This window comes from Camelus ferus, chromosome 25 (assembly GCF_009834535.1).
Source record: "Camelus ferus isolate YT-003-E chromosome 25, BCGSAC_Cfer_1.0, whole genome shotgun sequence".
In the NCBI taxonomy this organism is placed as follows: Eukaryota; Metazoa; Chordata; class Mammalia; order Artiodactyla; family Camelidae; genus Camelus; species Camelus ferus.
In genome coordinates, this window is record NC_045720.1 from 13,655,693 (window position 1) to 13,758,530 (window position 102,838).

Consider the following 102,838-nt stretch of genomic DNA (forward strand, 5'->3'; position numbering starts at 1 on the left):
AAAGAAACAGGCATCCAAATTGGAAAGGAAAAAGTAAAACTCTATTCACAGATGATCTTATATGTAGAAAATCCTAAAGAATCCACAAAATATTTGATAGAACTAGTAAATTCCACAAAGCTGTAAGATAAGTCAACATAAAAATCAGTCATATTTCTGTATAATAGCAATGAAAGATCCAAAAAAGGAAACTAAGAAAGCAATTCCATTTACAATAGCATCTAAGACAATAAAACACCTAGGAATGTTTAACCAAGGAGGTGGAAACTTGTACACTGATAACTTCAAAATCTTGCTGAAAAAATTAAATAAGACCTAAATAAACAGAAAGAGATCCTGTGTTCATGTGTTGGAAGATCTTGTCTTCATGTATTAGGAAACAATGTTAAAATGTCAGTATTCCCCAAAGCAGTCAGTAGATTCAGTGCAATACCTATTAAAATCCTAAAGGCCTTTTTTACAGAAATGGGAGCGTTAATCCTAAATTCATAATGGAACTGCAAGGGACCCTGAATAGCCAAAACAATCTTGAAAAAGAAGAGAAAGTTGGAAGACTCACACTTTTTTACTCCAAAATGTACAGAAAGTTACATTAGTAAAACAGTGTGGTACTGGCATAGGGATAGACATATAAACATCAGTGCAACAGAGTTGAGAGTTCAGAAATAAATCCACATTATCTGTGGTCAGTTGACTCTTAACAACCGTGGCTGAGACCATTCAGTGGGGAGAGAATAGTCTCTTCAACAGATGGTGCTTGGAAAGTGACATCCATATGCTAAGGAATGAGGTTGAACTTCTACCTCATACTATATACAAAAATAACAAAATGGAGCAAAGACCTAAATTTAAGAGCTGAAACTATGAAACTTTAGAAGGAAACAAGGGCAAATCTTGATGGCCTTGAATTTGGTGATGATTTCTTAAATATGGCATCAAAAAAAAAAAACCTCCACTAGCAACTAAAGGGAAATTAGATAAATGGTACATCATCAAAATTAAAAACATTTATGCCTCTACAGATAGTATCTGTTCTATAATTTTGTAATTATGTAACTTAATATCATATCTTAAAACTTAACAAGAAAAAAACAGTCCAGTAATGGATATTTCTATTAACAGTTTTGAGGAGTACTGATCAAGTATTTGGGAAGATAACGGAATTTGTTTTTTCTCATGATTGGGGCTATGGGTTTGGGGGAGGAAGATCACAGAAGCAAAGTGATCATATCAAGATTACATGCGATCAGTGTGTTATGACTGTTGATTGACCTTGATCACCTGGCAGAAGTGGTGTTTCTCAAGTTTCTCCACTGTAAAATTACTGTTTTGAGTACTGTGTTCCAGAAGAAGATCACTGTGTACAGCCCATTCTTAAGGAATGAGGAGTTATGCTCCCCCTTTGCCTTTAAAAAAAAAAATGATTCTATCAGGGATCCTTTTAAGTATGCACTGTAGAATCAACTGAAGTTATTTTAGACTCACTTAAGGACTTGGTTAGGACTTGAGTATAAGGTAACTACTTCTTGATGGGAGGTATTGTGGGGGTAAAAACTCACTTTATATTAGGATAGAGGAAAAGATTGCTAGTTTGCCTCCTACTACCCATTCTCTCATTCCTTGTAGCAAAGCCCTGAGCTGGAAAATGATGTTTTCTGGCTTCCATTGCAGCAGTATGTGGCCATGTGACTAAGTTCTAGCCAATGAGATACAAAATGAACCTGCTTCCTTTTACCTGCTGCCTGGGGGGAAAATATGTCAATATTTTTATATATATATATATTTTTTTTATACAAAGAGAGCCAAAAGTGCTCTCACCCCATACCTTCCAAAGACCTTTCCTAGAAATTGTGCCCATGTTCCTTTCTATCTCATTGGCTAGAACTTAGTCACATGGCTGCATTTTGCTGCAATGGAATAGAGAAAGAGAGAGGGAGGGAGGAAATAACTGGAACTCCAGAAGCTATCTTGGACTATAAGGTGACCTTAAAGATGGAAAGATTCAGGGACAGTAGTATTTTTAATGCTTAGGGTCTTATTCAGGACTTGTTGCTTATAGGAAGTAAAAGCTGAAAAAGTAAAAAGAGCCACTGAGTCCTTGAGCACACAAGTGGCATGGCCAAATGGACTTGAAAGCTTTCCTTGGATGGCCTAGAAAAGTGTCAGACTAGAGACAGAAGAGTCAAAAGAAAAACTTCAGAAGCATTTTTGTAAAGGAAAACTTAGTAAGACCTTGCCTAGTAATACAGTGCCTTCTAAAGATAATTCCATAGTTGTCGAAATAAGCCCCTGAGGATTGGTGGAGATATTTAGAGTAATAGAGAAAAAATTGCCAGTTTCAGGGATGAGTTGAATACAGTTGGAAACATTCTGATTTTCAAATAATACTGGGAGGCAGAAGTCTTTATAATCCATAGTTTGACTATAACTTGTGGTAGGCTAAAAAACAGCCACCCAAAAGGTATCTTCATCCTAATCCCTGGGGCCTGTGATTGTTTCCTTCTGTGGCAAAATAGAAAAAGAAAAGTTTCTTTAGATGTAATTAAATTCAGGGTATGCAATGCAGAGATTATTCTGGATTGTGTGGACCCTAAATACAGTTACGTATCCTGATGAAAGGGAGATAGAGTGAGGTTTTAGAAGAAGAGGCAATGTGACCATCAAGTCAGAGATTCAAGTCTTGTGGCCACAAGCAAGGCAATGCTGGCAGCCAGTCCACCAGGAGCTAGATGAAGCAAGGAACCAAGTTCCCCCTCGTTCCTCCAGAGGAGTGCAGCCCTGCCAACACCTTGATTCTGGCCTCTAAAGCTGGAGGAGTTGTGGCTGTCTATAAGTCAATGATGATGAGAAAGAGCAGCCATTTTAAGTCCCTCCCATTGAGGTGAGTCTTCCTCAGGAGGTGAGATGGTCATATGAGAGCAGGATGAGGAAGGAAATGAAAGAGGTTCTGAATCGATTTTATAGGAAGGGGAATTTCTCACCTTGGAGTAGGAGTGCTAAAAGTTTCAAAGCAAAAGGAAGGAGAATGGTTTTTGCTTTTTTTAAACAAATTTTGTTCAGGGTGGAAAGCATGATTGGAATTTCTTCAAACTACACTTAATGAAGGAGACCAACAACTGCCATTTCTCTGAATCAGATGTGCGCTTCTTAGTCTTTTTCATGCTCTGCCACACCAGTACGTATCTAACTCCTACTATCCTTCATTTCTCAGCATAAGTCACAAAATCAAACGTTTTTTTAGGTCAGGAACTATGTGTGTTTCATTTTATGATTATAGATCCAGCACTTATTAATAGGTCTGTATTTGACACTAAATAAATATTGCTTGACTGAATGAGCAGTGGATAAGGAGAGCAGATTAAGGAGCAGAACAGGAAGATATAAAGTTGTTAGAAAACAGGCCCGTGGGGCTGCGGTTCTGAAGGGAGGCCTGCCCTTCAGGAAAGGAGAGTGAGATGGAGCTAATAGCATCTAATTAAAAGTTACAAAGTCATGTCAATTATATTTTTAGAAGTTGCTTCTGTTAGTTTTATTCAATTCCAAGGCTACAAAAGAACAAATTTTCACTTCAGCTTGCTAATAGTTAATTGTTCAAATATTGGACATGTTTGTGAGATTGAAACCCATCTAATTAATGATTGTGTATTCTTAGCCTTGCATATTCAGTAACGTGACTAGAAAGACTGGAAGGTTTGTGGATTTTTTCATTTGGTTTTCTTAGTAGTTCTGGGAACAAACACAAAATACCAAGAAATACATATTTATACATAAATGTATATTTACATATTTAAATTATACAAAATAGGGTATAAAATACATAGTTTATATGTAATTATATAAAACAAGTTGTATATATAAAATAAATTATATTTATACGTAAATAGTGATGAGAGAGCAGCCATCAGACAGTGTTTGGTTAATAACATGGGTTTTATTGGTTAAGATTCTTTTGGTTGCAAGCAATAGAAATTTGCTCTGGCTCATTTTAACCTTTAAGGCATCTTCAGGAAGGATGTAGTTACCTCACAGATGGTCAGAACAACCAAAAGTCAATGGAGAGAACCAGGGCTGCTGCAAGCCCTTAGAGGAATTCTTAAAATAGTTGCTATTAATGTGACAAATGTCCGCGAAGACACTCAGGCTCAGTGCTTCTCCATTCGACATTACAAAATTCCCCCTAACAAAAACTGGATTGGTCTTGATGTCCTGCCTAGCTTTGGCCAGAGGCCAGGGTCACATAATTTAGACATCCCTGTAGAAAACCCCCATGGTAAGCAAATATGAACCAGAAGCCGCCCCAAGAGCTGTCTGTCATAAAGGTTAACAAAGACACAATTTACTGACATAATTTCTAATGTGCACTTAAACCAGTTCTTTGAGCTATAGAACTGGTGATCTCTCAAACTTTGTGTGTGCTTTAAACACCATATTTTATTTAATACTTACGAAGACCCTAGGAGGTGAATTCTCATGCTATTTTCATTTTACAAATAAAGAAATTGAGGCTTACGTTAGGTAATTTACCAATTTCACACATAAGTGGCAGAAGCAGGACTCCACTAGGTCTGTGTGATAGAAATCCATGTTCTTCATCACCGCCCCTGAACAGGCACTGTAGATAGCCTACTTGTAGGCTCTTGGCATTCAGTGTCCTGATGTGTGACACTGTTGGCAATCTGCAAACATCTGTAACTCCACCTGAGACTGTTCTTGTGCTCCGTGCTGGAAGTGACAGGAAGTTAACATCCCTGGGAATAGCTGCCAACCAGACAAAGGTAGGAGCCAGTGAAGAATACCTCAGTTCCCTTGTCCCTTGGGTGGGACAACTCTGAGGAGTGTTCTGTACTTTGTCTTGGTTCACCATTGGAGCTGAGCCCTAGGTCTCAGAGCAATAACCTGCTTGAAACAGACTCCATTAGCTTCCTTCCCTTCCCTTTCTCACTCCCCACTCCCCTGACGGTATTTCTTGGCACTACCTCCCAAACGACTCACTCTCACATCTTTTTCTCTGGATCTGCTTTACAGAGAACCCAAGACCCTCACTCCCTTTATACAGTAAAAGTAGAAAAATATGAAATGCCCCAACAATAACTGAATTTTTTTGTTTTCTCAACTACTGTTGAACCTCACAAATCAACAGTTCTTTTCCTCAGTATTTATTGTGATAGCCTAACAATTTTATTTTCAAATTTATCCCCATTTTAAAGATTGTCTTAATTATTTTGTAGCAATGTTAAATTATGTTTTTTATTCTACTTTTAAGAGGAAAAATCTGGAAGCTTCATGTTTAGGCTATGTAATTTTAGTATGCAAAGGTTGGAATTGAAATCACTACATTTGAGCAATCAACCCTGCCAACATCCGAGCTCTGGCTGGGAGTCAGAGAATAGCACTTAACATGCAGTGAGAGGGCTCTTGGAATACTACTACCTTCAGAGCACATGCCAAATCAAAATCATTTAAACGTCCAAAAGATTTGAGACAAAACAGTTAACAAATGAAAAAGTGCCAAACATGGGTATCCTGGACATGCAGACATTGTGAGCTACAAGTATTGGTTTAAAGGACCATTGTGAAACTTCAACTGGCTTAAAGATTGACTTGGAGAGAAAAGAGTGGGGAGGCGCTCATTGCAATAGATAATGTATTCATGAAATAATTTGGAAACTGATTACGTGTGATGAATCCTAATTATAGCTATTTACTGTGGTGAATATTTAGGAAAATCAGGGTCTTAAAAAAAGGCACTAGCGTCTGCTTTAATTATTTAGGAAGAAAAATAAGTTACCCCAATCTTATGTTCTGTAATTATTTTTTACATTCAGTTTACATGTTTTATATTTAGGACCACAGCATATGTCTCTTTTCTGTTTCTTCCTAAAAATTTTCTTAAGACTCCTTTCCCACCCACCAGGGAGAAAATGTAAATTACCACCATCACTCAAATGAATTCCCTGGTTTCTTCTGAACCTTCACCTCACAGCTGTTGCATGAAATATAATCACTAAAGTACTAGCTAAATGAAAATGTCTATCCAAAATGACGGTTTTCTAATATCCTTACACCAAATAACTTTGCAGGAGAAGAAACAGAGATAATTAAACACATTTTTTTTCCATCTAAAAATAGCTAATCTGGAAATACACCAAGAGGCTAATAGTGAGTGGTAAGGAAGGGAGAACCATGAATGAATTCTTATCTCTATTTTTTTTTTAAGTTTCTGTAAAGTGATTATATTCCTTTGGCAACAAAATATTTTATAAAAATGTGAAAGTTGCTTTTTAAGCTGTAATTTGTATTTTAATTGTGAAATCTGAAATATCTAATAGGAGGCAAAAAAAGATCACAAAAAACTTGTTTATCTAAACTGAAACATCATGTATTTTTTATATTTTTATACTCTCCTGCCACTGTCTTTGGGCAACTGTTTCTCAAAACAAGTTGTTCAAAGGCTGTAGATCTTACCTGATGATCAGAAAGGAGGTATTTAACCTTTGGCTACATGCATAATATAAGCATAGCATTATATCACTTTGCGGGCTGCAAACTGCATACCTCTCAGCTAGCTATGAAACAGGAGAGAAAGAAATGTGTAAGAAGAAAGTAAATTACAAAAATACCTGAACTACAAAATAGTTGACCAATTCACAAGAGGTCCAAGCTAATTGGTTTACATTTTCAATATATAATATTCATAATTAAAAAGACAAGACAACACGAAGATATTATTTAGGGTATTTTGATTGTATCCATGAGGTCAGGGACCATGTCTGTTTTGTCCAATTAATAGCTGCTGAATTTATATATTTAGGTGTATATCCCAATGCCTATAAAGCATTAGGAGAGAAAGAAGAATGAGATATGGTCCCTGCCCCCTAAGGAAGGTGTAATACAGTAAAATTACATGTTAATGCACCTAAATTGCCTCATATCTCAGTAAAGAATTCGGGTTTGCTTTTACTTTCTTATCATCCATGGCACAGAAGGACAGACATCATGGTGCTGTGGAGAAGCAGGGCCTGTGGCATCAAACATGGGCTTCAATCTTCTTGATCATGTTCTCCCAAAAAGATGCCTTTTGTTAAGGCAAAATTGCAGAGACGTTTACCGCTCAGCAAAATGTCCTTGTGCTCCTCCACTTGTCCTGTGACTAGGGCCGATCAAACAGCTCTAAGCCAAAGTGCCATGTGTCACTTCTAAACCGAAGCCTTTAATTGCTGGTGGAAAGCTCTCTTCCCTCTGCCTCGGCAACCTAGAAGACGTGTATTCCAAATGATACAGCCAGAAAGAGGAAGCAGCCTGGATCCCCGAGTCTCCAATTAGTAGGAGTTGCCCCTGGGAGTCACTGAGAGCAACAAGAAACCTTGATGAATGAGAAGTAAATCATTATTTGTTATAGCAGCACAGCCTGGTCTGTTCTGACAAATAGAACTAATATAATAACCACCTGATGGTTGTTGAGCCCGTGATGGAAGAATCAGTATGAAGGCAAGACTATGAGATCTGCTTTATAAAAGTAGCCAAAAATTGATGTCTTTCTGTGCTATTCACTTCACAAACAATGGAAAAGACCTGACCAACATCCAGCCCTACCCAAGCCCTTGCTATGCACTCTTTAAACCTGAATAAACCTTTGTTGCCACAACTTGTGGGACTTTTGCAAAGCCATCTTCTTGGGCCTCAGTTTTCCTTGTCTGTAAAATTGGGCATGTAGTCCTAGCACTCAGGATTGTCCTGAAAGTAAATTACATAGCAAAGCACTTAGCTCAGGGCCTGGCAGGTAGAAGTGCTTCACAAGAATTGTTTCCTTCCCTATCTTTTATCTGAGGCCAGAGGTTCTCAACACCGACTGCATTTTAGAATCATTTGGGAAGCTTAAAAAAAAAGAATCAATGCCCGTATCCCATCCTAAACCAAATAATCAGAATCTGGAGATAAGGCTGGGGCATAGATGTTTTTTAAAAGCATCAGGTGATTCTGTTGTCCAGCCAGGGTTGAGAACCATTGCCCTAGGCAATGTGTAAATAAAATATTTGATTACACGTTTATTTCAAATAAAGCCTTCATAACTAAAAAAGAAAAAAAAGACATAGGGTGACCACTTTTTCACAGACTTGGAGCTTTAAAAAAAGGCTTATTTATAAATGACAGGCACAAAGAGTCAATAAGCAGTTACTGGATGCTCTCAGTGACTGAAGGGCATTCCGATAAGCCCCGTGATGTTGCAATGAAAAGAACAGGCTCAGGTACCGTTGACGTTGTTTATAGTGATGACTGTTTTGTGTTGTTATGGGCTGAACTGTGTCTCTCTGAATTCAGATGTTGAAGTCCTAACCCCAGTACCTCAGAATTTGTACCTGGAGATAAAGTCTTTGCACAGGGAATTAAATTAAAGTGAGATCATTAGGGTGGACCCTAATCCTATATGATTTGTGTCCTTATAAGAGAGGAGTTTGAACACAAACATGTACAAATGGAAGACGATGTGAAGACACTGGGAGAAGACAGCCATCGATCTACACGTCAAGGAGAGAGACTCAGGGCAAATCCTTCCCTGAGGGGCCTCAGAAGGAGCCAGCCCTGCTGACACCTTGACCTCACACTTAGAGCCTCTGGAACTTTTAGAAAAATAAATTTCTGTTGTTTAAGCGACCCAGTCTGTCATGCTTTATTACAGCAGCCCCAGCAAACGAATATAGCTATCCATGCTGCAGCTAAAGCATGTGCTAGGTTTTTGGTGAGTGGGAGAAATAGCTACCCTGCCTCCGTTTTATTAAGAGATGTTCAGAGAGATGGAGTTTTATGAGGTCCTTGAACTGAGTATTTCAGCTGTTTGATAAAAAGGTAATTTAAAATATTAGAGAAGGCTGCCTGTTTATAAGGTTACTGGGAAACTGACTGGGCAGGTTAACCTCTCCAAACCTTGGCTTCCTCATGGTGTTAACTGCAAACAGCATCAACTACCTCACAGAGACACCAGGAGGGTAAAATGAGATAACACATCTAAAGTATCTGGAGATTAGTGAGCTGTGAGGTTTCCTGAAAGACGGAAGTTTGCAATGGGTCGGAAAGTTCTTGATGACTGAAGTAGAATTTCCCTTGCAGTTTTGATGTTCAACCATCTGACAGTTTTAGGAATGGATATCTCTTCTTAGAGATACTGACTTGAAAAATTTTTTATTGAAGTATAGTTTGCTTTACAATGTTGTGTTAGTTTCAGGCATACAGCAAAGTGAGTCAGTTACACATATATATATTCTTTTTCAGATTCTTTTCCACCACAGGTTATTATAAGATATTGAATATAGTTCCCTGTGCTATAAGGTTGGTCCTCATTTGTTTTATATATAGTAGTATGTATATATTAATCCCAAACTCCTAATTTATCCCTCCTTCCAAGATATTGACTTTTTATATAGCTTGTAGCCCTTGGTACTACAAGAATGTTGTAAGTTTTTCCTCAATTATAAGCATTTTTCTAGATCAGTATTTCTCGAAGTGAAGTCTACAGGTCATTCACATAAGGGTCACAAGCTGCCTGTCAAATGTAGATTCATGACCTCACCCCCCAGATTTACTGAATGGAGACTCTCCCGGGAGCAGAGTCTGAGAATTCACACTTTAAACAAAGTTCCCAGATAATTTTCATGCACATTAAAGTTCCTCTGCTAAGACTTTAAACAAAGGAAAGCCTTACGTTTTCTCACTCTAATACTGCTTTCTAGTTGGCTGTTCTCCTAGGGTTATTTGTGTCCTAAGATTTTAGGTCAAAAAACATACACTGGTACATTTTTTTCAGAAGTAGTGTCAACATAGCCACTAACTTTTTGGTGGAAAAGTACACACCAATGAGTGAACCAACCCAGGTGACACCATGAGTTTTTTAAAGTGCATCAACAACTACTCTTTGAATAAATACTGCGAAATCAGTTTTCCCCCTTTTCTTGTTTTGCATCTATAATCCTATAGTCCTTTATATATGGACTTATGCTAGACACAGAAATTGGGGAGGAGTAGAGTGCGGAGGGCACTTATCAAAATACTAAATTGTTTTTACTGTTGTTATCAATAACATTATTGTTTTCACAAAGCAAGCACTAAGAGGGATAGGAAATGACCCTAAATTGACTTTGAAAATTTGCTCAGTCTGAACTAGCTTTAAGTAGGAACGTTTTTTGTTCACCTTCTGAAGTAGCCATTAGAGAGAATTGTAGGAGTATTTCACTAGGGCTAAATTCGCAAGTTCACCTGGCTCCAGTTAAAACGTTAAAGCATCTTAGTTTGATGTCTTTTTGGCCAATCTGTTTCATGGTATAGTGTTTTTCAGAAGATTCTTTCACCAAAAGTAGAAAAAGGAAAAATAATAACAGAAGGAAACTACTTCAAAAAGTGGTGTTGAAAGTCTGTGCCTCTTCAGATGACACGAGGGCTTAGAACTTCTGATTCAAAGCTCTTCATTTCCCACAAATATATATTTTTTTCACTGTTCCAAAGGTGGAAGAGGCTCTGAATAGCAAAAGTTCTGTGCTTTTTAAAATCTACTGGACAATTTCTCATCTCTAACAGTACTGAAGTTTTGCCATGCCAGACTGTGTATGACAAATCACAAAACATATGCATAAAAAAATCAACTCTTCTAATTGTGCCAATCCATGGGTGAAAACTTACTTCTGGAGCCGCACAGCTGTTGAAATCAGTCATATTTACAATTTTTACAAATGAGTATATTTTAATAAAAACAAGTTACTTTGTAAGTATGATCTCCAAACAGATTTATGTGGGCTGGCACAATCTGCTATGCTAAACATATATTCATATTGCTTAGGTCTGCAACCAGTTTTTTTTTTTTATTTGAGTGGTGATGATAACAGTCTTGCTTTGTACAAGGATACTAAATAATTGGCAGCTATTCAGCTAAGGACACTGTTCTCAGCACTGCTATTAAAATTGTTTTCCTGGACAGAATTGCCCTCTGGGCCTGGCCCTAAATTGGGAGAATTTTGGGCTGCTGGCATTGGGCAGACAGCTTATAGAGAAAAGGAGGTGACTATAAACTGATGCTAAAGAAGGGGAGGAGAAAGAGGAGGATGGGTGGGAGGAAAAAAAGGAAGGAAAAAAGGAAGGGAGGGAGGGAGAAAGGAAGAGAGAGAGAGAGAAGTTAGGTTCATATTCATCAGTCCCTTAGAGGGGTCTCTGTATGTACCTCTCCTTGATCTAACAGCTCCTCTTGCTTGATGTCTTTATGCTCATGCTTTTGCCTGGTTACTAGACTGTAATCTTCTTGAAGACAGAAATACTGCCTGACTCAGCTTTGCATCTCCCACAGTGCCTGGCATATACTAGTGCTCAAAAACCTAGCTGTTAAGTGCATGAACAAAAGAATGAATTTCCGTTTCTGAAGTATTTCCTTTCCTTAGCGATAAATCCTAAGCAGTTCTCAGTGGGCACAGTACTGCCCCCTAGGGGGCATATTGAAATTTTGTGGGGGCAGTTTCTGTTCAGTAGTTCTCATTTTAGTGCCAGTTTTTCCATAATGAAAAACTTTTTCTTATTTTTATTGATATTTGTAAAGTATTTAGAACAAATTACTTTTGCTTGTTTCATCTTTATATTATTAGAATATTACAGTGGTTTCTTGTACATAGTTTACATTATCAATAAATGTAATTCCAGGAGAGTAAACTGGTGTTACTTTTTTTTGTATATTCAGGGTGTTGAGTATGGCAGGATTGAGTACCTACGTTTACAAGATCATAAAGCTTTGCTTGCTTCTGCTTCCACAAGTTCTAGGTTTCTAAGACGAAACATACCCCCCAAAAAGAAGCTGGTGTACACTTTCAACCAGGCTTTCACTTTAAGCAACTGCACAGAGTATCCGACTGAGGGTGGGGAATGAACATCAAGGCACCGGAGAGGTCCCACACGTCCTGGCCCGCGAATTCGTGCAGAGCAAGCTTACAGGATGAGCCGTTTCTCTTCGCTTTGATTTGTATTTTTCTCCATTTTAAAAATGGGGCGGGGGAAAGGGAGGAAGGGAAGGAGAGAGGTGGGGAGGGGGTGACACCGTCCGGTTTTCCCCAAAGTCTAGGTCCTTAGCTGGCCGCCGCTGCGAAGCCGGTTCACTTTGAAGCAGTCTGGATTTGACCAACACAGCTCGAAAAGAAAGGTCTCCAGAAGAGTGACTCGTGAAGGGGAAAAGGGCGCTTTCAGGGAGCAGAGAGTGGCTCCGTCTCGCATGGCGGTTCTGAACTTTTGGTGTCAGCGGGTGGAGGGACAGCAGTTGACAGGAGGTGGTATTTCGGGCTAGAATCGAGAAGGGTCTCAGGAAGGCGGGGCTTCTATTGACAGTGGGCGGGGATACCGACGAAAGGGGCGGGGCTTGGATAGTACTCCCACCAAATGGGGCTTATGATGACAAGGGGCGTTTCTCACGATCCGGCGGGGCCTTTAGGAAAACGGAGCGCCCAGAGGGCGTGACCACAGCTGACAGAAGGCGGGACTACTTTCTGGATTGACACGAGTGAAGACCAGGCTTCTGCCGATAGCAGGCGGAGCTATCGTCGGCAAGGGGCGGGGCCACTCCAAGACCTGGGGAAGGCGGGGCTTCTATTGACAGTGGGCGGGGCTTAGGGAGATGGGGCGGGGCTTCTGTTGACAGAGGGGCGGGGCGGCTCCCTATCTCGAGTCTTGCGCCAATCCGGCGGGTAGAAGCCCGGGTCGAACCCCAGAGGAGCAGCAGGGTCCGGGAGTGCAGAGCCGGGCGCGGAACGGGGTGGGGGCGCGCGGAGGGCGCGCGGACGGGAGGGCCCCGCCTCGGCCGGCTCTTCCCCTCCCCCCCCGCCCCCAGTCGGCCGCCGGGGCGCGCGCCTCGCCTCGCACCCCCACCCCTGACTCTCCACGCTCCGTCGGGTCCGCGGAGCTGCAGAAGCGGTGAGCCGGTTCGCCGAGCGGTTCCGGGTGTAGGGTTCACAGGTCAGAGTTGACTCCCTGAAAAGTGCAGCCGGTTTGAAATGCAAGATGGCGGCGGCGGGGCGCTGAGAGGCGCGGCGGCCCCTGCAGGTAGCGGCGCGAGCGGGCTCCGTGACGAGCGGCCCGGGGCGTTCGGAGCTGCGGGTGGGAACCGGCAGCGCAGAGCCCGCGGCCGGCGCAGCCGGCCGGGAAGGCGAGTAGCGCGCGGGCCGCATGGAAGAGGGCGGGAGGCCCCGGGGCAGAGACCACGGGGAGCTGAGCTCGCTGGCCGCGGCTGGTGGTCGGGCGGACCGGCGCGGGGCGTCCGAAGGGGAGGGACCGGGCCTGCCTGAGCTTGGATCGCCGCCAGGGGACAGCCCCTGTGCCTCCTTTACGCTCTAGGTGTCTCTGCGACCGTGGAAGGAAACGGGAGGTGGGCTCTGTCAGGGGAAATCTCAGCACCCCCTGCCTACGAGAGGACTGAGCAACTTGGGGTTGTTGAGGGGAGCGAGAACCGGGTCTCTTTGGAAGGAGGTGGCGGACTCTACAGGGATGGAGCACCCCAGCACTGTCGAGGGTCCTAGGAGAGGTCGGGAGCCGTGCCCTGCGGGGGCGTGTGGCCTCGTGGGGACTCCGTCTCCCTGAGAGTCAGGAGAGGTTCTCTTGCCGGAGCTGAGGGCCCTGGCATTGGGGTTGGGACCCCGGGAAACCCTTCGGGGAAAGGCTGGGCACTCCTTTCCGGGCAAGACTCAAGAGTTGAGTCCTTAAGAACTGTATTATGCTTTGGGGAAGCCCTGGGACTTAGGTAGAAGTTGATCAGAGAGAACGGAAATGTGATCCATCCCTTTCAGGAGGGAGACAGGGAGGTTGACCAGGGACTGCTCCAAACCTTAGGGCCTAAAGGGAACAATCTCCTGATCTTCTCGTGGAATGAAGGGTTAGGAAGGAGCTGTGAGAGGAAGGGGGTCTCATGGCAAGAAAGAGAGCTCTGAAGGATGCCCTTTCCCTGTGTATTTCCACCAAAGTTCTAGGTAAAAGGACTTGAAATTCTTTGTTTCAGTATGGTCCCTCTCCCCCACCCCCCAGTAACAGAGAAGGAAAAAGCCAAACTCTGGAGAAGAAAAAGGTTCCGTTTGCTAGCCTTAGGTTAGTGAAGGCTTCAATGAGAGACTCGGGGTAGGAGAATTAGGAAGTGGGAAAGCAGATGGACAGAGGAGGATGAGATTGGGCAGAGTGGGAATTCCACTGTACTTTTCTGTCCTCTCACCCCAGCTCTGAAGAAAGACATGAGAAGAGGATAATCTTTGCGGGGGCGGGATGTCAGGAAAGCTAACTGACGGAGAATTTGTAATGTGATTAGGTTGGGATTCCATGTAACTTGAAAGGAAGAAGCAACTCATTTGGAGAGAGTAAAAGGCTAGCAGAAAAGGGAAAATCACCGGATTGGGAAATAGAGTGGTTCACAGGGAGGAGAAACAACTTTACCCCAGGAATAGCGAATATCTGCTGAGTTGGAGTGTATGTGTGTACATAACCTACATGAGTGCACCTTAAGATTTGTTGGTATTGGTCGTTGTTTCTCAGTCTTTGTCTGAAAGCTTTAACTTGTGTTATATGGTGCTGCGGGAATTATCCTTCTGAAAAATTATCCTGAAAAAGTCCTTTGTTTTTATGCCAATAGTGAGGATGAACGGGATTTGGTTCTAACAGGGATATTGGCCCTAGTCTATCCATAGATTTTTTTTTTAAATTTCTTAAGTAGCAATTCTGACTCTTGATTTTAAGCAAAAGAAATATGAGTGCTGCCAAAAACAATAATGCTGTAACAGGATGTAAAATAGAAAAGGGCTTTTATGAATATTTTCTCCCCTGAATTTTTCCCTCTTTGCTCTAAGCATTTTGGGGCTAAGCAGACTAATTTTGTGCAAAATAAGATGTAAAACCTCAGGTCCTTTCAATATAGAAATGATAGCATTTCATTTATCAATGACTGTTTTTGTAGAATCTCTTCAGATGCTTTATTTAGTGATCAGGATTAAAATGAGAAAAAAAGAATTAAAATAACACTTGGGTACCTGATGACAGCTATGATTCATACAGATTTCTTGAACCATTCTATTCTTTTTTTAAAAGCACTTTAATGTCTTCAATAGAAATGCTTTAAAAAAACACATTTCAAGTATAAACTAGTTTACAGCTGCACGTTTGGAACATTATTATTCATATGTGCTGTTCTTTGGTTCCCCGAAGTGCACGTAGGTCTAGTTTTATATTCAGTTCTGAACAGATTAGGCTGAGTGAACCAGAATGGCATTGATGCCAGATGGTTTGAAAATACACTAAGGCTGAAAACATAAATGTGCCTGTGCCAGTGAACGCTCATTAGTAGATGTCTTTATAGTGAACTGATTATTTCACTAGATTGGAGGACAGTTTATGAATGATGTAGCAATTACTTCACCTTTAATGATACTTGTATTATAAGAGTTCTTTTCTTCAATAAATGTGAATAAAGTTTTACAATTATTTTATTAATGAACTTGATAGCATAGATGAGGTGGCTTATTTTTGAGATTTTCTCCCTTTTCTTATATTTCACATTGAGACTGAAAGGTGATGTTATGTACTATACATTCCCTTTCTTGTAATGTTAAATGGGCAGAAAAATGTGGTATTTGGGACTTAATTTGCTTTAAATTGTGGCTTTCTATTTACATGGAAGTATTCTTAAAATTATTAAAATGATTACAAGTGTAGTTGAGGAAATAATCTTTTATGTACATTGCCACATTGTGGATTTGGGCTCAAAAGACTCTATTTATTTGAATATTAACAGTGTTGAAAGTTCAGTGCCTAAGCTGGTTTTTAATTTAATATCACATTCAATCAATTCAGGGAGGTGTCCAGAAACATCTGTTGCACTTTTTGTGGTAATAGCCAGTATAGCACATTCACTTTTACATCTAAATTTTTTCTAACTTAAAATTCTTTTAAACACCCTGTGTAATTTCAAAAGTAATTTAAATTACATTTCTTTGAAGGGAAAAAAACTATGATACTAGCCTTTGAATAATAGCCAATGTTTTCATAATATTATTGTATCCTTATTGCTTTGATGTATTTGTAGTCATGAGTAACCAGATTTGCATGACTGAAGCTGCTGATTTAGATTACATTTGAGTTTATATTTTGGAGATCTGTATTTTATATAGTTAATTTTTTAATTAAATGTTTATGTAAATTTTTATGTGATTGCCAGGTTTGGGACTTAAAGAATACTTAATCTTTGCAGTTTATATGATCAATATCCCATAATGTATTTACAAGGTATAAAGATGGTCTTACATACTTTTAGTCTAAACAGATATGATATACTTTGAAAAAGAAGTATATATGACAGTTTAAAAATTACATTTAGGTCGGGGAGTAGCTCAGTGGTAGAGCGCATGCCTAGCGTGCACAGGGTCCTGGGTTCAATCACCAGTATCTCCATTAAAAAAAAAAAAAGACTAAATAAATCTTAAATTATTTTAAAAAAAGAATTACATTTATTCAAGGGAGTCAAATTGAACAAATCATTTTTATGCAGGATTTTTTTTCAGTTTTTAAGATTTAGGTTTTTAAAAAATATTATCAAGCTTATTTTAAAAATTAAAACGTTAAAGTGGTAGATATATCATATACATATTTATCACTTAAAATAAAATGACAACTTTGTCATTAAATTTTAGTGATTTCCTATTTCCCTTAAGATTTCTGGTTCTCTTTTTCCTCTTCCTAAAGGCCTTTTGCTTTTTTTGGTTGTTGTGAGGAATGAATGGAGATAGGAAAATTCTGTTATTTCTAAGCACTTCACTCATAATTATGTTCTTTTTCTTTACTAAGTTTATCCCCTTTTACCTTCCAGTTTCGTAAAAAAGAAGTTTGTTAAAATTTGACTGGGCTTAGACTGTACTTGGGAGTTGGGGAATGGTGAAAAGAGAACAATTTCTCTTCTTTACTATAGTAAGATTATTTATATCAGAAGTTTGTTAGTTCTATGAAACACCTATTGAAATGTGTCATATGTTAACGATTCATCTTGAAGCTAAGGTCAGAGAAAGTATGTGTATGGTTGGGGTGGGTGGCATAAATTATGACTGATTAATGTCTACCTGTTAAAGCCAGCTTGTTCTGGCATTGCTTAAGATGCTCAAAGGTATGAAATGGAAAATAAAATTTATTGTTTTACAGACTTTTAAAATATTTTATAATGCTTCAACACTTAGCAAATTTTATGTGTGTCTGTGCTGAGAACTCTTAGGACTTAGTCTCTTAACAAATTTCATATATAACAGAGATCAGTGTTAATTATATTTATCATGTTGTACATTACATCCCCAGACCTTATTTATCTTAAAACTGCAAGTTTGTACCTTTTAATTACCTTCATCCAATTCCTCCTCCCCCTGGCTGTCTACCCTGCCTCAGTAACCACAATCTGATCTCTTTTTCTGAGTTTATTTGTTTGTTTTTTGAAGTATAACTGACCCACAACACCAAGCTAGTTCTCAACATTTAGCAAATTTTAAAGACTATGTTTGTTGTATAACTTCAAGTCAATACCTTAAATAAGGGTCAGAAAAATCTAATTGTGGACTTACCATGTGCCAGGCAATATTCTAAGTATGTTACATGTGTTATTTCTTTCAATACTCACAGCAACCCTACTAAGTAGGTACTTTCATTAGCCCCATTTTATGGATGAGGGGGTCCTGGCACAGACAGGCTAAGTGGCTTGTCCAAGATCTCACAGCTAGTGAGTAACAGAGCTGGGATTTGAATCCATGCACTCTGGTTCCAAAGCCCAAATTCTTCAGCTTTATTTACAATCCATCCTCTACTGCCAAAATAACTCATCTATTTTATTATGTAATGTATATGGTTCAGATGACTTCTTTAATTTTTGAAGTTCACTCTAGTCCTATATTTTAGATAGATACTTTGAATTACAAGTGTTCTAAGTAATCCCAGTGTCAGGAGCTAAAATACCATCAGGCACGTATGCTTCCCGTCCAGAAATACTAGAGCTCATCTGTTGCTCCTCTAGTTGCCTTGTGCCTTTGTACGTCCTGGCAGCTCTTCTCAAGAGTCTCTCGTTCCGTAAAACATCTTGCAATTACTGTGTGATTTAAAAATGGATTCAAGTAGGTTACCAATTTCCTATAGTATTAATAATTCATTTTGGAAAAAACCTCCTCACTCTGGCAGCTGTTTCCTATCTTCTCTTCCAGTCCACATCCTGTAGATGGATGGCTAAGGAGTGTCTGAACAAGGAGCTACCAGGAAATGAAGTTGTAGCATCCCAGGCTTCAGAGAGAACAGGGTGCTCCACTGGGCCCACTAGGAAAATGCTCTTTTGTTTTTCATGAAAATAGTGCAATAAAGCTTTCAGCCTAAGATTTAATTACCCTCGAAGTATTTTACTAGAAGACTGGTGTATTTACATTATTTCTTGATTTTAGAGGGTTCTACACAAACTTGTATGTAATAATAGCAGGAATCAAAGGATAAGGTATTGAGGGAAATCATCTTTCTTTATTCATTCACTGTGGTTTACAGAGTTTCAGTGCTTAAAGAATAATAACAAAAATGCTTCAACCCTTCCAAAGCATTGCTGTTATTTAATAAGAGAAATAATTATAGTTTTTATTAAAATTTCCTGATTGATTTAACTACTATGAGTAATATTCCACATTTTTAGACACAAATCTGAGTCTCAAGAGAATGATTTTCAATTTTGCTTGATTGTACAATCTAATGCTTAACAATGCACTGATTGGAAAACCATTTGATAGTAGCTTTCTTGCATAAATGAAATAAACATCAATCATTCCATTAGATATACCATATGTTTAGGGGTAGAGTATAACTATTTAAGTAGTATTGGCTTGTCCCCAGCATTAATGATTTACTCTATTCCAATTAATACATAGTAAATTAGGATACAAATATCAGTAGGTTTATACATAAGCAAATAAACATACATCTCCTGGAGGGGAGGGTAATAGCTCAGCGGTAGAGTACATGCTGAGCATGCTTGAGGTCCTGGGTTCAATTCCCAGTACCTCTATTGACAAAAAAATAAAAATTAATAGACAAATAAATGAACATACACTTCCTCCCAACTCTTAGTTTAATAAGTTGTCTTTCATAGCTTTTGTATACTAATTTTTTTACAATTCCCAATGTCTTCATCTCAGCTTTCATATTATAGCCTGCATATGTTTACATTTTGGAAATTTTTATTTAAAATAGTATAATAGTGACTTGGTTATTTTATAAAATATATATATATTAAGTGTAGTTTTCAATTTTGCATTTCTTACTAATATTGAGTTTGGCGTTTAGATGATTCTTTTAAAATTTCTATGAGGAAATTAATTTTTTAATTACATTTACTTTTAAAAAGCCAAGGTATAAACGTAAAATTTCCTAATAAGACTGAGTTATATCCAGAGTGATAAAGCGATATTACTTTTTTTGTAGGAGATGGCAGATAGGTATATTGGACCTCTTGGTAATGATGGCCTGAGCTAAACACCTAATTTGAAGGGACACCCTTCCGTGTCAAAGAACAGAATGCTGAGGAAGCTGTGGCAAGTATGTGTTTCTCTTTTTTAAGAAATGTACTTTCAAACGTAAAAAACATAGGAGTATTGGCTGCTTTAATTTCAAAGGAAACAGCATCACACTTCATAAGAAATCTACGTGGTATATTTAGAATTGATTTTTCAATAACATTTGCTGAAATCCACTGTATATCAGGCACTGTACCAGGTGCTGTAGCAACTGTGGTAGACAAGGCAAATGAAGGTCATGAGGGTAGAGAACTTTTGTGTGCGGAAACTGATCTAGAAATTTTACTGTACTTTCACTTATATCCAGAAATAAGCTTCAAGACTTACAAGAACAACTCCTGAAAATATATTTTCAATATATGGTCCTCTAATAATAATTACAGTTATAAAATATAAGATATTAATAATTAAATATTTTGATTTAAGTTAAGCATACCAATATTTAAATATTTGAATATGTTTGTGCATAATGACTTTTATATTTTATTTACCTGATGTAATTGGCTTTTATAAGAAGCATTAGATTACTTACTATACTGTTTGAAATATTTATCTTTTAGTCCAATCGTTATTGTAGATGATTCTAGAAAGTACTAGGAAAGATTCCATTACCATTATATGGTGGTTCACTATCATTTTTTTAAAAACTGATAATATTCTTACAAGTTGACATTATCAATACTAAATACTGTTATCCTTCAAAGTATTTTTAAAAATTGAATGATTATATCCTGTGTGAAATAGATAACAGTTACTTTATTTATTTTTTTATTGAAGTATTGTCGGTTTATAATGTTGTGTTAATTTCTTTTTCATTATAGGCTATTAGAAGGCATTGAATATAGTTCCCTGGGCTATACAATAGGAACTTTATTTTATAAATAGGGAAGATAATGGACAGATGAATGATCTTCAATCTTTCAATGATAATCTCACTTGGAATCAAGACTAGCATTCTTGTGCTAGACTGTGAAAGACTTAACACACTTCCTTGAGAAAATTAGAGGAAAAATGTTTCCAGCAGAAAATTACTTTTGGGTCATATTCACAACCTTTAATAATAAGGATAGGCGATTTCATTAGCAGGCTAGCTTACAGTTTACGTGTCACTCTCAACGTGTTATGTATCTACCTACGTGCCAGCAGAAGGTAGGACGCCAGGATGTTGGTGTCCTAGACACCTTTCAAAAAGGCATTTCACTCCTCAAATCTGGGGTCAAAGCTTGTCAGGAGAAATCTGTCCAGCTTAGATTTCTTCTTTAAGTCTTTATCAGTGTTAAGGTCAGCTTTCTCAGGTAGAAAAAAACAGGTAGAGAGGACTGAGTTTCTAAACCATTAGGCCTTAATTAGCATTAGCAAAGGGATCTTCTGAAATTAGATTATCTTTGGTCACAGTTTCTTAGATGCTTTTACTTTGATCATATTCACTTCTGTCTGTATTCATCTTGATACCTGAATTTTGATTATCTTGAGAACATTTTGGCACTTTTCTTGAGATTTCTCTCTTAGGTAATGATTCTAGGTTATAGTAATTTTTAAAAATGTTTGTTGTGGATACAAATTTGCATTGTAAAATTCCTCATTTAATTTTTTTAAAGAACTTGACTGTTGTTTCTAAATATTTTTATATTTTAGCTTTGAAAAATGCCTCAAGTGTGTAAAGACCAAAAAAAAATTTTTGTAATTAAAAAAAGTATCCTCTTGGACACCTTTAAAAAATAAACCATGGTAGATAACCTTTGTTTTCATTTGACCCCATTATTCTTTATTCCTACTGTTATTTCAGGCATTCTGTGATTTTTGGTGGATTCGTAACTTTCAGTTTGAATACAAACATGTAAAAATAAGTATTTTCAGCTGGCTAAACAGAACTCTGACCCAGAGGGAGAAGTGAAACTAAGGAGAATACAGAGTCCTAAGAGTTCTCAGTATATGTATGAATACAGATTTCAAAAGTTTCTCAGTTTGTATATTTTAGCTGGCTAAGAACAGTTTTGTTTAGTTGGTACTAGGTCAAAACTAACACGATACTTAAAAATTACATTATCTTCTCAATGTTCTTACCGACCCAGAATTGGTGTTAAAAAACAAAGTTCGTTTTTAGTCACATAAAATCTTACCAAAATAACATGCTTTTGTGGCTAACTAGACCAATAAACTGTTAATCATTTAATTTGAAGTAGAAGACAGCCAAAAAAATAGAGGCTTGGGAATTCAGTGTAGCTGTGGCCCTGCTTAATTATAAAATATTTTACACTTTTTTTTTTTACTACTAAGCATAGGATTTGAAACAATCCACTTTCTATAGTGTATTACATTGAGAACCTGTTTTTAAATCTCTTTAAAAATATAGAACACCATTAAAATATAGTTTTCTGTTATAGAGAAAAAAATGATTCTAAGTTCAAATTTGCACTTGCTATCTTTACAAGAACTGTGCCCTTTTCTCCTGAATTCCACTGCAGGACTAGTTCTTTGAATTTATCACTCTTGTTTCATTTTTGTGTAGTCTACAAACTCAGATATACACTATTCATATGTAGGACTGATTTGTTACAACAAAACTATAGATGTTGGTAAATATTTGTTGAATATTCTTTGCATATTTTAATAAATAGAATGTTTTATGTTTAGCATGTTTTGATATTCTATTGACTAAGGTAATTTTATCAGTATTTTACCATTGAAAGTGCTATAAAGTGAGCACAGTTGTTCTTTATAGCTCCTCTATAAATGAGTGTTTAATGAAGTAAAATGTATGTTATAACACACAATACAAATACATTTTAAAGCATTTTTCCCCAGCAAATAATTTTGTGGCCTTAATAGGCACTGTGTTGAGCCCTGAGTTTATAGTGGAGAGCTAAACAGACATTCTTTCTGACCATGTAAGAAGAACTATTAAAACTGCCCCCAATTTTTATACTGTGATGAAATAAATTTTGCTTTCATTAAATACTTTTCTGCAGAGAAACCCTAATGTAATTATTTTGACAAGTTAAGAATCATGAATTGATTAAGGAGCATTCTACCCTCAGGAGGAGAGCCAATGTGCGGATAGAACCGTGGAAACTGGTTTGGCCTAGATCTACACCCTGGAGATTATGGGTGCTCTTGAGGGCTCTTAGAACCGGTCTAACTTCTCAAACTGTGGGGCAGCTCCAAAAACTGTCTGGAATACACCTGAATACTACATATACTCAGGGACTCCTGCTCCCCCTGAAAAAACTTTTATGTAGCACATGGGTATTTTTGCCTTAAAAATATAAACTATTTCCAGCTTGAGACAAATGGCCATAGAAGAGTTTAGTCTACATGCAGCTTTAAGGCCTTGAAACTATTATTTGTTGCATTTTATAATAAAGCAATGTTATAACAATATTAAAGAAAACTTATAAATACCATACATAAAAATTTCACTCCCCCCAATTTCACACATGAAAATTTTATTTTTTTATATTCTCATCTAGTTTTGTCCACATGCATACATATTTCCCCATAGTTATTTTGTAATCAATATGCAAATTTTGTTCTGATTTTAAAAAATTTAACAGCAAATGAATAGTTTTCCTTATTTCATAATTACTTTTTGAGTATCATTTTTAATAGCAGTGTAACAATTGACTTGATCAGTTATTTATTTTATCATATTTCTCTCTTTTCAAACCTAATACAGTGCTGGATGCATTTGGAGCATAACTTTTTCTTTTCTTGGCAGACTTCACTTTTATTGTGTTTTAACTGCAAAGCCACCTAGCTACTCAGTTGTGCAACTGAACTCTAACCCTCTTTTACAGGTAAATAGTGCAAGGTTCCCCAAATTGATTTTGAGCTGTTTTGAGCTGACCTTCAAAAAGAGGATGAGATGCCTGTCAGTTTAGAGCGATTCCTGTACGGCAGTTTTCCTGCCCCAGCGCATTGCACTGCAATGATAAAAAGAGATGAATGGAAACCACAGCCTAGAAATTCTTACTCTGTATTTTTTATCCCTTCTGCTTTTTCATTCAACTTGTATGCTTTGTTATCTGATTAAGTTGTTTGAAAGATAGAAAAAGAATAATAGTAAATAAATGACATTTCTTCATTCCCAAAAGAATTTTTCAGGAGCCGGAAGATAGCATTAATTAGGCACCTACTGTGTATCAGAGTGTGTGAAGCATTTTCATTTGATCAGCCTCTGAGGTAGATACCACTCTTCCTGCTTTCTCCAAGGCAGCCTTCTCTGCTTCTTTTCTCAAAGCCTCCTGTAGTGTGCTTATATAATTCCCTATACTTCCTCTTTCATTGCACTGATCATAGTTATTCTAAGTAATTGTTTACAGCCTGTTTTCCTTGCTAGCACCTGGCAGACCAAAGACAGTCTGTCTTGGTCACTGCTGTAATCCTACTGCCCAACACAGTGCCTGGCACATGGTTGACATTCGGCAAATAGTTGTTCAATGAATTTGTTGAACTGAAGAATCTTGGTTTTATAGGTGAGAAAACTGAGGTTGACATTGAGTAACTTTTTCAGTCACCTAATTACTAAGTGCAGAGGAGACTCCAAAAGCTGTGGCTCTACCCTGTACCATGATGCTTCTGTGAATTTACTCCTCTGGGCCTGGGTTTCTTCTTCCATAAAAATTGGGGCAATTGTACTGAGGTCCCTGCTACCCCCCCCCCCCATAAATTATGACTTTATAATAAGGACCATGAGGATGTCTTTCTTTGTGCTTTGATTTACTTTTTGATTATATACGTAATTGTCGAATTGAATCATTGGACCAAATCTTGAGGCTCTTTTAGGAGTTCTCAGTCTCCCTCTGGAAATATGTCAAATAATATACTGACTCTGATTTTGTTAGCAAACATGTGAGCAAAAAGTTTTAGGAGTAAAAAGGAAAGAATATTTCTCAGGTCTATGTAGTTGGGTATAGAAGTAACCCAAGGTTGAGGCAGTCTGTGATACCCAAGATAATCAGATTTTTAGTCTTTTGAATTATTTTCTTTTTAAAAGCCTCTCTTTTAAATAGCTTATTTAAAGTTAATTATAATTTTTAAATTATAAATTTAATTTAAATTTTTTAATTTAAATAAATGTAATTTATAATTTTAAAATCTCAATTCCTTTCAAAGACCAGTGCTTCAAAGACCAGTGCTTTTCAAAGGAAAAAAGCACAATCATGTGTATACATCATTAGACTGTAATATGAATATTTTGTAATTTTCATGACTCTAGCAAAAAATATTTAAGCTTTTAAAATTTGGTTTGTATCTGTTTCAGTCAGTCTGACCATTTCTGGTCATTTCATATCTGACCACTCTGAGCTAGTGAGCTATAAGAAAGAGAAATAAGAGTAATAATTTGGTAGCATATTCCTATTTTTATACTAGATAAGAGAAAAAGTGAGAAGTTTAACCCAAGAGCTAGAGAACCAGAGTAATAAAGGGATCCTATCTCCTCAAATTTCTCTTCTGTACCTTTTATTAGTCCTGCCTACTCTGCCCGTGGTGCCCCAGGCCTGCCTTCTATAGTGAAACAACCTGAAAGGACACACTAAATTCACTCTAGCTTTCAAATTACATGGCTCAGCAGTGGCAGGCTGAGGATTTTTGATGAAAATGATATATTGTCTTGAAAGTATTTACGTTTTTAAGGCAAAAGCTTCAGATAACATCTCGGAACCCATCAGAGGTGGGAGTAGTGGTTGTGGGATCTGTGGGGTGGGGTCTGGAAGTAGTTTAGCTTCTGTACTCCTCCATCCAGATAGCTGTGTTCTTTAATCAGTTTTGTGCCAGGGCTTCTCATAGAATATTGTTTGAAGAAAGGGCTCTCCTGCTTACGATTAAAAGTTTCAGAAAACCACCATTTTAAGGAAACATAGTTTCAAGGAAAACCCCTCTATCTTTGACTTTTAGCTATTAATATACCCCAACTAAATATAATCTAAGATTCTATGACAATAACGGTCGCAAAATAGCTTATTCCCCTACCTTTCAACAATTCTTTTCACTGTCAAAAATGTGGAGGCTGCTCATTTGTTACCCTTCCACTTACTTAAAGCTATTTGAGGAATTCCCTGTTTCTAATGACAAAAAAAATGATGAAAAATAATGATGTTCACTATTTTGTTAATTGTAGTATTGTCGGTTTTCAATTTTGTGTTAATTTCTGGTGTGTAAGCATAGTGGTTCAGTTATACATATATATATATATATATTCCTTTTTATATTCTTTTTCATTATAGGCTATTATGTGTGTTCCCTATTGAACTGAATAGGAGACATGACATTATCTTGGTATATAAAACTTAGTTAAGAAATCATTTTAAATTTCAGTGATTTCTTTATATTCCCTTAGAAATCAAAGGATTTTTATTGAAAGAAAAGAATGACACTTTTGAGAGTAGGGATTTGGACTGTTGATACTACTATTACTACTAAGCTGATGCTCTTTAGTTTATAATATGGGAAATTAGAGAACAAGGGACATTTAGTCCAACTATCCATCTGCTGCTTGGATCCATTAAATGGATATGTAGTATGTATTTGAATAATCCCAGTGAGGAGGATCTTAACCACCTTCAAAGGCAGGACATTTTCTCTTCGGGCAGCTCAGCTCTATTTCCTAAAAATGTTCCTCCCTTTACTGAGTCATGGAGATCTGGTTTTGCTTTATAATCTTTGAAATAAACTTTTCAGTTCAGCTAAGACAAGGATTATGCTAGCAAATGAAAAGAGTTTCAATTTGTAGTAGAGAGTAAGTGATACCACTTGTTTTATTCATTTTCATTTGATTTAGAATTCAGAAGCACATCAACTTTAACTGATTCAGCATCAAAATTTTACTTTGGGTCAAATTATTAAAATGTATTTGTATGAAATAATTCACTTTTTCTTGATGATTCAAGGTCATTCTTGTGAATTTCAGCTACTATTCTCTATGGTGATGCCCTTTGGGCATTTTGAGTTTTATAGGACTGATTTCCTATTCATTCTAGTTTAGGTTAATAAACATTTAGTGGGTCCCTACTGCCAGGTTACTTGTATGCAAAAGGGGATACAGAAATGAATGAGAAATCAGCCAAGATAGCTCAGCTGGGAGAGCTTAGATAGATTGAAGATATAAAGGAACTTGGCTTCATCCATAGTTTCAAGAGCTTTGTTGTATCTCAGTAAAGCTATTACTTTAAAAAAGAAGAATAAAAAGAATGAGATTGGGGGTTGAGGGATAGAAATGTAACATTCCTCTGCTACAATACAGTAAGTGCTAGACTAGAAAATAAACTAGGGAGGAGGTCCGGCCAAGCTTAAGGGAGGAGGTGATCTATAGGACAGATCTATAGAGAGACCATCACACCCAGTGCACAAACAAGTGTCCTGGCACAAGGAAGGGCTTACACTGAGCCTCCCTGGAACAGCAATCATTTCTGTTCTGTGCCTAAAACATAAGGAAACAGGAGTCAGGAGAGAGATGGTAGGAAATTAACGTCACGGGCCAGATTGTGAAGGGAACACATGGCTTAAGGAGTTTGAACTTTATTCTCTCAGCACTGGGGACCCATCATAAGCTTTAAGTCAGGAGACTCATATGATTAGATATGTTGTACAAATTTTGGTAGCGTTGTGGAAAATGCTTAAGAATAATGTTTCTGAAACTTGGATCATTCATATTCCACCTTTGCTGCTTTTGCCATACTTGGGCATGCTTTTGGGATGATAAGACAGACCAAGAGGAAGAAGAGGGTTTAACTGATGGATTAAACTTCTTATATATTTAATGGTCATAGTCTTGAGTATCTGTGACTGCTTTTTATAGTTTTAAAGTTCCTCCCCTGTTAACAGGTGAGCAATTCACATTGATCATAGTGTACTTGCCAGGGCAGACTCTTTCTGTCCCTTCCCTTTCAGTATATAGCTGGCTGGCTGAAAAATCCAAATAAACAAGCCTGAGGGCTGACCCATGAGTACAGTACATGATTCAGTGAGTTGGCTTGGAGACATCTGTTTTGATCCTTAGAGGACTTTTTTCCTGGTTCTGGTCTTACTGTAGATCTTTATAACTGAACTCTCCAACAAGTTCACATAAGTGAAATATAACTGTAATTCATTGAAAAGATCATAATCACTCATTTAAAAATATTTTTTAATTTATCTTAATGTAGGTGATTGGAGTTGTGCTTCAAAAATTTCAGCAGTTCAACAGTATTTTATTTGCCAACCATAAGCTCTTTACTTGATTGCACCATGAAAAAGCTGCTAATGAGACTTGTTGAGCACAAAAATGGACTTGAAGAACCAAAAGCCATTGTTTTCAAATGAAGAATACTGAACAGTTTTAAGCCTCGATGCTTTTTAATCACCACTGAGATTTTCCCCGTAACACCAGAATGGCAAGCAGGCGAAAATCCACAACACCCTGCATGGTCCTTGCCAGTGAACAGGATCCAGACCTCGAGTTGATATCGGATTTGGATGAAGGTCCTCCTGTACTTACACCTGTAGAAAACACCAGAGCAGAGAGCATCTCAAGTGATGAAGAAGTTCTTGAATCCGTGGATTCTGACAATCAGCAAAATAAAAAAGTTGAAGGTGGCTATGAATGTAAATATTGTACTTTCCAAACTCCAGATCTAAATATGTTTACTTTTCATGTGGATTCAGAACATCCCAATGTAGTGCTAAATTCATCCTATGTTTGTGTTGAATGCAATTTTCTCACCAAAAGGTATGATGCACTTTCTGAGCATAATCTGAAATATCACCCAGGAGAGGAGAATTTTAAGTTGACTATGGTGAAACGTAATAACCAGACAATCTTTGAGCAAACAATAAATGATCTGACTTTTGATGGCAGTTTTGTTAAAGAGGAGAATTCAGAGCAAGCCGAATCTACAGAAGTTTCTTCTTCAGGAATACCTATCAGTAAAACTCCTATCATGAAAATGATGAAAAATAAAGTGGAGAACAAACGAATTACAGTTCATCATAACTCAGTTGAGGGCATTCCGGAAGAGAAAGAGAATGAAATCAAACCAGACCGTGAAGAAACTGTGGAAAATCCAAGCTCTTCAGCTTCTGAATCGAATACAAGTACTTCCATTGTAAACGGAATACATGCAAATACTGCCAGCACGGTGGTGACCCCAGCAGCCGTTCTTCCTGGGTTAGCACAGGTGATAACCGCTGTATCAGCTCAGCAGAATTCCAGTTTGATTTCCAAAGTCTTAATCCCTGTTAATAGCATTCCTACCTACAATGCTGCATTGGATAACAACCCCCTTTTGCTTAACACCTACAACAAATTCCCCTATCCAACAATGTCAGAAATTACTGTTCTTTCTGCTCAAGCAAAATATACAGAGGAACAGATCAAGATATGGTTTTCAGCCCAACGTCTAAAACATGGTGTTAGCTGGACTCCCGAGGAAGTAGAGGAGGCACGAAGAAAACAATTCAATGGAACAGTCCACACTGTACCTCAGACCATAACTGTTATTCCTACACACATTTCCACAGGGAGTAATGGTTTACCATCCATTTTACAGACATGCCAAATAGTTGGTCAGCCAGGTCTGGTCCTTACACAAGTAGCTGGAACAAATACCTTGCCAGTAACAGCACCTATAGCCTTGACAGTGGCAGGGGTTCCAAATCAAACAACTGTACAGAAAAGTCAGGTACCCGCTGCTCAGCCTGTTGCAGAAACCAAGCCAGCAACAGCAGCAGTTCCATCTCAGCTTGTCAAACACGAAACCACATTGGCAAACCCTGATTCATTCGGCATTCGGGCAAAAAAGACTAAAGAGCAACTGGCAGAATTAAAAGTTAGCTACCTGAAAAATCAGTTTCCCCATGATTCCGAAATTATCAGACTTATGAAAATCACAGGCCTGACAAAAGGAGAGATTAAAAAGTGGTTTAGTGACACAAGGTACAACCAGAGAAATTCAAAGAGTAATCAGTGCTTACATCTCAACAATGATTCGTCCGCCACTATCATTATAGACTCAAGTGATGAAACCACGGAATCCCCAACTGTTGTCACTTCACAGCATAAACAATCCTGGAATCCTTTTCCTGACTTCACTCCCCAAAAGTTTAAAGAGAAGACTGCAGAGCAGCTTCGTGCCCTTCAGGCAAGTTTTCTCAACAGCTCTGTACTTACAGATGAAGAATTAAATAGGCTAAGAGCGCAAACCAAACTTACCAGAAGGGAAATTGATGCTTGGTTTACAGAGAAAAAGAAATCAAAAGCTTTAAAGGAAGAGAAAGTGGAAATAGAGGAAAGTAATGCAGGTAATTCCAAAGAAGAAGCCGGAGAAACTTCTCCCGGAGATGAGTCTAGTGCACCCAAGTCAGGGAGTACCGGCAAGATATGTAAAAAAACACCTGAGCAGCTGCACATGCTTAAAAGTGCGTTTGTCCGAACACAGTGGCCGTCGCCAGAAGAGTACGACAAGTTGGCCGAAGAAAGTGGGCTTGCTAGAACAGACATAGTTAGCTGGTTTGGGGACACCCGTTACGCTTGGAAAAATGGAAACTTAAAATGGTACTACTACTATCAAAGCGCCAATTCGAGTAGTATGAATGGTCTGTCTTCCCTTAGGAAAAGGGGGAGAGGGAGACCCAAAGGAAGGGGACGAGGAAGACCCCGTGGGCGGCCCAGAGGAAGCAAGAGAATGAACAACTGGGACAGGGGGCCGTCACTCATCAAATTCAAAACTGGAACTGCAATACTTAAGGATTATTACCTGAAGCACAAATTTCTTAATGAGCAAGACCTTGATGAACTTGTTAACAAATCACATATGGGCTACGAGCAGGTCAGAGAATGGTTTGCCGAACGACAGAGAAGATCAGAGTTAGGTATAGAATTATTTGAGGAAAATGAGGAGGAAGATGAAGTTATTGATGATCAAGAAGAGGATGAAGAAGAAACAGATGACAGTGACACTTGGGAACCCCCACGACATGTGAAGCGGAAGCTTTCTAAATCAGATGACTGAAATGTAAGTTTTTAACCTGAGTATATGTTCACCAACCCTGTACATTCACAGCAGTCACCTTGTATCTGTCATCTTCACTTTTGACAGTTTTTTTCCTAATAAATAGTTTCTCTTATACCTAATAAGAAGAGGACTAGGTGCCATGAGTGTAGCCAAGAGAAATATGATTATCATGTGTAGTCTGATTTTTACGATTATTATATTTACTGTGTAGAGTTTAATGGGACCTTAATTTATTTTTTATGTGAAATGCTTTTTACTTTGTTTTAAGGGAAAGTTACCCATTCTCTAAGAAAAAAGACTGGTGGGCGGGTTGGGGATTTTCAAATACTAAAGATAACTAAGATGTATTTCTTGCAACCCTCCTTCACTAAAGCTTCATCTTTTTGCCTATTTAAGGAAAGAATTATTCAAAAACAAAAACTAAAAAGAAGGGAGAAAGACTTAACACCAGAGTGAGAGTTGCTCAGTTTTAGGATACTAGGTGAAAATGGGTATCTTTTTTTATTCATTATATTCCCCCCATACTATTAGATTTTTAACTAGAGTTTAAAATGCTTTATGTATTAAAATTATTCAGCATTGTAAAATAAAAGCCAAAGGTCTGTTTTTAAGTTATATGTAAATTCTTGTTTGCTTAGGTGGCATCTGTTTTTGAAAACTGTGATATAAATTATTTTCTGTTTTAGAGATCAATGGTAAATAACAGATTTGATATTAAATTAACTCAGTTTCCTAAAATATCTTCTCATTATTTGATATAAAACAAACCTGCCACCAGCAGAAACACAGTATTAAGTTAAAAATATCTCTCTGTAGGCATAAAAGTACAAGCAAATATGCTTTAAATTTGAAAGGTTTGGCTTGTTCCTTAAATCTTAATTCTTTTATAAATTAGATTAATTAAAATTTTACTGTAGTTGTAAATCAGATACCAATTTGGAGTTAGAACTTTAATTCTTAATACTTTAGGAATTCAATAGCATAGTTCTCTTCTTTTCTACTCTCTGTTTTGGTGTGTTCCCAGATAAGACTACACTTTTTAAAAACCAGTGCAGTTGTCATGAAATGTTTATATCTGTCAGCAGTCCAACAGCGTCTTATTGTCAGAAATCACCACAGTGTTCTCGAACAACAGGGGAGGAAAAGAGGCCTAGGCCTTCATCATATGAGCATATTTACTTATTTCCATAGTTTTTTGCACCCCTACCCAGTCCTCTACTTTTATGCTCTCTTATTCTGCTCAGAATTTCCTTAATTTCCCCCTACACCTTTCTCCCTCATTTTATTTCTTTTGTTTTAACAAATTATTGATAGAGAGCTTAATATGTTCCAGGCATTATTCTTATTGCTTAGCAGTCTTTTTCCAGATTTTTTTTTTCATTAACAGTTTTTTTCAGCCAGAAAAACAGGTGAAACTAAAAATGCACCTATTTTAGACTGAATCTCACTCCAGGTTACAGAGCATAATGTATCCTTGGGAGTCACAAGAAGTTAAACAGTCTTGTACAACTTCATCCTGAAACGCAGCCCTCCATTTCATTATGTCAGAAATCTTCAGAATAGGCTTTCTTCTGACCCACATGCAGAAAATATTTTTAACAGGCGCTTTTTTTTTTTTTTTGCTAAACACAAGAATGTGCGCTCAGCCAAGATTAAATCAACAAATTTGTTGCTGCAGTGAATTGCTATTGTTGTAGTAACCTCTGCAGTGATTTTGGAGGGAGCTGCAACCTTATTCTAAAAATAATGTGAACTTTTCTGCACAGGTTAGTTTGACCTTACTTTAAGTTTGTGTGGATAATTCTTAAGCTATATATTAATATGCTAATGGACATTATGGTCAGAAAATTTACACAAAGCCATGCTTTTCAAAAAATTGTATCATATATGTTACATATTTTTGTGGTACATATACAGGCATGCCCTGCTTTTAAAATATGCAGAAGTCTAAAATTATAAAACCTATTAATTGGCAAATTATCTTTGGCTTAACAAAATAATTTTTCATCTGATAAAAAGGATTCACCATTAATTTCCTCAAAATAGTTACGTCTTCATTTAAACATAGTTTAATTTACAAAAAAAAAGTAACCAAAACCTTTCCAAAATAGTTATTGCAAAAAGTCATATACATATATATATCTTTTGCATAAAGCTAGCCCTGTATATAAATAGGAAGAAATACAGGAGTCTTTAGATTTCATAATCTGTTTACTACAAATACTGACAATGAAAATATATACTTCCTACTAATAATTTTTTAAATAAATTTTTACATGTAGATGAAAAATGTCTATAAGCAAATCTGGTATATACAGAACATATACGTTGGAGTTGCACACGAAATCTAGTGCATTCTATAAAACATATGTGGCAGGTGACCTCAGGATTAATAGGCAAATACAGAGGATGTATTTTCATGGCTAACTTATATCAGTTTTGTTTCTAAAAGTGATAAATGTTAAAATATGGTTATCTTTAAAATTTTAGTTTTTTATTATGTTTTTTCTTTTTATAGCTGCCTAAAATATTGGAGGAGAGTCAATTCTTCAGCTCCAGATGTCTGATTTACTGTGAATGGGCCCAGTCTTTGATGACACTGAAAGCGTTTTGGGGCATACACAGTCTCAAAAAGTAGGACCCAGTACCCAAAAGAAATGGAACTCAATGTTGTGCCAAAGTTAAACTACTGCAGATGGCAGAAGTCCTGCAATGTACATAGAACACTAATTAAAAAACAACCTGTAAAAATTCAAATTTTAATACAGTACATTTTTATTCTGATATAATGGAGACATTCTGATTCTTAGACTTTCTGAGGGGGTTTAATGACCACTAGAGCTTGTCTTCATATTTTGTTCAGCTTAATACTGTATATCTCGTAAGATGGGCCTTATTGCCTGGATTCTTTGATATGTGATTAAGCTTATAGCTTTGAGTGACCAAACATTTTACAGAGTAAAAATTGTTAGAAACAGGAAAAAGAAAAATCTGATTTATTTCTATGTCTCATTTGTCAGGCCCTGCACTAAGATTAAAAGTTGTGCATGGGTTTATATAATTTCAGTGTAAATGAAAAAACAGCCCATTGACTCATGTTGGAACAGGAAGATTTTGTGGTATCGTTGGTGCTTAATGATTGGATCTTTCATTGAGCACATTCATGGATACCACTATTACGACTTGTAATACTGTTACTTTTTTTCACTAGAAACTGAATTAGCATTTTATTAAACTGAACATAATCAGTACTGAAGAAGGAAAAGAAAATGGCATAAGAATTTGGATAGGGTGAAACTCTGAAATAAATATTGCACCAAAAATGTGAAAAAGAATGACGTAGTAAATATATACTTTGTCTTTTCTTACAGTCATATGGAAATCAGAAATGTTTGTACAGGTGTCAGATAAGAATTTTCAAGAATTATCTTTCAGTGAAATTCTACTTTGTGTAACAATTTCAATGAATAGAGAAAAAAATTCTGAACTGATCATAATGAGTTGAAACTTAGCTTTTCACTTATGAATCGTGGGGATGTTAACTGTTAACTCTTGCCATATCAGGAAACTGAAAGTTCCTACTAACTCATACACTTTGTAAAGACCGGTGCTGTTCATTCATGTTGAGAAGGACCCTTTCTTTTGTGACTATAGGACCATTTTCAAAATTTCATAGAAGAAATGTTCAGTTTCATTAGCTTTGGATTTTAAAATTTTTTCTGAATGACCAGATATAGTGGGCTTGGCCAGTTTATTTTATCTAATTTAATGAATAATAAATATTAAGCTCTTGTTTTTTTACCTATATGTTTGTTGGCTAATGAAGATGTTATGATAAAGCCTTGACTATGCATGCTGCTTTCATTTTTATAAACTTTTTATTTTTTAACTATAGCTTTATTAGTAATTCCAAAATGCTGCAATTTAGCTGATTTCTTCACTCAGACAGCTGGCTTTGTGGGTGGCTTTTTCATACTACTGTTAACTTTTTTTAAGAGAAGCAATGTAAAGACTGTAACAATTTAATGCACTAAACTGTTCTTTCTTTTACACGTTTAAAAACTTCTTAAAGCACTCTGTATTATAATGATTAAATTGCTCCCTTTTTTAAAACCATCGCTAATGTGGTCTGACTTTTGTTTGACAACAATTTTAGTGTTTTCAAAAATTGAAATGTCAAGTATTGGAAGTGAAGCCTTTGAATGTATTTATATTATGTTTCTCTTACAATATGTTAACTTTGTATAGCTGTAAATAACTATTAGTAATTTTCCCCCTATCTCTTTTATAGACTTGGCACTTACTTCTACTCTGATGTTTGCTGGCTTTTAAATATATTTATTTGATAGAGCAAAGAACCCTCCTCTCCTGGTTGACTGTGTCCTTGAATACAAAATAAAAGTTAGCAGTGATTAGTAGTTTTCAGTGAATTTTTTTTTCCATTTTACTAACTGAGTTTTTTGAAAAATTGTGGTAAAATGTAATAACATAATTTGCCATTATATCTGTTTTTAAGTGTACAGTTCAATGGCATTAATTATATTCAGAATGTTGAGCAACCATTACCACTATTTCCAAAACTTTTCATCATCCCAAACAGAACTCTGTAAACCATTAAGCAATAATTCTCCATTGTCCCCCTCCCCCATCCCCTGTAACTTTTAATCTACTTTCTGTTTCTATGAATTTGCCTATTACTGCTATTTCAAATAAGCAGAATCATATAATCCTTGTCCTTTTGTGTCTGGTTTATTTCATGTAGCATAATGTTTTCAAAGTTCATTCATGTTACAGCATGTATCAGAATTTCATTAATTCATTCAGAATGTATAATTCATGCCTGAATAATATTCCTGTGTGTGTGTGTGTATGTATAACACATTTTGTTTATCTATTCATTTGTTGATGGATGGACGGTTGGGTTGTTTCTAGCTTTTGGCTAGAAAAATACTACAGTGAACATCAACATACAACTCACAGTGTGAGTCCCTGTTTCCAGTTCTTTGTTTGGGATATATATCTAGGAGTAGAATTGCTGAGTCTTATGGTAATTCTATGTTTTACTTTTTGAGGAACCATCAAACTGTTTTCCATAGTTGTCTGTAATCATTTTACATTCCTCCAGCAAGGTACAAGGGTTCTAATTTCCCTGCATCCTCACCAACATCTTTTATTTTCAGTTTTTTTAAATTATTGTTATCACCATCCTAGTAGGTGTGAAGTGATACCTCACTGTAATTTTAATTTGCAATTTTAATGACTAATGATGTTGAGCATCTTTTATGTGATTATTGACCATTTGTATATCTTCTTTGGAGAAATGTCTATTTGAGTCCTTTGCTAAGTTTTTAATTGAGTTGCTGTTTTGTTGATGAGTTTTAGTTCTTCATATACTCTGGATGTTACACTCTTATTAGATAGATGATTTGTAAATACAGTCAATTTTCAGTCACAGATCTGTAGGTGCAAGTTTGACTACTCATTAAAATTTATTTGTAAGCCCAATCGATATTCATGGTACTTTTGTGCTCATTCATGCACATGCGCATAGTGGCAAAAAAATTTTGAGTTGCCCAAAGTGCACATTCCCAGCTGAGGTCAAAAAAGGTGATGCTTTGCCTCTTGCTTCTGCTCTCAGACTGTAAAGGAGCATCCTTTTTGTAGTCTGTTTAGTGCCACTTTAAAAATTTTGTTGTGTCTTTTGCTGCTGATTTACCCCCAAGTGTACTCTCAAAATGTTGTCTAGCATTCCTAAATGCAAGAAGGCTGTGGGGTGCCCAATGGAGAAAATGTGTGTTAGATGAGCTTCATTCAGGCATGAGGTATAGTGCTATTGGCTGTGAGTTCAATGTTAATGAGTAAACAGTATATATTAAATAAGGTGTCTTTTAGCAGAAAAACACATAAAACAAGGTTAAGTATTGATTGATTAATGAAACCGTTAGGACCAGAAGCGCCCAGGATCTTAATCCTAGGAGCATTTGTTCAGTATTCACTCAGTATTCATGGTGACTTTGAGTATTCATGGTGACTTTATAGCACCTAACTACTATGAGTAATGAGAACTGATTTTATCTCCTTTTGTGGGTTGTCTTTTCACTTTCTTGATAATACACACAAAAAATTTGATGCACAAAAAATTTTAATTTTGATCAAGTCCAGTTTATCTATTTTTCCTTTTGTTGCTCATGCTTTTGATGCCATAGCTAACGATCATAGCTAAATCCAAGGTCATGAAGATTAATCACTACATCTTCTACAAGTTTATGGTTGTAGTTCTTATATTTAGATTGTTAATCCATTTTGAGTAAATTTTTGTATATGTTGTAAGGTAGGGGTCCAACTTCATTCTTTTACATGTGGCAATCCAGTTACCCCAGCACCATCTGTTGAAGCAATTATCCTTCCCCCATTGAGTGGACCTGGCACCTTTGTCAAAAACCAGTTGGCCATATATGTGAAAGTTTATTTCTGGGCTCTCAATTCTATTCCATTGGTCTACATGTCTATCCTTATGCCAGTACCACACAGTTTTAACTATTACAGGCTTGTAGTATGTTTTCAAATCAGGAGTACAAGTCCTTCAACTTTCTTGTTTTTCAAGATTACTTTGTCTGTTTGGAATCCCTAGCAATTCCATAAGAATTTTTTTTCCATATGAATATAAGAATTGCCTTTTTCATTTATTCAAAAAAAGTTATTGGGAGTTTGAATTATGAATTACGGAAGGAATTATATTCAATCTTTCTTTATTGCTTTAGATAGTATTGACATCATAACAATATTAAGTATTCCTATACATGAACACAAAATGTCTTTCTATTTATTTAGGTCTTATTTAATTTCTTTTAGCAATGTTTTGTATTTTTAAGTAGACAAGTGTTTCACCTCCTTGGTTTCATTTATTCATAGGTTTCAGATGCTTTATTATTATTATTGGGATTGCTTTCTTAATTTCCTTTTCAGATTGTTCACTGCTGGTGTATAGAAACACAACAAATTTTTGTTGATCTTGTAACCTGCAACTCTGCTGCATTTATTTATTAGCTCTAGTAGCTTTCTTGTGGATTTTTTAGGATTCTCTCTATATAGGATCATGTCATCCATAAGTAGATGTAGTTTTACTCCTTTCCAGTTTGGATGCCTATTATTCTTTTTCTTGTCTGACTGCTCTGGCTAGAACTTCTAGCACTGTGTTCAATAGCAATGGTGAAAGAGGGCATCCTTGTCTTGTTCTTGATCATAAGAGAAAGCTTCCAGTCTCACCATCAAATATGATGTTATCTGTGGATTTTTACTAAATGCCTTTTATCATGTTGAGGAAGTTCTATCCTAGTTTATAAGAAATATTATCATGAAAGGGTTTTGGCATTTGTCAAATATCTTTTCTGCATCAGTTGAGATGATAATGTTCCCTTCATTCTATTAACAAGATGTATATTGATTAATTTTGAACCACTTATGTTGAACCACTCTTATATTCCTAGAATAAATCCCACGTGGTTAGGTGTGTCATAATTTAATATGCTGTTGTATTCAGTTTGCTATTATTTTGTTGAGGATTTTTGCACCTATATTCATAAAGGATATTGGTCTATATGTATCTCTCATGGTATCTTTATGTCATATGGTAAAGGTATGTTTAATTTTGTAAGAGACTATTAAACTATTTTCCAAAGTGGCTGTACCATTTTTTATTCCCACAAGCAACAAATGAGAGTTCCTGTTGCTCCACAGTCTAACTAGCATTTGGTATTGTCTATATTCTTGATTTGGGCCATTCTAATAGATGTGTAGTTTGTTTTAATGTACATTTCCTTGATGACATATGGTGTTGAGCATTTTTTCATTGCTTATTTGCCATCTGTACATCTTCTTTAGTGGAATTTCTGTTAAGGTCTTTGGCCTATTTTTTAAATCAGGTTGTTTTCTCACTGAGCTTTAAGAGTTTTGGATAACAGTCCTTTATCGTATTTGCCTTTTGCAAATATTTTCACCCAGGCTATGGCCTGTCTTCTCATCCTTTTGAAATTGTCTTTTGCAGAGCAGAAGTTTTTAATTTTAAAGAAGTTCAGCTTATCAATTATTTCTTTCATGAATTGTGCCTTTGGTGTTGTACATAAAAAGTCACTGCCATACGAAATACCATCTCGGCTTTCCGCATGTTATTTTCTAGGAGTTTTGTCGTTTTGCACTTTACATTTATGTCTATGATCCATTTTGAGTTTATTTTTGTGAAGGGTGTAAAGTCTGTATCTAGGTTCATTTTTTTTTTCTTTGCATGTGGCTATCCAGTTGTTCCAGCACCATTTGCTGAAAATACTACCTTTTTTTTTTAAGACTATCTTTAAATACAAAGTAACTTAGTGGAATTAAGCTCTCTTTCTCTAAACTTCCTTTGCACTTTCTCTTTCTCTAAAGCAGTTTATTGCTTTCTATCTTGCATTATATTCAGTTCTTTGTTCATTAACTGTATATTTTACAAAGTAGGTTCACAGTAGGTACACAGTTGCTTTGACTGAAATAATACATGAATGTTACTCCTTCTGTCTGGCTTGTCCTTCTTCTGACATCACCACCACCATTGTTGCCTCCCCTTGAGGCCTCCCTCATTCCCTTTCTGGTGTTGTCAGAACTAACTGTTCCTCCGTGTCTACCCAACAGGTCTTGATTGGCTCTGTACGTACATCTATTTCACTAGCTTACAGCACTTTGAAGTAGAAATCAAATTAAAGGTAGAAAGGTAGAAACCAAATTAAAAAAAAATTTTTTTAAGCTAACATTTGTTGAGTACTATGTGTCAAGCACTGGATTCAGAGAGTTACGTGATTTATCTCAAACGCCATGAGGTGGATGCTATTATCACCCCCGTTGATGGATAAGGAAAGTGAGCGTCACAGAGGTTCAAAGTCACACGCCTGATAAGTGTTGGTGGTGCCAAACCTGGCGAGCCTCCAGAGCTCTCACTGTTAACCATTGCCTCTAGTGCCTAGCCAGTGTCTTCAAAAATATCTTTACTCAATAAACGTTAATCATATTGTGAGTTTGGGAGCCAGGAGAGAAAAAAGTAATGCTGGCTGGTTGTGCACATAGCTGGTGTTGGCAGGCAGTGTTTGTCTTTGGGACAGCAGCCTGTGACACTGGAATGAAGTGATCTCAGCAAGAAGCAGTGCACTCCACGAGCCCTGAGAAAATTTCGTTTGGCTCAAGACTTGCTGACCTGAATAAGAGGGCATTAAATTGAGTTTTGTGTCAGGAAAGAGGAGAAAGGCCAAAACTCAGCTACACAGTCAGATCATATGACAACCAAGGGAGTGACGGGAAAATCACGCGACATCGTGGGCACTGGGTGCAGTAAACACAAGAAAATACAGCCAAGAAGCTAGAAACTTGAAGTCTGGATCATTAGATCATTCGTTCATTCACTTGATGTGTTGAGCACGTGATGTGCTCCCTGCCTGGCTCCCCGCCCTGCGGTCTCAGGCCACACAGCTAGCTCTCCCTCGCTCTCTTGGCCTCAGCACCACGCCTGCTTCCCGCTCCTCATTCTTTCCTTGCAGCTTTTCAGATGCTCCTGGTTCTGCCTGCAGTGCTACCTCCAGGTGTCCTCCTGGCCAGCTCCTCTCTTCACTCCAGGCTCAGTTCAAAGGTCACCTCTTCAGAACCACCCTCCCTGAAAGAGTCTCTTTCTCATACCTAACCCCTCAGATTTTCTCTGTAGCACAACCTCGGTCTAAAACTACCTTGTTCATTTATTTCCTTGTTTATTATTTATCCACTGGAACTTAAGTTCCATGAGAGCAAGGATCTTGTGTGTCTTATTTGTCATTGTATCTCCCACTCTTAAAACAGTCCTTGGCTTATAGAACGTACTCAATACATTTTAGTTGAATCAATGAATATACCAACTCTAAAAATTTACAAAATATGGGAAATAAATGAGTGAGCTTAGTGTGTTATTATAAATTAATAAATAATTGAGAATTAGTGGGTTGGAACTCATGACAGTAATGGAAAGGTATGCTTTGCTCAAATGAAACCAAAAAATATGAAAAAGGAGAAAAAGCAATGTTTACAAACATCCATGGAAGCTGAGAAAGGGAGCTCAGAAGTAAACAGGGTAAGAAAAGGAGAGGAAACTGATTTCATCATAGAAGATGTTTTACACCTGCTGAGACTTGTTACTCCCTATCGCAGCATTTTGCCACAGTCTGTAATTAATCTGCTTGCGTACATGTTTATCACCTGTCACTCACTTTAATTTAGGCTCCTTGAGAGTAGGGACCACAAGTGATATATCCTCAGCCCTTGGCACAGAGTGGTACACTGAGTCATGCACAGAATGAGGAAGTGAATACTGTGGACCAAGTGTTGCCCTGGAGGAGGGTACAACGTGCAGCCTAATGATGAATCCGTTCAACAAGCATGGACTGAGGGCCTGCTGGGTGCCAGACCCTGCCCAGTGCTACACAGGAATGACCCAGTCCCTGCAGAGAATGAGCTCACAGTCTCCTGGGGATGATGGGCAAGTGAGCATGGGCAAAAACTGTGCGTGTACAAGAGCTATACGGGATGAGAAGGGCCCTGTTAGAGAGAAGCACGTGGTGCTACATAAACCCAGACAAGGGCCAGAAGCCCAGACTGGGATCAGGAAAGGCTTTCGGGGAGTCAGCCAGACGGAGGGCACTGGGAGGGGCTTTCCTTACAAAGGAAACGGCGAGCTGGGACCTGGTAAGCAGGGAAGGTTGCAGGACGAGAGAAAGACCAGGGGGAGAATGTGGGAAGCTGATTCCGGAAAGGGCCAGCCTGGCTGGAGAGCATGGATTTAGTTAAGGGGATGGGGAAGTAGGGGGTGGGGATAAAACTTCCAGGGGTGATGCACCTGTTCATCATCTTGACAGGGAAGGGGGAAGGTTTCATAGGTGTGCACTTATGTAAAAACTCACCACTTTCAATGTGTGAAGTTAATTGTTCATCAATTATACCCCAATCAAGTTGTAAAACAAACACTAAAAAAGTAATAATAAAACAGTATGTGTTAGGTTGGCAACAGGTTGTAGATGACTTTGATGCCTAGCTAAGGAGTGGGTAGTTAGAAAAGTGTCAAGCTTTTTCAAAGCCCCTCAACATCTCCCTTGGACCAGGAAGGAAATTGGTAACCTCCAGACACCCATCCTTGAGGGCTGGATAAGAAGGTCCTGTGGCTTCCTCTTGCTCACAGAAGGTCTGTATTTCTAAGCAATTTCAGAAACTCTTTGAAGAGAAACTTTCTTCCCACTTTTGATTAAAGCCTATGGTCAAAGAAGATATATTGGTGTTCTGGGAGGGAATGCCTTTAAGAGGTAGAGGTGGAAATTGAGAGGGACCCAAGACTGGGAGGGGTGTGGAGGACTGCAATTTCTGAATGTAGCAAGAACAGTCCTGTATCCAGGATGTACCCCCAAGAGTGAAGTGCTCAGGGGCTCCCAGCCAAGATCAAGGCAAATATCCCAGTGGATGCAAATCCTGTAGACTACACATACATGTCTACTTGGCTTCCCTGTCACCTCCCAGTCCCACAGCCCCTCCTGACCAACTGGCAGAGCACCAGAGCCTTCAGCTCTTTGAATGGGAATAAGAATGTTTAGTTTAGAGAGAGAGATTGTGAGAATTAACTAAAATAAAATTAATAGGGTGTCCAAAGCACAATCAAGTACATAACTGATGCTCAATAAATGGTGGTTCTCCCTTCCCCCACTCATAGGTAGGGCATGAACATGTGACTTAGAACTGAGAAATGCTCCTGTCTATTACCTGCTGTGTAATATGGCACAGTCATACTGTGCTGTGGCACACTGGCCAGTAGTTTGTCAACAATCTCTACTTTCTAGTCTCAAGGAACATCTTGAAAGTATAAGAATTCTAGTAAATGTTGGTGTTGGAATTCTGGGATTCAGTGTTTTTCCAGACAGAATTAACGCTCCCCGATTGAACCCCCAGAGTAAATCTCCAAGTCCTCTGTTTTACAAACGCATGAATTACTGTACCCTGGTCTTTATTATCGGTGAGTCTCTTACAGAAGACAAGGGGGAATACTGACTCAATTCTTTACTTCCCAGCTCTTAGTCAAGAAATAATTGATCCTGAGCAAGTTACTTAACCTCTCTCAGCCCCAATTTCTCATTTGCAAAATGGGAATCATTGTGCCTTTCATAAGTTGTTAGAAAAGGATAAAGAATACACACACACACAAAGTGCTTAATGTAGTGCCACGAATGTCAACAGTGAAAAACTGGTACCTACCAGTTTTAAACAGCTACCCTGAGGCCAGTGCTTTCTGATGAGTGCATGTAAGGATCGCTCTATCTATCTCCTGAAACGGAGAAGTCAAGCTCTGTCTTGGCGTGGTGAATCTGATAAAAAAATCTCAGTTCAACGACTCCCAAATCTGCCGTGGGCCAAGTCCCGGGCTGGCCCTGCCTACGGACTACAAGTCCCAGCATGCCGCGCTCTGGGCCTTGGCGGCCCCGCCCCTTCTGCGTCGGCCCGTACGTAGGCGCCGCTCTAGGCGCGCCCTCTCGATGCGTCTGTCCTGGGCGCGCAATGGAGTCTGGCTGCTGGTTGCTGGGTGGCGAGTTCGAGGACTCGGTGTTCGAGGAGAGGCGGGAGCGGCGACTAGAACCGCCCGTGTCCTACTGCGCCAAGCGCTGCGAGCCGCAGGTGAGAGCGCGGGGCTTCTCGGCCTCACCCCAGCCCCGGGGCCTCGCACTCCTGGCCCGACAGCGCTTCAGACGCCCCACGCTCGCGTATTCTCCCCCGACCCCAGACTCTCCCGGCACGAGCCGGGCTCTCCTACACCCACCCGAGCCTCCCTGCCATCCCTTCCCCGCACGAGGAACGGAACGGCGTCTCCCGAGCCCTACCCGGCTGGGCCTGGCCCTCTCTGCCCCTAGGGGCACCTGGCGTTCGGTGGACCTCCTGGTCTCACGCTCCTCCTCTGAAATCTGCAGTAACTCCCGTGGGCCTACCCTGATTCTGCAGCCGGGCAGTCAGGGCCCACAGAAATCCAGCCCCCGCCCACTTTTCAAACCTTAGTGTTGCGTGCTCCCCAGACCGCGACGTCCCACTCCGGGACCCGCTCTTGTTCTGTGAATTCCCTCTGCTCACGTTAACCCCGCTCAGATGGTCAAAATCATTCTATTATATCCATTTCTCAAGGCACATCTTAAATGCCACCTCCTCCAAGAAGTCTTTTCTGATTCCCCCTTCTAACCACATATTTTTATCTTGACTCCTTTCCCCTTTTTTTACGTATTAAAGCACTTGTTAGTATCTGGTAAAGCTCTCAGACCCGGAGTGCTAAGTGATCACAGGAGAGTGGGTGCTTAACTTTATCCTCCGCAGTGCCTAGCAGTTTTTGTTTATAATAGGAACTCCATGAATACTTCGAATTAGTATGAGTATTACCTTGCATTATTTCGTGTGTGTAACTCTCATGTCACCAGTAATAATTCCTGTTTATCAGATAGTGTTCCAGACCCTGAGCGGGTTCCTTTACATGTTATTGTCTCATTTTTCCTTAAAACCCTTGTACTTAAAGGTGTCAGGCGCTCAGTAATTACTCAGTTATATTTTTATTTTATTTCACTTAACGTTTTCTCCTTGCCACATGCAGTCTCTTAAAGTGACCTTTAGTGCTTGATCATATAGACTTAAAGCAGGGAATGGGCTTTGGAAGTCATGTGGTACCGCGGTAAAAAGCCGCCGTTGTGAGACAGGACCCTTGAATTCCAGCACTGACTTTACCAGTTGCCTTTCAAGGTGTCAGTTCCTTATTTGTCATTTGGGAAAACTAATATTTGCTGGCTGACAGGGTTATTGTGAGACTGGATGAGAAAATACTTTGCCAGGTGATATGTACTGTATACTTATAAAGTAAAATCCAAAATAGTCACCTGTCCTTAGAATTTGTTTGGTAAATGATATTTGCTCATAAACTCAGGTCTCATTCAAGTCCTCTTGGTTTCCCCCAGTGTAAAACCAGGAGTTTGGGTCAGAAGGTTTATTCTCCCTGTCTGCTCCCAGTGGGACCAGGTGTTTGCCTTATCAGCACTTTACCTTAGACTCACCCTTGTTCACAGCTTTTCCCTGCTTCTTCTCAGAAGGTATTTGAAGCCATCTTCATCTGAACACATGCCAGTTTTGCTTGATCATTTCCCAGTGGGATAATGAAAATTGGATGGAGGTTTGCAGTTATGCAGTTACTGTTCAAGAAGTTGGGATTGGCTGATAACCTAATATATACTGTGTGACTGGAGGGCATAAAGTACAAAGGGAAATTGTGGGTTCGGTATGTAGACTGTTGTTGAGTTACACAGCACTTCAGGGAGAACAGAACAGTGGTTGCTAGCTGTCTCCACTGTGGGTCAGGCTAAGGAGGGAAACTATTACAGTACTAAGATAATGAGGAGGGAGTGATACCCAGGCAATTCCTTAAAAATTAGAACCAAGAAATTTTGACGTGTTGGTGGAACCGTCACAAATGCAGTTACCTTTGAATTAGCAGTAGCACCAGCTGGGAGTAGACTTCACTCAGCCTCAGTGTGTTTTGCTGAGTGAAAGGGAGGATGAGATGGGCTAGAAAAATAACACACGGAGTGCTTTTCGTCATCACCATTTTCTCATCTTAATGCTCTTTACGCAGTAATTAAAAACCCCCTCAGTTTCACTTTTCCTTCTACCCATATGAAAAGCGAATAAAATATTCCAGATACGCCTTTCTTTACACTCTTCTCCTACAGCACTTTGGCTTTTGATTGCATGGAAGCCTCCTTTCAGCCTTAATTTCCATTTCCTCTTAGCTTAGATTCTACTCTGAGCTTTGACACTTTCATAATAGCACTATGACAGTTCCTTCCTGTGTCCTTTCCATAAAGAGTTGTCAATCCCTATTCCATCCACCCTAAAAATTTCTGTGCAAGAAAACATATCTCAGTCTAGAGAACCATTGTGAACTGTGCTAGTGAAGGGTAGGTTTCTAGGCACCACAACCCCAATTGAAAATGCTGTGGATAAAACCATATACTTTTTTCATTTTTTAGTTAAGAGGTGTATAATTGTGATATTTTTGATAAAAACTGGACCACCATTAAAATTGTCATTCTTCTTTGTCAGGTATTTTCCTGAGTCTTATCCTGAAGAAGTATGTCTTTTTTGAGCTTTAATCAATTATGTATGGGAAATTGCTTCTGAAATTTCATAGTTGAAAAGCATAGCTTCATTCTCTGTAATATGCTATTTTCATAATTTCTAGTGGTTTTATGAAGAAACCGGGAGCAGTGACGATGTTGAAGCTCTAACTGTCCAGAAATTCAAAGGGGACCTGGCCTACAGACGGCGAGAGTATCAGGTAGAATTCAACATACAGAAGAGTGGACCACTTGAAATGGGCTCTTGTTCTAACGTGTTACAAGATATTTAAATAGTGCACTAAGTTATGAGTGTGTTTATGAAAATGAGTTTAATCTTTTGTGATATGTGCTTGTAATCTTAGAAGCCCAGGCTTCTGGCCTTATCTGCATGGCTTTATGTAATTTGTCTCCTGTAATTCCAATATAGGGATCTTGTCGGGATCCTTGTAGCTCTGTTTCCCCAGGTTCTACATCTCCTTGTTATGTGGGAGCCTCTAGCACAGACACCTCATGGGGCCACAGGAGCAAAGCATCCCAGAGTGTGTAAGAAATGGGAAGAGGGAGCAACTCGATACCGGCTTGTTTTTTATAGAGACCTGTTGGGCTGCACCCCACAGGCCTACGAGCCTTGTAATTGTCCAGCCTCGAGACTGAAGAAAGAGCCCGGAGACAGCAACAGAGGCAGGGGTGGCTTATTGGACAGCGGATCTTGCACAAAGGCTCCTGGAGCCACACCCCACCATGTACAGCAGACAGACTTGGCAGCAATCTTGGCTACTCGGGGGAGAAGGAAACTACCATTTATACGGGGGAATTGACGTCATGTGGGCTCATCGGTTACCAGGGACCGATAGGCCCTGTAATTAAGAGGATTGGATGGTCCTGTGAGTGAAGTAGGGCCTGGGTGAACAGGGGATGTACAGAGAGCAAGAGAATGGCTATTTTGAGAGGCCTGAGCGTACAGACCGCAGGTCATCTTCACAAGGGTCCTGTTGTTACTTTGCAGATGAAAAGGTTATACAGCAAGTTAGTGGCAAAACCAGGATCAGGTTCCTGGTCTGTTTGGCTCCAGAAATGCTGTAGTTGTATTCTCCAGCCTTTTAGAAAAATAATACCGACTGACATACTCAAGTCTTCTTTAGTTCACTGTAGTGTCAATTATAACATTACCTTCTGCCTAGGAAAAAAATCACCCCATAACTGAATTCTTTTTCTACTGTGTTTCCCACCTTCTTTTTTTAATCCCTTCTCTTCATTTTCCTTTATTTAACAAATCTCTGCCAGAAAGCACTGCAGGAGTATTCCAGTATCTCAGAAAAACTGCCATCTACAAATTTTGCCATGAAAAGGGATGTCCAGGAAGGCCAGGCTCGGTGTCTTGTCCACCTGGGAAGGCACCAGGAAGCACTAGAGATCGCTACAAACTTGGTGAGTGGTTTCAGTGCTTATTTTCATTTGCTTTCCTAGGATAACTGAATAGTTTATTTTCTAAAAAAAAAACAAAACAACAACTTGCAGCAAAATCTGTGGGTTTGGAAAAGCAGGAAGAAAATTGTCAGTGGTGGAAGAATTTTATTATGATGTACAGTTTGGAGCTCTAGACATCATTTCCTTGTAATATTTTTTCCTATGTTATGCTCAGAATTCATTGTCTGAAAATCTCACTTGCAAAGTGTTTCACTCTTGTTAGGAGCAAGTACTCAGAGTGGGAGAATTATCAGTGATCTATTTTCTTCTTTAAGTTTTTGTTTCTTTTTAGAGTTTATTTTCCAAAATTTCTACAGTGAGCATATATACTACTTTTGTAAACAGGAAAAAAAGTTTTCTCCAAAATGGCTTAAATATCATACTAAGGCTAGCTTAATCTTTTTTATTCTTAAATGGAATCTGCAGAATTTTTTTAAGAAATGAGAAAAGCAGTTCTTTGTGATTCTAGATTCTGCTTGTTTTTGTTTTCAGATTAAAGCACCTGTGTTTTTTTGTGTAAATTTTATATGCAGATTGGTCTAAGTTGCCCAGTCCTAGTTAATAGATGACCAGTTTTCTTCTTCAGAGAGACTTAATGAGGCACCAAGGTACTGGTCTTGAGCCCTGTGGATCTCCTCGACTGGAGGTCAGCCTGAAGTATGCATCCAGCTGAGCCGTCCTCCACTGTCTCACTAACTAAGAGAAATCCCGAAAGTTGCTTGCCAAGGGGTTGCTTGCATGGGCCCTTAGCCTCTTGCAGTGAGAGGAAAGCTTGGCAGTAATTGTCTTCAGAACATGGAAAATAGCTGTGTTTTGCTCTTTCTCCCCCTTCCCTCTACTAATTGTGGGTGAATTCTTAAGCTGGAGGATGATTACTCTGTGAAGGAAGCACATGGCATGAGCTGTGACCTTGGTGGGATTTAACAGTGTTCATTCTCAGTCTCCTTGGTGTGCAAATTAACAGCAGCTTTTGTTCCTTCCATTGCTTCTTCTAGACGTCGGTCCCTGTCCTTCACTGCTGTTCCGTCCTCTCGTTCCCTCTCTCCCCGCCTCTCCTGCACGTCACTCTTGTGCTTTCTCTTCCCTGCCTAGACCACTGAAGGCAGTGGCAGCTGGATTAGTGTCAGGGGCTGGATTGTCTCTCTGGTTCCTTCTAGCTTAGTGAGTCTGTTTCTGTGGCTCAGAGAAAGATGCGTTGCCAGTCCGAGGACGCCAGGTCTCCAGAGCTGGAGATAGTTACCACGCAGGAGGATGGACAGTCAGACGACCTTCAGCTCCTCTGTCAGGACATGGAAGTGTCCATCGGGCTTCCAGGCAGCCTGTGGGGGAGGACTGTTAGGGAAGGAGGTGGCAGTATAGGCTGGTGGGTCTCACCCCTTTCTTTGGGTCTCTTCACGTGATCTCAGTGGACCCTGCCTATTTGCAAGTTTTTCTCATTTCCTGGTACCCTGTGTTTTGTTTTGTTTTAAAATTTTCTTCCCTACTTGTAGGCCCTCTTCTGTCATTGTTAGCTCCGGCTCATGTCTGTCCAAGTGGTTATTGTCCCCTGACGTTCTGTAGGGGGACAGATCCATACACAGCACTGAAAAAAAAGACAGCTAGCCCTGGAGTGCCTGTCAGGATGTGAACATTTTATGCTCACAACTTCTACTGAAGTTTATTCACCTCTCTTCTGAATGATTTTTATATAAAATTTGTAATAGAACTTATTTCTTAAACAAATAATTTAAACATCTTGCTTAATACGATCCTATGATAAACTGGCAAGGAAATTGCTTTTTGACAGTAAATGAGGAAGGGTATAGCTTAATAGGCAGGGTGCATGCTTAGCATGCATTGAGGTCCTGGGTTCAATTCCCAGTACCTCCGTCAAGTAAATAAGTAAACCTAATTACCTCCTTTAAAAAAAAAAAAATAGGGGGAGGGTATGGCTCAGTGATAGAGCGCATGCTTAGCATGTGTGAGGTCCTGAGTTCAATCCCCAGTACCTCCATTTAAAAAAAAAAATTAATAAATAGACAGTAAATGATTTTTTTTTCATTTATGCAGGCAGCAAACATTTATTTCAGAGCTACCATGTGCCTGGTTCTGGATTCAGGGCTAATGAGATGGATAAACCGTATTTTCACACACGCATTGCTCATCTTGTGTCTAGTGGGAGAATCCTAAGCCAGCTAACGGGCGTCGGCTCTTCTCAAGTACTTTTAATCTGTGACTTCTGGTGCAACTGACTGTAGCTCTGCCACTTGGTAGCTGTGTGACGCCAGGCAAATCATCTGACTTCTCTCTTGTGACTCAGTTGCCTCATCTATAAAATGGGATAGTGATAGAATCTATTTTAAAGGATTGTCATGAGGATTAAATGAGTAAAGCACTAGAATAGTGCCTGGCATGTGGTAAGCGCTCTTATCAGCGTTAACAGTCTCCATCGTCCTCACGTTGCAGAAGGAGTTGCGTGTGATACTCTGGAAAAATCACACAAACTCAATAAAATGGAATTTAGCATTGAACAAAAACCCTTTTGGAATTGAACGTTGTGTGGGGAAGGACAGAATATTGAACAATAGTGGTAATAAAACTAGGTAAGTTCTGTCCCTGGGAAGGTGCAGTGTGACAAATAGGTTACATTGGGCTTTATTTCCTGTCTTTTCACTGTGTACAGAATCCTCCTCAACCTCTCACTCACTGGTCTGCCAGTGTTTTTGGGCTGCCTAACTGGGTAGTTTTACACATATTTCTTGCTTAGTTCCGTGCAGGGGCTTGATCTGGATACTAGTTGGCCAGGTTTTCCTTAGACTTAAAATCAACCAAATCTCTGCAGACTGTAACTTAGAAAAAAGCCGCTTGTCTTCCCTAACCCACAGGGCTTTTGCCATATGGCAATTTAGGCATGAGATGGTGGCTCTGGTTAAGGCAACTTGAAAAGGATTTTCTGATCAGAAGGAAACCAAGCAACCCCCTCTGGCCAAAAATAATTGGCCTTGGTAATAGTCACCAGAGAAGGCATTTGGATTCAATTATGATGCATCGTGAAACACTGAGCGCTTCAGGGCCATCCTGTTTTAAGATGTCTAAGCCAAGTAAAATTTGGAAATAGAGTCCATTTGAATCCTCAAGGAAATTACCGTTTGGACTTTTAGAAAGCCTAGAATATTAAAATGGAACCATTAGCCCAAAGTATAAAAAAGTTGGCTTGGCTCTTTCAGATATGTGGCTGAAGACAATAAAGATTGTAATACGAACTGAACATAAACGGACATAGAGGTTTTTGGTGCTGAACTTTGCCAGACCACTGTCACCTGAATTATGTTGCTGTCGTGACATTAGGGTGTTTGGGAATGACTAGTGATTATTTTGTTAGGTAGTCTACATTTCCCTAGGTTTATGGTTACAAACTAATGTTCTGTTGAAAAATATTTAGTTCACTCTACTTGTGTGGCTGCTAAAAGATACTTCTAATTTACAACATGCACAACTTGGATTTTTAGGCATCTTCATTTTTATATGGGAAACATTCTGTAGTTTAAACTTTTTAACCTTTTTTTTTCCCCTTAGGAAAATAAGGCAACTAACACAGACCATTTAACCACTGTGCTCTACCTCCAGTTTGCTATTTGTTCAAGTTTGCAGAACTTGGAGAAAACAATTTTCTGCCTACAGAAACTGATTTCTTTGCATCCCTTTAATCCTTGGAACTGGGGCAAATTGGCAGAGGCTTACCTGAATCTGGAGCCAGTGCTTTCAGCATCGTTTGCGTCATCTCAGAAACAGAACAATTTCACCTTGAGTGACAAGACAATCAAATCCTCCTTTCCCCACTCAGGAAAAGACTGTCTTTTGTGTTTCTCTGAAACGTCGCCCAAGAGATCTGTGTTTTCTATGGAAGCAAGCAGCAGTAATAACCAGAAGAATGAGAAAGCTCTTAAAAATATTCAGAGCTGTATGGCAGAAGAGAGAGCAGCCGTGTTGCTGGAGACTCAGATGAAGGCCTGTGCCTCTTATGTACGAACCAGGTAAACTGAGAGTGGGTTAAACACACGCGGGGCTAAGCTCAGAGTAAAGGTTTTTCTAATTTTAAGCTTCTAAAAATTCCAGGCTAGATACTTGGTACATGTTTTTGAGATTTTTCCCATGGTCTGGATGAAATCCATTGAATGTGTTCTTTTAGCTTGTAGGAGTTAAAAACAAAACTGTTCAAGAATACAGCTTGTATTATCACTCAAGATAAAATATTAAAATTGGCAGACGTTAAAATTAGAGGAAAAATTAAATGTATAAAATATAAATCATTAACCCAGGGGTGGGGAGTATATAGGTCAGAGTGCATGCTTAGCATGCTCAAGGTCTTGGGTTCAATCCCCACTATCACCATTAAAAAAAAAAAATTGACAAAGGGGGAAGAGGTATTTGAAACAAGGAATTTTTCACTCAACATACCACAGAAAGCTACTAAAGAAGAAAATCTGCTCTTGTGTTCAGATCACTATTAATAATGCAAATAAACAATGTTAAATTTATTCTACAGGGAATTCCCATGGTTTAGGGACTCCAGATACTTTGAATCCATAGTATATACGAGTTTAAAGAAAAAGTGAGAATATACTCAACCAATTTGGTAATTTTTGAGAAAAAAAGACTCTCTTGGGTCTCAAATGATGCCAGAAAACACAGAGCTGGGTTTGTTTTTAAACTTTGGAGAGTTCAAGAAATACTGGTTAACAGTGAGGCTTGCTGAAAAGCGGTGTCTGTTTGGTGCATTTCAGACTTTATTCAGAAGGTGTTTATCAGCATCACCTGCTCACTTTAGTTCTGAAGTGCACTGATGGACAGCTGTGAGCCAGGCGTGTGCTGGGATCATAAAGATCGCTGGGGTCCCTTTCCTTACACGACTCCCTGGGCTGTGGCAGCAGAGCTCTGCGGGGGCTGGTGCAAGGGGCAGTGCAGAGTGGCAGGAGGAAGGAGGCCTTCGCGGAGGGAGCGGTGCTCCCGCTGCACGTTCATGGGGGCGTGGTCAGCTGCATGGATAAGTGTGTCACAGATGCTGTGTATCCACTCTTCCGTTTTAACCCCTGCTACTTGCTGGGGTAGGTGTTGGGATCCCACTATACAGACTGGGAAGCTGATTTGGAATCACACCCAAGGTGGCGCAGCTGTGAAATTCTGTCAGGATTGGACCCTGGTCTCTGACTCGTTTGAGCCGGGATATTTTACTGCCTCTGTGGAGTGTCCCCAGATGAGAAGAGGCACGTGCAGCAACGGGAAGGAAAGCACAAGGGGTGGAAGGGCCGGTGTGGCACGGTGCTGTCACACAGTCTGGTGTGGTGAGAGCAGCCTTGGTGGCAGGGGCCCAAGAGGTGCGCCCTGGACCACGAAGCCAGGATGGCATTGTATGAAGGAGGCAGGACCTCGGAGTCAGATCTCATTTTAAAGAATCTAATAAATTGTTGTTACTGAGAGAATGAGCCTGGACTTCTGCGCTTGCTTGCCCTCTGACCTTGTGCAAATTACAGAAACTCCATCTTCAGTTTCCCCACCTTGACAGGTGGAGAAATGGGGGAAATGCCTACTTTGTAGGGTTGTGAGGAAGTACCTGCAGCACTGATTGTAGTGCACCGCATCCGGTGAGCATTTGGTGAATGTTGTATTTGTGTTGTTTTGTCTTCATTAGCATAAGGCGTTAAATGTCGTCTTAAGGAGTTTGGTCCTTATGCTGAGGCCTGAAGAGAGCTTGAAGGTGTTGAGTGTTGAAGTGGTGTGACAAGAGCTGTGACTGAGAGAGAGAGAGAGTGCATGGCTGGGAGGATGTATTAGAAGAGGGAGTTTGGATCTAGGGACACCAGCAAAGGAGCTGTGGAATCGTGGCTGGTGCTGAGGACCTGACCAGGGATAGCGTGGTGAAAATAAAAAGAGGGAATGGACGGCACACAGGATGGAACAGACAGGATGGAACAAGGTGTGTGGGTAGGACGGGTTGAGGGGGAAAGCAGAGGAGTCAGAGACAGCTCTGAGGAGTCCACCTTGGGGGTGGATGGTGGTGCCTCCATTGAGACAGGATGCTAGGGGAGGAGCAGAGTGGATTTAGGGGGGAGATTCAGCTGGAGCTTTCCATTAGGAAGTGGGAGCTGAGCTCAGAAGAAGGGAGTCAGAGATTAGGGAGCTCCAGGAAGGAGATCAGCCATCAGTGAGAAGAGGCTTTGAACGCTCAGAGGTCACTTGTGACCTTAGAGGAGGCAGTTTTGGTAGGGGTGGGGTGACACGGCAGACTGCACAGGACTGAGGCGTGAAAGAACATGAACCAGAGGGAGCGAGGACAAGCTGTATTTTCAAGTAATTTCAGGAGCAAGAGGGGGAGCACGGATGTAAAGGGGTCACACGTGTAAAAGCTTCCCGAGGCCAGGCAGGTGTGTGAACAGGTTAGAGGGAAACAGAGTGAAACCAGTCAGGTCGTGCTCTTCTGCAAAACTCCCCAGTGGTTTCCCACTGCACACACGTGAGCACCACGTTTCCTTCCGTGGCCTGTGCGGTCTTAGGTGAATTCTCCCTGCCTGTCTTTTTCTCCTCTCTTACTGCAGTTTGTTTCTCTGGTCACAGAGATCTTCCTGGTTTTCAGAGCGTCAAGCTAGTTCTTATGTCATGGCTCCCTTCCCCTTGGCAAGCCCTCTTCCCCCAGCTATTCCTTGGTGTCTCCTCACAGTTTGAATCTTCACTTGAGTGGTGTCTCAGAAAAGCCTTCCGTCACTGCCCCCTCTGCACACACTTCGTCCAGCCTGTCCTGAATTTTTGTTTCAGAGCATTCGCCACTGCCTTAGGTATCTGGTTTACTTGTGACCACTCTCTTTCCATTCCTCGAGGCAGGAACCTGGCTGTTTTGCTCACCGATGTCTCCTAAGACCCAGAGTAGTGTGTGGTGCATTCCTCAAGTCAGGAAATGACTGAGCAGGAGTGCTGAGTGCTTCTGGGAGTAGTAGTAGGGACCAGTGAGGCCTGAGGGAAACTGGGAGAATCTACACATTCAGCATTTTAGAAAACAATGAAGAGAAGGGGCGGTGGGAGGAGAAGAAAGGAGAGCAGGCTGTGATTCTGGTGGGGAAGGGAATGGTGAGCCACTTGCGGAGTGGTCATTAGAGGGTCATCGAAGGTTTGGACCTGCTTTGTGTAATTGAAGCGTGCCTGGGAGTCTCATTAGTCCTTGAGGTCAAGTTGCTGTGGGTTCAGGGAGACGGAAGGGTCATAGAGCACTGGCTTCAAAGGGACGCATCCCAACTCTTCTGGGGAGAAACCTTTGATTAGGGGGCTTATCTTTTCACTCCAAATTTTTTGTGCTTTCAGTCACTTGACTTCTACAGGGAGCCCTTTTGAGATTTTGCTCTCTAAAGATTTCTTTGAGAAGCTTTGGTCTACGAATTTTAGAAAAGATGACTCCCCGGTGTAAAGTTGGGCAATTTATTGAGAGTAAGGAGCTTTAGGGATTCGAATGAGGGTGAGCACCTCCTTTTTAGCCAAGTAGGACTCACATCCAGCCCAGTTCCTGTGCTGTACGTGAAAATGTCCTCACTGCTGCTACACAATTGGGACTTCTCCGTTTTTCAGGCTTTTGCTTCAGTTCGCCCAGACTCAGCAAACATCGTTTGCTTTGGAGAGGAACTTAAGGACTCAGCAGGAAATTGAAGATAAAATGAAAGGGTTCAGCTTCAAGGAAGACACTTTGCTGTTGATAGCAGAGGTGAGTGGTCCCCTAGGGTTTATGTGAAATGAAGCATCATAGGTATTTCTTCCTGGCTCCAAGACCATTTTTTAAAAAACAGGGCCAAATCTTACCTACTAAAGGGCTTCTGTCTCCCTCCTTTACGTGCCTTTTGATCACTTAACCCCTGAAAGTGGCCTCTTCATTGTCTCCATCCTGCAGCGTGCTGGAAGGCAGTGGCTGTGTTGCGTTCACTTGTCGGTGCTTGTTGGTACCTGCCTACTTGAACATCAGAAATGTTCAGTAATTGTGTTCTGAGTGCTGAATAAATGAGTGAATGGATGTTGACATTTGGGCAGGTCTTTGTTTTTCACTCCATTTGTCCTCGTAACAGCCTGTGCAGTGGGGAGAGCTGGGTGTGAGGCTCAGAGAGACTGTGACTTGCCTAAAGTTGGATTGTAAGAGGCAGAACTAGACTGGAACCCATCCAGCTCAAAGTCCTTTTTCTTTCTGCTCCACCCTGTTACTGCTTTGATAGTTGTGGAGAAATTCAAATGTCAACTTTTTAAAAAAGCTTTTATTAGCTTTTTAAAAATATGCTGTTGAAATTTCTTAAGATGGCATTTGGAGATATGTAGATTTTTACATCATTCATACAGTTCCTTTTAGTATATAGTTGAAACTTGACAGCTCAGGTTCTTTTCCCATGAGAATATCTCTATTCATATACATCCTAATGTCTTTCTTTCAAGAAATGCCGATCGCACGTCTCTCCTATCTTCCGTCCCCAGGCTAAGCTTTCATTTGGACTCCTTTTCCCTGTTCTGGGGTCATGCTCTCCTGTCTGTTCTCTTTGAGCTTTTTTCAACCTTCCCCTTCTATGAGCTCTTTCCCTCCAGCCCTCAGACAGCACAGATACCTGTCTTTCCCGAGTTTACCATAACCTTTCCTTTTTGTCTTCCTTCATCTTTCTATAGCATTTGGAGCTATTGACAACTTGCTTTTTGTTCCCTCTTCCCTGTGCTTCTGAGCGGCTACGCTAGTTTGGTTTTTTCCCCTATATTTCTTGATATTCCTCTGCCTCTTGGGACCCCACTGGTTTCTGTTGTGTCTTAAGTAATGACATTCCCCGAGCTTTCGCTTAGGTCCTCTGACTTTCTCCCATGGAAATCGTAACCATGCTCAGTTTCTGTCGTCACCTCTGGGTTGATGACCCTCCGGTCTGTATCTCTGGTTCCCATCTTTGGAACACTTGTCTCCAGCCTCTGGAGTGATTAATCTGAGGTGATTATTGATTATTCTGCTGTCATTTCAAGTACGAATGTAAACTGGGACTCCCCACCAAAACTGTCTTCAGTCAGCCTGGTCAGTGCCCAGTGTGGACTTGGCCACCAGTAAGTACTTGTTGAGAGAAGCAGAGGCGAGTTGGGAACAACCGTGTCTTTGTTCTAGACTTGATTATTTTTCATCACTCCTTCCTGTCATTCTCCTGTTACCCAGACCTGGAACCTCCCAGCCGTGGGCCTCTTCCTCCCCAGTCCCACCTCCACCAGGCGCCGCGCTGCCCTCCCGCAGGGTCCACCACCAGCATCCTTGTCCTGCCCCTCACATTTGACTCTCACCATGACCTCCTGCCTTGTCTCCTTGTCTCCTTGCTTTCTCCCCACAGATCTGTCTTGAACTTAAAACATTGCTTTGACTGTGTTACCTGGTTGCTTAAAAAATAAAATAAAATATGTCACCATTACCTTGGAGGTCAGGTCTAGTTTAGATACCTTGATATGATGTCCAGGGCCTTCCAGGGAGTAACCCCAGACTTAGGACCTTCCTCACGCAGATCGTTTCCTTCTACTGGACTCACCTGCCTGCGTCTGACAGACTCATGGGTTTTCTGATCTCTGCTTACTGTTCCCTCCCTCAGAGACCCAGTCCAAGTCCCACATCCTCCAGGGACCTTTCCTGAGCGTTCTGCTCTGGGCAGTTTCTCCCTCTCTGAGCTCAGAGTGATTGCTGGACCCTAAAAAATATACAGGAATGTCTTTTCAGCTAGATTTAAGTTCGTTGTAAGTAAGACATCCTTATAAGGTGTCTTAAACATCTTCATGTCCTTCACCATGCTCAGTACATCTGTGGACTGATTGGAATAGTAGTTCTCCACCTGGACAGTGCATGGGAAATACTTGTGGGGCTTTTTTAAAAAGCTCAAGTGTCTGGGCCCTCATTGGGGTGGTAATGTGCATTTCATTTTGTGCTGTTAATTTTACTTAACACTGTGACATGAACATGACCCTGTATCCTTAAATATTTCTTGATTACATAATTCTTTCCTTTTTATATTTGTTTTCTTTGAATTAGGATCCATATAAGGTCCACATACTGTGTTTGATCTTTTTCTCTTACATCTCTTTAATTCTATAACAGTTCCCCTTCCCCCTCTTTTTTTTTTTTGTGATAAAAAATATATATAACATAAAATTTGCCATCTTAATCATTGTGTAGTATACAATTCAGTGGCATTAATTACATTCAAAGTGTTGCACAACCATCACTATTTCTAAAATCTTTTCATCACTGCAAACAAACTCTGTAACCATTAGGCAATAATTCCCCTGCCCTCCTTCCCTCAACCCCTGGTAACCTCGAATTTGCTTTTTGTGTCTATGAATTTACCTATTCTAGATATCTCAAATTGTGGAATCATACAATATTTGTCCTTTTATGTCTGGCTCATTTCACTTTGCATAATGTTTTCAAGGTTCATCCATATGCGTCAGAACTTCATTTGTTTTTATGGCTGAATCATATTCCATTGGGTATACATGTATTCACACTGCGTTCTGTTTGTCCATTCGTCTGTTGGTGGACACTTGCATTGTTTCCACCTTTTGGCTGTCGTGAGTAATGCTGCTGTGGACATTGGCATGCAAGTGTCTGTCTGAGTCCCTGATTTCAGTTCTTGTGGGTATCTACTACCTAGAAATGGAATTGCTGAGTAGCTGGTAATTCTGTGTTTATCTTTTTGAGGAACTTCCAAACTGCCTTTTATTTTATGCTCTGATATTTTTACCTACCATTGTAACATGATCGCGATCTGGTATACTTAAATATTATTTGAATACATATTTTTAATGGCTGGAGAGCAGTCCACTTACAGATTTTGATGAGCTGTCACTTATTTACTTAAGTCCTATATTGAACATTTCACAAATACTCAGTACCTATTTTAAAAAGTCTTTGCAAAAAAAAAAAATCAATATATGTGTTTGTTTTAGAATCGATTACTAGAAATACAATTACTGGGTTAAAGTATATGAACATTTCAAAGACTTGAGACACGTTTCCAAATTGTCATTCAGGGAGAGTGGTTCCGTTTACATATCCTCCAGCAGCACATGACAATATTGATTTTCCTTCTTCAGTCCTAGGTGTTAGGTTGAGCCATGTGAGATTGTCGGTAGTCAATCATTTTGACCTATAAAAACAATTTTATATTGATCAACTTAATATTTATTTTTGAAATCTGTAATTTCGTTGGTAAAAATAACACTTTAATGTTACTGCTTATTTGATTACTAATAAGATGGACAATTTTTTCACACATTTGTTGGCCATTTATATTCTGTGAAAACATAGTCATGCTTTTTCTTCATTGTTTGTATGTTTCTGGGTTTTTTTGGGTTTTTTTGTTTTTTTTACTAATTCAAAGAGTGCTCTCTCTATACCAGGCTTACTAACCTTTTATTTGTTGCAGTATTTTCTGAAGTTTATGGTATCTTTTTGGTATATAGAGGCTTAAAATTTTTATTTGGCCAAATTCTTCTGCAGACTTTTTGACATCTGTGAATGATATACTCACTGAGCCCTCTTTTTGGAATTTTGCATTGTTTGAGTATTACTGTTATTCAGTTCTCTTTTCTTAAGGTAAAAAAAAGAAAGTCGCTTTTGGTATTATAGCCCAGATTTTAAAGTACTGCATTTCACTGAGTCCCGGCAGTCGTCAGCTGTAAGACACCGTCATTGGTTGATGTGCCACTGAGAGAAAAATAAGATGCTCTTCACACTGTGACACATCAGCGGTTGTAAGTCACATCTTGATTTCAGAAGTGTTAAAATACAGAAACAAAAGTTGTCTTTGAATTGATGAAAATATTATGCTTCGGTAAATCCTGACAGTTGCCTGGTTAAGTTTATTTATCCCATTGACTCATGCCTCAAACAGTAAATAGTCTTTGAAGATATAAAGCCAGTGGAACCTGTTGTTTGAGTGGGTCTCTAATCCATTATAATTTGAGTATGCATGAACACGTTGGACCTCAGGGTTTTTAGGAAACTTAGAGATCAAATCCAAGTGACTTAAATTCCCTTTACAACATCCCTGCCAAATGACTCCCTAACTTTTAATACCAGACAGTCGGAAATGTTTTAGGACATAATTTTAGTTCACTGTCCTTACTAAAAGTGGGCTGATCACTTAGTGGGTTCAGGTGTAAGCTTCCTACGAAGTTGACTGTGGGCGTCTTATCAAAGAGAAGCTGGGGCTGGTTCTGACCAGGAGGGGGCAGTGTTGTGCCTTCAGAGAGCAGGCGTGCTCCTTAAGTCCCTGAGGTTGCCGTGTTAATGCTTCTGGAAGGATGGAGTTTCTCTGAATCAGGAGAGGGTGGCCTCAGATACTTGCTACTCAGCTGGTGCCTTTGACTTCTCTGGAGAACTTCTCAGAGAAAGAATCTGTGCTCGCTACATAGCAGCAGTTCTATTCTGCCTAAGGTCTGCTTTTCCGTCATTTTACAAGGAGGGAGAATCACCCACAGTTGCATTCTGTCCAACTGAAGATGTTCCTTGATATAAGAAGGTTGACTCAGTACTCCCTGTGGCCTGAGTGGTACTGCTGCCCAGTGATCTGTTCACTCAGGGAAAGACGAGACGAGAGTCGAAGTAGGGGATATTTTACATATGTGATCACTGCTTCAGAACAGACGTCTCTTCAATATGTTGAATTGTCAGACCTGTGCCCTGGCTGCCAAAGAATTTCTGCTTCTGTACGAAATCCTTCACACTTGATGTATCGCATCGTCTTCCCTTCCATGTCTGCTGCCCGTATTGGGACAGGGTTTTTTTTTTTTTTCCCCTCCTACTGCAGGTTATGGGCGAAGATATTGTTCCAGAAAAAATAAGAGACGAGGTTCACGCAGAAGTGAAGTGTGTTGGCCCTGCAGCCCTAACGGCCTTGGTGATCGCATCTTCGAAAGAATTTGAAGACAAGTGGTTCAGAAAGATCAAAGGCCATTTATGTCCCTTTGAAAATCAGTTCCATACAGAGATACAGATTTTGGTTTAGTGGTCCCTTTAAAAACAAAGCAAAACGTCTTGTACTATATTAATTATCCTGGTTTACTTCGGGCAGAATCCACTGCTAATCAAGGAATAAATGAAATTAAAAAACAATTATTTATGTTTTATAAAAATGGCTTCTCTCCCAGATTATTTCTACCGTGCTCAGTTTCTTGGTATTTTTTGTTTCCTTTTTAGATTTTGGCCGTTCACTTAATCTGAGGCCTACTGCCATATTGGAAGATATTTGTTGGGAAAGTGTGTAAAAGAGGCTTTTAGGTTTCATAGTCTTTTAAAAACAGTCACTGTATTGTAATCAGCAGTGTGAGTACCCATGCTGTTAAGGTAGATTCATCAGGAATGACCAAGAATGTTGAAATGTGATAGTAACCATTTGTAGGAAGGGTATGTCAAGGGCAGTGAAGACTCTGAGGTTTTCCCACACTTGTCAGCCTGAGCATGAGCCTACCAGTTTCACAGATGCTGCAGGAGACTTGATTACTCATGGCCCAGGAAGCAGGATAAGCTTCAGCCTATTTGTATCAGTTCCTCTTGCCTCCAAGTCCCAAGGCGGGTGACACACATGGGCCACACAGCTTTAATTTTATTTTTCTCAGCAGAGGGAAGAGGAATCCAGCTCTGGGCAAAAATGTGGAGTCATCAGGATTTCCCATCCACTTCCCCGGCTCACTTCTCTCTCTTCCAGGCCCCTTCCCAAAACAGACAAAAATCTGGTTTTGTTTATAGTTGGAGACTCTTTTATTGTGAGTGAGTGAGAGCATGACTAGCAATTGCAGGTTTAGTCATTTATCTCTAATGTGAAAAAAGAGACTTTGTATATTTGACAGACATTTCAATTTTTAGGCACCATAAAAAGCATGGAAACCCCTCTTCTCCCCATTGTCCCTGTCGGTTCATTGAGACATTAACAATCACTTACTGAGGTCTGGTTATGGGACAAGCCTTGTGCGGTCACCTTGGAGTTTGCGGTCTTGCGTGTGGGTGGTCCACAGGGTAGAGCCCAAAGGGAACATGGTGTCCAAGCCCTTCATGACGCAGCCTTTGGCTCTCAAGGGCTTCTCATCTTTCTCCAGACCCCATCTTTGAATGTGCCACATACGTCACCGTCAGGCTTTCATGCAGGCGACTCAGCCTGGAACCTCTCCCCACCCACCCCCTTCACGTGGCTAATTCATATTTGGCTCTCAGGTCTCAACCTGCTTTCAGCTTCCAGAAGTCTTGAGCCCCAGGTGGTGGTACCTTTCATGCTGTGCCCCTCACTGCTCATTCACCCCCATATTGGCCCTTATTATGCTGTCTTGTGATCCCTGTTTTCCACGAGACACTTTAAACATTGTTAAAATCGGGGACTAGGACTGTCTTGTTCATATTTGTATTTCCAGGACAGAACACCTGGTATCTTGCTAAATGTTTGTTGAAGAGTCACTGAATTAATTGGCCATCACCTGACTTTGTTAGCACAAGGGGTTAATGCCCCCAAAGTCTGACAGTGCTGAGGCAATCACTCATTACTCTTTCTGTAGATAAAACTCTTTCCTCCTGTTCATCTAGGTCTCCTACAAGCAAGTGCCCTTTCCTCCCCAGGCTCCTCTAGGCTTCCTCTCTCATCATAGTCCCCTTCTAACTTTGCCCAGGCTTTTAGCTTTCAGCCCTCTGGCTTTCCTCCCAGACCCACTGTCTGCACTGTCCTGAACTGCTGAGTGGTCTTCATGGGTCCACTCCCGCCCCACCTCACTTTCCTGGCAGCAGCATGTCCATACATGTGAGAACCCAGCCTCCTGTACCCTGATGCTCCGGCTGGAACGCAGGTCAGGAAGGGCACCCAGGAAGACTGGGCATCTCTGGGTTTCATCACACAAACGTCATCCTGATCATTTCCAGCACAGATGGTGAAGGTAATTGAGCAATGATTATACTCAAGAGAGAAATCTCAGGCCTGCCTACTAGCCCTGCCTTGTCAACGAGTGAATCACTCAGAAGATGAGCACTGGTGAAGCACAGAAGTGTCTGTCTGCACTCTGGTGGGTGGGGTGGGGCCTAGGGCAGTTCTTGCCTCTTGTGACTCTCAAAAAGCCTGTCTCACTGTTTTCTCCTAAGCGGGGATCTATGTCCAGAAGTTGAGCTGGTGACCGTCCTTTGTCTTTTATACTTTTAATACCCCTGCAATCTTACACTGTAGCCAAAGGGATCTTATAAAAATAAAGCTTGTTCTCAGAGTCCTTCAGTGATTTCCCAAATCCTTCATGAGGCCTGGGAGGCCCTGTGTGGTCTGGCTCTGGCCCACTTCACTCCAGCCCACTCTGGTTTTTTTTCTCATGTCTTTGAACTCTGCAGGCGTCCTCCCACCCCAGCACTATGCCCATCCAGTTACCTCTACTTGGAACAGTCCTCTTTGCAGTCCCCCAACCCTGCCATAAACTTGCAGTTCCTACAGATCCCAGCTCAGAAGTCGCTCTCAGACAAGATTTTTCTGATCCCAGACTTGCTTAGCAACTCCTTTAAATGTCAGAATGCCTACTTTTTTTTCCCCCACCTCCAAGGTGCTTAATGGAATTGGAATTGACTATTCATTGTATGAATCCTTGCTAGATCATAAGCTCCAGGACCACGTCTCTGGTTTGCCCCTTCATGGCGGAGCTCAGCTTCCTGGACACGCTGTGACTTCAGCCCAGGGCTGCCTTCCTGGAGCCTCTCGTGGAGACATCCTGCAGCCAGCAGCCCATCCCTACGGAGCTGCACTGCCCACATCACAGGTGCCCCTGCCTGCCTGTGATGTACTGCACTTCAACAAAGGCATGCTTCCTTTTAGAAAACCTTGGATAGAAATCTCTGTGAAACAAATCCAAGGCCACTATTTACAAAAAAGATTATTTTAAATAGCAGCTTTGTAGTGATTTTGAAATTTCATCTATAAAAAGTAGTTTATACACTGCTTTCCAAGGTCTTAATCATGAAAACAAACAAGCAAACAAAAACCAGAGAGGATTATACAGAAGAACCCGAAGCTTTGCTCTGGAAACAATAGTCCTGATGAGGGGCAGCCCAGGCAGCGCTGACTCCAGCCCCGTCTCCCGAGTGAAGTGTGTCTCCCAGGCGACTTTGCTAAAGAGATCAGGAGAAACAGGACAGGCATTTGTCTACTTGGCGCTCACTGTTCCTTATCCTTTTCCTCCTCCTCCACATAAAGCTGGTCACCTAAAGCTTCAATGTGTCTGCTCAGCCCTTGAGCTGAGGACCACCCTGATCCCGTCTCTGGGAACTGCTCTCTTATTACTCGGGTAGGGACCTGGCAGCCACACTTGTCTCTGTGACCCTCATGATGGGAGAGAGGAAGGAGGGTTTACCTAACCTAAACTGGACCAATCAGAGTCTCCCCTAGAGATTTAGAAATGAGGCTTCTCATGTGTCTGAAACTAACCAGGCTGAAACCCAGGGGCGTTTATGTTCCACCAAGTGGACTGGAGACCAAACAGAGCAGGTCTGCAGAGAGAGAAAAAAAGTGAAGGAGTTGCCTGGAAAGGGGCAGAGGGACAGTCTCTGCTGTGCTTCCTCCTGATCCCAGACCCTCCCTGTTCTCTAGGCCCAGCTTCAGGCTTGGCTGAGGCCTCTGCGAAACACATGGAGTAGGGGAAGATGTCCTGTTCCCCAAAGATGTTTTAACCTGTGAATCTGTTAGGCTACAGTGCGAAGGGCAATTAAGGTTTCTCATCCGCTGACCTTAACATAGGGAAAGTATTATCCAGGTGAGCCCAGTGTAGCCACTGAGACCTTTACAGATGGAAGATGGAGTATGTGAGGGCTCTCCTGAGAATCAGAACCAATAGGATAGATATGATATATATGAGGAGATTTATTATAATAAGTCCCACCAGCTGTCTTCTGCAGGCTGGAGCACCAGGTAAGCCAGTGATCTCATTCAGTCCAAGTCTGAAGGCCTGAAAACTGGGGAGCTGATGGTGTAAGTCCTGATCTGAGTCCAAAAGCTGGAGAATCAGGAGTTCTGGTGTCCAAGGGCAGAAGAAAGATGTCCCAGCTCAAGCAGAGAGAGCAAATTCATCCTTCTGCCTTTTTGTTCCTTTCTGGCCCTGGACAAATGAACGATGCTCACTTACACTGGGGAGAGCAACTTTCTTTACTGAGTCCACCAGTTCAAACGTTAATCTCTTCCAGAAGCCACACCTAAAATAATGTTTTACCAGCTATCTGGGCATCCCTTAGCCCGTCAAGTTGACACATAAAATTAACCATCACACGGAGGGAGAAGGAGTGGGTCAGGGCCAGAGAGATGTGCTGTAAAGATGGATGAAGGGGCCATGAGCCAAGGAATGCAGGCAGCCTGTAGAAGTTATAAAAGGCAAGGAAACAGGTTCTCTTCTCGGGTGTCCAGGGTGGAACACAGCCTTGCTGACACCTTGATTTTAGCCCAGTGAAACCCGTGTGGGAGTTCTGAATTAGGGAACTGTAAGGTAATAAATTTGTGTTGTTTTATGTCATGATGTTTGTGGTCACTTGTTATAGCAACAGTAGGAAACAAATACACAAAGTAACCTACCCATAAGCTGAGGTTGCTTGACTTAGTTTCAGTTTCTGTTACTTGGAACGAAAGAATCCTGGTATGGACCACTTGAGTCCTTTCAGTCTTGGTTTTAGAGTCAGACTTTGTATCTCCAAGGCTATTTCTTTTATAAATGACATTCCTTTATAAAACCTTGATAGAACATCATTGTAGGAGATATCAAAGATAAGATGCAACACCTACTTTCTAGTAGAGATAATAGGACATTCACATCAGTAGCAAATAAGGGGCAGGAGGGAGGACTGGGCAGTGCCGCAGTGCAGAGGATGGGGGGTTTTGAAGTTTCATGAAGGCGGTAACATTTGAACTGGACCTTGGGAGGTGGTGGTGGAGCAAAGGGGGATTGTAGCAGACTCGGCCAAGAAGGAAAGGCAGGCCTGCAGGGTTTCTCAGTTGCAGGATGAGAGGAGTCAAGTTCTGGAGGATATGAAGGCTGGTCATCCAGGTTAGTGAGCGTGGAGGGACATGGTGAGTCATGAGGCTAGGCTGGTAAACAGGCATGAAATTATAGAGTCTTTGGTGCTTAGTAGGGAGTTTGACTTGACTCGGGGCAAATAGCAAGCTGTGGAAAGTCTCTGAGCAGGTGAATGGCTGGCTTAGGGCTGTGCTTTAAACTGATAAATCTGGTTTTACTTTCCACATGTTAAACAATCTTTGAGCTTCATGCAATTTGTGTTTTCTGGGTCTACGAGATATGAGCGCTAACAAAGGTGGAGGGGGACTCAAGACACTGAGGTGTTCCAGGCACTTAGAGAATTCACACTGTTGTGTTTGTTATCATAAAGGGCTTCCCATTACACCCAGAAAAGTCTAGACTGTAGCAAGATGTTGCCCGATGTCCAGGGCTGCTCATCCTTCAGTACAGTGGACTCCTCTTCACTTTCTGGTCTCAGCTCCATCTCTCCTCACCAGGCCTTCTCCATCATTCTTTCCTGGACCTAACAAACCACTGATCAGGGAAACGCAAACACCGGATGCAGGGAGGCTCTTTGCGTTGGTCATATTAGCTCTCTAAGAGCTGAGACGTAGCTGTTTCCACCTTCATGGGCTGTCCAGCCCCTGGCACACTGGGGGACCCAGGCGGCAAGTGGTGGGCAAGTTTGTGATTAAGTACATGAACTCAGGCCCTTTGGGAGTGGAAGCCACGGCTGGCCTCCCAGGACTGGGGGTAGAGTAACTCAGCAAGAAAACGTGCACTGAGTGCTGCTTCATACGTGCTCACAGGGAAGGCGGGGAGGGTGGGAAGGCGGGGAGGGCTCCCAGGGCAGCAGAGCCCCGTGCGCCTCTCACAGCAGGCTGCCCTGGGAGGGGAGCACACGTGTGGCCGTTTGGGAGAAGTCAGGAAGCCGGCCTCGGGGCCCTTCCACTTTAGGGCTGCAGTTCTTGAAGAGCAGCCAGCAGAAGCAAGCACTGAATCTGCTGGTGGAGAACCCGGTTTGTGCAGAGAAACGTCATTTCTGGAGGCCTGGCCGCCGCCTGTCCACCCAGCCTGGCGTGTCACTGTGTGGTCACTGCGGAGGAGAGGGGTAGCGCATCTGGCGCGTCCATCTCAGTGGAGCCACAGTGAGCGACCCGAAAAAGGGGGTCGTGTTTGTACGTGTGCGTGCGTGTCTGCAGTGTTTACATTCTCTGGGATCAGTTTTCCTGAAGTGCAGAGCCTCTTCAGGAGAAGCTGAGAGAGTGAATGATGGTTTCTCTGTGTCCAACAGCTTCCTGGACCAAGTCCAGAAAATGAAGCATTTGAAGATGCGGCTCTGGCACTCCTAGGCCAGGCCAGCATTGCCAGCACAGTGGCGGCAGGGAGCCCGGGTCAAGGTGATGGGGTAAAGGTCATCCTGGGGTGTCTGGATGTCGGCCCCCCGTGGGCGTAAAGCTCCTTGACCCATCAGTTAGCACTCGTTGTGTCCGCGGACATCCAGGGTGGTGGTGGTAGGGTCCCAGCGGGCCTGCAAAGGTGCCCTTGGCCTCTTACAGTGCAGACGGGGTCAGGAAAGGTCAGTATCTGGTGAGGACCAAGTGAATGCCACAGATCATTTCCAGGAGAGGGAGGCCTGGGGGGCTTCTCTGGAGGGCAGGGTCGATCATTGCAATCCAAACTCCAGTCAGTCCTGGCTGATGACCCTGCAGTGGGTCACATGATCCCTGATCCCTGGTTTGGGGAATGCGTTTCCACCGTGCCCCCCACCCGAACACGACTATCATACGATTTCCTTCGTTCTCTCGCATTCTTCATGGTGGTGGTTCACGTGGTTGCCGCCGCCAGCTGACTGGTGTTCTGCAGGACAGATGTGAGTCTGGGTCTCTGCCTGCCGCTGGAAGGTCTGTGGCACATGGTGGCTTTCCACTGCTGTGGTCGAGCTTCACACTGCAGGAGAGACTCCACAGGTCTCAGGATGGCCCCCAGCAAGCAGGGCTGCCAGGGCAGTTGCAGGTGTTATTCCCGCCCAGAGCAGAATTAAAGCTGGGGCAAGACTAGGTTTATGAGGATTGAAAACTTGGTTAAGGACTTGCCTTGGCTTTCAGCCACTCCCTTGCCAGGTGTAAAACCCGCCTTGTCACCTGGTGGAAATGATGTCTTGAAACGAGAACCTGAGGCTCGGGGACCTGGGAAGTCTGGTCCTACAAAGGAATGGCCCAGCCTCACATTAGTGGGTCCTGAGATGTATCAGTCAGGCTAGGCTGGATCATGGTACAGTAAGAAACAGCCCCAAATCTCAGTGGCTTAAACAACAAAGGTTTATTTCTTTCTCTTACTGCTTATCCATTGTAGGTCAGCGAGGTAGGCATGTCCTGCTCATCACAGTCACTTAGGAAACTGGGCGGGCGGAGGGGGCTCCATCTTGAGGGAAAGTGATCTGCACCCAGGTGCTTGCACTAGAAGTTGACATATTGTAAACTGACTATACTTCAAAAAAAAAAAAAGTTTAAAAAAAAACCTGAAAGTAACCCTCAACACTTCTGCTCACATCCCACTGGCCAAAGCAAACGACACCTAACTTCCCAGCAGGCGGGGATCATGACTACATGACAAGGTGCCCAGAGTAGGAAAAACAATACTCGTGAATTGTAAGACGACTGCGGAGGGGAAACTGACTGGTGGAGAGGATGTGGGAGGAGGAGGGTTTATTCTGGCTGCAGGGTCCCCTCTCTACCCAGACGGAGCCAGATGTAGGGGTAGAGCTTGCCTCTGGAGTTCTTGGCACCCCAGCAAGCTTCACCTTCCCGAAGCTTTCTAATCAGGCTGCGAAATCCACAGCTCTGGTCGTCCTAACCTCAGCGCGGCGGGCAGCAGGAAGCCAGCAGCATCAGGACTGGGTTTAAAAAACCTCAGTAACCAAAGGGCTTTTGTTGCTGTTGTTGGACTTTCGGGGATTAAGGAGGAAAAGGGTGAAGTGAGGGCAGAAACACAATTTGGAAGAAAATGGAAGCAAAGACACCTCTTCCTCTGTCCAAAGTGTTGGACAAATGCAAACAGGGCGGGGCTGCAGGGAGATGCCATCTGCAGAGCATGACTTGGGAAGCCATGTGCGTCAGAATTCAGAGGCCACCAGGAGGAGGGACTGTCCTCCCAGCCTCCGCATCATAGGCAAAGCTTCTGAGCCGGAAAAGGGCAACCGACCTCCCCAAGCCAGGCTGGCTGATCCTCCTCTGTGCTCCCTGAGCATCCACTGTTTTTCTTATACCCAAGCTAGACTAGTTTCACCCCAGGAACAAACCGGATGTGCTGACCCTGAGAATGAAAGGATGACGGGGCTTCTGAGGGCGCAGCGGACGTGCTTCAGGATGTCAACAAGCCAGATAGAGGAGCCTAGATCTGGAGACGGCTGACTGCTGCTGGAGGCTACAAGGTCAATGCGGGACCCTCCCTGGTTCTTCAAGGCTGCCCAAGGTCCTGCTGTAGGGTCATTCCCAGATCTGACAACTCAAGCCCCTGGGACTCAGCCCAGACTCCAGGGACCTCCAGGCCAGCCCAAGGCTCTTTGAAGCAAACACCTGAGCTGTTAAACTGCCTTGTCCAACTCCATCGCCCAGATGCCTCGGCTTGCCCCACCCCTGGTGGCCACAATTCCAACCAGCCCCGCACAACTTACAGTGGCAGGTTCTGGGGCCTCATCCCTGATTCATCGGCTCCAGGGATACCCTAGTAGTATGTGGGGAGGAGGCGTTTTCCCTACTCCCAGCAACATCCAGAATGTCCCCACGCTCTCTCCTGAGTCTCTGCAGAGTGGACCATTTCTGGGCGCTGGGAAGAAGGAGTACCTTGATCATACCCACCCTCTGCCTCTCGGAGCCTCAGTTTCTCCACATGTAAAACGTGGGCTGCATCAACCCATTCTCACGTTACAGAGCTTTGGGAAATGTCACTACCAAAGCACTGGCTGCTCTTTGGGAGAAAGGGGCTCTATTTTCAAGATTTTGTCCTCTAGCTTCCTGCCCCCCCATCTCCCTGGAACCTTCTGGAATATGCTGCATAGGCCATACCAGAGAGGGGAGGCCAGGGAAGGGTAGGGATCGGCAAGTGAATGGTCTCAGGCCTGGGATTGTTGAAACAGAGGCAATGATTTCATTCAAGAGTCTTTAGTTTCAAGGGCAGCAGGTTCACAGATGCTAGTTGTTGAAGTGGGGTCCTTAGGCCAGAAAATCTGAGAATACAGGCCCACTGGAGGGAGGGACCCCTCAGAAATGAGGGGATGCCTGTAGAAAGGGCCTCCAGGTGTGGGCCACCCTGGGCACCAGGCCAAGCTGCTCGAGCTGCAGCCGCGTGGGCCTGTAGGCGTTGAGGTTGCTGTAGAGAGCGGGCAGGCCGTCGTGGGGCCTTGGGGAGAAGTGGGCCTGTGGGATCAGGGGCCCCCAAGGGCCGTGATGGGGCTGAAACCTGGGGGCAGGAGGTGGGTTGGGGGTCAGGGGGCTGCCGGGCCCTGAGGATGTGGACAGGCTCTGGTTCTGGGGGTTGCTGCCAGCAGACAGGCTGCTGAAGGGGTCAGAGGTCGTGCGGTCACTGGCGGAGCAGCTACTGCCACTGAGGCGGCCGGGCAGGGGGCTGGGGCCAGCGCTGGGCTGGAGGGGTGCAGACAGCCTGGGCGACTTGAGGCCCATCACGGGTTTGGAGGAGGCGTAGAGGTGGCGGAACTCCTCGTCAAACAGCTCCACCGCCTGGCCTGTGAACTTGGAGAGGATGTTCCGGTGCACGTGTCCGCAGAGCCAGGTAAAGCTGGAGGCAAGAGGGGAGAGAGCGAGGGGTGGGGATGTGAGGCCTCAGCCAGCCTTTTCTGGGGGTGGTGGGGGCTCCTGGCAAGCCTAGTAGGAAGGGGATTAACACACTGCCCACCGCTCCTCCATCCAGCTCCTTCAATCCTGGCCGAACCCCTGGGAGGGAGACATGGTTCTCCGCCTCTCCCAGACGGCAAAACTGAATCTCAGAGACCAGCAAATGTTTGCAGGTGAATAATTAAGATGCAGAGTGAATCTGGGCCTCAGGTCAGGATTCCCTCCTGGAGCTCAGATTTTGGCCCCAGAGAAGATCCGTGCAGAGGCACAAAGGGGCTCGGTGCCATCTGAATGCCAGTGTCCTCGACTCTGTGCTGACATGAGTCAGCCAGCCACTGGGGCCTTGGCAGCTTCACCTGTGACCTGCGGGACACCTGCTTCTTCTAACCAAATAGAGCGTGGGGCTGCCTCTTGTGAGGCAGGAGCTGTATTCTCATGAAAATCTAAAGGGTGTAGCCCAGTCTTCAGGCACTTGGACCCCGAAGGGGCAGGAGAGGGAGGGAGAATCCTCTGCTCTTTGGGGATGGAAAGGAGAACACAGGGCGAGCCCACAGAACCGGAAGGATGCTGCATCAGTGGGTTTGCCCTGGACATCCAAGGGAGGTCGCCCTCCATGTACACATCGTAAGTGGAAACAACGTGCTCGAGGTATTTGCATATTATCTTTTATGATTCCCTGATTTAAACAAATTCCTTTCTTTAAAAAAATTTTTTTAATGGAGGTACAGGACCTTGGGCTTGCTAAGCAAGTGCTCTACCACTGAGCTATTACCTTCCCCCCAAACAAATTCCTTTTATCTCTGATGAAAAACTCCCCTCATCACCCCACTCTCCCCAAAAGGCCCTTGAAAAAGCCTGGTGACGGCACAGAAGACCCACCAAAAGCATCAGGTTAGAGATTCCTGGGTCCCTAATAATGAGAACACAGGTGTGGGGAGCGATGGGGACAGGATGGCCAGAGAGGGGGCAGGGTGACAGTGGGGTACAGAAACGACTGTATCACGGGTCTCAGCCTTCAGCCTCCTGCCTTGCCACCAAAAGGCGGGCCCAGCCTCCGGAGTCCCTGTTCTGTGAGGCAGGGCGGGGCGCACACAAGGCTGGGGCAATGCTGGGAAGAACAACGAAGCTTTGTTTAAACCTCCCTCCCCGCCCAGGGGCCACCCGCGCACTCCAGAGATGTCCGCAGCCCAGGGGCCACCCGCACACTCCAGAGATGTCAGCAGCTGATGCTGAGCGTCTGGCCAGCCAGCTGACAGGGAAGGCAAGAACAGGGACAGCAGGACTCTTGGCAACAGTAAGCAGTCATTCACCCTCTGTTGTTTGGAATCGGGGTATATTAGACTAAGCAAATGCATGCTTCCTCAACGAAGCAGGGCCAAAAGTGCCTGGCAACTTCTCAGGCCCCCAGGCACCCCTGCGCTCCCCGCACCCCCACCTTCAGTGCCGATGAGTCCCTGGTGCGTCTCTGCAGCTCACCGGGTCGGGGGTGGGTCGGGGTGCCTTGCCCTCACGCCCTATGTGTTTATTCACCCTGTGCTGTAGCTTTCACACTTTTATCGCCTCCTATGGTAAGAAATGCATTTTATTTTAATTCTATTTTGGCCCCTAAGTACGTAGAATTGACTTAGTCAAAATCTTTGGCTCAAGACCCACTCTCATCATTGATCTGTGTATTCACGGCCATTTACGCCTATGTAGCTGTCTACTTCATTATTTATCTTCTGATAAGCACCTATGAACCCACCACCTAGGGCGAAAAACTAGCATCTTGACAATAACCAGCATCTAACCACATAGTTCCTCCTAGGAACTCATTTTCCAGTTTCCCCCCAAAAGAGGAGATCACCACCCGAAATCCTGTGCCATGGTTCTCATTCTTTCCTTTTTCTGTAATTATAATAGAAAGTTCTGGAAAGTACTGTCAGCCCTCCATGTACTCATGTTCTGCATCCGAGGATTCAACCAAACATGGGTGGAAAACTTTCAGAAAAAAATTTTCCCAGAAAGTTCCAAAAAACCAAACTAGAATTTGCTGCATGCTGGCAACTATTTACATAGCATTTATATTAGGTATGATAAGTGATCTAGAGATGATTTAAAGTTTACTGGAGGATGTGCATAGGTTATATGCAAATATTACACCATTTTATATAAGGCACTTGAGCATCCTTGGATTTGGGTATTTGTGGGGGATCCTGGAACCAATCTCCCACAGATGCTGAGGAACAATTGTAAATATTTCTATTTTAGTTGCTTATAACATATATATAATCTTTGGGGATTTTTTTTCACTGACATATTGCTAAGTTTATCCATGTTATCTCGTGTTGCTGTACTTCATTCGTTTTTGACTGCTGTATGATGTTCCCCTGGGGGCTATCTCATGGCTCACTTATCCGTTCTCTCATTGGTGGGCCCTGGGATTGCTTCTGTGGTTTTTCTGGGGTGACCAGTGCTTCTATGAACAGTCTTATACCTGCCTTCTACTGTACTGCGGACCAGTTTCTCTTGGAAATATACCTAGGCGTGGAATTGCTGGGCATAGCTAGGTGAATATTCACCCTCAGAGAAAATGCCAAACTTTCCAGAGTCACTGTACCGATTTGCAATCCCATCAGCTATGTAGAAATTTTTAAATCCACTATTTGTATCGTCAGTCTCCTTTATTCTTCTTTTCTGAAAAGGTATAAAATGGTAACTCATGCTAGCCCTGATTCGCGTTTTCCTGATCACTGAGGATGCTGAACGTCTTTTCATGTGTTTCCTCCTGGGTGAAGCGCCTGCTCTCACTTCTCGCCCACGCTTCCGCTATGCTGTTTTGCTGCTGTGAATGGTGGGAGTTCATTGTGATTTTTGACACTAATCTTGTCAGGGCATATGAAAACCTGTTCCGCCAGTTTATAATTTGACTTTTCACTTTCTTTAAGCTGTCTTTCAATGAACCAAAGTTCTTAATTGTAATATAGTCCGATTTAGCAATCTTTTAGTCAGTGCTTTTTTGTGTTCTGTTTAACACAGAGGGGTGTCTGTATTAAAGCACCCCAACACCCCTTAAAGCTTGTTTTTGACGTTTAAGTTCTTTTAATCTATTGAGAGGTGATTTTGTGTGTGTGTGTGTGTGTGTGTGTGTGTGTGTGTGTATGTGTATGAATTAGAATCCAATTTTTCATATGGAGAATTTTTTTTCCAGTTTCCTCTTTCTCCCACTGCTCTGACATGCCCTGTCAAGTGTGGCTTTGGTTTTGAGCTTTCTGTTCTGTTCCGTATGCCGGTTTGTCTGTCCCTCCCCCAGTGCCACATTGTCTGGAAACTGCAGTTCCACAGCAAGTCCTGATCTCTGGAGGGGTCAGTCCTCCCTGCCTATTGTTCTTCAGACTTATCTTGGCTGTTCTTGGAGAAATACATTTTACATCGTGACCTACTCACATTCACAAATACATACAGAACCCCACAACAAATTCCAGGACACCCCTTACCTCAGTGTGCTCTGATTGTTTATATTCTATACTACTTCATTTTTAAGAATTCTGGGCATCACCCACTAAATCAATTTCATGGACAGCAATGCACAGTTTGAAAAATTTTGTTCCTCTAGCCATACTGGATGCCAGAATGGTACAGAAAGCCGAGGGGTGGCAGTGGGGGCCAGGGCAGGAGTGGAGTCAGGGTCTAGTTAGAAGGCTAGGTTGATCTCATGCTGTTCCTCATGCTGTTCCAGCTGCCTGATTTTGCACCCCTGCCCCACCCCAACACCAATGTGGCGGCGCCCAGGCCTGCTCTGCTCAGCAGCCCCTCAGGACCAACCCTTCCAAATCTGGCCTCTCCCGTGGCCCTTCCCTCGGGGCTTTGCCAGGGCTAATAGCAACCCTTACTGAACACCTACTGTGTGCTAGGAGCTGCGCCACATGTTTTGTTGCAAATTTAATCTCATTGAACCATAAAGTGACCTGCAAGGGAAGGGACTGTTATCCCCATTTTACGGATGAGAAAACTGATGCTAACAAGAATTGAATTGCACAGTTTAAATGGGTGGACTACTTGGCATGTGAATTATATCTCAGTACATTTGTTATATTAGAATAACTAAATATTTTGAAAATAAAATGGAGCACACACACAACAAAACCAATTGCCTGGGTTTATAATCACACTGAGAGGTCTGACGAGGGAAACGGGCTTTTCTGTCCTATCACAATCTGAAGGGAAACCGAGGCACCTGGAACTCTCTCTCTGTCCAGGAAGGGCCCACATTTCCCCCTATTGCCCAGAATGGTCCTGCCTCCAGCCTCCTGCATGTGATGAAGCCCTAGCTCTGGGAACAGCAGGAGCCCCTGGGGAGCTGCTGGTGGGCACGTGGGCCTGAGCAGCTGGGGCTGGTCGGCACCCCGCTCAGCCTTGGCCTCCACAGAGCCTGGACAGAAGGGGAGGCCCAGCGCTTACCTGTACGATCCACACAGGACGTATCTCCAGTCCGAGATGATGAACTTCTCCTGGATTTGGCCGGCGAACTTCCTGCCTGACTTGGCACAGTACACCTCTCCTTCTACGCTCCGGATGGAAATGTTCTGTTGGAAGGGAGGGAAGGTATCCCTCACTAATTCTGTATTTATAGATACATGGTAGACTTTAAACAAAGCAGAACACAAAAGAAAGGCAAGGGCCTGGTGCTTACAGAGCCCTTGGTCTGGGCTTGCCTGGGCCACAGAGGTCTGGCAAGCACAGCCTTGCCCTGTAAGTGGCTTTAGTGACATGAGTCCCTGACTCCAAGCCCGTCAGAGGGAAGGTCCAGGGCAGCCAGAAGGGGAGACTTTGTGGATACCTCAGTGGATCCTAGACTGTCCTAAGAAAAGGTGTGACCACAACCCAAATCATGGCCTGTTTGTCCTTTTCCTCCCCAGAAGCACCCGCTGCCCAGCCCTCAAGCCGAAACACTCAGAAGGCTGGAGAACAGAAAGGGCAGGTGGAACACTGCTGGGGTCCTGTGGATGCCCGCTGGCGGCTGGGCAGGCTCGGGGGAGGGGATATCCAGGCCTCCAGCAGCTCCTCCCAGCCTCTCCATAAGCTCCATCAGATGGTGGGAGGAGGGCCACATCCCCCTGTCCCTGGGTGTGACGGGTGTGGGCCACGAAGGCAAGGCCTGCACTGTGGACCTGTTTTGATGGCCTCCTGCTGAGGACTTGTGGTCCAGGTAACATCAAGCAGGCCCCAGGGTCAGAGGACCTGAGTCCTCTGGCACCAGGAGGTGCCTAGGGCCAGCTGCATCTTGTCTGCTCAGAGCGGAAGGGAAGGAGGGGAGAGGAGAGCAGGGTCTCCCAGGGGCTGACCTGCCTGAGCTAGAGGTGGGTCACCAGGGAACCACCCATCAGCTGTGCAGCTGTGTCTGCTCCAGGAAGCTGCCCTTGAATTAGCTGCCCCAAATTTGCCGTGACTAAATGAACCCTCATCTCTGGGTATCTCTTCTCCTTGCCAGAAGGCAGTGAGGAGTTTGGTGAAGTGAGAGGATCAGCCTCCTGTTGGGGTCGTGGGGCCCTAAACACGTACCACACAGGTCCTGGGTGTTGCTCTGCCCTGGAAGTGCGTCCTCTGGGTCTCCTCAGCTGAGAGGAGAAAAGGCAGAGGTTGGGCCCCTTTATGCTTCCCAGCCCCCAATCAATCTATGTGAGATCAGAGGGCTGGGAGTGGGGGCCATGAAAGTCCGATCCTAAAACATCCTGCAGAATCCTCGCACCCTCTCTCCCTGTCACTGCATCTTGGAGGCTGTGTCTTCCTAATGGTGCAGCTACAGGTTGAGGGAGGGCCGTCTGACCTGCACTGGACATTGTTTGAGCAAGAAATCATCATTTGTGATGTGAAGCCATTGGGATGGGGCACCTGTTACCACAGCAGAACCTGTTCTCTCCCAACATAGAGGACCTCTTGGACTATCGTAGGGCCCCTACCTTGAGGTGACTGTCAGAGATCTGGGCTTTGTCACACATCTCCTGGAAGAGTGTCACACCTCCCTGGTCCAGGAGCACACAGACGAACACCCTGCGCTTGTTAGCTGCCTCTAGAATGTCACAGAAGATCTCCACATCTGTGAACACATCCATCAGGATGGCCAGGACCTGGGCCAGAGCAGAGTCAGACACCAGAAGAGTCAGGGCCAGGTGTTAGCTGGTTTCAGCCAAAGTTCCTAAGTCCCAGTGGGCCTGGGAGGGCTGTTCCCATGTGGCCGTGCTGGGGAGGGGGACGGTCTCGCAGGGCACGACTCAGGAAAGGGCCAAGAGCTGCTAGGGCCCCTGCCTCCATCCTGAACCCACATCTCCAGCCCACGACACACCCTCTGGCCTCTCCGCCCACTGTTGGAGTGGAGAGTGCGGAGGAGAAAGGAGAGAAAAGCAGAAAGAGGAGGCAGAGAAGAGCAGAGGAGACCAAGGGGAGGTGGCCGGGCAGATTCTGGTGGCACATTATCCAGAGAAGAGGTGGTTTTCTGGGAATAGTGAAGTTTGGCTCCAGCTGTGGTGCTGCTGAGACTAGCTGAGTGCCTTCGGACACGTCACTTATGCTCTCTGGTCTCAGTTTCTTTCCCTATAACACTGCGCAATTAAAGGGCATTAGGTGTCATGCAAGGTGGGTCTGTGAGCCCAGACAATATAAATGAAACACGTGTGAAAGTAAAGTACATAGTTAAAATACGACTATGACCATATGCATGTCCATGAGCAAGTGTGAATAATGTTAGAACAACACTGTGCAGAAATGTTGTTTTAACCCAGGTTATGGATGAGGATTAAAATTAGTGCCCACACCACTCTAGGCATAAAGAAGAAACAGCAGGGTCCTTGTTAGGGCCAGTCAGACGGACCAGCACAGCAGAATGAGGTTGGCTGAGAAGAAGGAGGCACTTGCCGTGACACTTAGCTGAAGAAGGAAGTTGGCTTGGAGGCACCGCCTGGCAGCCTGGCCCTGGGAACCTGGGGCTTCAGTGTGAGAGAGGGGCCCAGCGAGGGGCTCCTGGCCTGTGGCGCCAACCCACAGGCAGGGGTCATCCTATGGGGACCTCAGATCCCGGCTGAGACTCCCTCATGACCTGCCAGGCAGATGTAAGCTCCTCATGGGCTGGACATCCTCCTGCCTTAGGAAGGGCAGTGGGTGGGAGGGGAGAAGGGACTCGGGCCCTGGTGAGGCCGCCAACCCTGTTGGGCTAGTTTGGGGGGCACTTAGCACCCCCTGCCCCACTTTGTGCTTCACTGCTACTCCCTCTTCCTCTCCTCTGTGCTGTTGCTCCTTTTCTTGAACTTGCATTTGGTGGATGAGTAATAACAGTGGCAACTATTTCTTGAACGTTTAATCTCAGCCATGTTTTGTCTCCTGTAACCTTCACAACACTGTTACCCTGGCTTCCCAGGTGAGGAGCAAAGGGGACAGAGGTCTTAAGTAACTTTCCTAACACTACATGGCTAGAATGTAGGGGAGATGCTCCAGACCCGAGCCTGGAGCCACGCTCCCACTCAGTCTACAGCAGGCCCAAGAGAGGGACTCTGCTGTCTGTATACAGTGGACACAGCCTGTCCCTCCTCTGCTGGTGGGTTAGGGATGGGCCAGGGAAGGACAGTCAAGCCCTGGGGGGTTGGGAGACCCCAGAGCAGAGCTCAAAGAGAATGTGGACAGAGAAAGAGAATGGGGCCCAGGTGGACCCTCCACCATCACCTGTCTGCTGACCACAGGGCAATGGGGCCAACCGCCCTTGAAGAGGCAGCTGTGGGAGGACCACTCCCCTCCCAGCCACATGCCCACACCTGTTTGTGTCGCCTCTGTCCTCACCTGATGCTCCCCTTCCCAATGGCCCGATCTGGAGTGGTGACATTTGCCAGACCCGAGCCCTGGGTATCCAGAGGCAGAGAGGGACCTACTCTAAGGAGCTCCTCGGGAGGGGAAGCAGGCCTGTCACAGATCCCAGGAGGATAGTGGGGGGCATGGAGCTTGTCCTTTGTTCAGCTGCTGCCAGGGCAGGGGCTCAGCCTGAAAAGGTGGTCCCTGACACCTAGGGGTGGGGGTATGGAGCTTCTTTGGACCCTTCTCACAGCTCCCCACCACCTCCTCAGCATGCCCCCCCCATCTTCCCCACCAGCCTCCCAGGGAGTGGATTAGAGTTTTCTTCTCTGCAGTGAATCTGCAGTGTGCTGTTTGTTGAAAGAAAGGGAGACGGTGCGGGGACCGAGCAGGGACAAGGGCCTTGCCTGCTAAAATTCTCCGACTTCTTGGTCTCAGGACCCCTTTACACTCTTAAAAAGTTACTGAGGCTTCCAGAGGGCTTTGGTTTGTGTGGATTAGAACTACTAGTACTCGTCGTATTAGAAACTTAAACTGAGAAAAATTTTAAATGTCTATTAGTTATTTAAGAATAACTAGTTTTTGTTACTTAAAAATATTAAATCCATCACATGTTAACATAAATAACAATTTTAAAGCAAAAAAAAAAAGATACTTTCCAAAACAACAACAAAATGTAGTGAGCAGCATGCCATTGTTTTACAGTTTTGCAAATCCCTGTGGTGTCTGGCTTAACAGGAGACAGCTGGTTCTCGCACCTGCTCCCGCAGCAATCTGTTGTGATGCGCTGTTTGGGAGGAAGTCTAGGAAGGTAATCTAGCTTCACACAGATAAGTGATCAGAAAGGGCAGGACATCACAGCCCCACTGGAAGGTCTCGGGACCCTCAGGGGCCCTCGACCATACTTGGAGGGTAGATGAATCCCGTTTCGTTTTCTGTATTTTATGATGCCCTGACATCCCAGGGCCAGGTGATTCCTACAGGTAACTAACTCCTGGTCTAGGAGCAGCTCTCAAACGCAAAGCAGGCAACCCAGAGCCTGTGTCCTAACTGCCTCCTTTATCTAAGGCTCCTGCCTCAAGACAGTACTCCCCCTGCATGCCCTAAATCACTCCAGTGCCAGGTACCACCTGTGGCCCAGAGCCTGCTGGAATTGTTCAAACCAGCCCATCCTAAACTGTTAACCTGGCCCTGCCTTACTTTTCCTGCAAAACCACAATAAAGCCTTTTGCTCATGTATCCCCGACTCCTCCTGCCTCCTGATGGCCCCTGGTGCTCCCTGTGTGGCCCTGTATGGTGTGCAGTGCCTCCTGCTTCTAGGGCACTGGGAGTAAAACCCCTTCCTTCAAGACAAGTCACCTCCACATCTGTCTGCACGTCTCCCTAGTCTCCCTGCCTCTGGGGCATCCAGCCCTCTCACACCTCTTGACCTTTGCATTTGATACTCCCTAGGCCTGGAATTCCTTTCCCTCCCCTCTCTGCCCGGCAAACTCTTACTCAGCCTTTGAGACTCAGAAGCCACCTCTTCTGTGAAGCCTGCTTTAGTCACCTTCCAGGCACCAGGGGTTGCTCAAGCCCAGGGCCGCCACCCACCAGTGTCATCTCCTCTCCCCGCCTCTCCCCTCAGGGCAGGCAGCCTGAGGGAGGGAGGGACGGCTCTTGTTTGCTCCACCATCCTGGGTGCAGGGCCTGGCCAGTGAATTAGGCTTTGTGGAGTAAAGGAATGAGCAGGAAGGGAAAGAGGGAGCACTCCTGCTCCTTAGGGAGTGGAAACGGCTCTGGGAAACACTTAGCAGGCTGGCTCTGTCTGTTCCCCTCTCTTCTCTCCGGGTAGGGGCGGCGGGCATTGAAGCCATTGGAGAGGGAGACACAAACCCTTTTCCCCTTCTCAACACCTCTCTGTGGACACAGCCTACTTCCATGGACAGTCTGTGGCTGGGGGTCCAGCCCTCTGGCATCTCCATGAGAACAGGTCACTGATCACTTCTGTGTGTGTGTTGTGTGTGTTGTGTGTGTTGTGTGTGTGTGTATGTGTGTGTGTTTCGTATGGAGTGATATCACAAACTGCTTGCAGGGGACTGACGGGTAACAAAATGGGTGAAACTCATCTGGGCCTGGGACAAGAGGACTGCGGCAAAGGGACCCACCCAAAGAAGTGGAAACAGCTCAGTGCCGACAGAGCCAGCTCTTCCTACCTGCTAAGAGGAGCTGGAAATTCTTACTTGTAGGTAAAATCTTCTGATTTTCAAGTGTCATCCTAAAATCATATTGTGTTGATAAGAGAGAGACAGGAGCAGGCCTCAGGGCCACCGAGGGGAAGAGAGGGAAGCAAGCCTTGCTGGTGGCAGTGGGGCAGGAGAGGGACTCAGCCAGGGGACGGTGGTTCACAAGCCCTAACCTGGCTTCCCTCCAGGGAGTCCCACTCACCCTTCGGGCTGCAGCTGCAGTTGAGAATTTCCCCATCACCACTGGTGCCCGCCCCGCAGGAGGGCACGGACCTCAGCAGAGAGAGACCAGAGGTAGCGTGTTTAGGAACAGACCCTTGGAACTGGAAGGGTCCTTAGTCCTGCGTGGAATCTGGGGCCCGGGGAGGTCAAGGGACTTGCCCTGGGTCATGCAGCCCACCCCAGGTGCCCCAGGTAGGGTGGGAACTCCTGGCCACCTGCCTGGGCCCGTCTGTCAACTCCTAACCCCTCCCTGTCAGGGAAACGTGAAACACTGCTCTGAAGCAGCCCAGCGACATGAAAAGCCCATGCTCCACCCCTTGTTACCTTCTATTTTATTTTCCAGAACTCTGCTCCCTCCCACCTGCTCCGAGCACAGCCTCCCCACCTGTGGCGGCTTCTTCAGGAGCCATAAGATTTCACACAGTACTGGACTTGAGAGGGGATTCCGTCATGAGAGTGGGATCTTAGCAGAAAATAAGCTTAAATATCGGTTTGTTCTTTTTTGAGCTCTTTTAAATGTAACAAAATAGATAATTTTAGTGATGAGAGAGACTCTTTAGATGGCAAATTTCTTTCCTAACCCCCGCCCTGCTGCAGCTTTGGGACTGGGGAGGGACACCCATATCCCTGAGCCGAATAGTCATTTTGTGCATCTGGGGTGGAGCGATCTGGGGTCCCTGCTCCACTCCCCAGGTGATGGCAGGCAGCACTTACGACCTTGCAATTCCAGGAGCATCCGGAGGACTCCTGACCAAGTACCAGTCTTGTGCTGGATACTCCTGACCAAGTACCAGTCTTGTGCTGGAAACTTCTGACCAAGTACTAGTCTTGTGCTGGAAACTCTGCTCTGGACCTGAAGGATTGTTCTTCTTCTAAAGTCACTTATTACAATGTAAACACTCTGGGGAGGGCTCCTCTGCTTCTGCCTGATCATGGCTGGATTCTGGTGCAGAACAGTCATTTGTAGGCCAATAGGTCTAAGCCCAGTCTGGGAGGAAAAGGGACAAGTTTACGTCCAGGAGGAGTAGCCCCTACATTTAGAAGCATCAAAGTGAGGTGCTTCGCCTAGCCTCGGGAACCCAAGAAAGGCTTCCTGAGAATGGGACATCGGTGCTGGGTTCTGACAAGGAGTAGGTAATAGGGGAAAAGCAATGGGGGTGATGGGGTCCCAGGCAAAGGGTACAGCATGTGCAAAGGCCTCAAGACAGAGCCTGGTGGGTTTAAGAATATGTAGGTCCCCCAGGATTGAGTGGCAGGAGGTGGGAGAGGAGCTGGAGAGGTTGTGAGCCCTCCTACAGAATCTTCTCTTCCCACTGGAGGCAAGTGGGAGCCACTGAAGGCTCTAAGCAGGGAAGGAACCAAGTTAGATTTGAAGTATAGAAAAGGCGTCTATAGCAGCTTGGAGACTAGGGGGTTGGGGATCCAGATGGAAGAGGAGGGTCAGACGGGAAGCTATTGCAGGAGTTCCAGTGGTGGGTGGCGGTGACCTGGACCCAGATTGTGACAAGTGGGATCAGGAAGTCAGTGATCTAGGGCAAGACAGAGGGTAACACCCCTGGTTCCATCCTAATCTCAGTCCCCTGGACTCCGTCCCTTAGAGCAGGACGCAGCCCTCTCTCCTCTCCTCCACCAGCCCCGTTCCTGCCCACCTGCCTGTGGCCGGGAGACCCAGGCTCCACCCTCGCTACCTGGCTGGTCCGGGTGATGCAGCGGCGGATGAGGTCTCTGATGTTGTTGTGCTTGTCTGTCTGGAAGTACACGGTGGCGCTGGACTTTTCCTTCAGGTAGGGCTTCTCAGCTGAGGCCCAGGTGTGCAGCAGGGTCTGCTCGCTGCCCTCCGAGGCCACGGGGAAATAGGTACCTGACTGCAGGGAGCAGGAGTCTAGTCCCTTGGAGCCTGCCTCGGCCCCTCCCAGGGGCTCCGGGGCACAGGGGGGCTCCTTAGTCTGGGCCTGGATGTACTGGGCCTCCACCGAGGACAAGAAGTCCACCTCCCCTTCCTGGCTGAGCGCCTGCCAGTAGGCCTCGGGACCCCCATCCAAGAGGGCATCTGTGGCCAGCCGGGCACTCTCATTGTCGTTGAAGTCAGCCCTGGCCGGCTGGACCCACTGGCTCTTGACATCTTCCAGGCGTTTCCGGATCTTGCCCAGGTGCCTTGCCTGGCTCATGCTGCGCCGTCCCTGAGTCGTGGGGGAGTGGCGGGTACCTGAGCTCTTCCCGATGTCAGGGGCAAGCAGGCCACACCGCACAGGAGGAGCAGGGCTCCTGGCACTTCTGGAAAGCACTCGCTCTTAGAACCAGTGTGCAGCCAGCGGCCAGGAGTGCCTGCTCAGAGGAAGTGACTTACCACTGTCCCGAGCAATGCTTCACAGGGATCCACAGCCAGGGGTTGGCTTATCTCTGAGCGACACCCGCCCTGCCCGCAGGCCAGGAGGGCTGGCTCAGTCACGCCTGGGCACACTCAGCCCTGAGAGATTTCCTCTCCTCCCAGCAGCCGGGGAAGCCCAGGTGAGCTGGCTTTCCAGCCTGAGGTGCAATTCTCCCGAGACCCTCAGCCTTATTTACAAGGCAGGTGGGCTCTCCCAGCACCATCCCCTGTGTGCTCCTCAGTTCAGAGGCTGATTGGTTCAAAGACAAGCATTTCCCTGTCGGGCCTCTGAGATAGGCCATCCATCCTGTCCCTGTGTGAGGAGAGAGAGCTGGATTTCTGCCAGGCAGAACTGTTGATCAGGTGTTCCCTCTTCTCTTGGTAACACCTCCAGTTCCCAGCCTTCCCTGTCCTCTGGAAAAGCCTTCTGTCCCACCTCTCTCCTGTCTTGTGCTTGTCACGGTCATGCTTGAACAGAGCCCCCACGGAGGTTCCAGTGCAGGGGCCAGCACTGATCTGTTGGAAGCAGCTGCTTTGGAATACTGTCTTGAGAAGAATCTGCGATATGTCAGGGCCCGTGGATAGATGGATGGGATCAGTCTGTCTCGGTGTTGGAGGGGCAGGTGGCCGCAGGCATGTTTGAAGTATGCAAACTGCCAGAACAGAGCAGGGGGCCGTTCCATGTCAATGAAATGCAATCTAGAGTCCAGACTGTCTTTATTTGGGCTCTTCCAGAAACAGACTGCGAGACTAGGATTTGAGTACACGTGGCTAATTGGGAGGTGACCCCAAGAAGCACTGGAAGGGGAGCAGAGGAGTGAGACAGGAACGGAGGGAGCCTCGTAGGGTGTGTTAAGGAGCAGGTCACCTTTGTGGACATCCAGGGCTTATGGACATCAGTGGGGACATCTGGGGTCCAGTCCTACTGGACCTCTAGGAGCTGGTACAGAATACATCTCAGTTTTCCTACCCAAAGAATGAGAGAGCTGCGGAATTTATCTACCAGCCTCATTGATCTTTGGTGCAGGGCTGCCCCGTTAAATCCCCAGCCCTGCCGGCCTGCCCTGTGGGCTCACCAAGCACTGCCCTGAAACCTCAGAAAGCCCTCCGGCTGAACATCACAGGCACGCCCAGGAGGAGACTGTTGGAGCAGTGGGTGTGCATAAGGTAAAAGAAGGGCCCCGACAATCTGCGATGAGAGCGATGCCAGGACACCAGGATTGTGTGGTCTTTGAACAGCTGGCACGTGGTAAGAGCCAAGTGTCTCTCTGGGCCATATCTTTCTACTCTTTGGAGGAAAATACTATAAGCATCAGTAACCGCACTGAAATGTGGCTCAGAAGGCTCTGTCCAGGAGTGGAGCTGTGTTTTTAAAAGCACAGTCCAAGGAAGAGAAAAGGGATTTAAAAGGAATTTCTTCTCTTTTGTAGGATATTGAAGGAATCTGATTCATGACCTTGCGCTGCTGTCGCCTTATTCCATTTCATCACCTCCTCACAGTCCCAGGAACCTTGTTGAGGAAAAACCTAATACACTCTCCTTCCCTGGTGCCCCTGGCTCCATGCCCTCTCCCTTCTGCCAGCTGCTTCTTATGCAGATTGACTTAACCTCTTTCCCACACTCTCCACCCTTCCCTCCTCGCCATCTCCTCTGTGTCCTCCTCAACGCCTTCTCCAATCTGTGTCGCCGAATCCAGTCTCCTGTCTGAGGAGGAGGTAATAATCCAGGCGATTTGTTCTGGTTCACTCCAGGGCTCAAAAGCTGTCGGTGGCTCTCAGTTGCCTGTCACGTTAAGTACCAAGTCCTGAGCCCCTGCCCGTTTGTGATGGGTGTGAACGTTGCAGCCTGACCCTCCTACACTTGGCCAGCACTGCGTGCTCCCTGCATGCTGGCTAGCTGTGCTAAGGGACACAAGGATGACTAGACCTTGTGTCACAGATGAGGAAAGCAAGCTTCAGAGAAGCTGAGTAACCTGCCCGAGATGACACAGCTAGTAAGTGGCAGAGCCCCGCACGGTCACACCAAAGCCCAAAGCCCATGCGCTTTCCACTGAGCCGAGCTTCACTCTCCCTCCCCTGCCCCTGTGCCTTTCCACTCTCTGAACAATCCAAGCAGGTGGGATGGTTCCAGAATGTGTGTAAGGGAGAAGGAAAGTGGGTGGGTGTTCTGGGGCTCTCCCTTCACCTGGGCCTAATTCTCTTTGTTAGGTGAATAAATGATGGTGGGTCCCCCTGAGACAGAGTCAGGCCTCCATGGCCTGTGGGGACCGTGTTCACCTGTCCATTGCACAGGCAGCTCTCATTTTTTAGCTATAGATCAGTGACAGAGTATGTACCTAGCATGCACAAGGTTCCGGGTTCAATTCCCAGTACCTCCATTAAAAAAAAATTAATTAATTAAAATACCAAATTACCTCCCCCCAAAAGACAAAAATTAAACAAAAAATCTTTGAGTGGAATTTTCCCCTCTAAAGCTGCTGTAGGAAAAAGAGCCCTTCTTCTCCTGTCCCCAGCTCCCTGCCCTCACACAGACCCCAGAGATTCTATCAATCCTTTAGAACAGCCTGCAAATACACTCTATGTGTGTCGTCACATCTCCTGTTAGCAGATGAGTGGTGACGGAGTTTCCTGAGAATCCCATTTATCTAGGGCAATGGTTCTCCACTCTGGAGATATTTTTGGTTGTCACAACTCAGAAGAATAGGGTGGTATGTGTGATGCACGAGATCCTAGGTTCAATCCCCAGTACCTCCTCTAAAAATAAAATAAATTAACAAACCTAATTAATCAAAGACATATAACCTGAATTTTGACTGTTTTTTAAAAATTGTTTTTTAGGTGATCCCACACAGAGGAAGCCATCAGGCAAATCCAGACTATGAGACATTCCATGAGACAGGTAAGGGAGACGGAGGGAGAGGATGTCCCCAGGGGGCCCGGGAGGGAGGGGACAATCCCATTATAAATGCCCTGCAGCAGGTCACAGCCCTGCCACGTTTCTGTAAAGGCACAGAGAGGTTACGTAAATCCTTCAAGGGCCCAGTGGCTGAGCCTGGATTGAGTTTGTCTCCAAAGACCTTACTCCTATCTGCACCCATGTTCTGTACTTGCTGGTTTAAGTGAAAAATCTCCTCCTTCAGACTGTGAGCAATTTGGGGTGGGGGCTAGGGGACAGGCAAGGCCGACTAGCTTCCTGGCCCCCCCAGCACCTATCCCACCTTGGGGCTGCCACATAGCAGCCATTCAGTCGATGTTTGTTAGGTGAAGAAATGGCTCAGAGCTCCTGGGGCAGAGGCCAGCTTGCACCGGCAGAAGGTCCCCAGGTAGGATTCCAGAGCTCGTCTGTGGGGTGACCAGGGGCTGAGAGCCTGGGCTGTGGGCCCTGGAGAAACGGGGTACCTGTTTGACCTCAAGGAGCAGCTGTCACCCCGTCCCTGCCACATCCCCATCAAGGCCTGCAGCAGCATGAAAATTGTACAGTCTCATTACCCAGTGACCCAAGAAGTGCAATTAAGTTGAAAACTAGTTGGCATATAATTAGACGGGTAAATAGCTCCCTGTCAACACCAATCAATCCATTCTGCATGTAATCAGCTCAGCGCAGGCAGGCAAGGGGCTGGCACCGCTGCTGCCTCTGCTGGTCAGTGAGGGCGGAGGGTGGGAGCAGAAATGGGCCAGGTGTCCAGCCAGGCACCCTGAACCCCACCCACCCACCCCAGGTCCTTCCACAACTGCTTTTCAGGGGAAAAGCCCCGCTGGGCCCGTTCTCAGTCAGTCCACCCTCAGCACCCAGCAAAGCCACAGCTGAATTCTCTGGGGCTCAAGGCTGCAAAGTCCCTTTGCTCTCTCCAGTTTCCTACTTTTGAGTTCCCAGTCCTCTGCTCAAGATTTGGGATATGCATAAAAAACATGGCAGTTCCCTTTTTCTGGCTGGTAAATTTGTGGAAGTGTTTAAAAAAATTAAGGTATAACTTAGATGTAGTAATTTACCCTTGTTACTGTACAGCTGTATGAGTTTTGAGGAATGTATGAAATTGTGTAACTGCAACCAAGCAGGGCCCTATGGGGCCTTCCTACGACAGACCCCCACCCCATGTCTTCTGCCTGCCTCTTACTTGTAAAAAAATCTAAGCTTCCTAGGCCTTCCTCGAGTTCCAAAGAATAAATTTAATCAGGGAAGTGAGAAAACACAGAAGCAAAGGAAAACAACCAAGCAAGACAAAAGAGTAACTGTTTAGCCATTAAAAAAAGTCAAGGACCTTTAGCTCCTCCTCAAGGGCTACAGATAATATTCTGAGCCATGTCCTTTTATAAGAAACTGCCAAACAATTTCCTAAAGTCCGGTACCATCTTGTGTGCCAATCAGACATGTAGGCGACTTCCGGTAGCTCTGCATCTTAGTCAGTGCATAGACTTCACAAAATGACAGATCCACTGCTGGTGGCAGCGGGGCCAGCCACAGAATTTGTGGGGCCCAATGCAAAATGAAAAACTGAGGCCCCTTGTTTAAAACAAAAGGAAAAAGTGTGATGAATGGTACAAAAACAGAAAACTTTTTCCTTTCTTCTGTAGTCTTTCTCTCATCTTCTCATGGTGTTTTTTTAATTTGCTATTTAATGTTTTTAAGTTAAAAAAATCAAAATGTAATATTATTAACATGACCTTTATCATTCATCTTTATTATTGTACAATGCCATTTTAAATGCAAATAGGAGAGATTTAATTTGTGTGCAAAATAATTGAAATTACACAGTCTCTATTTCATTTGTACACATGTGTGTGTTTTGTTCTTACCAGAAAGTGGAAGAGCTTCAGGTTGCCAAGTGGTCAAAACCTGGCCAAGGGGGCCGTTGTGCTGGCGGGGGGAATCAGAAGGACCCTCCCTCCAGGCTGGGCTGGGAAACTCTTCTGTCTCTTTTCTTTTGAAAATAACTCTTTGGGCTTTGCCTTTTGTTTTGTAATATTAAACATTCATTATAAAAATTTGGGGAAAACAAACAAAAATTTAAAAAAGGAGTTAAAATGAAAGAAAAAAAATCAAACATCTTCCACAGCCACACCACTAGACAGCAGAACATTTAATTTTAATTGGCAGCTGCGCAGATTAGATCCCTCAGAACCCTCTGTAACCTCCCTCTTGCATGCTTTCCCATGGCATCTGGGAAGCTCAGAACTCCTTTTCCCAGGCCTCTGCATGGGACCCAGGCTCTGACAGGCAGGAGCATCCCCACAAGACTTGGAAGGCACTGTGAGCACCCTGGGCAGGCCCCCCTCAGGGAGCTGGTTCTTCTGCAGCAGCAGTGCGGGCCAACATGAACGCTGAACCACGGAATCGGTGGTGGAGAGCCGCGGCAGCAGGAAGGCTTCCGCTGGAACACACGGGCATCTTCCTGGCTGGTTGTTCGTGCCTCTGTGGCATCCAAGTGTGGTTCCCTGAACCTCCTGGAAATTGTAGTAATTGAATACTCTGCAACAAGTTGAACTGAATACTCTGCATCAAATCCCTTTCCACATAAACAGCTAGAGTGGATTCTGCCGTCTGCAATGAACAACTCGACCTCTGGGTCTCAGCTTAACTCTCATTGCCTCCTTCATAGTACTGAGCTCAGTGTGGAATTGCCTTGTTCATGTGTCTGTTTCCCTACTTAGAGTCTCTTAATGAGGAGGAACCAATTCTGCCTTGTTCACTACCTTGATCCCAGTGGCTATCCCACGGTAGCACTTGGTAGATACCTGTTGTGTGAAATAAATGGTCACCTCCAGCACCCCCTACCCCAGGGGAGAGCAGAGACACCAGCCTCAGCTGCTTCTGTGGCCCAGGCGGGTTGTATTGCCTCTACCTGGACACCTGCACCCTCCACCCCCACCCCCACTGGCTGATTGCCTCTTTTTGCAGAGAAACGCATTGTTCTCGAAGATTCCCCCTTGCACACCTCTTTGGCTCTAGTGACTTAAAAAGATTGTAAGGATTAATCAGCTCACTGGCCAACTCCCTGCTTCCCTTCAATGAGCAAAGACTTGCTTTGTGGGGTGTGTGTCTGTGTGTGATAGTTGGGGACAGATTTCTGAATAGAATAAGACCCAAAGACTCAGGAGAGCAAATATTATAGCATGTGCAACGTGCTGAAGGTGGCCTGGACCTACCAGTAAATGCCTCTTTGGAATCAGACTTTCTCCCTTTGGCCATCAGACTGTCATCAACTAAATTAGCTGAAATCTCTAAGCTTTAAATTATGGGCCAGATAATGCAACTTTGCCACAATGTAGTTGTGCAATTTCAGACACAAACACTATGTTTGAAATACAGGTGCGGGAAGAGATTTTAGTGATATGATTTGAAAGGATTCCTGTGTAAGCCGCCTAGCCCCTGAATGCTTGGCTGCTTCTCGTAGGAACCATGACGCCCATCAGCTCTGTGATGAAGGGGACCTCATGGCTCCACGCCCCAGCACTGCCCGGGACACCAGGACACACACTGTGACCTCTGCCATTGCCATTACACCTGTTGGAACTGCGGGCAAAAATCACTGCCGTGTTCCAGGTCTGAACCTGGGCAGGCTGCCCCAGGGCTGCCAGGACCACACCTACCATCTCCTGTCTCACCTGTCAGGAGGGGGTGGAGTGGGAGGGTCTTGAGAGGTGAGTGTGGTAACCCTTTCCTCTCCTCTGGTGAGGGGACCTCACTGTCCTCCCACCCCATAAGTGGAGCAAGTGCCAGGAGCCTGAATGTGTTTCTGGCCAGTTCGTGGAAAGGCTCACTTGGTTACTGAAATCAGAGCCTGCACATCTTTGGAACTAGGAACTAGGTCTCCAATCAGACTGCGATTTGGGGATCTAGAAATGAACCAAATGCAGTGCCTGCCCTCAAGGAAAGACTAGCATGTACAGGAGAAGGTGAGAAGCCTCTTCTGTCATCATTAAATGCTCATGGGTCCACCGTGGGCTCTGCACAGCCTGTGGCATGACCCCTGCTGTGGTGGGGCCCAGAGTCCAGTGGGAAAGATGGCACATGAGGAGCCATGATGTTGAACTGGGATGAGTGTTCGGGTCAGGGGAGCAAGAGCCATGGGAATACAGAGCGTGGAGGCTGACCTGGCCCGGGCATCAGGCCTCTCTGTGGTCACAACAGGTGGGAGGAATTAGCCGGGGCAGGCGGCAGGAGGAAGGGGGTCCCCAGGAGTGTAGAGGTTGAGTTATGTGCTAGGGGTGGTGGTGAGGAGTGGGGAGAGTTAGGGTGGGGGTGGGAGGGCGCAGGAGCACTTTGGCCTTTGTCTCATGGACGGTGGGAGCTACAGAAGCTGTTGAGCAGGACACAGATGAGGCCAGACAAGTGTTTGTAAGGGCTGCCTCTGGCCCAGTGTGGAGAAGAGCACAGCCCTCCAGGCACATCCGGGCTGGCAGGGGCGAGGCCTCCCTCCTTCTGGGTGCTCTGTCAGCACGGCTCAGAGCTATGACTCTTGGACGCTTCCAGCAACATGCTGACTCACACAGTGCTGTCCGCTCGTCCAGTCAAAGGTGGAGCTGGGAGGACCATGGCCTTGCGCTGCCCCAGACACGTGACACAGATGTGCTGGCTGGTCTCCGCAGGGCACATCCGAGGAAAACCTCCTCCTCCCACCTTACGCTTGGCCTCCCTTGGCCTCCCTGGACTTGCCCAGCTGCTGTGCCCTGGCTTCTGGCTTGTCACAGCCAGAATAATGAGATGAGACACATGGGGCCACAGCCAAGTCCTACCGTGTTACCAAGTCCTGGTTGGGAAAGGTCCAGGTCTGGGAAACCTCCACCTCCTCTCAAAGCATCATGGGAGAATCCGCACCCCAAATGCAACCCTTCTCTGCAGCCTCCTTCCTTCCCCAGTAAACTTACCCTCACCCAGCCTCATGATTCCCTCTATATTCTTCATTTTTATTTATTTACTTTTTTAAGCAGAGAGAACTGGAAAGGAGGTGAGAGTCACAGTGAGCATGGATTCTGGAACCCACTCACCCCGACTTCCCTTCCACTGGACCAGTGACGGCAGAGGAATGTACAAAGACCGTGGTCAGGTCAGATGCTGCCCGCAGTCTGGTTGTGATCCCTGCCAGACAGTTGGAGACCATGACCTATGGGTGGGATGGAAGGGCAGGGAGCGGTCAGGTGTAAAAAGAAAAGCTATTAACAGCTGGAACTGCCCCAGCACTGGCAAACCCCGGAGTTTCTGGTCTTCACCCTCAGGTACATGGAAAATTCCTCATGTGCTTCCAAAGAGGTGAAACAGCAAACCCACCTGAATCCAGGACAGAACGTGATTTTTGGCTGCCCATAAGCTCCTCAGACTTCCGTTGTTAAGCCTGTACAAGAATGTTCGCTACAGTATTTGTTACTAATTGAGAAGAATTAGATGTTATAGAATTCGAAGTCCTCGTCTCAGCTCAGGCTGCCAGAACAAAGTACCACAAGTGAGGGGCTTAAACCACAGAAATTTGTTCAGGGTTCTGGAGATGGGAAGTCTGAGATTAAGGCGTTGGAAGGGTTGGTTTCTTCCAGTGCCCCTCTCCTTGGCTTGCAGTTGGCTGTCTTCCTTCCACATCTTTACATGGTCTTCCCTCTGGGCATGCCTGCACCTTAAAATAATCTGCTGTTCTCAGAGATAGTCCACTGCAGTTACAGAGAACAAGGAAGATCTCTAAGTACTGGCAGGGAAAGAGTTCCTGGTTTATTGTTAAGTGGAAAAAAGAAAGTCACAGGACAGTATGATACTGATATTAGTTGTATTGTGATATCATAGGATTGGGGCAAAGGTAAGATGAAGAGGACTTACGTATGTAAGTTTCTATGTGCAGCAGATTAGATTATTCTCAATTCTTCTAATTATTCTTTTCTTTAACTTATATTTTTCTATTTTGTGGGGGCAGGTATTTAGGGTTACTTATTTGTTTTTTAATGGAGGTACTAGGGATTGAACCCAGGACCTCATGCATACTAGATATGCACTCTACCACTGAGCTATGCACTCTACCGCTGAACTATACCCTCCCCACCTATTGTTCTTATTTCTTCATTCCCTCCCCTGCCCTGGTTTTGTAGCTTCTCCCCTGTGGGCTGAGGATATATCCCTGGCCCATGGATATTGATTTTGGCCAGGTGACTTGGTCTGGCCAATGGAATTTGGATGCATGTACCCAGAGCAGAGGCCTTAAATGTGCTTGCTTGGCATAGCTTGGTCTCTCAGGCTTCTGTGACCCTCAATGAGAAGAAGGCACCCTGGAAAATGGCTGGTCCAGGAGACCATGACGATGTGACAAGCAGACCTGAACCCAGCCATAGCCTGGAGCTAGCCCAGCTCACCCTCATACCTGTGAGCAAGAAAAATACATGCTTACCTGGAAAACATTATGTTGAGTGAAGTAAGCCAGACCCAAAAGGACAAATGTTATATGATTCCACATATATGAAATACCTAGAACAGGCAAATTCATGGAGAGAAAGTAGATTAGGAGCTACCAGGGGAGCAGAATGAAAGGAGAGAGGGGAATGAGTGGTTATTACTTAATGAATATAGAATTTCTGCTTGAAGGGGATGAAAAGGTTTTGAAAACAGATAGTTATGATAGATGCACAACATCAGTGAATGTACTTAATATCACTAAATTGGACACTTAAAATGATAAATTTTGTGCCATATGTATATATATCTTACCACAATTTTTAAAAACAATAATGTAATATACCAAAAACCATTGAATTGTACATTTTAAACAGGTAAATTGTGTGGTGGGTTAAGTACATTTCAATAAATCTATTAAAAAAAAAACACATGTTGTTTAAGCCATTAAGTTTTGGGTAATTTGTTAAGCAGCAATGACTGACTGATACAGTATGTATACATGTATTTTATAATGAGCACATATTATTTGGGTAATAAAAATGTGCAAAAACAGAATTTATTTGGTTTCCCTTAAACAGGCCCTTTTTCTTGTTTTCCTGCCTGGTCCCACAGCAGCAGGACATTTCTGGACATTGCTCATCTGAATTTGGAGTGATACTTCACTTCTCTCTTTATCCTTAGAAGTAAATCAGGCTCAAGTTCTGGCTGTTCCTGTAGAAAGTGCTCCATTCGGCTCCTTCTCTGTAGTCTCTGCAGCATCTTTGGGAACATGTTTTCATCTCCCTGGGCCTGGATTCTTTCCTGGCTTCCCAGGTGGTCTCCCTGCCTGGGTCTCTCCAAGCCATGGAGGAAGAATAATTTGCAACATGCTTCCAGTAAATTACTCTGCTCATCCAGCCCTGAGCCCGCCTCTCACACACACACACACACACACACACTTTTCATCTGTAAAATAGGCTTACAACGGCCGCTACTGACTGTCAGACCAAATCTAAGCCCCATCAAATGTCATCTGGACATGAACCCCAGAGGTACAATGTGATGATGTCCTAAAATTGATCAGCTGGAGGAAGAGCTGCTCTGGGCAGTCAAGTCACTGCCCCCTTCCCATCTCCCCTTTATCTCTGCTCTTTCTCCCCCTTTTGGTGAGAAAACCTCCAGTGCTGCAAATAAAGGGAATGTTTGATTCAAAACATTGGTTTAGAAGTTGAGAGCATGAGAGACTCTAATGACTAATTACTGTGGCTTCAAATTCAAAACTGAAAGAGGACCAAACCAAGCTGATGGATGGATGGGAGGTGACTGTTGAGGATATAACATGAAATTGTTTAAGGAATTGAGTTTTAGTGCTGAAACAAAACTCTTTCCACCCTTTTTTACTTCTTCGTGTGAGCAGTTTCTCAACACTTAACATCTGTAAATATGAAAAACAGAAACAGAATTAATGCTGAATCCCACTTCATTCTAGCAAAAAGGGAACAGCCAGCCTACGCAGACATAAATTAAGTGGGATTAAAAAGTCGCATCCATCTCATACATATTTGTTTCAGATTTTCCACTTTTCCATTTAATAATTATTCTTCAAATCCATAAATATATTTATGATTTTTGATTCACTGTGTACTAACAAAAATAATATGTCAATTTAGAAGAAAAATATGACAGAGCCTTATGGTCACAGGAAACAAAATATTTTCAATTTGTGCACATATTCTTGCTGCTGAGAGGCATGCTAGGGTGATCAACAGCAGACATAAAACATAAACTCTGTAGTATATGAAGATACAATTCTCTGTGGGGGGTGGCGAGTAGAGTGGAAATATGACTTCAGGGGCGAAAATAAATGTAAACTTAAATGCTAAGAGTTTATTCATGTCTATTTAAAGTAGATTATGGTTTGTATGAAATCCGTAAGATATTTCGATTTCATTGGATGCCTGTTTAAAAAGTCATACACGCAATTTTATTTTTAGAAAATCAGCATATACAATTTACTGGAAATTACACCCTTTGTAACTGAATTGACAATGAGAAAGCTGAGACATCCATTTAATGTTAATCAAAGAGGTTCAAAATTACTTTAGGAGTTGCACGTGAGGAAACAGTTCTGGAAACTGCTTCTGGGGGCGGGGCAAGTGCTGGTGAGAGGCCCCGCGATGTTGCTCCACTCGGGATGGAATCCTGCCTCCCTGGGCTGCAAGCGGTTGGAACTTGGGCAGGTGGCCTTAGCTCTTCGGATTCGAGTTTGAGCTTCTGTACGTGCAGGGCAATAGTAATAATGACCCCTTCAGGTTGTTCTGGGAGTAAATGAGCCGCCCCTGGGATAGCGTGTAGCCGGGAGGAAGGAGCCTCCATTTACCGAAGTGAGTGGGGCAGGTGTGGAAGCGAGAAGCAATCCTTGGAAGGCAATGGGTATCAGGTTTCTTCGATTAAGTGACCTTTGACCTGGCTGAAGAAGGGCGCGGAGGAGATCCCGGCACAGAGAAGGGGTCTGGCGGTGGGAAAGCCACTTCAGGCGGAGGGAACAGCGCGTGCTAAGGCCTGAAGTAGGTAAGTTCCACGCAACCTTCGAGGTCTGGGGTCCAGGGAAACTTCCCAATCCTCAGCTCCTCCTAAGGAGACAGGGGACTCTAGGGAGCCCACCCCTCGTCTCGGGAGGTAGCCTCACCTGCCCGGGAGCTCTCAGTCCTTCCCCGGCTGGGCGAAGCTGTCCTCCTCCCCGCGCCCCCTTCCCCCGGGGTCCCCCCTCCCCAGGGTTCTCTCCCCCTCCTCCCAGGAATTCTGGTGCCTGCTCTTAAGATAGTATTTTTCCTACTTCCTTACACTCATGTTGCCACTTTCCCCCTTAACATCCCCCAATTCTGGGTGATTTAAAAAATTCTCCTCCAACACTTTATAATGAGAACATTTCAGATAAACTAGAAACGTTGAAAGAATTGTACAGTGAATATTGGTGTCCCCATCACCTAGATCCACATTAACGCCATAGTGTACTCGCAGTCTCCCAGAAACTCTCCACTTCTCGTCCTTAGTTTGTTCGTTGGTCCATCAAACCCGCTTATCTTTTGAAACGCTTCAAGCTTGCAATCGTCAGTACACTCCTCCAAAGCCCTTCCACTTGCTTGTTGGTGGCTGGAGTTAATGGGTTTATGGGTTGTTTTTTTTTAATTAAAAATTTTTTTAATTGGAGTTATAATCGATTTACAGTGTTAGTTTCTGATGAACAGCATAGTGATTCAGTTACATACATATATATTCCTTTTCATGTTCTTTTTCATTATAGGTTATTATAAGATATTGAATATAGTTCCCTGTGATATACAGTAGGACCTTGTTGTTTACTTGTTTTATATATATTAGTTAGTATCTGCAAATCTCAAACTCCCAGTTCATCCCTTCCCACCCTCTTTCCCAACTGGTAACCGTAAGTTTGTTTTCTGTCTGTGAGTCTGCTTCTGTTTTGTGAATAAGTTCATTTGTGTCATTTAATAAAGATTCCACATGTAAGTGATACCGTATGGTATTTTTCTTTCTCTTTCTGGTTTACTTAGCAGTATATAGTCTCTAGATCCATCCATGTTGCTGCAAGTGGCCTTATTTCATTTTTATTTATGGCTGAGTAGTATTCCATTGTGTTTATATATCACAGCTTCCTTATCAGTCACCTGTTGGTGGACATTTAGGTTGCTTCCATGTCTTGGTTGTTATAAATAGTGCTGCTATGAACATTGGGGTGCATGTATCTTTTTGAATTAGAGTTTCCTCCGGATATATTCCCAGGAGGGGGATTGCTGGATCCTATGGTAAGTCTATTTTTAGTTTTTTTGAGGAATCTCCATATTGTTTTCCATAGTGGCTGTACCAAGCTACATTCCCACCAGCAGTGTAGGAGGGTTCCGTTTATCCACACTCTCTCCAGCATTTATCATTTGTGGACTTTTTAATGATGGCCACTCTGAATGGTGTGAAGTGATACCTCACTGTAGTTTTGATTTGCATGTCTCTGATTATTAGTGATTTTGAGAATTTTTTCATGTGCCTATTTGCCATCTGTATGTCTTAATTGGAGAAATGTTTGTTTCGGTCTTTTGCCAATTTTTTTAATTGGGTTGCTTGTTTTTGTTTGTTATTGAGTTGTATACGCTGTTTGTATATTCTGGAAATTAAGCCTTTGTCGGTTGTGTCAATTAAAAATATTTCTCCCATTCTATAGGTTGTCTTTTTGTTTATAGTTTGCTTTACTATGCAAAAGCTTTTAAGTTTAATTAGGTCCCATTTGTTTATTTTTCTTTTATTCTGTTGCCTTGGTAGACTGACCTAGGAGAACATTGCTATGATATATATATATATCAGAGAATGTTTTGCCTATGTTCTCTTCTAGGAGGTTTATGGTGTCTTATTTTATAAGCCATTTTGAGTTTATTTTTGTGCATGGTGTGAAGGAGTGTTCTAATTACATTGATTTACATACACCTATCCAGCTTCGTCAGTACCACTTCGTCAGAGACTGTTTTTTTTTTTTTCCATTGTGTATTCTTGCCTCCTTTGTTGAGGATTAATTGCCCATAGGTTTGTGGATTTATTTCTGGGCTCTCTGTTCTGTTCCATTGATCCATACGTCTGTTAGTTTATGGGTTTTTAAAGGTAAAATTTACATAAGCAAAAGATACAAATATTAAGTGTGCCTTTTAATTGTAAGTGTGCCTTACTCTGGTTGATTTTAGATGGTACGTGGAAGAATGGTTTTTATTTTAATATTTATTTTAACGTGTGTTCGGAGGAAAAAAACACCCATTATCCATTTGTGATAGTGACCAAGTTTCCTTTAACAACGAATGTATTTAAATTAACTGGTGTGAAGGGCTGGGGTTAAGGGAGGGGAGAGGGCTTCTAAAATGCGGAGGGTGCTGCTGCTCTAGGTGTTCTTTGCAGAGCTGCGGACACTTCTAAGAAGAGTAGTCTCAGCCGGGGAGCTCCGGGGAGCGGTGGAAACTTGGGGCGTCAGAAGGGGCTGGGCACCGGGCTGGATCGGGGTCTGAGGTGGGGCCCGAATAGTGTGCATGGGTGCGTGCGTGTGTTTTTTCAAATTATTATGCATGTGTGCCCCCCCTCCAACTCTTGGAGGCTGGGAGTGTCTCTGTAAATGAGCACCCAGCCAACACACGGCCGGGGTCACGGTAGGTGCCCAAGAAGTGTTTCACGAGATCAGCAGTGTGCAAACGCTTTGTAAGCACTCTACAAAAATAAAAGTTTATAACAGCAGGAAGAATCCCAAGGCCACGAGTCCCCCCTATTCAGCGCAGTGTGTTGAAGCAAGTCTCAGTGTTTGTTGATTAATATACAGTCCTGCAGGCGGAGAACTACAGGAGCCTCGTGGGCAGTTCGGCCCCGGCGGGTGCTGGGGCTGGGAACGTTAGTGTTCCGGGTTAGGGGCCTATCAGAGAAAGAAATGAAACCACAGCTTTGTGGCCATGCGCACTCGGCCGCTGAGCTAGCCTCATTATCCTATGCGCGTAGGCTGTTTGTAGGTGCCTCGTTAGCGCAGTAGGTAGCGCGTCAGTCTCATAATCTGAAGGTCGTGAGTTCGATCCTCACACGGGGCACAATACTTTTGTTCGATCTAAGCGTTTAATCCAACTAGAAAAATGGATTTTATTTGCTTGTCTGTTGATTGGGAGGGTGATGGCGCTTTTCCGCCCTTGAGTCACCAGCATATAAGCCTCGGCTACCTGAAGTACCTGAAGTACCGACGTGGGGCACTTCGCTGGTTGAAAATCTTTCTCAGCCCCGCCTCCCTGCCGGCTCCCGGAATTCTGGGCCGAGGTTGGAGGAGTGGAAGGGAGGCCGGAGCGTGATGATAAGAGGGGGGCCCGTGCAGAAGACTAGTGCGTGGTGGGCTGGGACCTGCATGAGCCCCTCGGGCAGAACCCCCCTCTCACCGGCAGCGCCGCGGCGGGGGTGTCCCGAAGGAGCACTCACCCTACCATTCCACCCTCCACCAGGGGGCCTGCCCTAACCCTTGAGCTCTGCTCCTGGTGGGGACGTGCACAGCGCTGGGTGAAGGGAGCCGCCGGGCGCTTGTGGTCCAGGAGGGCACTGGGAGCGCCGCTGGGTGCAAAGCCCTCTCTCTAATGGAGGCCTCAGAGGAGTGACTGGGACTCAAGGCCCCCCCCCCCCCCCCGGAGAGTCCCAATTATTGACACCCCACCCCAGGGTAGGCTGGCTCTGGGCGGCGCTGTGATGAGAGGCCAGACAGTGCAGGGCTCTGAGCCCCGTGGCGACGAGTTTGGGCTGCAGAGCTTGGAAGCTGGCTGGACACGATCAGGAAGGTCATGGAGGCAGCTGCCGGGGCTTTACGTGACAGAGGCTTTGTGACGCTCCATCTGAAACAGTTGCTGCAGTCGCAGTCATCGTCGATTAAAATTCTGGTAATTCAGTCATTCTGCACATGTCAAGTAGCAAATTGAATTGACACGTGATAGCTGTAACCACCTCTTCACTTTTCAAGTTTTTGATGACGCGCTAACCTCTGCAGTTCTCCCATTGGTGCTGTGATAATACTTCTGGGTTACTGTACTGGTAGGCGGGAGTTTCTGAGGCTTTCGCTTGGCTCTTTCTACATAAGGACACCTACTCAGTGGGTCATCGTGCCAGTGTAGATATTCTGCCTTTGTCAAATTTGTTTATTCCAATTATTCATTCAGGTACTCAGAGAATCAACACAGTTGGTTTCATGGCATTACTGCTACCTCTGTAATTCAGACTGGTTCAGGCTCCTTTATCACTTGACCTTCGTTAGCCCTGGCTTTGGTAGCCACAGTAATTACTGTCATTTTACAGCCAGTATCTATTTCCAAGTCCAAACTCGTTCTGCTCACTGCATGACAGGCCAATAAATTGAGAGAGGAGATGTTGGGGCAAGGAATAACGACTTTATTCGGAAAGCCTGACAGACTAATGTCCTGGAGAACCATCTTACCTGGGTCAGAATTCAGGCTCCTGTTACACTGAAAAGGGGACGGGTGTGCTTGGCTGTTGCAAACTTCTTGGTGCAGGAATTCTTTGTTGTTGGGATCCTTTGTTGTAGTAGCCATCCACGTGGGTCAGATCACCGTGTTCCTGTAAACCTCCAACAAAACAAACGGGTGTTTTCTATTCTGCAGCTTATCTTTATATGAATGGTAAAGTGTTAATCTCCTTAAAGGTTAGAGCCTTGAGAATAGGCTCTCCTGTCTATTTCAGGCCCTAGGCAACATTCTTTTACAGAAGGTGCAGAACCAGCAAGACTAAGCCTAGGAAACAGAGCACTGGGTTAAAGCCAAAGGAACTGATCTAATATGGAGTCAGATTTGTTCTATTACATGTCTAGTAACCACTGAAAGGGCTGGGTGTTTTTTTCCCCTACTCCCCAGTCTTTCAAGTAAGTACCAACAAGCCCCTTTGGAAAGGCTTGGGGGATTATTTATAGCATTTATATGTGGCACTCACAGCTGCAGGATACTTCACCAAGGGGAACTTGTCTTCCCTTCAATCAAGAGGCTTTGACTCTGGGAATGAGTTTAGGTCTGGAAAATGGGTGACAGGCATGGCTCTCCATTGTGGTGATGTAACTGAGCAGGACCCTACCGCCGGGCCTTCCTGGGACAGACACCTCCCTCCCGTGTCCTCCACCTGCCTCTTGTTTATCGAAAAATTTTAGCCTCCTAGGCCTTCCCTGAGTTCCAGAGGATGTTTAATCAGAGAAGTGAGAAAATGCAGAAGCAAAGGAAAACAGTCAAGCAAGACAAATAATAATAGTTTAGCTATTAAACAAAGTCAAGGACCTTTAGCTCCTCCTCAGGGGCTCTAGAAACTATTCTGAACCATGTCCTTTGAGCTGTTTTCAGATACTGAAACCCCTATCAGGTGGAAGAAGTTAAGTGTATGCTGCCCACAAGCACGTAGACCTCAGATGTGTGGGAACTAGAAGGTTGAGCATGTTGACTCCTGATTACATCATCATCAACCAATCAGAAGAAAGTCCACGAGCTGAGCATGGTCCTGCAACCCTCTCTCCCATGCTGTCTTTAAAAACCCTTTCCCTGAAAGCCATTGGGAAGTTCAGACCTTTAGAGCACTAGCTGCCTGGACTGCTTGCTTGGTGTCCTGCAGTAAACGCTGCACTTCCCTTCACCACAACCCGGGGGCAGTAGATCGGCTTCACTGTGCACAGGTGAGTGGACCCAAGTTTGGTTCAGTAACAGTAACTCAAGTCATGTTTTGGGCCCACAGATCTTAAGATTTTCTGTTACATACGTCAAGCAATATTTTAGTAGGCTGCCTATCTATTTCATTGTTAAGGACAACATAATCAATTACCGATAGCCAAATAACCCTTAATAATACTTCTCTGCTGCCTGCAGCTGTAAATGGCTGTCTTTGGTAGTTAAACCGCTACCACTTGGCCTCTGCTATGTGAAATCCCACCATCCCACTGAAATCAGGAAGGACATCAATGGGCATCTCTCACCACAGAGTTTTTCAAGTGTGCACTTAATGCCTTAAGAAGGGAGCATCTTTGGGGCTGAGCATGTAGCTGGGACGAGAGTGAGAAGTCCGTACGTGATGAATCCACTCCTACAGTCCTACTTTCCTTAGCCTTCGGTTACCTTCGTCTATATCATGCCAGGGAAATTCTGGCATCTCAGTGTGATTAAAAAGAGGCCAGTACTGACTCTACATTTCTGTCAGCCAGCAAAGTAAACTTCCTGTTGCATGAGAGTGCCCATGATCAATTTACGGCCCTGAGCTCCAAATTCTCTCTTCAGGGCCCGCTCTGCAAGAATGGCCGGGACTCTTCAAGTGCTTTCTCCTCACCGCGTGCGCGGTGCGAGGCTGTCAGTAGAGGGCGCTGGGAGAGATTGCAGGAGGGATGGGGCTTCTCTTTCTAGCTCAGATGTGTTTTCTTTATTCTTGTTCCTGCTTCATGGTCCATCAGTGGCTAGTGTGTGGGGACACCCAGTGTTCTGTCCCAGCTGTGTGCCCAGAGTGCACAGTCTCTTAGTGATGTCACAGCCCAGCCTGGTGACCACTTTGCTGCCATCCTCCCAACACAGCTGAGGCTTGTTCCAGGTCTGGTGCCAGCCGCAGCGCCCTGATGTGCTCTGAGCACCTGTCTTCCAGCCTTGGTTTGCCTGTGCCCCAGAGGGTGGTTCCTTGAGAACTTCCCCCTCCCAGCATGGCCAGTGTACACACCACCGTGACACACTTGGGGTCCTGACTTCCTATGACCTTGCAGTCAGCAGCCCTGGACTAGCTGCACCCCAGAGACTTCCTTCCTGCTGCCTGGGCAGCCCAGGAACCCCTGCACTGTCCAGGGGTCCACAGCCACACCTCCAGTGCGGTCTGAGCCTGAGCCGTGGGGAGGGAGGGAATTCCTTCTGAGTTTGTCCTCCCTTGGGTACTCTCAGTCCTCCTAGGCACCCTTTAGCATTCTCTTTATAGTTACTCCCCTGTCATAGTTAAATAATTCTTTATATTAAACTTATCCTGTTCAAATTATGTGGTTTATCTCCTGACTGGACATAGACTGACATGAGGTTAAACACTGAGGATCTGTGTTCCCATGTACCCACGTTAATAAATTAGGCCTCTGGCAGGGCTTACTGCTGAAATGGCCAGCGTGGAGTCACTGTGGAAGAGCCTTTAGCAAATGATCAAATTTCACTCAACAATAGAGATTTTGTACCAGAGAGAAACCACATGAGTGTATAAATGTGAAAAGGCCTCTACCTGAGTTAGTAACTTACTCAGCACCATTGAATTCATACTGAAGACTCTTTTAAGTGGGAGTCGATGTGGAGAGGGATTTAGCCGAAGCCCCAAATTTATCCAATGTTGTATAATTCACTCCAGAAAGAAACCTTATGAAGGTAATAAATATGAAAAAGCCTTCAGGAACTGCTCTTCAGCTGACTCAAGGGAGTCCTGGAGAAAAGCTTTGTGACTGTAGCCAGTGTGGGAAGAATTTTAGCCAAGCTCAATCTTCACTCAGTTCCCAGAGAACTTACATTTACATGACCAAGAAATCGGGGTCAGGTTGAGGCTATACTACCAAGAAGCATGAAGAGCTAATCACACATGTATTTCCTATATTTCATTACATGTCCTCCTAACCCTTGAAATGCCAGCCAGGCCCACGTGACTGAAGAGATCCAGCCAAGTACCTGGAATCTGCTAAGGCAGTGACTTTGTCAAGATCATCATCGGGAGCACCATGGGTTTGGAGAAAACTGGGAGGGAGAATGTGGTGAAAAGAACTTCATTTGGTTGAAAGTGTGCATAATTCACTTTCACTGGATGAATAGAAACTTCAAAAAAATGAAATACTGTAATGCTATAAATGTGTGTGTGTGTGTAGTTTGCAAAACCAACCTGAATAGGTGTAAATTCTAGTCAAGGAGGACGTGAAGTAGAGGTCAAAAGCTGGCAACATACAGCTGACTCTGGCTGGCAGAATCACCGTATTTTAGAATTCGGATGCTTTCAGGTGAGCAATTTCTAGCTCACCAAAGTTCCCATCACACCCCGAGTATTTTATATCCTGTGACTTTCTGTGGCCAAACACCCACCAGCCTGGTCCATGAAGGTGTTTGTAACTACCTGAAAACAGGCAGAAAGAAAATGAGGCTGATGAAAGTGCCCTTGAGAAACTGATGCCAGGTGGAGTACCAGGGTCGTATTTTGGGAATTTGGACAAAAGCAAGCACTCTGCTGACTGAAAGCACCGG

At 43.7% G+C, this 102,838-nt stretch overlaps 3 protein-coding genes and 1 non-coding gene across 10 annotated transcripts; 3 read left to right on the plus strand and 1 right to left on the minus strand.

Moving 5' to 3' along the window:
- The first annotated feature begins 12,686 nt into the window (after positions 1 to 12,686).
- ZHX1 (zinc fingers and homeoboxes 1) lies at positions 12,687 to 34,971 on the plus strand. 3 transcript variants are annotated; one of them, XM_032468312.1, is made up of 4 exons: positions 12,687 to 12,930; positions 19,477 to 19,590; positions 27,713 to 30,559; positions 33,078 to 34,971. In XM_032468312.1, the coding sequence occupies exon 3, from the start codon at positions 27,938 to 27,940 to the stop codon at positions 30,554 to 30,556; it is 2,619 nt and encodes an 872-aa protein (XP_032324203.1). In that variant the 5' UTR covers positions 12,687 to 12,930; positions 19,477 to 19,590; positions 27,713 to 27,937; the 3' UTR covers positions 30,557 to 30,559; positions 33,078 to 34,971. The 3 variants fall into 3 exon arrangements, with proteins under 3 accessions (XP_032324203.1, XP_032324202.1, XP_032324204.1); XM_032468311.1 differs by having other exon boundaries at positions 12,923 to 13,059; XM_032468313.1 differs by lacking the exons at positions 12,687 to 12,930; positions 19,477 to 19,590 and adding an exon at positions 12,946 to 13,059.
- A 7,736-nt stretch (positions 34,972 to 42,707) lies between these two features.
- C25H8orf76 (chromosome 25 C8orf76 homolog) lies at positions 42,708 to 91,594 on the plus strand. 5 transcript variants are annotated; one of them, XM_032467606.1, is made up of 8 exons: positions 43,107 to 43,258; positions 45,852 to 45,947; positions 47,014 to 47,157; positions 50,752 to 51,209; positions 54,787 to 54,919; positions 85,541 to 85,601; positions 90,629 to 90,747; positions 90,917 to 91,594. In XM_032467606.1, exons 1-8 carry the CDS (start codon positions 43,142 to 43,144, stop codon positions 91,028 to 91,030), a joined length of 1,242 nt encoding a protein of 413 aa, XP_032323497.1. In that variant the 5' UTR covers positions 43,107 to 43,141; the 3' UTR covers positions 91,031 to 91,594. The 5 variants fall into 5 exon arrangements, with proteins under 5 accessions (XP_006179800.2, XP_032323497.1, XP_032323496.1 ...); XM_032467605.1 differs by having other exon boundaries at positions 50,803 to 51,209; positions 90,629 to 91,016; XM_032467603.1 differs by having other exon boundaries at positions 90,629 to 91,007.
- On the minus strand, positions 66,659 to 83,522 carry FAM83A (family with sequence similarity 83 member A). The gene is made up of 4 exons (XM_006179740.2): positions 82,024 to 83,522; positions 76,013 to 76,180; positions 74,514 to 74,638; positions 66,659 to 70,017 (listed from the first exon to the last, which is right to left on the minus strand). The coding sequence occupies exons 1-4, from the start codon at positions 82,501 to 82,503 to the stop codon at positions 69,483 to 69,485; spliced, it is 1,308 nt and encodes a 435-aa protein (XP_006179802.2). The 5' UTR covers positions 82,504 to 83,522; the 3' UTR covers positions 66,659 to 69,482.
- Positions 91,595 to 97,599: 6,005 nt separating the features above from the next.
- Positions 97,600 to 97,672, plus strand: TRNAM-CAU. The gene has a single exon. It is a non-coding gene; the product is annotated as a tRNA-Met (tRNA).
- Positions 97,673 to 102,838: the final 5,166 nt, after the last annotated feature.

Coding starts and splice junctions, on each gene's coding strand:
- ZHX1 (XM_032468312.1), top strand. CDS start 27,938: ATGGCAAGCAGGCGAAAATCCACAACACCCTGCATGGTCCTTGCCAGT.
- C25H8orf76 (XM_032467603.1), top strand. CDS start 43,142: ATGGAGTCTGGCTGCTGGTTGCTGGGTGGCGAGTTCGAGGACTCGGTG. Junction 43,259..45,851: donor CCAAGCGCTGCGAGCCGCAG/GTGAGAGCGCGG, acceptor CATAATTTCTAG/TGGTTTTATGAAGAAACCGG. Junction 85,602..90,628: donor TGAGACATTCCATGAGACAG/GTAAGGGAGACG, acceptor TACTTTTTTAAG/CAGAGAGAACTGGAAAGGAG.
- FAM83A (XM_006179740.2), bottom strand. CDS start 82,503: ATGAGCCAGGCAAGGCACCTGGGCAAGATCCGGAAACGCCTGGAAGAT. Junction 76,181..82,023: donor GCATCACCCGGACCAGCCAG/GTAGCGAGGGTG, acceptor GCTCTGGCCCAG/GTCCTGGCCATCCTGATGGA. Junction 70,018..74,513: donor GTCCTGTGTGGATCGTACAG/GTAAGCGCTGGG, acceptor TCTTGCCTCCAG/CTTTACCTGGCTCTGCGGAC.